The sequence below is a fragment of the Tenrec ecaudatus genome, chromosome 1 (genome assembly GCF_050624435.1).
Source record: "Tenrec ecaudatus isolate mTenEca1 chromosome 1, mTenEca1.hap1, whole genome shotgun sequence".
NCBI lineage: Eukaryota > Metazoa > Chordata > Mammalia > Afrosoricida > Tenrecidae > Tenrec > Tenrec ecaudatus.
This window is the reverse complement of record NC_134530.1, coordinates 28,402,878-28,547,056: the sequence shown is the minus strand read 5'-3', so window position 1 is coordinate 28,547,056 and position 144,179 is coordinate 28,402,878. Positions and strand designations below refer to the sequence as shown.

At 48.7% G+C, this 144,179-nt stretch overlaps 1 protein-coding gene across 1 annotated transcript; it reads right to left on the bottom strand.

Annotated features, from left to right (window-relative positions):
* Positions 1-70,356: 70,356 nt before the first annotated feature.
* AJAP1 (adherens junctions associated protein 1) lies at positions 70,357-134,767 on the bottom strand. The gene is made up of 5 exons (XM_075558512.1): positions 134,667-134,767; positions 132,978-133,780; positions 74,861-74,948; positions 72,270-72,512; positions 70,357-70,455 (listed from the first exon to the last, which is right to left on the bottom strand). Exons 1-5 carry the CDS (start codon positions 134,765-134,767, stop codon positions 70,383-70,385), a joined length of 1,308 nt encoding a protein of 435 aa, XP_075414627.1. The 3' UTR covers positions 70,357-70,382.
* Positions 134,768-144,179: the final 9,412 nt, after the last annotated feature.

The following is a 144,179-nucleotide window of genomic DNA, read 5'->3' as shown; positions in this document are numbered from 1 at the left end:
AGTTTTGTGGATCCACAAAACTTTCCACCCACTGACCTGTGACCTTCTACTGCATGTGCAGCATCAGTCTGAAGAGGAATTTATAGACTGTTGTCTAATATCAGACTTATAGGCTGACCGGGCTGGAATGTTTTATTAATATACAATTATTCTTCAATATAAAGCTGTCTCTTATACACATACGAGTGTCTATGAATTTGTTTCTCTAGACAACACAGAATAACACAAGCTTCTATAACTAGTTGCAGCAGTGCATTGGCAGGAAGCTGCCAGAGTTCAGGCTGGATTTAGAAGGGGATAGGTAAAAGGGGATATCATTGATGATGAAAGAATGATCTTGGAGGAGAGTAGAGAATACCAGAAAAATGGTAAACTTGCGTTTTATTGACTATGCCCAGGAAATTGACTGTGTGGAGCATAACAAACTCTGGATAGCTTTGAGAAGAATAGAAACTCCATACCATTCATTGTGTTCAATATAAAGAGAAGCAAATTCTCACCATTGGACCATCATGACACATGGGGAAAAAATGTTAAAGTTGTCAAGGATTTTGTCTTGTTTGCAGCCACAATCAATGCTCATGGAAACAGCAGTCAAGAGCTCAAATGTCACATTGCACTAGGTAAGACTGCTGCACAAGACTTGTGAACAGGGTTGAAGAGTAAAGACGTTTCTTTGGTGACTAATGTTTACCTGACCGAGGCACGGTATTTTCAATGGCCTTGTATGAAGGTGAAAGTTGGCCATCGAATATGGAAGACCCCCCCAAAATGGCTGCATTTGAATGGTGGTGTGGGCAGAGAAGGTTGAAAGCACTCCAGACTGCCAAAATAATGAACAGATCTCTCTTGGAAGAAGTGCTGCTAGAATGTTCCTTGGAGGCAAGGATGGTGAGACTCCAGCTCACATTCTTTGGAGAGGTTGTTAGGAGAGACCAGTCCCTAGAAAAGGACCTCAGGCTGGGTAAAGTGATGGGGCGGTGACAAAGAGAAAGTCCCTGGAAGAGATAGATTGACGCAGTGCCTTTAACAGTAGGCTCCAATATAAGGACAATTGCAAGGTTGGTGTGGGACCGGTGGGGTTTGACCCTGTTGTACTTAAAGTGCCTATGAGACGGAACCGATGTGATCACACCTGACAACACTAGCAAGATTTGCTATTGCATGCTCTCTTGCTTTGTTATGGTATGTCTCAGTCTAGCCTGCATGGTTCTGCTCTTGTAAATTATGGTTATTGAAAAATTTTCCCTCTTTCAAATGCTCATTATTAGCATAAATAGTGTTTAGTCACTTAAGTTTTGACTTGTACAAGCCAACAATCTATGTATTTTTTTTCTAAAAAGGTATCCTAGACATGTATATATTTCTGAACCTCAGCAGTGTTTTAAATTCTATGCCCCTGGCTCACTTAAGAATGCTGCCCCGTGAGGATGATGTACGATGCTCTCTATGATAAAATGATAACGTTAACCCTAAAGTGAACTTGGGACATATGTTAACCTTAGATATATGACAAATGGATTTTGAACTTGCAATTAATTGTAGAACTACTTCAAGAACAATTAGTTCTTATCACATGGTCCTACTTGTTACTTGCCCTCATGGAGACGCCACTGAAGATCGCAAAAGATGGTGAAGAAATCAGATGGTGACCAGCTATCAGGAAGAATAGCATTTGAGGTCTTGTCTTAACAGAAGCAGCGATCAAAGCGAGGTGAAACCAAATCCACCTGGTATGGAGGAAGCACACCAGCCTGTGTGATTTACGGATTCTGAATCATAAAATCCAAGACGAGAGGTGAGAATGGTATTGGAGTTTAAATTCTGAGCACCACTTTTCAGATGGTTAGGGATGACCGTGAATGCCCAACATCCATCTGGAGGGGCTCCACACAAATTAAACTTCTGGTGAATCCTTTCTGACAATAGACCAGGAATATGAATCATCTTCCTATTAGAAAGAGTGCATTGGAAAGTGGATTATGGCCGGTATGTTGAGATTAAAATTTAACACCTTATCATTTGCTCTCCCTTTTGACCCATTTTAAAATTTTCCCCTATTTTTTCCTTTTTGCTGCTTCCTTTTTTGCACTTTTTCACTGTTTCGTTTTGTTATTGTTGCTAGGTTTTTTGTTTGTTTGGTTTGGTTTTATTTTGTACTTTCTTCAGCATATGAAATCCAGGATAGATAAATCTATACAGATCATGTAAACTAATAGTTTCTTAGGGATGTGGCAAGGAAGGTGGGGGAAAATAAGGAGCTAATAACAATGAGTACAAGAAAGAAGCAAATGTTCTAAAATTGCATTATGTCAATAAAAGTGCTTTAAACTTGCAGTTATAATAGTTACTGGGATTCTTACAAACGTAAAGTCATACAATCTTCATGAAATCAATGACTTACTTAAATAAGGAAAATGAAGAGAGACTCTTGGGGTGCAACCGCTGATCTCTGCTCTGAGCTCAGAGGTGGTGTGGGGACAGAAAGAGAGTGAGTTTTGTGTGAGGAGCCTCATTTGATCATTGGCGTCCCCTGAGACCTGGGTGAGTCAGTTCCCTCCCCGTGTCTCCAGTTCCTAGGGAGGAGAGAATATTAGTGGCATGTACCTCTCTGTTTATCTTGAGGATCCGATGACAGAATGCTACAAAAATCTTTGTCATCTATGCTGTATTGTAAGAACTGAGTTATCACTGATACTGTCATGTTGGTGGGGAAAGTAAACATCAGGCTTCATTACAATCACTACAGATCAGCCAGACGTACGTCTTGATACTCAAAGGTGTCTGGGCACACTTACTTTCTCAAGTTTCCTCTTCATCCTGTTATTATCCATTCCCTTAGAAAAACGTCTTGAGCGCCCACTCAGTGTTTGTCACAGAGCTGAAGGTGAAGTCCCCATTTGCATGGTGCTGGGGTTCAGGCATTGACGCAAATGCAGATGGATGGACCTAGATTGGATCAGCCCTTCTTCACTGATTACCCGTCCCAAATGTACTCTATTTTAGGACCTACAGCCACATGATTGTGAGATGCTCCCTGCTCACGCTGGCAACCTCTGATTTCCTAAAAGCAGTGAGACTGGCCCTGTGCGGCATGCTCTTTAGGAAAATGATTCCTACAGGAACTGGAGTCAAAGATGGACCAAGTTTCAGTCTTGGCCTTCTTGGTCCATGCCTGCTGAGTTCTGAGTAGGCTCATGGTAGTGGTGGTGATGGTTGGTTATGTGGTTGTTGATGCTGCTGTAGTGCTCATAGGGGCTGTGATGGTTACAGTTGTTGCTGTTAGTTGTGTTGGTAGTGGTTGCAGTGCTGGTGGCAGATCCTGTGGTCACTGTGTTGGTCGTGTTGGATTTATTTCTTGTGGTAATGGTTGTTGTTGTCATGGCTATTGTCGGTGGATTACCGTGGTTTTTGTAGCGTGGAGGCTGGTAGTGGTGGTGATCATGGGCATGGTTACTATGATGGTAGTGAGGTTATTCATTATTGCTGCAATGGTGTGATTGTATGGCTGTGGTAATGGCAATGTTGAAGTTGGTGTTTGTTATGTTAGGGCTTTTTTATTTTTAGTTTTTAAGATAATTTTAATTTAAAGGTATAGTCTACCAATATGCAGTAAAATTGCTATTGTTTATTTATTTATTTTTAAATTTTCAATCATTTCATTGGGAGCTCTTACAGATATCAAAGCATTCTATAGTTCAATAACATCAAGCGATAGTGTACAATTGTTGCCACATCAGTTTCAAAACATTTTCTATCTTCTTGAACTCTTTGATATCAGCTCCCTATTATCCCGTCCCTCCCTTACCTTATCCCCAGGAATCCTTTTTTTTCCCCTATAATAGTTATTTGTTTGTGTTTCCCATATCTTACACGATCCCAAATATCCATTCACATACAATTCTATTGTTCGATCCCATTGAGTGGGTTTATACAGCCATCAGTACTATCAGCTCCCTACTTCTCCCTTTCCCTCCCCTTCTCTTCCCATACCTTCAGGGAGCCATTACTCCTGTTACTGTTTTTGAAGGGTTATCTATCTTGTCTTTCATGCACTAAAAAAATCTTAAATATACGAACATACACAAATTTAACATGATTAATGCTAATCTAATGAGGTAAAACAAATACAAGCCATAATAGGAAGGGGAAGAAATATTAAAGAAGTAGAAGATAGTTATGTGGTTCATCGGTGCTACATCACACCCTAGATTTATCATCCCTTCTGTGTGGCCCTTCTGAGAGGGTGTGTTCAATTATCTTACAGGTCGGTTTGGGGACTCCACTACATCCACACTCCTTCACGCTGATTTGATTGCTTGTTTTTGAGCTTCTGAACCTTCTTCCCGACTACAAATCATGATCACACGGGCTGGTGTGCTTCTTCCATGTGGGCTTTGTTGCTTCCCTGCTGGATGGCCACTAATTTAGCTATAAGCCTTTAAGACCCCAGACATGATATTTTTAATAGCTGGGCACCATCAGATTTCTTCACTGCATTTGCTTATGGACCCTTTTTATCCTCATCGATTTTGTCAGGAAGGTGAGTATCATAAAATGCTACATTATTAGAACAAAATGTTCTCATAGTGAGGCAAAATTTAAGTAGAAATCCAAAGTCCATCTGCTTCCTTGTTGCTTTTCCATATATAGACAAGTACCCATACATTTGCTCATCGTTCACCACTCAGTAATCCCTGTTGTTGTTATGATACTGTTGGCTGTTACAGTGGTATTGGTGCTGTGATACTTTGGTTTAACTGTGTTTCCAAGTGCATACACTAGGATTCTGTGGAAGTTACATAATCTACTGTCAAGTTGAGTGAAGATGTGGTGTCTAGCCTGTCAATCAGTTCATAGCCCATGAGGCCTCTGTGTGGGCATACCCTTCTCCTGAGGATTCTGGGTACTCCTGTCTTTCTCCTGGGCGGTGGGACACACACACGCCCTCTGTGAAACATTCCTGTTGACAAGCCACATAGAGCTACGCTAATGGAGCCAGAGTCCTGAAGCTGGAGGAGCCACATGGAAACCCACTCAAGTGCTGAGATTCTTTCACTGCCACTGGATCCACAAGACTATCCACTCACTGGCCTGTTGATCTTGCTACATTCAGTGTCATTGAATGTGTCGCATGAGTCTGAAGAGGAATTTCTATAATTTCTATATGTCTAGTATCTGACATATGGGCTAATATCTGACTTATGGACTTGGCTTGGACTGGGCCGGGATCTTTTCTTAATATACAATTAGTCTTTGATATAAAACTCTGTCTTATACACATATGAGTGTCTTTAGATTTGCTCCTTTAATCAATCCAGACTAACACAGACCCCATACCTCAGATAACCACATTTATTTATTTTAACCATCCGGTGACCAATTAATTAAGACACGGGACTCCTACAAAACCCTATGTACCTGTCTTCATTCCCTGTGCCATTTGTCATGACCCTCTGTTTAAAATCAGTGCTCCAGCCTTCTATCGTGGTGACATTTTGATTCCAGCCAATTTAAATTTTTCCGCCAGTAAAATCCTATGATATGTTACCAAACATTTTATGAGTCTAAATATATAGCGCCAACTGTGTCTAATCATCTCTTTTTTGAAATCCTATTGGGAATAAAAAGCAATAAAGAATGTCTGGCATGATTTGTTCTTTTGAGTTCCTTGTTATTATTGTTCAGAATTCCTGAATCATTGTCCAGAGGATGAGGCACTTTCATTTCTTCTCCTATTTCCCCATTATTTTATTTACTTGAAAAGAAAACCTACTGAACAATAAATGAGGACAGTCCTATAGAACACTGTCGGAACACAATGTTTACCAACTATCGTCTCAGGGGACATGACCTGGAGAAAATAGAAGGGGCATGGAACTCACTTGTGTCCCCATACACCCACTGGCTGCATGACCTTGTGATGAGGGATTCACTGCCACGTCTCCAGTTCTCCCTCTGTAACCCAGGGATCATAATATTGGCCCACAGCAGTCTTCTGAGGATTAAATGGGACCGCAGCACTAGTTCCTATTGGAAAGTTTTCACATATGAGTGCATCATTCAAAAGTGACACACCAGCTCTCCTGTGATAAAAGGATGCAGTGGGCACTTTTTCCACGTGCATTTACCAATAACCTTGCTTATCTCATTCAGCGGCATGTCTTTATCTAAGCCTTGCCAACAATGATAAAGCCATCCTTTGAGGGCATGGGCATTTCTTTCTTTCTTTCCATGATCACTGAGTTCTTATCCTGCATCCCCAACGCTGCACCACCCGTCGACTTCACTAACCAATACACTGTCACACTGGGGTGACTTGTGAGTTGCTATGATGCTAGACACTTTGGCACTGGTATTTCAAACGCCAGTAGTATTCCCCATGATAGACAGGTCTCAGCAGAGCTCCCAGAGTGAATCTCACTAGAAATGAAGGTTTAACAAGCTACTTCCAAAATTCACCCAATGAAAGCCCTTTGGATCTAAACAGAGTATCATCTAATTCAGTGTAACCACGTATGGAGCATGTTGAGTAGAGGGGTGGCAAGGGCAATGGGGAGCCTTGGTGAGATGGACTGACTTGGTAGTTGCAGTGGTGGATTTGAACATCCTGCCATTTTTCATGCAGGGTCATGCAGCATGTTATTTTGTAGTAACTAAGGTTATCGTGGCTAGAGACTATTCTAAGGTATCCATCTATCTCTCTATCCACTTACCTACCTTCCGACTTATCATCATCTATCTCTCTACCTACTTACCTACCACCTATTATCAATCTATCTATCTATCTATCTATCTATCTAATCTATTTATCTACTCACCTATTTATCTATCCATATATCCTCAAGGTCTACATTGCATAAGCATTGATGCAAATTGAAAATTAGTTAATAACAACAGAGAGGGCATATTTACCCAAAAGAAGTCTATTTTCTTGTGGAGGAAAAAGTTTATTTTCTTGTGGAGGAAATTGAGAGAAGCTGTACTGGCTTCATAGTTTTCAGGGCCCAAAGCAAAAAACGTAAATAAAGAAAGTGCAGAACCCCTTGTTCATAAATCATTAAGGGTCTCAAAGAAGTGACAGCCTGTAACAAAGCCAAGCATGGGCCCTTCTCAGCATAGGTCTCCGTGTTTGTGCATGCTGCATGCCCATGAAGCCTTCCCTGGGGAGACGGGGACACCTGCCACCTATCCTGCTCGTGGCTGGCCCCATGGCAGGCACATTATGAGCTTTATTTTATTCCACTTTCTGAAGAACCCTGGGAGGCAGATATTTTTATCTCTTGTTCCCATATATGAAAGAAGGTTTGGGGAGTTGAAAGGTTTCCAAGGATACACAGCCAGATTTGGAAATCATACCTAGATGTTTTTAAAGCCCATGGTCTACTAATCCCACTGGTTATTTGATTCTCTGTCATGCAGTGTGTGGCTCTCCTGAGCTGTGAAGCTGTGTAGCTTCATAAGTCGGTAAGCAAATTCCATTGTGTCTTGCTCCAGGACCTAAATATACTTGGATCTACCTGGACTGTTGGGAGAATAGTCTCTAGAACCAGGGTCCAAATCCCATTTTCTCTCTTTATTACAGTTAAATATCTACCCAGTTATTTACTACTCGGCTCTTCAAGTTCTCTCTATATATAAAACAGAGACACATCACACTTCATAATGTTATTGAGAGGATTGAATGAGTTGATGTAAGGGAAAGAATTAGTCATGTCTATGTTGGTGCTGTTGAGTGTTAGTTTCCACGGAGACAGTGTCTACTCATGGCTAGCCTGTACACAAGATTGTACTGCAGTGACAACAAAAGGGCATGGGGGGACATGGATTAAAAGGTTATTAAGAGCCTTGTCTTCAAACAAGCAGCCATCTAAGCATTAACTAAGTCCACAGGGAAGAAGCACACCAGTCTGTGTGATATAATATCTCTAAGAGCTCCAAATAAAATGATTTTAAGATTTGTATCCTTGTAGGATGCAATGATTATAAATGATAAAATCCAAATCCGAAGGAGGGAATAGTACTAAAGCTTAAACTGTGAACACCTGGTTTGCAGAAAGATATGGATGACAGTGAAAACCCCAAACTCATGTACAGGGTCCACACATGGATTAAGTCTGTGCTGAATCCCCTCTGCCCACAGACCAGGGATATAATTAATCTGTCTATCATGCAGAGTGCAGTGCAAATAGGATTATTACAGGTGTAATTCATTTCAAAATTACCACTTTATCATGATCTCCATTTTTGACAATTTTATTCTAGTTTTTTATTATCTTCTGTTTTCTTTTAGAGTTAGGTTTTTCTGTTTTACTTTAATATTGTTGTTGGGTTCTTTTGTTTGCTTTTGCTATGTTTTTCTGTATATGCAATCCAGGATTAGTAAAACTCTAAAGACATTGACTTCATTAAAACCACCTGCAAGTTAATTGGACAGTGCCTCTCAGAAGGGCCACATGGACGGGATGATAATCCAGGGTGTAGTACAGAACTAATGAATCACATAAATATCCTCTACTTCTTTAATATTTCCTCCTTTTACAGTTATGGTTTTTAATTGTTTTACCTCACTAATCATGTTAGACTTGTGTAGGTTCATTTGCATAATTAAGATAATATGTTACATGAAAGCCAAGATAGATAACCCTTCAGAAACAGTAACAGGAGTAATGGTTCCCCAGGGGGACAGGAAGTGAGGGTAGGGTTGGGGGTGGGAGAGATGGAAGCAGATAGCATTGAAGAATGTATAACCCCACACAAGGGAAATGAATAACAGGATTGTATGTGAACGGACACATTGGATGGCGGAAGACAGGGGCAAAATAAAAAAATCAAACATGACATATAATATAATAAGGGTTCCTGGAGGGTATGGTGAGGAGGGAGGGGATAAAAGGGAGCTGATATCAAAGAGTTCAATAAGAAAGAAAATGTTTTGAAAATGATGGTGGCAGCAATTGTACAATTATGCTTGATCGAGTTGATTTATGGATTGTTATAATAGCTGTAAGAGCTCCCAATAAAATGATAACAAGTGAATAGTAAACGCATATGCCTGAGGGAGACATCCATGAGACAAGTGGGCATTTGAAGTGGATATTTACTAATATGAAGGAATCCTAACAATGTGAGGCGTGGTGGTCGCATGCCTTAAGATTTTGTCTTTCTAGAGATATGTACTAAGGACATGTTTTCAAATAAAGTTAAATTGTCTGAAAAAAGTTTATTGGAAGTATGGCAGGGGAGGTTGTGGGAGAATGAGAGGCTAATAACAATGAGTACAAGGAAGATAAAAATGTTCATAAAATAAATTTGATTTTTTAACATGTAAAATTGATTATGGTGATGATTGTACAACATTTTTAGTATGATTGAAATATTGAATTGCATGTGAGTTATTTGCCAATAAAACAGTGTTGTTTCAAAGATTTATGGGTTCAAGATGATTCATTTTAATTTCTAGGGAGTTGAGAGTTAAATTAGATAACTAGTTTATAGCTATGGCCTCAGGACTAAGAGTGTGGAAAAAAGCTTATTCGTTTGAGTTCTGGGACAGAACAAGACAGGTTGTCCTTATACTATCCCATCTGGAGCTCAGAGCTCCACCAAACATCAGGCAGGGCAAGGCACAGAGAAGAAGACACGGTGCCTGCTAGTCAATATCCTGTAGCCACGATGCAAAACTGTTGACACCCCTTTCCAAAACCCCTCTCTTGTTCTTCTGCCATATAAACACTTCCTTTGTTTCCTTTGCTCATAGAGATGGTGAGAAAAAGCAAATCCATCTCCTTTTGCTTACTCTGTTAGACAAAATAAAACTGGCTTTCTCCCTTCCAAATGCATGTTTCAGAATATTTTTAGTTCCACTCCATCACAAGGCAGAGGATCCATATTTTTGTGATAACAGGAGCTATGCAGGAGGTGCATTGGCCAGGAATCGAACCCAGGTCTTCTGCATGGAAGGTGCAGACAATTCAACCACCAAACTATCACTTCCTCAGAAGTTTCCCAGCAATAGTTGCTGTTGGATAATAGTCATGAATGCAGGTCTAGGATGAAAAGTAACTTCATTCCGGAAACTGGGAAGAAGTATCTGATTGACAGTCGAATGCAGCAATTCATGAGATCAGGGGAGTGCTGGGGGTGCTTATTCATGTCTGTTGGGATGCACATGGAGGGAGAGGGGCACTAGGCATTGCCGACTTACCTCCAGACAAAGAGAATAAAGAATTCAACAGCAGAAAACACTGATTAATCATATCCTAACATTAACAGCCACACAGGTCGGGTGTGAAGTTAAGTGCTATCTGGTCATATTTATTACCCGTAGCAACTTCTCTGAGGGAAGATATAAGAACATAGCCTATAGGTACCGTGGGCAGGAGAGACCAGTCCCTGGAGAAGGCCACTGTGCTTGGTAAAGTGGAAGAACTGCAAACAAGAAGAAGCCCCTCAATGAGACGGATTGACTCCGTGGCTGTCACAATGGGCTCGGGCTTAGGAACAAGCATGAGAATGGAGCAGGGCCATGCGGTGCTTGGTTCTGCTGTGCAGAGGATCACTGTTTGTCGGAACTGACTCAATGGCACCGAACAGCAGCATATTTACCATAGGATTCTTGCCATTGAATTCATCTCTCTGGATGTTCCTGGAAGTGTCTGTCTGGCATCGTTGATTGCTTGAGACAGAAGCTGCTAGGCCCATCTGGCTATTGAGTGCCTAAAATACTCAATAGCTGGGTTTCAGAGGTTTAGTATGAAAACCAAAACACAGTAAAATATGCAGATGGTTGTGTGCTCAGGTGATTTTGTGTGTTGTGTTAGTTGAATTGGGCGACATTCTTACAAGTTTAGTAGTAGATTATGTGTTGGACTGCTAACCGTGAAGTCAACAGTTCATGTCTACCAGTCTTTTCTTGGGAGAGAGATGAGGCATTCTGTTCCCTGAAATATTTCCTGGCCCAGAAATTGAAAGGGGCAGGTCTAACTCTGTCATACAGGGCTGCTATGTGTCCGATTTAGTTTGATGGCATTGGTTTCTTTTAAGAGATTTGAGTTGTAGTTGTATAAATAATTCCACATGCCCCTCTGTACTCTTTACAACCTGGCTCCTAGAAAAGGGACAATTATGGGTCTGGCCCGCATTATATTTCAACTGGACCATGCTACTCCCTACATGCCAGGTCAATGCCAGAAGATAGCCAGTGGGTATTAAAATGTGCTGTGTAAAACAAAGCCAAGCCAATTGCTCTAGCCACAGTTGCCTAGAGTGGGGAGGAACCTGCTGAAGTAAAGGCAGATCATACAAGTGTACTCACAAGAAAAGATAGCAGGAACTCCCCTGGGAGGGGCAGGCTCATAGCTCTGCCCAACAGAGTCTTCCTGGGGTCAAGGTCAGCAGAGGGACCTAGTCTTGCGAAGGCTCCAGCCTGGATCAGGATAAGGTGCCCTCTGTTGCCACCATATGGCAAGGCTTTTCCTGATCCCCTTGAACAAGATGACAAGCTAGCCACCCCTGTGGCCTCTCCTAGACAGCTCTCTGCTTTAATTTCCCTAAAAGACCTAGCACTGTGGAACCTACTCTATAATTTACTCTTGTTTAAACTCTAAGACCACAGCCTTCAGAATGGATTAAAATTTCACATGAAGAGAACAAACACACTCACAACCGGACCGATAGACAGCTCCTATTAAACAGAGAGAAGATTGGAGCTGCCAAGGATTTTATTTTACTTGGATTTACAACCAATAGGGAAGCAGCAGCCAAGAAATCAGATGATGTATTGCGGGGAGTAAATCTGATGCTCACGACCTCTTTAAAGTGTTAAAGAGGAGGATAGCACTTAAGGACTCAGGTGTACCTGATGGGAGCCGTGATGCGCATGTGCGAGCTGGACCAGGAAAAAGGAATCCCGCAGAGGAGTTGGTGCATTTGAATTAAGGTGCGTTTGAACCAGGGACTGCCAGGAGACAAGCACATGTATCCTGGAGGAAGAACAGCCAGAGGGCTCCTTGGAGGCAAGGATGGCCAGGCATTTTCTCACCTACTTTGGACATCAGGAGAGACCAGTCCCGGGAGAGACGCCATGCTTGATAAAGCAGAGGGTCTGTAACTAAGAGGCCCTCTATGAGATGGGTTAACGCAGTGGCTGTAACAAAGAGCTCACACATAACAATTGTAAGAAGCGTGCAGGACCTGGCAGCGCTTTATTCTCTTGTACACAAGATTACCTTAATGGGAATAACTCAGTGACACCCAACAACAACAACAACAACAACAACGGATTGTTAGGTGTCTATTACATGAATGGCTCTAGGAATATTCCTATTATCCAGTGTGTTGTAACCTGAAGACACAGGGGACAGGTGCCATAACTTGATGTAATGAACTGTTCGATGGCCAGCACTGGGGTGATGTGTGTAGTGGAGAGATCGGGTTTGAAATGTGCAGATCTAAAGCTTTTGTTAGTAGGAATCCAGTTGACTCATGAGGCCGTTACCAAAAACCAAATAAAATGTTATCTGGTGTTGACCATTGCTCATGATCATTGATGCGTTTGAGCCCATTGTGTGCTCTTGTATCAATCTATCTCATTGTCATTGGTCCTCTCCATTAACCAACATAATGTCCTTTCCCAGCAATGTATTTCTCGTGCCCTTTCCTGGGGACACATTTTAAAGTAAGCGAGTTGAAGTCATGCCCTCTTTACTTCTAAGAGACGTTCTGTCACCTCCTCATACTGTGATGGCTTGCATGCTGCTAGCATGTTGGCAGCTCTACCATGAACATTTCCAATACCAATAGGATTGCCCATGGGAACAGATGTCAGAGGAGTTTCCAGACTAAGACAGACTAGGAAGAATTGCTTGGCGATTTACGTCCAAACCTCAACTAATGAAAAACGTAAGGAACACAGAACATTGGCGAGGTGAGGTGTGGAAGATGATCTCCAGGTGGGAAAGCATTCCGAATAGGAGTGGGGAAGAGCTGCTTTCTCAAGATAGAGCTGCTGTCGAAGATGCTGATAAAGCCAAGTTGGGGGACCTTCAGCATTTGCTTATGTGGCACAACTGAAAATGAGAAACAATAGCAGCAGACACCTATTAGTAATCAGAAGATAGACCTAAAGCTAGTCTTTGGTTAATTTTTCCAAATAGAGGGTAGGTAAAATGGTACAAGGACTCAATTCTCACCACCCAGCTAAAATGTGAGTTCTCTACTCTCAGGAATATACTCAATAATGCAGTATACGCTATTACAAATGTACAATATATCATTTTTACCTTTTGGGAATCATGCAAAATAGACTTTGTAGATTTTCTGTGTCTGTAGCCTATAGCTGTATGGCTGTATCGTCCACAATAGCTGTGCGGCAGCTCTAGTTTTATGCATGCCAATATATTATGGCACGTCTTCGTACATCTGATGTGTCTTGTTTACTTCTAGCAAGTTTAGTTGAAATAGCCTGCACTGCCACCAACTCTGTTAAATGGCTTGAAGTAATAAATGCTTCAATGACAAAAACGATGAATATTCATTGAGCTAACCTATATAGTGTCGGAATAATTTGATTACACACAGATATAGCTCATTACAACACAGAACAGTAGTAAAATGCATGCATTTCAGAGGAGCCTTGCAAAACAAAATTCAAATGTGGGAGAAAGAGGTATTCTGATGAAAAGCAAAAGGATTCAGTAAGAGAAAAGGCTTGTACTTGTCAACGCTTTAGGATTTGAAATGAGTTTTCATTTTTATCCCTCTAAATAAACATTTGCTCTATAACGTAGCTTTGTATTTATATTGAGGTGGACCATAGCCTTGTATAAGTTACAGGCTCCCCAACACATGGAGGTGTGCCTGCTGGGCAAGGATTCTAAAGGCTCCTTGACGTCTCAGTAAGCATGTATCTTCGTCAGATTGGAGGTCTGCACACAGGGCGCTCTTTCTTCATGGTCTTTGCAGCCTCTGGCTTTGCTCTCCGAGATGTTCTCCTGGACCATTTGTGGGATGTCATTTAAGGGTTATTGTTTGGCAATCCTAGAGCTTGCTTTTCCTGTCCAAGGGTCATAATGTATGCTGGTGAAAGTTGTCTTTGGTAAAGCAGTTCTGTCAAAATCACCCAGAGGTCTAGCCAATGCCGCGCCCAAATCATCAAAGAAAGCATTTTCCTTTGCACATGTATCTTGTGGCTGAATTTGCTCTTTCATGTCCAGCCCTCTGAGCCTGTATGATGCTCTCCTTGGCCGGAATAATGGCTTCTTTGAGGTCATTGGTAAACATAGACTTGGGGAGAGAGGCAATACCTTCCACCTGACCTTTGCCCATATTTAGTCATAAGCAATGAATGGGAAACGTTTTAAATGCTGAGGGTTCTTCTTGGATCCCTTTGCTTGTGATTCAAAAGAAGTTGACTAACTCAGGTCAACAAGACCTCAGGTTACCAAGCACGCAGCCAATTTAGACTACAGACACAGCACAGCGACCTACCTGGGAATGGTGACCCTCCTCATTACTGTCTGCAGAGCCATGGGCTCGGATCTGAGGGTCTCTTTGATTAACTAAAACCAACCAGAATCAGCCAACCTGTTTCTCACTTTCCCCAACCAGATTTTCTCAAGCGTGTGGTAACTCTCCAGGGGTGGCCAGGCGCTTCCCCACAGCACTGAGGGCCGCTCTCTCAGCACCGTTTGCAAGAAGAGGGTCTTCGCTGACCACTGTCAGCCTGCTAAGTCAACCCTTCATGCTCTTGTTTGGATTGTGGCGGTGTCCACCTGTGGGACACATTTCCGTATTGATTAGGACACTATTTATGATACTCAAACCCGGGTCTTATTATTGGATTCTGACTCACAGCAGTCACGTAGCAAGCTACCACAGAGTAGCCATGTCCCATAAAGATGTCTCCACGTCTGCGTCTGTTTGTCTTACTGTGATGGTCTGCATGTTGTTGTGATGCTGGCAGCTAGGCCATCAGCATTTTAAACGCCAGCAGGGTGACCCACGGAGGACAGGTTTCTTGCAGAACTTCCGGACTAAGACAAACTAGGAAGAAGCACCTGGAAATAGATTTCCAAAATAAATTGGTCAGTGGAAACCTTATCAATAGAGGCAGAACCTTGTCTGATATATTGCTGAAGATGAGCTCATCCAGTTGGAACATACTCAAAGTATGAAGGAAGACCTGCCTCCACAAAGTAGTGTCTGGCCGATGTGATGGATGGAATAAGCCTTCAAGACCTTCCTTGATGATGCAGCATGACTTAAAATGAGAAGAAAGAGCTGAGGGTATCCATTAATAATCCGAGTGTGAAATGTGCAAAATATGAATGTAGTACATTTGGAAGTGGTCAAAAATGAGATGGAGCACATAATGATCCATAGCGTCGACTTTCGTAAGGGGGAGTGACTTGATCCTGGCCATATTGAATCAGATAATCACATGGAAGGCTATGTCAGGAATGATAAATTGAAGAGGAATGGTGACACATTCATCATCAAAAATGAAATGTCAAGATCTTTCCTGAGATAGGACCCTGACCATGATAGGATAATATCTATATACCTCAAGCTTACACAACTATCTAGAAGTTGCCAGGGATTGCGTTTTACTTCCCTCCAGAATCAACACCCATGGAAGCAGCAAGAGGGAAATCAAACAATATATTGCACTGGACAAATCTGCTGCCAAAGATCTCATTAAAGTCTGAATGGACAAAGACATCACTTTGAAGGCTAAGGCGCTCCTGACAAGCTGTGGTCATTTGAATAGCCTCATATACGTTTTATTATCTTTTCAATATGCACTTGGAAACTGCACAGTAAGAAAGGAAGACTACGGAAGAGTGGATGCTTTGAATTATGGTGTTGGTAAAGAATACTAAATACATATACTAAAAATATCCTGAGATCTCAGCAGGATGAATGAATCTATTTTGGAAGAAGTACAACTAGAATTTTCTTTAGAAGCAAGGATGGAGAGATTGTATCTCACCTACTTTGAACATGAATCTGGAGGTAGCAGTTCCTGGAGAGGAGCATCACATTTGGTGAAGTGCAGATTGCCATTGAGTTTATACTGACTCACAGTGAACCCTCTGGGGTGGGGGCTGAGAGGGTAACTGTTTACAGGAGTAGAAAACTCTGGCTTTCTCCAATGTAACAGCTAGTGGCTTTAAAATGCAGACCATGCAGATCCCAGGTCAAGGAACAACCACTTCACTCCAAAGTCTGCATAAAAGAGGAAGCCTCTTACTGAGATGGATTGATGCAGTCCCTACAACAATAGGCTCAAGCATAGCAAGGGCTGGCTGTCAGGTAGCACAGGACCATGGTGTTCTGTTACACTATGCACGGGTCACTGTGAGTCAGAACAAGCTCAATAGAGTCCAACAATTGGCTTTAGAGGGAGCAATTTTCCAGGTCTTCCTCTCACAAAGCCACTGGGAGATTTGAATCAACTACCTTCCAGTTACCAGCCAAATGCTCAACCATGGCATCAAGAGGGCTCTTTCTTCGACTATGGTGCCCTGATGAAGCATGATGAATTCTAGCTGTCGATTTCTTCTCTTTAGCTTTGAACTTCTGATTGTGCATTAAAGGTTTAAACAGCTGCCCAATTTTCTGTTCAACAATTCCTACACACGGTGTTTCATTTCCTTGATTGACACATCGCGATTTCCCTTCTTCCCTGTGTTTCCTGTCTCCATTCCCCATCTTCCCTAGCCCTTCTGAACTTTATCCGTGGATAAATATTAATCTCAAATGGTTGACTATTCTGTGTTGTGCATCTAGACTCACCTGTTCTTTGGCTGAAAATTGAGCCATGGGAGTAAAGAGGACGATGTGAATAAAAGACACATAGAAAACATTAACCCAACAGACTACTGGGCCACACAAACACCACTCTCTAGGACCCTGACACCAGAAGAATTGGATGTTTCCCAGATACCACTCCCAATTGATTCAACAGGTGTCACATAAGAACATCTTAAGTAAAGTCGGGTAAAATGTTGGGTAAAAATAACCCCCCCACACACACATTACATAAAGACTAGGCTTATTGGTCAGATTGAGACTTGTGGAACCCAAGACTTTGGCCCTTAGTCACCTTTCAGGTCTGGAACTGAACTCATCCCCATAGCTACAGACATTTTATCTCCCAAGTTCTAGTTTCCGTACCATCCGTGCATGGGCAGCAGGGGAGATCAATGTCTTTAGCTCACAGCATCCTCCTGTGGGTCATGGGCATGTGTTACCTCTTGTCATCCTCCAGCCTGCCAGAGGATGAAAGACAAGGACCAGAGAGGGTATAGCTGATCCGTCCAAGGACACATCCCTGTCACTCACAGCCACTGACCTAAACGTAGTCATAAGACATCAAGGCATGCAAGAATACAAAGTGTAGATTGTAGATAGCCAGAATCTACGGAGCCAGTGGTCACTTACCAGGGAAGACAGGAAAACTAGTGAGAGGAAAGGGCCACCAACGGTCTTCCTCATATAGCCCCAAGCAAGCTATGTCACTTAAGTCTCAGTAGTGATAAAAGTAGACCTACCGCCATTGAGGAGAAGATGAAGTGAGATAATATACTTCAGAGTCTCTTTTGTATAATGTGAGTTTGGGGTAGACCCTAACAAAGCGTCTTACACTCAGGAGACAGGAGGAAGACCAAGCAAAGGAATGGCTCCCTGATACAGTGGGCCATGCTCGCTGAGCTGTGCTCAGACCAGGGCTAGGTGACATCAAAGGGAAGGATAATTGGGAAGCCTTCATCTTAATATGTTGCCTTCCCTTGCTTTTTCCTCAGGGAACGACAGAATTCTGTTTCCCTGTGGGTCTGAGATTGTGCAGTGTGTGTGTGTGTGTGTGTGTGTGTGTGTGTGTGTGTTTCTGTGTGTACGCGTAGTTTGGTGAGGCCCAAGGTTCTCACTTTGGACTAGAATATATACATACATATATATATATAATAGGAATTGTGTAGTAAATGCAGGTCACCGTTCATCTCCTAAATAGAATGTGTTTCCCCTTTTCTGGCTGGAGTTCAAGCCTGAGAAGTAGCCTTGCAGTGGAACTTGGGACCCAAAAGCAAACCCACTGCCATCAAGGTGATCCCTGCTCATCGTAACCACCTAGGACAGGGTAGAACCACCCCCTGTGAGTTTCTGAGACTGTCATTCTTGACAGGAGCAGAAAGCCTCATCTTTCTCCCTTGGAGCAGCAGATGGTGTTTGAACCACTGACCTTGCAATTAGCAGCTCAGTGCATAACTCACTATGTCACCAGGGCTCCTTATGGGAAGGCCTCTCCAATCTCCCAAGCTTAACCCAACCACTTTCCACACCCCCCACATGAGCTCTGGAACCCCCAGAACACACCAACCGCCACAGGCCACCCCGACACTCACAAATGAGCGCCTGTGGTGAACAGGCACTTACTCTCCAGGGGCCCAGTTACAAGCTCATAAATGTATTGTCACCAAGGGAAGTCGTTGACACTGTTGTGACACCCCCACCCACCCACGCGCACACACTCACACTACTAAGGAGACAAGCGTTCTCATATGACTGATACCTGGGAAATACATGTATTCCCTTCCTGTGTGAACACCCCGCCCTACCCACACACGACCAATACACGTACTGCACACCCTCAGGAGCACCTGCTTGTGTGAGGACCCTTCTTCCCCTTCCCCTAATCATCACAGAGGCCAGGCCATTCAGGAACTGGCAGCAACCAAGCCCATAAATCCGCTGCTGCACTGACATTCAATGACCGGTAGGTGTCAGACTGATATTATCTGCTTCTGACACTGCCAAGAAGACCAGAGCCCCTTCCAAGTGAAGCCCCCCCCCCCCCCCCAGAGCCAGTGAGACAGAAACATTAGCAAGACAAAAAACAAAACAAACAAAACAGGAAGGCAGGGAGGGAGAGAGGGTTCTAGAACCAGAGGCTTTTAGTTCATCTTCCTGAAGTGGCGAAGGAGCCTTCATCACCTGGTCTTCTGGAGCTCAGAGATTCACTGAGGAGCACAGCTGTGGGCAAGTTGCAGCGGCTGGCATTATGCAGGATTGGGGAAAGGGGCATCTAGATTCAGTCTTGCTGCCTACCCTTGAGACATCCCATCCGGGAGCGTCCATAATGAGAGTACCTTAAGTGGATGTGGAAAGGGTTGGGGGAGACCTTGTGATTTTGCATAAGCCCTGGTGTGTCTCTTTACACGTATGCGGTTATGTTTCATACATGTGAGAACACAGTATCTTTAAGCAGATTCTGACCAGGAATCCCTGGTGCCCACATATCGCCTTAGGTCAAGGTCATGCCAAGGTGATGGGCTAGCCTGCAGTGGGGCTGTGGGGAGACCAGGTGATAAATCCACTTCAACCTCAGGCTCCCTTGGACTTCAACTGGGGACTCCCAGCCCTGCACCCTGGTGTGGGTGCGACTTTGTCCTTGCAATGCAGAAAGCGCTCTCAGCAGGTCTTAGGTCTCAAGAAAGGGAAGCAGAGACCTAGAAAGATGGCTCTTTCACAGAGGGATTGTTATAGCAGGGGCGCCTACCTGTGATTTCAAAAGTCTGTTTTCCATTTTTCAAAATGATATGTTGACTGGCGCCTAAAATATCCCAGACATCCCTCTCTGCCTTAATTACAATCATTAGGCTTAGGTAATGGCTAATGATGGGGCGGGGGCTTTGTTGTTGCAAGGTTTTTTGTGGTGGTTGTTGTCCTTTCCCGGATTTAATAAATAAAGCAGGTGGGTCCCAGTCCACAACGTCAACCAGCACATGGGCTGAGGCTCCTTCCTGGTAAAGAACTCTGGCATCTCCAGGCCACTGCCCCTGCCTGGACTCAGACTGCCCTGAACACGCGCGGGAGCCCTTGAAGGTATACAGTTGGAACGGCTGCTTGTAACAGCTGTGTTGTCTGTAATGTGCTTAGAACAGACTAGGTTCACAGGAGACAGGGACCGGTGGCAGGTAAGCATTCTTATGCATAAATTACAGAAGGGAAACTGATCTCTCCCCTCTTCCTCCACCACCTCCTTCTCCCTGTCTCAGGGAATTGGGGTAGGGATTCCTTTGGGGCCTTGTGTCCAGAGTTCAGGTCCAACATTCTAGGCAGCAGGACCGGAGCAGACTGAGGCTGAGTGATTGGTCTTAATGAATGGTCTTTATTTTACCTCTCTAGGATCTAATGCTCATTGCAATGGGTACACAGAACTCACTAACAAAATTCATGGCTCTAAAGGGCTTCTCCAGGAAGTTAACAAGTTGTAATGCCAATGAGAAGTGGTCAGGTTTGAGTTATCTATCAGAACATGTTACAAAAGTCTTTCAGGTTTGCTAATAAATGCCCAAAGGGACATACCACTCCACTGGAAACCTTACCTGAATGCACTCGGTTCCACTTCCCTGGGTCAGCAAGTCCAATTTCATGAATTAAGGGCCCACAGGCACCCTCACTTCAATAAGCCTCAGCCTGAAGGCTCTCCGCTCCATTTCCATGGGTCGGTAAGCCCCACTTTCCCAGTGCAGGCTGCACAAAATCCCTGCACCCTCCTTGCTCTGTGGCTCCATCACTCAGTCCCATGCGCTGCCTCCTGGTCCTGTAGCTGCTCCTCTGATGTTCGGTTTCTGGGAGGATTGACCTCGGTTCTTGCTTCTCGACATTGAAAGAATTCACGTGGTCGAAGAGCTTCTGTAATCCAAGTAACTTTTATAAGGGAGAGGGGAGTTTCGGGTAGTGCGGTCTCTGACAGTGCGTGCTGTCTCTGGAAAGTGCAAGGCCGCATGGCGGGAGCCATGGGGAATGTGGAGACCAAAAATGGCTGCTTCAGGGGAGCATGAAAAACCACATGGAAAATGGCCTTTAAGAGGAGCCCTCAGAGTGAAAAGAGGAACCCAGGAAGCGAAAAAGATGAGGAGGCCCAAGCCCTGAGAGGGCGAGGGCATGTGTGGCAGCACCAAGGAGAGACCCCACCCTCCAACCTGCAAGAGAGGTGGGGCTTGCTCTCAGTCTATGTATCCCCTCCTATCCCCACTGCATGGAGGGGCGTGGTTGAAGGTATCGGCCGATCTTATTGGCTGAGTTTAGGCACATGTGTGATGTAATGTTGATGTTGCTTTGTGGGTGTGCCCAGGTTGATCTCCACCTGGGCCTAGGCAACCTCCATCTGATCATGCTCAGTTTGGGATTCTGCCATGTGTCCAGTGCATGCCTGATTCTTTCCCAACCTCTTTGTTGTGGCATGACCAGATGATGTTCCTTTGGGGTAGGCATTTGGTGTAGACACCCCCTTTATCTCTGATCTATCTACCTGTCAATGTGAGAGCTGTCAGTTGGATCTAGGGGGTTCACTGTGCAGGAAGACATGATCCACTCCTGGCTCTTGCTAGTACTGAGATCCCCCTGTCTGCTTCTCAGAGGGCTCATTTTATTCACTGAAGGATGGTATTCTAAAGAATCCTATCAGTATCTCCCCTTACCTTCCTACCAGATCAATGCAGGGAAAGGGCTTTCGGTGGGTGTTAGAGACTTGGGCAAAAGAAATACCTTAAATAATTCAGGGCCCCTGCAGCGAGTGCCTTTCCACCTCTCCATCCAAAGTGATCAGGGCTAAAGCTGAGGGGACTTCTTGACTTCCCTAAGGGGATATAAACCTGGGCCCACAATGGGTCAGTTGGGCTATGGCCTAGAGTTTAAATTCTGAGCACCCCATTTGCAGAAGACTATGGAGGATAGCAGTGGAGAACCACAATCCATTTTCAGAGCCCCCCATATATATTAGGCCTCCATTGAACTCCTTCTGATCATTAACCAAACACGAAACCAAGCCAAATCCACTGCCATCGAGTCAATGCTGACTCATAGTGACCCCCTGTGGGTTTGCCAGAGTGAAACTGCTAAGGAGGGTACAAAGCTCATTCTTTCTCCCAAGGAGCTCCTGGTGGTTTCAAACTGCAAGCCATGTGGATACACTATGCGACTAGGGCTTCTGTAGCTAACGTGACCCACAGGCAGAGGACAGTGGATTAGCTCCACTCCTCTCTAACCAGCTGGGCGGACAGACCTCTTAGAGGGGTGCCTGGGTCGTGGTTGACTGAGATCACCGTGCTGGGTACAGTACAGAGTTTGAGTGGTCACCAGTCACACTCCCTGACTGCCTTGGTTGGAAGGCCCTGGACCAATCTTGTAAACTCTTCCGTCTAACGTGTATACTATATAGATATGTATCCCAATCATGGTCCTGTTCCCCATCCAGGAGCCCCAGCTTTAACTGAAATGTATTGATCTACCACCAATCATGAATCTGCGATCATTTCCATGGCACACACCTCATCTAATGAGTGTCTTGACTGTGAATCTTCGGACACTATTATGACCCCCTGTTAATAATGACTTCCCTCATCCAGAGGTGCCTCTGTTCATTTTAAGACTTAACAAATGTCCTCCTTAAATTATATCAGAGATTGAGGTTTCCTTTTAACCCTAAAACAGGTAGAGGGAGTCTGTGAACTTGGAAAACTTCGCTGAGAAGGGAGCTTGTGGGTTTTCTCTTAGGTCTGGAATGCCAGAAGAGTAGTAAATTCCTGTTTCAATCATCTCCCCACCCCCCCACCCCCAGTTGCCCTTAATTGCAGCTTGACATTCCTTTGTTTAAGCATGGAAGTTCCCATGGTCATGCAAATATGTCAACAGACCAACATTCACATCCACCAGGAATCAAGAACAGGCCTTAATCAGCAAAATGCAAATAAGAGATGAGTGAAAGCAGCCTGGCTCCTCCTTGGGAAGAACTTTGCTCTGGCTCCTCCTGACTGCAGGACAAATGAGATTTCTCTGCTGGCCTGGAGTTCGTAACGCTGCCCAAAATGATCGGTTGGGCCATAGCCTGCTCTGCGATGGGTTCTTTTATGGCCGTGGTAGGGATTGATCTCTTTGCTATGCAAACAGTGCTGCCTATACTATCCAATAGAATGGAGGGACAGCCTTATGCAGTCAGCAAACTGCACAGAGCCTGAGAGGCAAGGAGAGAGAGGAAGCAAGGTTCTCCCAATTGAGCAGTGGTTACAGTGAAGAAGGAACAGAAGGGCTGGAGATGGGGGCAGCGGCACAAACGGTAGGAAGCTCAGAATTGAAAGAAGGCTGAGCTGCTACTTGCCAGTCCCCAGAGAAAGGGTCTTTGGGAAAGCTGCTTGGTGGCAGAGCAAGGTGCTTCAGGGCTCTTGTCAGCAGAGCTAAACGAGTTGCAAGACTTGTCCAAGCAGGACAGGGACAGAGAAAGGCCTTGGATTGACGTGGTTGAGAGATGAGACCGCCTCAGGCCACAGCTGAGGGAGCTGAGAGCTGTCCTGAATTGGACATTGATCCTGGTCTGGCATTGTAGCCTGTATTGTTACTTCTCCAATAAAACACCTAACTGTTGTGGTCTGTGAGTTCTACCGGGCCATTGTAACAAAGGACCAAACCCAGGGCAGAAGAAGAGAATGTCATGCGGAAGAGTGAAAACCTTGGAGACCGGGGAGTATGTCTGACCTCTACTTCATAGACACCATCTTTGTACTGACCCTGATTCTTCTCCCTCCGAATGAAGCTAGAGTAGCTCTGTCGTGAAGTTATACTGACACTATGTGATAGGTAGGTTTGTTGTGCCAACAGGCCAATGAACACACGTGAGATTCGTTGAAGGGCAGAGAGATAAATGGCTCGGGGAGCCTCGCCTTTCTTGTCTTCATCAGACCAGTGTGCGGCTGCCTTGCTTGTTCTGTGCCTCCATTTGCAAGCTACACTACCTGTGGGACACCTAACCTGTGAACTGTCTCACTGTCACTTAAGGTTCCTTCAAGTCTTGCTTTACCACGCTACTGGAAGGTACATCTCTTGAGCTGGGGACTGTGGGACCCTGTCATCTGGCTGACTGTTGGCGACCTGCTTGCTGTTTGCTGCCTGTGGCTGGATAGCCTGAAGTGCTCCATGGAGGACTGCCCGGTGGCCCTCAAGACTTGAAGGACTGCCAGTGTACTAGCTGTCTCACAGAAGTGAGTTGCACTGAGCCATTTGTACTGCTTTATAGATCAATTAACTGTTGATTTCTTATGTTATCTATATATATGTATATTTATATAATTATTAGTGTCCTGGGTTTGTTTCTCTGGAGAACTCTGTCTAACACACTATCTTTAACTCTTTCTGTGATGCTGAAAAGATCGCAAACCCCCATTTATGGCCCCGTTCTCCTTACCTATAACATGGCAAGGTGACCAAAAATCCTTGAAGTTCTGACCCCCACAGGGTGAGCGCAAGTCTGATTCAGTGAGATTTCATCAGGATTGCTTCTGGTTACTCATTCACTCTCTGGGCCTCCCATTTCCACTGGAAACCCAGGGCCCTCTGGTTCAGGGGATTTAGGTGTCCTGCTTCAGACTCTGGATTCCAGTGGGGAAACAGGATGCAGGGGTTCTGGCAAGGGGCCATCAGGAGCAGGAAGGTCCCTGGAGAGCCCCTCTTCCTTGGATTCCTCTTCCCAACACTATGCTTCCCTGGTTTGTCAACTGCCTCTCGCTCCTCTGTCTGGGTTTCTCCTCTGACTTCTCATGCCTCTTGCATGAGGCTCCAGGAGGGTCATCAGCTGTACTCCGGACTCATTCTAGGGGATCACTGGTGTCTATGTAATGATACCCTAACTTCATATGGAATGCAGTCCCTGTTCACAGTGGCTCAGGGCTTCAGAAGCTTTCCAAGGCCATTCCTACCCTCTTGACCTTTTAAAAATTATTTTGAATTTTTTAATGGTAAATTTGATATACATAAAGAAAATGGTATGCAGGCTAAAGGTTCAGTTTGGCAAATAGTTCTAAAGCAAACACCCCTGTAAACACCCCCTAATTCAAGGGATGCACTGTGGCTAGATCTCAGATGCCCCACTATTTGGCCTAAGTGTGCCTCCCTACACACCTTCTATTAACTTTGTCTGTTGATGAACTTTAGAAAAATGGAATCGGGGACAGCACCAGAGACACAGTGTGGGAATTGCGCCTGATCTGATCCCACCACACCGAGGCAAAGCACTGGGGGAGTGCAGTGCAACAGCAAGGGAATGGAACATGGAACGGCAAGGTCCCCAGGGAATGCTGAAGGTGGACTTTGGGAGCAGGGAGTGGTGATCCAACAGACTGGACTGGAAAACACTCCTAAAGGCCAACAAATGATCCTTGAACTAAAAAAAAGGAATCTGCTTGGTGTGTTATTTTACATGTCACTTCTTTCACTCTACATTACAGGGGTGAGATCCATCCATGTGTGTAGATGTAGTTTGTTTGCTGTTATTGCTGATTCAGCAGATTTTTGAAAGAATAGACCACAATTCATGTATCCGGTCAGCCTTTTATGGAAGACTGGCTTGTTTCCTGATTGGACAATTATAATCAGTTTGGCCACGGGCAATCTTGTCCATGACACGAGCAAATGTTTCTGTGGACATAGGTTTTAGATACCCGGAAATGAATTACTCGATTGTGTGATGAATAGACGTCTAATAAAACGAGAAGTTTCCAGACTGTTTCCCAATGTGCTTGAGCTATTGTTCCGTGTGTCCAGAGATGTATGAGCATCCAGTTGCTCCACACTCCCAACCTTGTATGTATTTTGTTGCTTTTCGGCAGTCTTCCTGGGTGAGGCTTTCAAATACCAGCCGGAAGGCGGGCAGTTCAGAAGGTAGGCCTAGTGATTGCTCTTGGCAGGTCCTCAGTCTCAAGGTCTTCTGCAGCAGCTCTTCTCTGCACATGTCCGGTCCCCGGGACTGGAATCTCTTCGATGGCACCTAAGAACAATGTCAACTGATCTAGCTTGGTATGTCTTTGCCATGTTAGGTGGTGTGTGTTTCATGATAATAATGTTGACTCCCAGATCAAAGTGCTTTGGGGCCACATATATATCTTCTTATGGGAAAAAGAAGGGGCTTCCTTAGGGGAGAAAGACGGGGCACTGAGGTATAGGAAAAGACAACAAAAGAGTTATAGTCTGGGAAACTCACAGACGCACTGCTTCCCTGGCCTGTTGGTTTATTCTGAGTTGGCATTGACTCGATGGCAGTGAATCGAGTATGTTTTTTTTAGGTGTATATTCTTTTATTGGGTTGCAACGCTTGCCAGAGCCCAGATACACGTTCTTCGTCAGGTAATGGCAGAGTGAAAAAAATTGCCTCCCCCATCTGTGTCATGATTTCCTTAAGGGTGTTTTTTTAAAAGGAGAAGCTTTGTTTTCAATTGTTTTATTGGCATGTGATTCACCGATTGTACACTTTACGAGACCAATCATATTAAGAAGAATGCAATCGTCACCACATGCAATTTCAAAACATGCTCTTCTTTCTTGTCCTCATGGCTGCCTGCTCCCGACTTCCCCCGCCGTCCCTGCAACGCGCCTCGGTAAATTATTAATCTGGTCCTTGTCTCTGTAGGTTCACCTATCGTGGATTCCGTACAAAGAAAGCCAACAGTAACAATGACAAAACCAAACAAGGCAAAAAGTTTGATAGAAAAGAAAGCAGAAAATAGCAAAGATTGGAATAACTTTAAAATGAGTCAAAAGCAGATGAAGCGGTGCGGTGTTCGTTTCATGTCTGCCGTGATGGATGTTACAGGGGTCTCTGTCTCAGAGGAACGCTATTCACGTCGCTCCCCGTGGTCAGAGGAGATCCATGTTGAATGAAGTCCAATATATGTGTGATTTTTTTCTTGCGTGATTTCCCCTTATTGTGTCCTGTAAAATCGTGTATTTTGAGGGCATGGAGCCTTCTCACGTGTTTGGTTCACCAGTTTTGAACCTCCAGGTTTTACATTTGGGGTCTGATCTATTTCACGCTAATTACTGTGTATGATGCGAAGGAGACATCAGTTTGTTATTTTGCACACGACTGTTCCATTGCCCCAGCACAATTTGTCCAAGCCTACCTTTGTAAGACTACCTTGTTAAAGACTACCTTTGTTAAGTTACCTAGACAACTTTATTGGAAATTAATTGCCTGTGTGTGAATTCATTTCTCAAATCTCTATTATATCTATCTTCATGCCTGTATCAGACTGTCTGAATACAACAGTTTTAGAGTAAGTCACAAAATCAAGATGGAGAAAATCTCCCACTATGCTATTTTCTTTAGAATTAATCATTTATTTGGTGGTGGTGGGGGGGTCTTACAAATCCTTTAACAATCCATCATTCAATAGTATTAAGCACACTGGTACATATGTTCTCATCAATGTTTCCAAAACAATGTCTTTCTACACGAACCCTTGGCATCAGCTCTCTTTACTTCCCCTCCCTCCCCACACTCTCATACCCTTGATCAATTATATATTGTTATTTCACATTTTACACTGTCCATTGTCTCCCTTCACTCACATCTCTGTTATTTGTCCCATTTGGGAAAGGGGTGGTGATCTATAGATCCACTCTTGTGATGGGTTCCCAATTTCTCACCCTTCCCCTTCCCTGACCATCTCCCTACCCTCATGATATCACTACTCCCATTACTATTTCTGAGGGGATGATCTTTCCGGAATTCCATGTGACAAGAGCTGTTATGTGTACCAATTTTTGTTCTCCGGTCTAGCCAGATTTGTAAGTTAGAACTGGGTCATGGTAGGGGGTGGGGAAAGTACTCAGGAACTAGAAGAATGCTGTGTGATTTGTGAATGCTGTACTACACCTTGGCTGAATCGTCCCTTCTTTATACCACTTCAGTGGGGGGATATCCAATTATCTACAGATGGGCTTTGGGTCTCTATTCCAATCCGCTTCTTTCATCTCGATGTAGTTGTTTGGTTTAGATCTTTTGATACCTCATGCCTGATCCCATGGACACCTCATGATCACACAGGCTGGTGTGCTTCCTCCATGTGGACTTATTTGCTTCCCTGCTAGATGGCCACTTGTTTGACTTCCTCCCTTTAAGACCCCAGACACGTTATCTCTTGGTAGCCGGGCACCATTTGCTCTCTACCACATTTGCTTATGCACCCATTTGTCTTCAGCAATCGTGTAGAGGGGGTGAGTAACAAAGAGTGCCAGGTTATCAGAACAAAGTGTTCTTGTGTTAAGGGAGTCCTCGAGTAGAGGTCTAAAGTCCAATTGCTATCTTAATACTTATCATATAAATATATGAACATTGGCCTCTAACCGTTTCATTATAAATTAATATATTTACATATATACATACCTATAGCTATACTTCTATAAATAACTTTTGCCGCCTACTTCTCTATTTCCTTTCACCTTCCTCCTATCCCACTACCATGCTCACCTTCCATTCAGCTCTCAGCATTTCCTCTCAGATACATTGCTCTAATCTAGCCCCACTCGGCATTATATTGCTCTTGATCAAGCCCCACTCGGCACTCTATGCCCTCCTACACCATTATTTTATATCTCTTATCTCTGTGCTTGTTGGCCCCCCATGCCATCTCCCTGGCCTCTCCTCTCCCATGTCTCCCCAGAACCACCGGTCCCATAGTGTTCTCCTTGGGACTGTTTGTCCTGCCTACCTAGACATAGGGTGAAAGAAAAAGAAAGTATAACAAAACAAAGCAGAACATGAGAAAAAAGCAAAACAAAACAGAAACAATAGATAGTTCCAGGTCCATCTGCTGACCCTTATGTATGTTTTCTGATCAATTTCGATGAGGTGCTGAGCTCTGTCCCCCAAGTCAGAGTCTATTTTCAGAATTCCTTGAGGACTTACTTTGTTCCCCTTGCTGCCCAGTTGTACCCCCTTTGCATTTCACCCCACTGTGCATGGGAAGACTTGGTACACTTTCAGCACAATGTCTTCACTGCTGTCCCCATAGTGCTTTGGATGAGTGAGGGAATGTTGTGTCTAGTGGTGGGAGCGCGGGGGTGTATGGTCCTCTCTCTGCACTGGCTACTCCAAGCGGATGTCATCCCTGGGGTGGGCAATGTGAGTCAGTCTCTCTCTCTCTCTCTCTCTCTCTGTCTCTCTCTCTCTCTCTCTCTCTCTTTCTTCTTCTTCTTCTTCTTCTTCTTCTTCTTCTTCTTCTTCTTCTTCTTCTTCTTCTTCTTCTTAGTTTTCAGTCTCTCTCTCTCTCTCTCTCTCTCTCTCTCTCTCTCTCTCTCTCTCTCTCGTCTTCTTAGTTTACGCCTGTGTGGTCTGGAGAGACCCGCCTCTCTCCCCAGGCTATATCTTCAGTGCTATCCTCTGTATTGCCTTCTTCTGGGGAGGGAGTCAATATAGTCCTCTCTGTTAGTTCAGTGCTCCATGTCTGGGTATTTCCTTCAAGGCTTTAAATGTTAAACCTACCTCATATACCTGGAGTAAATCTCATTTGGCATTAGCCTTTTTTATTTAACATACCTGAGCTTGATTTTCTTAAATTGTGTTGAAGATTTTGCGTCCATGTACATGAGACATATTGCACTATGACATTGGAATAATTTTTATGTGTCTTGTATATGTTTGATATATATTTATGGAGGGGGGTGATATTTTTGGTTTTGTTACTAAAGTAATGATGGTCACAAAATTAGTTAGGAAGTATTTATTCTCCTATTTTGTAAAAGAACCTGGGCAGGATTGGTATTTTCTCCCTGGGGCTGGAATTCTTATTCTCAAGTATGAAGCTATCTGGACCTGGGTTTTTCATTGTGGAAGGTTTTCAGTTGTGAAATCAATTCCTGTACTAGCCATAGGATTGCTCAGAATTTCTGCTTCTTCCCTTATCAGATTTGGCAATCCATAGCTTTCAAGGAATTTCTTTCTTCTACTTTGTTACATCTATTGTCATAACACAGTTCATAATATTTTTCATTGCCCTTTAATGTCTAGAAGAACTGTACTCATGACCTCTTATCCTTTGGCTACTAAATTCCTAACACCATCTGATATCATGCTTCTTTTTTCTTGATAGTCTAATTCATCTTTAATTTTTATGGACATTTCCAGTAATCAACTTTTCACTTATCTGATTTTCGAAACGATTCAGATTTCATTTCTTTGATTTTAACTTTTCATTCCGTTTCACTTTAACTTAATTTGCTCTTCTCTTCTAGAATTTTAAGTTAGAAAATTAGATAATGTATCTTGGAACTTGATTATTTCCTCATAGAATCATTCAAAGTTACAGATTTCTCTCTTCGGGCTTGTGCTATTTAAGCTGCATCGCACAAGCTTTCCTGTGCTCTTTGATCATCCTTCAGTCCAGCCATACATTCTAAACTTTCCTCCGTGGCTTCTTTTTTTTATTCATTCATATTTGCTTTGTAGTGTCTTCTAATACTACTTGCTATTTCTTTTAAAAAGAAGAGTATTGATTATTTTAAAACATTTGAATATAATACTGATACCTATTGTGTTTATAATTTTTAAAATATCATTGTGACTCTATGGTGATTAGGCTACATACTCTGTATAATTTATTTTTTTAGTAAAATCTGATTTATGTACAAAGAACCTGAAAACAGCATGTAACCTGCTGTTGTTTAGAATAATATTCGATGAGCACCAATAATGTCAAATTGGCTTAAACTATTGCTCAGTCTTCTCTATTCTCCCTGATTAACTGTTCAGCTGCTGTATATTATGAAGACAGAAGTGTGGAAAATATCATTGTGAATGGCTCTCTCCTTTGGGTTGCTTCAGTATTTGCTTCATGCATTTTGAAGCTTGGTTATTAATTATCTCTGTATTTTAAAATAAGATATCTTTTGTAGCAGGCCTGGTGGGAAATGATCAAGGGTAAGATTGCTTAGAGAAGAGGTATACTCTAGCCCAGGTGGCGACGAAGCATGGTAGTAGGGCAGGAGGAAAGTCAAGGGAGATGGAGGAAAGAGCTAGGAGTCAAAGGGCATTTATGGAGGTCTAGACAAAGACATGTACATGCAAATATATATATAGGAGGATGGGGAAATAGATCTATGTGTCTATATTTATAGGTTAAGTATTAAGGTGGCGGAAGGACCTTGGGCCTCTACTCAAACACTCCCTCAATGCATGAATACATTCTTTTATTAAATTGGAACTCTATGATGCTCACTCTCCCGACACAACTGCTGGAGCCAAAGTGGGCGAACAAGTAAATGTGGTGAAGAAAGCTGATGGTGCCCGGCTATCAAAAGAGATAGTGACTGGGGTCTTAAAGGCTTGAAGATAAACAAGCGGCCATCTAGCTCAGAAGCAACAAAGTCCACATGGAAGAACACACCAGCCTGTGTGATCAAGTGGTCCCGAAGGGATCAGTTACCAGGCATCAAAGAACAAAAAATCATATCATTGACTGCACACCTCCATGATAGGATCGCTGAAGACAAATGGGTGCATAAGCAAATGTGGCGAAGAAAGCTGATGGTGCCCGGCTATCAAAAGAGATAGTGTCTGGGGTGTTAAAGGCTTGAAGGTGAACAAGCAGCCATCTAGCTCAGAAGCAAAAAAGCCCACATGGAAGAAGCACACCGGCCAGTGTGATCACAAGGTGCCAAGGGACCAGGTATAAGGCATCATGCAAAAAAAAAAAAGATATATGTGTGTGTATGTTTGCATGTATATATGTGTGTATGTATGTGTACATATATGTGTGTATGTGTGTGTATGTATGTATGTGTGTGTATATATATATATATATATATATATATATATATATATATATATATATATACCATATTGAATGAAGGACCAAGTGCAGAGTGGAGTCCCAAGGCCCAAGTGTCAGCCATTGGAGATCCCCTCATAGAGGGGTTTAGGAGAGGAGATGGGTCAGTCAGGGTGCGAGGCAGTACCGATGAAGAACACAGCTTTCCACAACATCCTGGATGCTTCCTCCCCCCAACTACCATGATCCGAATTCTACCTTGCAGGCCTGGATAGGACAGAGGCTGTACACTGGTACATATGAGGGCTGGAGGCACAGGGAATCCAGGGTGGATGATACCTTCAGGACCAATGGTGTGTGGGGCGATGGTGTGTGGGAGAGTGGAGGGTGAGTGGGTTGGAAAGGGGGAACTGATTACAAGGATCCACATGTGACCTCCTCCCTGGGAGAGGGACAGCAGAGAAGGGGGAGGAAGGGAGACTCCGGATAGGGCAAGATATGACAAAATAACGATGTATAAATTACCAAGGGCACATGAGGGATGGGGGAGAGGGGAGGGAGGGGAAAAAAAAAGAGGACCTGATGCAAAGGGCTTAAGTGGAGAGCAAATGCTTTGAGAATGATTGGGACAGGGAATGTATGGATGTGCTTTATACAATTGATGTATGTATATGTATGGATTGTGATAGAGTTGTATGAGTCCCTAATAAAATGTAAAAAAAGAAAAGAGGGGAAAAAATGATTAGGGCAAAGAATGTACAGATGTGCTTTGTACAATTGATGTATGTATATGTATGGATTGTGATAAGAGTTGTATGAGCCCCTAATAAAATGTTTAAAATAAATAAATAAATAAAGTTAAGGGGCTTGGCTACTAAAACAAAAAAAGATATCGTTTGGATTCAAAACAAAAGTCTTCATTGTTATAAAATACCCCTTTCTAGGGCTAAAATCTCCTGTGTCAAGAACAAATATAGCCATTTGAGTTGTGTTATCATTATGAGCGTGCACAAGGGTTTCTCATTAAACTTTTTTTAACTTATCACTCACTGTCTTTATATTTCTAGTAAGTTTATTAAAGATAGTATATTCATTCAGTAATATCCTGGGAGACAGCTTGTTTGGCTTATGAAATCAGGTTGTTAAATTTTCAGGAATTTTGCTGTGGTAGTTACATAATTTCATGTCAACGTGAAGATATATACAAGTGTAGGGGTGGAGTGTAGCCTGCTAATCAGGTCACAGCCTGATGGTGACTCTTTGTGGGTTTGACCTTTTCATGAAGAGGGTCCTGGGAACTTTCCCCCCTCTATCTCTCTTTACCTTCTTGTTGATGGATTCTGGTTGCTGCCAGAGCTTTGGAGATGCATCCACCACCATGGATCCACAAGACTTTGCACCCACCAGACTGTGATCTTCCTGCATTCTGCATCATTACCTGTGGCTATGTGGCATCAAAGATGGATTTATGGATGAGTATCAGACTTAAGAACTTGAGTTAGACTAGGCCGGGATGTTTTCTTGATATACAATTAGGTCTTGATATAAAGCACTTTCTTACACATATATGAGTGTCACTGGATTTCTTTCTCTAGTCAACTTCGCCTAGCATATTTGCAAAGTGGTGCATGTCACAGTATGACTTGAAGTGAACGTGCTTGCACTACAGAAGTCAGCAGATGAGCAGACAACACAAGGCCAAGTTTTCATTCCTCCAGGGAGAGCAATCTAGTTGTTAATAATTCCCAGAACCCCACTGGCTTTACTTTTTCTTTCAATCTGCTCTTTAATTTGTCTGTTTTGACTGTTTCGATTTAATGTAATTATTAATGTGGTTAGGATAAAGCTTATCATCTACTTATGTGTTTTCTATTTGTGTCACGTTTTTCTTTATACGTTTCCCTGATTTACTTTGGATTAACTCATTAGCATTTCATTTTAATCTCTCTTCTTAGGTTCCTGGCTTTCCCTTTGTTATTTTAATATTTGCATGAATACTATAGGACTTACCATATACATTTTAACTAATCACAGTCCACGTTTAAGCAATATTTTACCATCTTATGTATAATTTAATGGCTCTACGATAATAGCCTTTCATTTCTCCCTCCCATTCTTTGTCCCAATATTGCCAGACATTATACTTCTGCACTTATTTAAATCACTTCTAGAAATTTTACTGGAGCAGTAAATTCTGTTTAATGAGAAGCTAACGATAAGAACAAATGACATTCTTTTGACTGACACACTGACCATTTCCTTGTAGTTCTCAGTCTTCAGTTGGCTTTGTTTTCCTTCAGCCTGAAGAATCAGGGCATTTCTTTCAGTGCGTGTCTAATGACTATGAGTTCTTTAGCTTTCACTCGTATTTGAAAGACTTTTTTTTTTCATCTTCTTTGCAAGTCTTTTTAAAAAATATATATTTTGAAGGATTATTCTGAACAAAAATTCTATTTTTTCTTTAAGTTTTAAAGATGCCATCTCATTTTCTTCTGCTTACATTGCTTCTGCTGAAAAGCGGATAACTCTTATCTTTGTTTCTCTGAATGGAAAGTGTCCCCTTGTGCTCTGGATAATTTTCAAGGTTTTATTTTTCTTTATCAGTGATTTCAGCAGTTGGGTAGTGATGTAATTTGTGAGCTTTTCATTGTGTTTATTCTGTTAGCATTCATTGAGCTCCTTGAATCTATGGGTTTTAATATTTTATCAACTTGACTAAAAATCGATCTATTAAATCTTTAGCTCTCTCTTCTGACACCTTGCCATCCTTTACTTTCAGTGTCACTTAATAATTTTCTTTTTAAGTATTTATTCTAATATTAGTTAGACCAGAGAGGTTTCCATTCCACATATTTTATTTTTCAGATTTTATCATGAAGTTTGGTGCTTTCTGATGTCTTCCTTTTTTGCTTATGGTTTTCTTATTTTCCTTTGAATCTTTGTGCAGTGGTTAAGTTGTGCATCAGCTTGACTAAGCCATGATTCTCAGTGCTTGCCAGATATAGTCAGTCCTCATACTGAGCTCTGCTATGAGCAGCCAGTCTATTGAACAAAGGGTTTTTTGGTTTTGGGGTGATTTTAGTTTTTTTTTTTTTTTCAGACATATAACCTACTCCCAATATATTTGAATTATCTGGAAAGGTTGTAATACTGAAAGCTCTGTCGCCAGCATTTCAAATATTCAAAGTATTTGAAGGTGAACAAAATTCAGCAGCGCTTCCAGACCAAGAATAGACTATAGAAAGGAGTAGCTGCCCACTTCTGAAACCCTTATGAATCACAGTGGAGTGTTGCCAGATACAGTGCTGGAACCGGATCCTCTGTCGGGAGACACTCAGACTAAGACTGAGGAAGAGGTGTCTTCTAAAGGGGCCATAATGACATGGATGGGGTTGACCTTCGTTTTCTGATGGGACTCGACTCAAAATTAGGAGAAACAGGTAAAAAGATCTATTCTAATTGTAATCTGGAATATATGAAATATGAATCATAGGAAATTGGAAGTCATAAAAAAAGAAATTGAATGTATACAGATTGCTACCTTAAGTATTATGAGTTGAAATGGACTCACATTGGCCATTTTGAACCAGACAATCCTATGCTGTACGGCGTTAGGAATGACAAATTTAAGAGGAATGTCATCACATTCATTGTCAAAAAGAAAATATCAAGCTCTATCTTGAAGTACAATGTGATGGGCTAATATCTATACATATACCAGAAAATTCAGTTAATACATCTACCAATGAAATGTATGCACCAAATACTAAAGTTAGTGAGGAAGAAATTTAGTCTTCAAGATATTGATGAATTCTATGCATCAATGATAATTACTAGTGATCAGAATGCAAAAGAGCAAAACAAAGAGGAAGGAACAGTAGTTGGAAAACATGGCCTTGGTGATAGAAACGAAACTGGGAATCGCATGGTGGAATTTTGTCACACCAACTTCTTCATTCCGCAAAATTTTTTCAACACCTGAAATGGCAGCTCTACCCATGGACTTCACCGGATGGAATACACTGGAATCAAACTGACTACATCTGTGGAATCAAATGGGCTTCACCCGTAGGATGATTCAAGGATGAAAAGCAATATCAGTAGCTAAAATTAGGTCAGGAACTAACTATGACACAGACCATTAACGTAAGTTCCAGTTGAAGCCAAATAACATGAAAAGAAGCCCGCAAGAATAATAATAATACAACCTTGAGTACATCCCACCTGAACTTGGAGAACATGTCAAGACTAGATGTGACTCAGAGGGACTACTTGATTTTGTTTGAATTTCCCTTCCTTAACACCATTGTGGGGAAAGCACCTTCAGGCAGAAAGCAGATGTCATCTTAGGGTTCTCATTTGCCTTCCTACTCTCAGAGAACACAGTCTTGCACTGTCCACTGTCCAGTCTTTCGTGTATCTTGTCCAGTCTTTCGTGTATCTTGCCCAGTTTTCTAGTAGTTTTTACTGCAAGAACAAATCTGATAGGAGTTAGTTACTGTGGCAGCTTGGAAGGAGAGATCTGTCTTGATGATGACTTCGGAGTGAGTACATCCATCCAGGTTTCCACTCAGTGTCTGACCCCTCATCTTTAATTACCTAGATGGCATTTCCAGCCCTGCCATTACCTCGGAGTCACCATGTTCCACAGGGACTTCCTTATCGTTCCCTCCCCATCAGCAATTTCCCTCCCAACTCCTCAGTGTCTGTCAAACTCGGAATCTTGGTCATCTTGAAACTTTAACTTAATTGTCCGTCTCTTATGTATAATCAATTCCAGTTCCAGGGCATGTCAACTATCCCTTGCAGGCCATTTAAATCGACTGCCTTCTTTCTATTTCTAATGTGATCTTTCTGGACCAGGGTTTCATCAACCCAATAAGAGCTTTGTGGTGGAAGATTATAGGAGGCTGAGTGATATCAAATATACGAAGACCCAGGAATCCCCCTCAGTGAGTTGCAGGGCTCTTCTGAGTATGCGTCTGAGCACCCCCTAGTCTGTGTACTGGCATTGAAAGGGGAGATCTGCTCACTAATGCTCTCTCTGTTTCACTTCCAAAACTTCCTAATTCCTTGATGGATTTCTTGTTACTCTTCTTCCCATCCTTCCGCCACATACATTTTCCCCAATTTCCACCCATCCTTCATATATTAAATTAAATATACCTTCGTTCAGGAAAGCTTGCCTTTCCTTCTCTCCCATCTTCCTCTGGGTTTCTCGCCCATCATTGCCTCACTTCTACTGCAGCTTTATACTTCTCTGCACTCTCTGTGGTATTCCAGGATGAGGCTCAGATACCCTAATATCCATGATGCTGCTCCAATCACCACCACTCTGTTCTCAATACCTGACCCCGACTTGCCTACCTGCAGGAAGATTGAAACGTTTTGTTAAATGAATGAATGACCGGATGAATTAATAGACGTGCTCTATGTATTGCGTGTTATTGATTGTATCGGTGGATTCAACACATAATCAGAGACTTAAAGGAGTTGAAGTTAAAAAGAGCCTAGGTGGAATCGAGCCTAATCTTTGGCTGAGAGCAGACATCTCCTTGCTACTCTCTAGTCTGTGATCAGCAGGAACTCATTTCTTGACCCAGAAGGCTGCCTCCGTTCGGAGATATTTTACTGTCAGAAACAGTGCCAGAATCTTCTTCAGCATAACTCCCTCTCATTGGAACTAGTCTTTCCTTTGAAGCTGTGTAGCGAAGTCTGCCCTTATCCCCATAATAGATCCCAATATAGAAACGCGTTCTGCTGCTATCAAAGTCTTCTTAACAATGAGCACAACTGTTGCAATCCCAACTAATATTTGCCAAGGACTTATGTGCTCATTTGGATTTTTCAGCAATCCTGTGAGATTGCTAATGTCATTATTACCCTTTCAGAGAAGAGGAAACAGGAGCAAGTCGAGGTAAAGAAGATGCCCAAGGAACCGTCACGAGGAGCGTCTGCTTGTCCCATTTTAAACACACGGATGAGTGAGGCTTCAGGTGATTCCCAACCTACCTCCTTGCAACCCCATGAAGACTTCAAAGGACAGTGGTTTGGCTGAGCACAGACAACCCCCCAAAGAGTTAGAAAAGGAAAGAAAATGATTGCTTTTGTCTGAAACCACTTGGTTTGGGGCAGAGTTTTATGGGACAACTGATAGCCAGACCACTAACCTGTCCTCACGCGGCCCATTCAGGGGAGAAAGAGTCAGGGAAGAGTCTGTGGCAGGAGGGCACAGCTAAGTGATTAATGGACGTTGCCTGCTGCCACTGCTCCCAGTGGTCCCATCGCTGCTAGCAGAGTGTCGGGCCCTGTCCTACAGACACAACTACACACTGTGAGTAGCACAGGAAGAACTGACTGACCCCAATGTTCAGAGCATGTGTTGGAATCGTAGAAGTAAGTGATACGGGCACTATGAATTGAGGAGATATGGAAAGGGAATTGAACCGTAAGGCATATGACAAACTTGTTCTAGGCAGAAGACACCTGAGGCTGAACAAATACCTTGAGCATGGGCCCTCAAGCATAAATCAGAGAGCATCTTTGGAAGCCAGTACCATGATCTCTAGTGTGGAGGAGGGCAGGAAAGACTGGGAGCACAGAGATCCTGTGCACAATAGAACAAAATACTGCCTGGCCCACCACCATCCTCACAATTGTTCCAAGGATGGACCTCATGAATACAGCCACTGTGTCAATCTATCTCATTGAAGGCCTTCCTCTTTTTCACCCAGATGGTCCTCGGTGCTGTGGGGTGTAAGCTACAAACCTGCAGCTGTACACTGACAGAGCGACTTGTTTCCACCTTTCAGGGGAAGATGGGCAGAGAAGTCCAACCAATCTTACGTCTTTTGAGAAATGTAGGCAGCCTTTCATTGGCAGTGATGTAGTTAAAGTTTAGTGTGCCAACCTGGCCAATAAACACACGTGAGGTTAATTGAAAGATGGAGAGATAAATGGGTCTGCGAGCCTCACCTTTTGAGTTTTCGGGTCTTTTGCTTTGTGATGGTTGGACCATGGTGCAGCTGCCTTAGCCAGTTCCATGCTTCAGCTTGCAAGGCTCACTTCCTTCAAGACATCCCCAGGGAGAAGCCGTATGGACCTACTCCAAAACAGCCCTGGGTGCTGGAGCAGCCGTGTGGAGAGGCCTGCCAGCACTGAGATGCTTACACGCTCACTGATTCAACTTTCCTCCTGTAGTTGGCATCATTGCATGTGTTTTGTGAGATGGAGGAGGACTTTGTATATTGGTGTCGAACATATGGGTTAATGTTGGACTTGTGGGGTTGGGCAGCCCTGGGTTGAGGTGTTTTCTTGATGTGCACTTAACCCTTACATAAAACTCTCTCTTTTACATGAGTCTCTGTGGATTTGCTTCTCTAAATTACCCAGACTAACACAGGCAGGGAATTTCCAGGCTCTGGAGACTCCTGTTTTGATTCACCTCTGCGATCCAGTCTGTGTGAGTTATCTCACCCAGCTGTCTAAATCAAGAGCAGTGCCCCCACCTTAGCTGGAGAGGAAATGGAGGATGTTTAGAAGATAACTGGAGGACTACAGCAGTAAAAGATATGCTCCTCCAAATATCCAAAGATTTGACCATTGCCCCACCGTATTCCCCCAAGTCAAGGTTGTAAGATCTTGATGCCCAGATGCTCTTTCTGGCTCTATCCATACACAACCCAGAATGCATGTCCCTGCTTCCAGAATGCGGCAGGAAAGGGGAGAGCAGAAGACATCCAACTTCACCCAGGGACACACAGCCTCTGGGGCCCAGCAAAAGTTCCCAAGTGCTCTGGGTGGTTTGACCTTTACTTTCTAAGATGATCCACATGTTCAAAACCATCACAGGTCAGGAGAGGGGAAGTATGGCCTTTCCGTGGTAGGCTTTATTTCAGCTTTCAGAAAGGAGAAAAGGATAGAAGACATCCAAAGGGCCACTATGACAGCAAACTATGGGTTTTCCCGTAGAGCTAAGATTAGTCTGGAAGCCAGAAGACAAGAGAAACATGAGATAAATCATCAGCAGAGAGATGGGAAATACTCTGCACCATACTTTTCAATGAATGAAATAAACCTTCCTTTGGCCGTCAGTTTCTAGGGACTTGCTCTTTTCCAGGAGAAAAGTCAAGCGGATTCGAGGATGTCCATCCCCTTGGTGAGTAGATGAAAGGAAATCCCCCAGTCTCTCTCAAAAACTGAAAAACTAAACAAAGTGCCAGAGGCACATTTCTGGGTGGCACCAATGGTTTAAAGTTCAACTGCTAACTTTGAATCCAAGCAATGGTGACCCGGAAGAAAGGCCTGATCATGTCTATTTGAAAAGCCAGCCATTGAAAAGCTTACTGACGGCATTCTATCCTGACACAAGTGGGGTCACCGTGACTTGGAACCAGCTCATTGGCAAATGCTTTGGGGACTTCGCCTTTTTCTTCAAGTATCTGGGTCAATGCGGTCAATCGTGCTTGATATTTGTGCAGAATCTATTCAAAGTCAGACTGATGACGGGTATTGCAACATGTCAGAGAGAAGGAGGATCAGGATCAGCACAAGGTAATGCAATGGACCAGAGGAGGCCAGAGAGACTTGCTCAGAACAATAGAGTTGGATAAAGAGAGGGGAAGGGACAAGAGCTATTTCAGTGGAAGCAATGGATCTCCCCAGTGTTGGTGGCTTGACTCCTTATGAATTCAGTTGGCCTCCCTCGGGGCTGGGCAGCCTCTGCCCTTCTCCTCTGGTTCCCCATCTCCATTAACTAGGGCCATCATATACCGCCTAGCTTCTCTCTGGTCACTTTCAACCCAGACTGGGGGAAGAGGACTGCCTGGATGACATCCCAGGGGACTGTGGGTGAGTGTTTGGGGCCACGTGGGGGGCACGCCCGAGAGACAGAGCTTTCTCATGGCTGTATTCATCTTCGCACAGCAGGTTCCCTGGGTCTGATTCTCCCCAGCGCACACTGGAAGATCACCATCCCGTTCAACCCGCCATCTTTGAATCTCATGCCTGTCGCTGCCAGACCCTGGCTCAGGCCTGGCATAGCCACGTTTGTGGACATTTTCCAACGCAGACATCTGGCATCCTGGCTTCACTCCAGGCATCAGTGGAAGAAGCTCCATATTCTATAATTCCTGTCATCCTGCCTCAACCGGAAGACTGTCTTGGGTGACCGCCTTCCTTGGCTGGCTATTCTCAAGGGTGCTTTCCCAACTATTGGCTCTGCTCAGGCGGTTCAACCACTCCTGGCAAACTCTTTCCCAAACTCTTCTCTTGTCACCTCTCTGCTCCTAAGTTTTGATGATCCCTCATTGCCTGTCCTAAGGGAGTTCACGCCAACAGGTACATTGGATTCACCTGGGATGCGCTTTAAAAGCTGATTCAGTGCATCTGAATCTGAACCGCTGGTGCCTCAGTGAGGGAATATTCAATGGTTTCCTTGCTGGTCTGCAGCCTTAGGTCTAAATATCTGAGTCCATCCATTCATGGCCTCAACTCAACTCTCGAGCCTTTCAAAAAGAATGAACCAGGAACCAGGTTCTGCCTCGTCGACTCTGCCTCGTGGCAAGCCCGTGTGTCAGAGTAGAACTGCGCTCTGTGGGAGAGTCCATGAGTTTTCAGAAGCAGGTAGATCGCTCGGCATGTCCCAGTCCTCAGGGTCCCTCTGCATCACTCACACTTACAGCCTTTCATTTAGCACCTCAGCATAGTCGTCATTTGCCCCACCCGGTGGGTTCCATAGAAACCATATCCTGGAGGAAAACTAAATCTAGACTGGTGTCCCCCCAGGCCTCCAACATGACTGCCATCCTGTCATTTCCTGGGATGGTTTCCCTCCAATTCCACACATAAAAGTATGCTTTTCCCTGTAAGTTCCAGCACTGGCTTCATTTGGGCGCTCACAGCCCAGAATCCAGGGCCAAACATCTGTATTAATGCTTTATTGGATGGGTGGAATCTGGGCAAAGTAGACGTTCGGAGAAAAATGAAATGAGTAGGGAAGGGAGGTGAGTCATGTGGCCAAGCACAGTCTCATGGGAGCACACAGCGGGTGCACCATGGGCAGGGTTGTCCCACGGAAGCTGCACACAAGTGTCCCATTGAGATGGGTCCATGCGGGGGGAAGCAGGAGAAGAATTTACCCACGGACTCCTTCTTTTAATCTTCTGTTCATCTTGCATGCCTCAAAGCTTGTTAACTCCTGAATGTGCCCAGGTTCAGCAACATGGCAGGTGGGAGCCATCTCAAGGGAAACAAATTCTACAGGCTCAGTAAAAACACCTGAGAGTTAGGAAGCAGGAAGAGTCAGAATATGGTCTAAGGACGTGGTTATGAAAGTCCGGCACCCACGTCAGTCTTGAGGCCTTTCACATATCCACGGAGACAAGATGAGAGGGAGTTGTCCACCGAGTGACATGAGGTGTGGGTAGAGTTGCCATGGTGGGCGGACTAATGGTCCTTGTTCAGTGGTCCAGAATCAAGCCTGGGAACACTGATGAAGCACATGGAAAAACTATTTGACTAAGAGCATCGTCTCTCTTCTGATCTGCAAAGACATGTCTGGTGCCAAGTCCTTATCCTGGAGGGTCATTGGCTGTTGGGCATAAACCCTTAGTCAACTTGGCTAACCAACCTAGAGGGCCCAGAGGGTGAAGCATCCTAGGGGGCTCCAACCTTTTGGCCCTCCACCCCCACTCTCCCACAGGTCTTCTGGGTTCTTTCCACTTCTAACTCTTCCATCCAAGAAGCCTATGCTTCTTTGGAATTTTCATCTTTCAGGATCTGACTCAGTCAGATACTTGCAATCCCCCAGGAAATGTTGTTTGAAGGTGCCGCATCTTCTATGAGGTTAGGCCGGAATGGACTCAATCACCCCAGCATTTGGCATGAGGAGTAAGACTATCTGCCATCGTTGAGTAAGGCTATCTGGGTTCAAGCTAGTCTGTGTGACCTTGGGCAAGTTATCCCAAGGGACTTTTCCTCGCTCTCCAGTTCCATGTCTGCAAAATGGGGGTTGACATATGTAATGTCTGCCTTAGAGTATGGGTGTGAGGGATGATGAAGCGAGCTGGATACATACTTGACATCTGGGATTATGGTCAAGAAGGGGCCTAAGGACCCGTGGTTAAAGTACAAGGGGGAAGAAGAGAAAGCTCACACACCCCTGGAAGATTGTAAGTCTTTGGCTTCAAGAAATTTATTCTTTTCTTTCTCACTTCCAGCACATTTCCCTGCTGGGCACATTTGGCAATGTCAGAAAATCCCAGCAGAAAGGGAAGTAGTGTAAACCCAATGAAAAAATTAGGATTCCTCCTTCTTAAACACAAAAAGGCAGACCCCAAACAAACCAGGGAGACAGTGATGGGGCCAGTAGTAGAATTCTAGCCTTCTGTGTGAGAGAGTCAGGTTTAATCCCTGACCTCTGTACCTAAAGGACAGTCACTACCCCCTGGACGCTTGTGTACTGCTATGATGCTGAACAGGTTTCAGTAGACCTTCCAGACCAAGATGGAAGAGGAAGGAAGAACTAGTGATCTACTTCCCCAAATAAACCAGTGATGGATCACAACAGGTTAACCCTGTTGTGCGTGGGGTCACGGACTTGAAGCTGTGAACAACAACCATGAATACAACTGCAGCCACACCCGAGAAGGTGAGACTCTGGTGGGTTAAGTCATTGGAGGTGAGGGAGACAGTAGAGAGAAACTATAGGGAAAAGGTGTGCAGGAAGGGATGTGTAGAGGAAACCCAGAGTCAGAATTTGAAATGCAAATGGTGCACGGCTTGATACACCCCTCTGTTCTTGTATCAGCGCTGAATACCATTGAATGGAGCCTGCACCTGTATCCCCAGCCTGTCTCATCTGCCATTTCTGCACAACATGAGCTCCACTGTCAGCTTCTGACGTGTGCCAATTCAACCCAGTGATGAGGCTGATCGATATTTATGCCCAGAGAAGTGAAAAATAGTCATGGGAACTGGATTCGCGCCGCCTCTGGGAGCCCCCTCTCCGAAGCCTCTGTGCCCAAGCCTCTGGAGCAGACAGTGAACCAAGGGCGAGGGATGGGTATGGTCTGACGATTCCTGGCTCAAGTTCTCGTGGACCATGATGTCATGCATGAAACCAATCAGAACTATTAGAGTAAGTTGTTCTCCTTGGGAGCCACACTCTTGGGAGTGCTTATGAAGACGTATCTATGGAGTATCCCTGATGAAGAGGACTGACTAAAGCAATATGGCCTTTGACCTCCTTTTTCTTTTAGGAGAACAAAGGGAAAATTCTGTTTGGGGAGCGTGAAGGACCAAACAGACAGTAAGAGAAGAGCCGAGATGTCGACAGGTTGGAGACTCTAGGGATCTAGAAGGGTGGAGCATCTTTTGGGCTGGCCTCCCTCACATCTCCCTGCGAGGTTTACCTTTGTCCATTTGTCCCTGGTCATGCACCCCCTCTCATAAGACCACTGGAGATAAACCTCAATGCTGTCTCAGGCTCGCGGCACTGCTGGAACAGAAATGCCATGTGCACAAACAGAAATTCACTTCTTCATGGTTTCAGAGGCTAATGGTCCAGTTCGGGGTGCTGCTGGTGCTGGGAGACGGATCGCTTCCTGCTCACACTGGGAAAGGTCCTCATTGTTCCCAATATCCATAGTCCCACCTTCATGTGGCCTCTGTCTCCACCTTTTATACTTGCCTCTCTCTGGGTCTAATCTCCTCTTTGTATATATCAAAAAAGCCAAACCTTTTAAGATATGCAATAGTTGACTTCATTAGCACAACTAAGAAAATCCTTTTTCCAAATAGTGCCGCATCCACTGGTATGATAAGGGTTAGGATCACGGCGTATATTTGAGGAAAACACAATTCCATCCAGAGCAATGTCTGTTAACTTCCAGAAAAAAAGTGTCAGGGTCCTCCCATGCCACTCTGATCTGTGGGTCTCTTTGCCTCTTTCCATCTCTTCAGTCTGCTTTGAGCTGGGGGTTAAACGTAGAAGACAGCAGCGCGCCCCGTGTCTTCCTGCACTCTCCCCACCCTGCCAGCTCCTCCCAAGGCAACTTCCTGTGCCATTGATTCCAGAAGGAGATGGCCATTTGTTCTCTGAAAGAAAACACCCAGAACCATTCAAACAAGCCTCTACTGTTCAGATCAATCACCCGGGGTGGGGTGGGGAGTCCTGGGGTGTATTTCACTTAGAGGAGCCCCACTCCTGGAGAGCACCCCAGTGGCTTGGTTGAAATACAGCATCTTCACTTTATTCTCTAAGACCCTGCACACCGGCCGCTTGATTTAAGTGGTCATTCAATCCCAAAGTGAACAGCATCTTTCAATGGCTCTCATTATTTTTCTACATGCTGTTGTAATATGTAAGGACTCAAGCCGAGGGACAGTCACATCCCAACCGTTCTTCCCTCACCCGGTGTGGTACCTCAGCCCACTGCAGCCTTGTTTAAGGACTCAGACATCATCCACATCCTTGGAACCATTGTGGTGGGATGGCTTTTTTCCTCTAGGGAAGAGTATGGAATCCAGTTTGAAGTCCACGCAGATGCTTCGTTATTATTTGCTCTCCGTGATCCAAGGGAATATAGCGTCATGGAGCGTTTCTTGTATGACTCAAGTCACTAAGCGATGGTTGGTGTGGCCATGAGTTGGAGGTGACCCACCAGCACCAAACAGCCTTGGAGAGCATGAACGATGACCCCGGTCATAGATTGACGTGATGTACGACAGCATCAAGATGATGCCTTCTCCTGTCCCTTGCTGCCCTCTGTCTCAGCTTCCAAGCCTTTAGAAGCTTTTGTATTCCTGGGAACAGCCACTCTGAGGGGGTTGGGTCTCGGGAAGGCTTCTCCAGTGTCCATAGAGCCAGCACTCAAACTCATGATCCTGTAGTCTACTACAAACTATCACTTGCCTAGAACATCCACGAATTGCCCTCAAAATGGGCTTTCATTGCAAAGAGAATGGTAATCTGACTATCTTCTTCAGCACCAGAGTGAGTTCTAAGGCCCTACAATATGTAGCTCTGGTGGGATAGTGAGTCAGGGGTTGGGCTGCTCACAGCAAACTCAGTAGTTCGAAGCCACCAGCTGCTCCAGGGGAGCAAGATGAGGCTCTCTACTCCTGGAAAGATTTACGGCACCAGAAACCCACAAGGACAGTTCTACTCTGTCCTATCGGGTCTCTAAGAGCCAGAACCGACTCTATGATAGTGCAGTCCAATTATTTGGAAGCCCTGGTATCACGGGGGGTTCTGTGTGGCTCTGTTTACCAAAACATCAGCAGTTCAAAACCACCAGGGAGAAGGATGAAGGCTGAAGGCTTTCTGCTCTTGTAAGGATTCGCAGCCTTGGAAGCCAGGGACAGTTCTACTCTGTCCTATAGCATTCCTATGAGCTGGAGTCAACTCAATGACAGTGAGTTTAGGTTTTTTGTTTTGTTTTGCTTGGCAGCGATTCAAGTAGCCAGGGAGTCCTTGTTGGTACAAACATGTAGGACAATAGACTGCTAACCAAAAGGCTGGCGTTTCAAATGAATAGTCAGAATGACTTCTGAGACACCAGCCATTGGAAACTGCCTGGAGGGCTGGGCTGCTCTGGAACCCTTGCCATCGCCATGGTTGGACTGATGCATGGCAACTGATGATGGTGCTGCAACCACTGGAGCAGGCCAAGGGCAGAGCCACTCTGCAACGCTCTCAGGGCTTGGGTACCTCTGCACCCCTCTCGCCTTGCTTCCTGCTTCCCTGCTGACACTCCCTGAGGGGGCTACATAACTTCTCTCAAGCCCAAAGGTTTTCTCCTTTGCCCATGACCATCAACTTAATTTAGGCTCATGGCAGCCCTGTAGGACAGGGCAGTATTGTCCTATTGGTTTCTGAGACTATGACCCTTTATAGGAGTAGAGAGTCTCATCTTTCTCCAATGGAGTGGCTGGAGGTTTTGAACTGCTAATTGGCAGTTAGCAACCCAACATGTAAACACTAGTCCAACAGGCAGCCTAATGGTTAAAAACAGCAGGGAGAATGGAGACGAGGGAGGCAGAGAACCTGGGTCTCTACAGAGAAGAGGATTCCTTTCCAGACCTGATTCTTCCGAAGGGTGAGTGCCCAGAAAAGTGCTGAGCCAGCAGGCCATCAGGTCACATGTCTCTCACTGTCTCACTGCCCTCAAGTCTGTGCTGACACACAGCAACCCGATAGCACAGGGTCAAATTGGCCATGCGAGGTTCCGAGATTGTAACTGTTACGGGGAGAAGAAAGTCCTATCTTTCTCCCACAGGGGAGCTGGTGGTTTCTAACTGTTGACCTTGCAGTTCAATACACTACCAGGGCTCCTGTCTCAATTGGCCAAGGTGCTGAAAGAAACTTGTCTCTGGTCAGCAATAGCAGCCCCCATCCTCCTGCAGTGGGGGGGGGGGGGGAAGAGGGGGGGCATTCTAACTGGGAGCGTCTTCATGAGGCTGCAACACAGTGTGCCAAGGCCACATGGGGCTGTTGGAAAACCGGGGAACCAACTGAAACAGGAAGGTGGAGCCACAGATGCAAAACGAGAACACAGAGAAAACAACCCAGGCACATCTTTGCCTTCGCAGCTGCTCTCTGTAGGAAGAATTATGCATCCCACTTCCCTCCCCTTCTCTCCCCGTGCTTTATTACAGAACATAACCGTGCCAGCTGCTTCACCTTTATCTGGCAATCTGAAACCAAAGCCAAAATACCACTTGGGGTAGAGGCGATATGAAAAAGAAAACCGTCCCCCCTTTTGACAGCCCACCCAGGCCTCCAATGAGAAACCCCTTCCGATCCAGGACCCAGACTATCTCTGCCTGGTCCTGGGCCAGCCTTCTGCTCTCAGACCGGGGAGAAGAACCATGAGCTCCCTTACTGGCTATTCTGGTCTTGCTTTGCCCCTCACTCTTCCTTGGGAGTGATACAGAGCCACATGGGGCAGCTTTCCTCCGACTACTGATGGCATGCCACGCAGAGGCTCCAGAGCTCTTCCCTTGCTTCCTGGGAGGACGCCAGTATCTCCCAGTGTGCTGGGGCGGGTTCTGTGGTCCCACCTGGGGATCCAATGGGTGGGGCTGTAGATGTCTTTGAGGATCCGTATCTGTCCAGCTCACGCATTATTACTTCCTTCAGAAGGTAACGAACGCCTCCGAACAGCTGCATTTCTCAGTGTCCCCACTTTGGGGGCAGGTCCATTCTGGCCTGGGGCTGCTCTGTGCATTGTAGGGCATTCCACCACATCCCATCCCTGGCTTGATCGGCCAGATCTCTGTAGCAATCCCCCGCCCCCGCATCCAACAATGGCCAAACACCAATGTCTTCGGCCATTGCAAATTATCTCCTGGGACCCGGGGTGCAGAAGGCAGCCTTGCTTGAGAACCACTTTTCCCCGGAAAACTTATCATACTGTCCTTGACCTCCAGCTCTGGCTCTGAATCCCAGAGAGGTGGCTGCTTGAAAGAGTGCTAATTACAAGACAGACCACAGGGCGGCGGGTCGGCGCTTCTGCAGTCCAGTAGGATCCACACTCCTCGCGTCTCTTCCAGCGTGGCACCAGTCTGGGACTGTTTCTTTCTGCTGGTTTTTGTACCAGAGCCAGAGTCTGCCCTGAACTGCCAGTCAATTGAACTGGCTCTGCCTGAGGGAAGGGATGCTGGGATTGCTTAGGACCTGGTCTCCGTTGCCTTCTCTGTAGTGGATAGGGGCACTTGGCCCGTGGCATTGTAAGAGTTCCCATTCCTGGGCAGGCTCGCCCCATCTAAACTGCGGCTGCAGAGGCGCTTCCACAGCCACCTGCCAGTGCCAAAAGCCTTCTGCTGTGTCTGCTCCTCTGGAAACCCATCCTGGCCCCCTTTGCCAAATGTCTCCAGCCATATTGGGACCCTGTACTTATTTTCTTGGCTCCCGCCCAAAAGCAATAGCTCCGCACACTGGCAAATGGATACTAGAATTCCAATGTCCTCCCGCTCACCGGTGAGCAAATTGAGTTTATTTTAATGGTATCCAGGCTGTTGATTTGTTTAAATCAGTTAAATGACCAAAGAGGGATTGTTTTTTTCTGCTTGTTAAAGACAGTTATGTATCTCATTCATCAACGTGCCTGAGGGCATTAAGCCCCTCACTGATTCCAGAGAGGTTTCCCCAGGGGAGTCAGTGGTCACTTCAGCCATCTGCCAGCCGGCAACTCCTGAAACAAATGGATGCTCCCAGAGAGTGTGTGAGAAGCAAAGGCAATAGCCCCACTAGCGATCATTGGGATGGGGGCCTGGGCATCACAGTGAGCCGGATGGGGGCAAGGCAACATGAGAAGTGCCTACGGATTCCCCCTGGAGGTGTGGGTGGGCACCAAGTTTCACCAGCTCCCTTAGCTAATTAGGGGGAGGGAGAATCATGCTTGTCCAAGGGCTCAGTGGTGGCTCTATGGTAGAATTTCTCACCTTCCATGAGAGAGACTGGGTTCCTTCCCGGGCCAGAGCAGCTCATTCACATCTATGCCACGTCTGTCAGGGAACAGAGCCTCCCTATGTTCCTATGATGCTGAGCAGGTTTCCCGAAAGCTTCTACACTAAGGTGAACTCAGAAGAAAGATCTGATGGTTGCCTTACAAAAAAATCAACCAGTGAATGAAAACCCTGTGGATTGGGGTGGTCCAATATGCAACTAACTGATCTTGGGAACGGCCCTGGATGGGGCAGAGATCCATTGTTCATGGGATCACCAGGAGGTGGGGGCCCAATCGAGAGTAGCTAGCATCAATAATGTTCACCCGAAGTTTCTAAGGCATATGCTGAGCCCTGCTTTCCAAGGTGGGGGGGGGGCTTCACTTCTTTGAATGGCAGCTGAGGTTCCACTCCTCCAACTACCCAGCCCCTTGGTTTGCAGTCGTGTGAAGATCAGCTAGTTCCTATTGATTGATACCCTCGATCACTGTCCCCACCTTCTCTTCACTCTGGTTCATGGCGGTGACTTCCCTTAAGGAAATGGGTCCAGAACACTTGGAAGCAGTTGAATTGTGTGATGGAGACATTTCTTGAGATGGATAGGCTTGTCTCCAACAAGCTCTGTGGCTGGGTCCAGGTGGATCAGAGGAGGTCCTGGGTGACACAAATGTTTAAGTGCTCAACATCTAACCAAAAGTTTGAATGGCTCAACCCTCTGTATCTTATCCAATGCCTAGGGGTGCCCCATAAGCCAGGCCTGGGGATATGCTTCTGACTGGTGAAAGCATTGGGAATTCTATGGAGCAATTGTACTCTGCACACACGGAATTGTCATCGTGAGTCAAAATGAACCAGGTGGCATTGGCAGCAACAACTTGGCCCAGCTTGGCCCCACCATCCCTTGAGTAGGTATTGGACAAGCTATGTACTCTCTTGTATCTTGGTTTCCACAATGGCCAATAACAAACTCATAGCAATCCTGTAGGAGAGGGTACAACTTCCTCCGTGGGTTCCCAAGACTGTAACTCTTTATGGGAATAGAAAGCCCAATCCTTCTCCCAAGGAACTGTTGGTGGTTTTGAACTGCTACCCTTCCAGTTAGCAGCCCAACGTGTGACCACTACACCATCCGATCGCCAGTCATGGACAACAGCTGATGATACATATGACTGAGATCTCATGCCCAGGTCTGGTACCCTTAGGCCTTGTGAGCAGGAAGCTATGCACACTTATCTCAGACAAGGAGGGTGCTGAACACAGGTGTCAATCATATTGGAGAAGAAACAAGGTCCTTGGCAAATGGCAAATCACTCTGAGGTGCCCCTCACATGGTTTATTGAGAATAAGACTCTCTATCATCTTTGTCTTCTTGGGCTAAGCCTTAGGTTACCTGGCCTACAGAAGAAGTAACTTCATGCCAGAGCTTTACCTTTGAATATTGCCTCAAGGAACTTTGGTGGCATCACGGTTAAGTGCTTGGTTGCCAACTGAAATCCTGGCATTTGAACCGTGTCAGTATTTCTGAGGTTAAAAATCCCTGGAGAACTGCTCCAGAAATATAACAGCCTAGAGAACCCTGTGAGAGCAGTTTGCCTCTGTCACACGGGGGCACGGTGACTGGAATTGATGCAATGGTGCTACATTCAGCTGAGAAAACCCCTGCCTGTCTCTCTCCGACTGAAGTGGAAGTGATCCCATCATCCTCTATAACAGGGTCCCTCAGTGTTTGCAATCTGATATTCCAGACCAGGCAGTTCTCTGTGGCGGGGTCTGTTCGTGCATACCCACATCCCTGGCCTCTGCCCTCTGGGCATCACTCACATTGCCCTCCTTCTGTCATGACAGCCAAGTCAGGCTCCAGATTTCTCTAGTCATTCCCCACAGAACAAAATCACCCTGATCGAGAACAACCCATCTCCATGAGTGAGGGCCTGGTTAGAACATCACCCGCCTGACCGCCTCTGCATGGAGGAGTCCCTGGGAGATACAATGATTAACATGCAGGGATTCTAACTGAAAAGGTCAGCGCTTCAAATCTACCAAGGAGAGCCTTGGGAGGAGGGCCTGACAATCTACTTCTGGAAAAACCAGCCACTGGAAGTACAGTTCTGCTCTGCCACACATGGGGTCGATGGGAGGCAGCATCAACTCAATCGCTCTGGTTAGGATCTGGTTTGGGAGCATGTCAAGATCCTGTCTCTGTTCTCTGTCAATATTGTGCGTGGTCGCAGGAATGGAAGTCCTTTGAAAGTCCTTCCTTGCACACAGGCACATCATCCTGAGCTTTGGGGTGATCTGTTTTGCCAGGGAGATGTTTCCTTTGCAGGAATCATTGTAGATGTCAACTAATTCTGAGGGTCCTTCAAAGATCAGGGGGCAAGGGGTATTAATCTTGTCCTCTTGGACCTTGTGATTTCAGCTATGGCAACCACAGTGTCCTGGCAACTTTCTGGTTAACTCAAGTTCAGCTCTAACCAGCCCCAGGGTCAAAGCACAGAGACTTGGAGATGTCTTCTTATTTGTCTAAATAAGTGAAGTTCTGGCTTGGGAAGGAGAAAGGCTAAAGGTAGAAATGACTGAGAATGGGTGAACCACGGCAGAGAAATATGCATGTCCATAAGCAGAGAGGACATCTCAGATGACACGGTGCAAAACCAAGTAAATGACATTTTTGAAAGAAGTCCCTTGGGGTCATGGCTTGAACTCAGTAATACTTGTCTTTCTTTTTTTCTTTCTTTTTTTATATGAGTTTTTAATAGCAACATCAGAGTAATAAATATACACAGGAAAGTTGATATAGGTGTTGCATTTACAATGTTTTACAAATACATAGCTTTGAAATACAGAAACAACTTAAGAAAGCAGAAGAAACTGGAATGAAAATCCATCTCTATGGAAAGCACACCTAGTCACCTGCCCTCCCAAGATTGTGCCATTTCCATTGCAGTAACATGGTTATGATAGGCATCTTTAGAAAAAAAAACCAGCATTAAACTACAATCATTGAACTCTTTCAAAAGGATGATATAAATACGTGATATAAATACGTGATAGAGGATATAAACATGAGACAGCTGTGATCTAGAGAGGGCGATGCGTCGCATGTAAACGGAGAGGCGTTCGTTTTCCTTTTGAGAAATGACAAGTGCTCCATGGAAAAGTATAAATAAACAGTGAACAGTTTATTGTATCAGAAAATAATTTAGGAAAACCAAAATAAACCCAGTCTTGCTGTACATGAGAAAGAGGGAGGGAGTCGAAGGATAAAGTTCCAAAACATTCAACTTAACCCCTAGGAAAAATAGGCCGTTGTGGCCAAACGATTTCATTTCTTCCCCTGCCTTTGGCGATTTCCCCTTAAGTGAGTCTCTAGGTCCACTGGTGAGATGGGAGTAGCCCAGGAAGAAACGGACTCCATCTTTAACTCCATGTAAAGAGACCTGGTAAAACTCAGCATTACCTTCGTCCCCTGGAAGTTTCCAAATTGCAACGGACCATCCCTGGCACCCAGTTTACCTTTTTGCTTCTTGGCTCTGTGACTTTCACATAAATGCCCCTCTTAAAAAAATCCAATCCACAATTTGCATGCTTCTCTGAGAGCGTGGCTTTTCTTACCCCAGTGCCCAGATGTGCCCACTGGTCAGTTTAATGATGTGAAGGCAAAGTAACCAAATCCTCCCCCTCCTTTCCCCCTAATCACATAGCCACTCTTTAATGGCCAACGATGAGCTGAGTCAGTGACAAGTTTAAATTGACAGAGATGGATTCAAAAGCTAATTGAACTTCCTTTTTCTAAAACATACATTGGAGCCTGATTTGTCAAGTGCAAGGACCGTGGAAAGATGTCCAAGACTTGTCCCCACTTATTCAGCATTTAACGATCCATTTCCACCAAATTAAACAATAATTGAAGGAGTTCAGATGTTTCCCTTCTGTTGGCCTGTTGCTATTTCCTCAATGTGTTGCAGTCAACATTTATTCCTTTTGGGGAAAAAAGACCTTATAATGTATAGAATCAATGAAATTCTTGAAAGTGAGAAACAGTTCATTCAGGCTCCTTCAAAGGCAGTGTAACACCTGCGCAGTATGGCTCATGCTGAAGACAAACCATGCTCGGTTGCTCAGCTGTAGAGTGACTGACACCACGAACCCGAGTTCCGACACCCTTCTGTTGTTATATAGATCAATAGCAAATCAAGGAAACATAATCAAGAAGGTCCTTAGAATCCACAGGAGGCTTTGTTGTTGTTATTTTGTTTCTCATTTAATTAATTTCAACCAGAATGCAATCCAGCCATGGGCACTAGCATTTGACGATCTGTCTTTCTCTAGAGACCCACGTCTTGGTATTTTCAATCACCTCATATCCATGTGGAAGATGGACATTGAATAAGGAAGATCAGAAGCAACTGATGTGCTTGAATGGGGTGAAGACCACTAAAAGGAGGGTGGGCTGCTCAGAGGTCAAACCAATGGAGGCAAGAATGGCTAGGCGTCGTCTCACGTATTTTGGACAAGTGGAGGAAAAGGAGGAAGGCCCTCGAGGAGGTGAGTTGACACAGTGGTGACACCAACGGGCTCAAGTATGGGGACAATGTTGAGGATGGTGCGGGACAGGGCAGTGTTTGGTTCTATTGTGCTTCGGGTTCCTGTGGATCGGAACCAACTTCACAGCACTGAGCAACAACAGCAGGGAGTTTAAAGGAAGGAGGGACCCGAACAAAATAGGACTGCCAGGGAAAAGGAAACAAAGGACAAACTTGATTTTCTCTAGCTCAGAAGGAAACAATTATCATGGTAGACTTATGTGCTTGGCCATCTTGTTGTTTCCTTCGTAATTTGAATATTCCCAGGTTTTCCTTGCACCACACCTGCAAATGTCCGGGAGCAAGGGAATTCCTGGGCAGTTTCCTCCTCTCCTCAGACTGAGCAGCAAGACACAGGATGGGGCCTGCAAGGTGGGTGGAACTTCAAGTCGCTGCAGGCTACCTCAGCTTGGGAATCAATCTTTTAAGATCAATGAGATGATGCACTGGCTGACAATCAACTTCCCCAGGGTCCTTTCACTTTCTGACTCCTCCCCTCCCTTCAACAACCCAAATGCAAGTGAAACCACCATCAGCCACATCTCTAAGTGTATGACACTCAAGGAGTGTAGGTGCCCTAATCCCCACGCAGGATCATCTGACTCTTCATTTTGATTCCCCTTCCCTGTCCTCAGGGCCCTGCCCCTGGGAGAAACGTGGTGCTGGGATGTGGAAGTGATGCAGCATCTTACAAAGTCACCCTCGCTAGAATCCAGGCAGGCATTGACCTGTTGTAAACTCATCAAGGGAAAAAAAATAACCCATGTCGCTCGGTCGAGCTGGAGTTGTAAGCAGTACAATCCCATTGACGTTGAAAGCCACATCTGTAAGACAGAAATCACACATAGAGTTCCCAACCCAGAAAAGGTTTTGGAGGTAGAGGGCATAAATGTTCCTGTGGGTGGATTTTCCAGAAAGCTTAGTCACAAATAATGCAGCTGGTACGCTGGTTTACTTCCATGTGGTTTCCAAAGGCCTAGGAAAATCAGAGTTGGGGATGTCGCAGCAAGTTTGAAATGATCCCTTTGACTTGGGGTGTGGTCACAGTGGAGGAGGCTAAGAAGTCACTCACTATTCAGAAATAGGATTGTGGCCAGGAAATGATACCTTTGTTAGCATTGCCTTGACCTTCCCTGCAGGATGATGTCCAACAATTAGGTCGGGGATCCTTTATTCTAGAGTTGTTATGGTTGCAGGTCTTCAGGGTGCTCTGAAAGGAACTGAGGACTGCTCCATGACCTTTCTTTTATGGCCAAAACTTCCAGTTCCCTAGAAGCCGTAACTTGGCTTGCTCAGTAAGGTGAGTGTTACCTGACAATCTACCAACCCCCAAATTTCCAGCATCAACACTGAATAAGGGTAGCGGAGAATTTCAGGATCTAATCACGAGGAAAGCTCACCAGCATGATCAGCTGGGTTATGTTCCGGCAAGACCCACATTTCTCGAGTTGCCTTACTGTTGCCAGTCCTTTGGTGGTATACATCACGGAAAGGCTCCGTCATGGTCAGTCCCGATTCACTCGTACAAATCCAGGTTTCCCAAAGGGGCCTGTTTTCAGAGAGCGACCACCAAGGTGAAATCTAATGACATTTTATGCAGGAGAATTTTGTGCAATTGGATCGGCTCTGCCTCAATTCTTGCCACACATGACTCAGCTGATAGCCTTCTATGGGGTTCAAGACCCTGGCAAGAGTTAATTAACTCCATGAAGGTGTCTTCACAACTCAGCTCATTATCATAACCAGTTTAAGTTAATTATATACAGGGTCCTTGTGAAGGGCCTTGGGTGGTGTAATGTGTTGTGCACAACTACTAACCCAAAGGTTAGCGGTTTGAACTCATGAGTGGCACCATGGAGGAAAGACACGAGGGATCTATTCTTATAAAAGTTACAGCCAAGATCTGATGGAGTTTTGTATTCAGAATGGACATGATGGCAACATGTTTGTTTGGTGTTGTTTATGGTGCATGGTCTGTTCTGCCATATATCAGAAGAGAGGATGTTGTCTCCCTTATAAACATGAACACTTATATTTTCACGGTCACCTTCCCCAATGACTAACTGGTGGTTTAAATGGTCCTCATCCCAAGAGCTTTAAACCTGTGTGTCCCAGATAGGCAAGGTGGGTTTAGTTAATATTACACCTTTCATTTTGATTGTTTCCATATATGACTTTGATTTGTGAGTTTACTGAAATCGATTCTCTTGATTCTATGTACAGAGACGCTTGGAATATGTAGCAGGGACTCAAGTCAGAAATGCAACAGATCGATTGGAAGGCCTTATTTTAGAACCTCAGCCCCGAAGCAGACACAGGAGTATGTTACAAGCAATGTGGGACATCCTCTTCTGCTCTCTTGACTCTTGGATTATGTCATTTTTTAATAAAAGATTACAGGCCGAGGACTAGAGAAGGCTAGCACTCCTGCCCCTTTGCCATCCATGGTCTCCTGCCTTAAAGAGCCCATGGCGAGCACCTGACTGCTAAGTCATTCTGTATTCTGAGTGCCATGGTGCTCGTGACGCTGTCAGTCGTTAGCTGCCTGTTTAATATCCCCAGGCCGAGTCAGCTAGAATGGAGAGGCGTACAGGGGAACCTGCCCAGGACACGAGGCGCTCTGAGGGCATAGTGGTTACATGTGGGGCTGCTAAACACACGCTCTGCCCTTTGACACCCCCAGCTGTAAAACGAGGCTTTCTGCTTGCGCAAAGAGTTCCAGGCTCTGAAACTCACAGGGGCAGCTCTCCCCTGTTCTATAGGGTCACTATGAGTCACAGTCAACTCCATGACAGTGAGTTTGGTTCTTTCGAGTAGTGGGCAAGCCCTGATGAAGTGCAAGTGCTCCTATTGGCCCTTTGGCACACTGTACCCCATTATTGCATGGAGCGAACTTCACTAGCTAGGGTTGGCATTGTCACTTGGTGACTCATTTGAACACTGGACATGCGCTATGGCATTCTTGCTAGATGAGATCAGTCTAGAATCATCTGAAGTCAAAAGAAGTTCACTATTTCTGCTTGTTTGATGATTGGAGTGATTGATAAGGAGCCCTGGTGTCACCATGTATTACGCAGTGGGCTACTAACCAAAGGTTTGACTGTTTGTATCTACCAATCATTCCATGGGAGAAAGATTAGTCATCCTAGTTTCATAAAGATTTACAATCTCAGAAACCCTATGGAGTAACTCTGCTTGTTGTAAGCGGTTGGTAGAATTCAGAATTGACTAGACAGCAGTGAATTTGGTGTTCTGGTTTGGTGATTGATAAAATATCAGATCCCTGCCTATACCTCTATTTTCCCATTTCTTATATCCAAATATAGGCTTAAATCCAGAAATGTGAATCTAGACATAACTACTCTTGGCACTTTGGGGGAGGAAGGACTGGCACATACTTCAAAATATCAAGCAGTCATTCAAGACCCGGCTGGAAGGCTCACCAGTAAAGGTCTGAGTAAGTAACCCTCAAAGCTTGGCTCAGTGGATGATGAAGAACCAGCTTCCTTTCATAGCACACCTGCACAGGATACATGTCCATGCACAATAAGCAAACAATGATCAACGACTCACAGATGGCGAGAGTTTGGCTCCTTTAGTGAGCTGTGCTATTTCCACTGGTTAGAAACAAACAAACAAAAACAAAATCTAACGTGGCATAGCAAATGGACAAGCTGCACCCAAAGGAAGCATGCCAACATCATGGTGGCTCGCCTACAAGCAGATGTCACTTAGGAAGTGCACTGCAATGTGTGATGAGTGTTGAAGAGACAGTTGCCATTCTCACCAGGAAGGGGGACTGCTGGAAGCACCCGCACCCCGTGGTGCACAACCCTGTGGCTGGCCCCCACCGCCACCCCACCTAGTCATCCTTGAGAGCTTGGTGACCCGATTGTGTCTTGACAGCAAGGGGAAAGGCCCCAGGAGCACAGCTGGAACTTGAAGGCAAAGAAAAGGGGGGCCAGCTCATCATTGGCTTCCCCTGAGAGATTCCCTCCATTGAGTGATGAAAGGGTCAGGCGGGGATCCAGGTAGGGCACTTAGTAGTGATTATACTTGGAAGTGCCAGACATTGCTATCCAGGAGATTGAAGCCAGTCTGTCTCATACACTGCAACACCAGAGTCACCCTTTGGTCGGCATGTGAGGATTTGATTCCCTGGTTGCTATAAATGGCAGTAAAAAAAGAGTCACAGACAACATCCACCTCTTTGCTGTCACTCAGCTCCCTTGTCTTCCCAACAGCCTTCTCTCTTTCTTGGGATATCATTTGGTTCACTCCCGTGTTCATTATTTCCTGCCCGCCCCCCCCCCCCCAATAGAATGCCAAATCCACAAAGACAGGACTCTGCCCATCCTGCTCCTTGTAGCAGTAGCGATATGGTAGAAGCTTAACACGCTTTGTTTTTTTTAAAGTAACTGGGTGAATGAATGATCCTAAGCTAATATGATGAGCCGGAAGAGTGGAGTCCCTTCCTTGTATGTGGACAGCGTCTTCTTCAAGAACTCTTAAGAGGAAACCAGAATGACTCCAGGGTCTGCCTGAAACCAGGAGCTGGAGTAGCCTTTCCCATTGCTGACTTGAGGGATAGCCCTGTGGCGGGCAGGTGAGGAAACAGCCCCGTGGGATACGGTGTCTGCCTATGGGACTCGCTGTGATCAGATCTCTCTGATAAAAGAGTGTGGGAGTACACAATAGGATCGAAACTCAGGGAAGGTGTCTACTCGTGCCATCTTGGGAAAAGCCTTGACAAAATGAAACTAAGTCAGTTCAATAGCGTATTCACTTTATAAGATGACTGTCATGATTGGGCACCTGTGTGTAAAGTTGCGGAGAATCAAAACTCCTAAGAAAGGTTCTGCCTGACATTGAAATGTGATGGTTCCAGAGCAGTGAAGTTTTAAGATGGAGCAGAAGACTATGAGATCACTCATTGGGTGGTCCAATTTAGAAAGCTGATGAGGTTTTACGGTAGTTCAAGTTTCTAGATTTGAATTGCCCCATGGAAGACTCATAGAGTGGCTAGGAGTCAGAATCGACTTGGTAGCAGTGGTGTTTGGGATGGAAGACTGGAATGAACGTAGCACAAGAATTCCACCAGAGAGCAGGACTGAGAAGGATGCAAAACATGGGTGGAAACCTGACTCCATAAGTACCTTGCCTGTTTCATACAAGAAGGACATTAGAGGTGAACCTTAGCAGCATCCTAGCCCATCCCAGAGCTGCTCCACTTTCACACTGTGCATGAGAAGGCAAGAGCTCAGAAAGAAGACTCCATGGGCACAACAGCTAACCTTGTCTTGAACAACTATCGACAGCCAAGCTCAGTGGAGAAATAATAAGGAAACTTCCTTGGCCATGAGTGGAGAGCGCTCTCCCAAAGCAATTATTCATTAAATCAACCAGATAAAATTGACATCACATACTCGAGGATTAGAAGGGACTAGATATCGATAGTAAGCATTCTAGAATGTTCCTTAGAAGTGAGAATGAACAAAAACATTTATCCTTCCTTTCTCTCTCTCTCTCTCTCTCTGGATATCTCAATATCTCATCAGGAAAGACAAGTTGCTAGAACAGGACTTCATGTCCCTAATAGGAGGTCAACACAGATGGAGAAGCCTTCCACAAAGTGGACAGAAACGGTAGTCTGAACAATGGGCTCAAATACACCAGTGTTGAAGATGAGTAAGCACTAGAAACTTCAATCTATTATCCGAAGGTTGGACCCGACTTGGTGGCAAATAACAATGAACCCTCAGCATAGACTTGGGCCACACCATCAGTGAGTGAGCCACAGATCACTCCCCAAACCCACACGTGCGTGTTGCGGTAGCTTCAGCGTCTACAAGTGAGCAAGAGAGCATGGCCGTGAGCTCGTAGGATTTCAGAAAGTTGCTGATGGGAAATGAGGAGGTGGACCAAAGCTACAGGCCTTGTCAAACCATGTCACCTCCCTTTGGGGTACCTTCTATGAGGGGGTTAAAAAATAGCTAAAACAAGTGTAAGGTCCAGTTTTGGGGTGGGGGACTAAAGATGTCACCACTGTAGCAGAATACTGGGATGTCACTGATAGATTGGGGAAGACCAGAGTTCCAGTTGGGAAGGATTAATACTAGCCAACCTCTAGGGCAGCCCAGGAAAACATGCCTGGTGCCGATACGAGTGATGCCTGTGAACGTGGACATGCGCTCTGACTCAGAACCCCCAGATGCCTCGGTGCTATGCAGACTCCACTTAGTGCTCTCGCTTACTCACTGTCATTCCTGATGTCCTTCCATGCAGAGGGTGGTTCCAGGGTAGGTGACTGGGCGATGATAAAGTAACCACAGAAGACATGAGAGATCGCCACGCACAATCCCTCAGCCCTCATGAAACAGCGGCCATCCCTGTGTGTGCTGGTGGTGCAGCCATTCAGCACAAAACTGGACTTACTGATGCAGACTTGCATCCATGTCGCTTGTCTGGTGGTTGGTGCACATGGGGTTGTCCCAGGCCTTCTCTGGACATGGAGGTCCACGGTCAGTGTCCACTTCTTTAGAAGTTTCGATGTCTGGAGGCATTCTAAAGAAGAGTCCAGGCATCCAGAGTGCCGTCTGTAGTCTAGGGGAGACTACCATCAGAGGTACCACCAACCTGCTCCCTGTTGGAATGATTAGTGCCCTGCCAACAGATGAACAGGGTCTCTGCCCCATCACTCCCTTCCTGCTGCGGATGTTCTGGCTCTCATAATTTCCTGGATCAAAGCAGCAGCCCCCTCATAGATCTGGTCAGCGATGCGTGGGACACTCTGTACCCATTGTACTTAAATTAGGAAGGCACAGTGCCCACAGGGGTTTGAGGGTGATAGCATGTAGGTGGCTGGAGGAAGGACAGAGAAGGAAGCACAGCAGAGTAAGATGCTGATGCAGGTGGGTCCCAGGACTCTGGAAATGATCAGATGGCAGCTGGGTCTCAACAGGTGGCAAAAATTGGGGGAGAAATGACAAACAACAAAAGACCAAACCAGGCCTTTCTGCTTTTAGAGCAATCCAGTGGGTACCGACCTCAAAGCTCTTAGGTTAGGCAATGTTTCCCAGCTCCACTGGTGGCTCTTCCCCATCTTCCAAGAGATGCAATCGCTTGTTTTAGAGGGAGTTTGAGCTCAATGCAACCAAGTTCAGCTGCCCGGCCCATCAGTGGGGAGGAAGGCAAGTGTGTGCCTGACCTTTCATCAGGTCTCCAATGGAACACTCCACTTGTCCACTCCCTCTCCTGCTGAGAAGAGCCACCCATGGGCCATTCCTAGGAGCTATGTGCAGAGATGGCTTACTCATCCCTGATCTGTGAACGGCACTTGCCAAGCAAGCAGGGCTCATCTTCTGTCAACCCAGGATCTTTGATCCCTCTGTGTCCCTTACGGTCAGTGATTTTGGATACCGGGTACTTTAAGGAGCCCTGGTGGTGCAGTCGTGGGTTCAAACCCATCAGCTGCTCCACAGGAGAGAGAGATGGTGACTCGTGTCCAGAAAGAGCATGGTCTTCAAAGCCCTCTGGGGCCAGTTGTAGGCTGGACAAAGTCGTCTGTCCTGTGGCGTTGCCACGAATCAGAATGGACTTGGAAGCCATCAGGTTCAATTTGGGACACCTTTACTTGGAGTCTCTGGGTGACACAAGTGGTTACCATGCTTGCCTGAAAGGGGCCGTGGTTCAGATCTGCCTAGAGGCACCAGGGAAGAAAAAGTCTGGCTGTCTACCTCCAAATACTCAGCTGTGGAAGACTTGTCGGTCTGCTCTGACACTGATGGGGTCGGCAGGGGTTAGAGTCAACTTGTCACCTGGCATTTGGAGGGGGAGGGTGCCTTGACTAAGGGTGGGGGGCGAGGGAGTGACTCTACCCCTTGGGCCTGGCAGTAATTTTGATAATAGTGCGTGGGATCAGAGCGCGGCATAACGAGGCTCTGACCTGGCGACCCCCATCCCCCACTGCCATGTCCACTGGGAAGCTCCATTCTAAGATCCTTGGGACAACATAGAAATGGCGGCCAACGGGAGGAGACCAGAAAGCCGCCTCTTTGCCACAAGATGAGAGAAACAGAGCAGGTGACACCTGTCCATCAATCTATGGGCTAGGCCACCACTCATAGGAGAATGGCCAGGCGGGTTTGCACACACAAGGCCTTCTGCTTTCCAGCCATCTGGCGCCCTCACGCATTTCTGAGTTCTGCCCTGACATACGCACACACATGGATAAGGATATATTCCTTTAATTTTTGGAACTGAAAAAAAAGTCTTTAATTCAGTCTATGCTTGGAGAACACAAAGATGTCCGTGAATCCACCACCCACCCGACCTCACGCTCAGGACCATGTACAAGCAGCCAGGGACACCAGTGGCTGTCAGGTAGCATCTTCAAACAAGTACTAAAGGAACGAAAGAGAATATTTATATATATATGTATATATATATAAAACCATGACCTTCTTAATTCCGGCCCAAGAATGACAAATCCCATGTCTGGTGGCATTCACCCAATGTCGCTGAAGGGCCACCGCATCTGGGTCGAGGCTGTCCTCTGGGGTGAATAGTGATGGGGTACCAGGTCACCAGAAAGAATATGCTCACCCGGGAACTGTATTTTCAATATATGCGATTATATGCACATGGTATGTGTGTGTGCACGTGTGTATGTGTCTGTGCATGATGTGTGTATGCACGTGTGTGGCAAGTTGCCAAAGTAGAAAACGCCAGTTTGTTCTGTTCATAGTAAGTGTGTTCAGTACATCAGATTTTGTAACTGATAACACATTTAAAAATAAAAGGAACATTTAAGGTCTCCAAAAATTGCTACAATACAAAAGATGTGTGTACGCACACGCAAGTGTGTGTGGGCATGTGTGTATCTGTTCGTGTGTGTGTTTGAACCAGAAATAGTGACGATTAGACGCGATCCCACCCCCCAGATTTTGCTAACACGTCTCCATGTGATTCGCTTGGCTTCCTGCTTTGTAACCAAGTCTTCCGGGGCAGAACATGGCACATAATGGTATTATTGGCACAGGTTCAGGATCAGAGGACAGATCCCAGACTCCAGGTGTGTCCTCCTGTCCTTGTCTCTCCTTCCTTGCTTCTCGTCTTGCTGTCCTCCAAAGACAATTCTGAGAGGAGGCAGTTCCCCATAGGCGCGGACATCTTTATAAAAATATATTTGGCCTATAGCGTCCTGCTCTGCCAGGCCCTCACTGGCAAACAGAAGTGGTAGTAGGTGCAAGGACCCTCCACTTTGATAGACTTTAGTCTTTAGGGTTTGTATTTTTTGTGGGGGTTTTTTGTTTTGTTTTTTTGGAGTTTTTTTTTAACAGGTTCACCAGCGGAATCCTGTGTGGAGAGAAGAACAAGAAGAGGTTAAACGACAGCTGGTCAGCAGCGGGTGGAAGGGGATGCTGGAGCGAGGGAGGTGCACCTTTCACCCCCAATCTCTCTCCTTTCGGCTGACAGGCAGCAACACCTCTGCAGAATAAGAGGTATGTTTTCTAGAACTAGTCACCTGGGCGTGGTACACAAGCTAGGGATGCCAGGGACCCAACACCAGACCAGGGCTCATCACAGTCGCCCCAGCTGAGGAGGTGGCGACCTTTCTGCTGGGCACCCCCTCCATGGATAAAACATGCATGGCTGTCCACCCACCAGGGCCTCCACTGTATCCCTCCCTGCCCGTCCCGGCTCCAGATCATGCCCGTGAAGGACAGAAGGACAGCGCTGCTGCCCGCTCCAGCGCCTGCACTGCAGGAAGAAATGGAGACGATTTCCCTCGGCTGATGAGCTGGCAGTCCCGAGAAACTCCCCAAGAGGCAAGCTTCTGAACGAGGCTAGCAAAACTGAAAACACCACAGTGGGAGGCCAGGCCGGTGGCTGCCATGGCTGGGTTCCTAGGGCAGCAAGGAAGCAGGCTGTTCTTGTCTATTCTGGGTGTGTCTCAGAAAATGGTAGCCCCCAGGCATCCGGGCTTGGGCAGAGCTCTGACTGCAGGAAACGTCCTCTGGTTCGCTGCTGTGGAGAGGGCCCCGCTCCGAGGATGACTCAACATTCGGAGAAAGAGCTGCCCAGTCCAGAGCCTTCCCCACGGTCGGTGGTGGATTGGACCATTGGGAGCCCTGCGAGTTTGATGGGCTGGGTTTTGAAAGTAGATCGCCAGGCCTTTCCTCCGCCACTGAAAAATGATCCGGCATTGTGGCATGCAGATGGTGGATACACATGAGAGGCATTGGCTGGGAATCAGATCCGGGTCTCACTCTCCAAAAAATAAAATGGAGGGAGGCACAGACCCCATTTTCAGTGCACCTGATGCACAGTGTAAAGTGTGGGCAGAAACATCCGATGATCCTAAGATGAAGGAGGGCGGGCATGTCCACAGTGGTACCCTGGCGGGGCAGAGGCCAGATCATCTAACAGTGTGAGCTCCTGGGTCGCAGGGATCCAGCTCCCGAGGGGCTCTTGATGGCCTGACAGGCCCTGGGTCCATCATGGTCATCCTCGAGAGGCCAGGGTGGGCCCTGTTCCCCAGCAAGTGATGCTCAGAGGGACTGCAGAGAGAGACCCTCCCAGGCTCTTGTCTAAAGAATGGTGTCTTGGGAGGAGGGCAAAGCCGGCCCCAGAATGACCCCTCCTCTCAGCCCTGTCTTCTTCATCTCTGCCAAGTATCTTAGCACGTGGAGCCCGATGCAATCCGGGTGAGGGCACGGATCCACCCCAGAATACTTCTCAGTCTAGGGAATGGAGATGCCTTGGGAGAAAGGCCCGGAGCCCCTGCCCACAGCTCACTTCATCTTCTATCACCAAGATTCAAGAGGCCTTATTGGAGTCACTAGTCACCCCGATGCAAATGTGCCCCCTTACTTGGGGAAGGAGTCAGCCGATGACCTCTTTTCATAGAGTTACCCCAGCTGGAGTGCCCAAACCAGTCAACTCTGACTGCAGGCAAAACCCCATGTGGCAGAAGAGAAGGAAGAGGTTCCCTCCGCTTGTCACTGGCTGAGTTCCTGGAGGCGGATCCCCAGGCCTTTCTTTGGCGGCTCACTGGATGGACTCAAACTGCCAGTCCATCGGAATTAGCACCTGAGTGCACTGAACAAGTGCACAACCGGAGATCCTATTACCCCCGCCCCGCCCCACCCCACCCCACCCCCCATCACCTCCTTGACATTGCTAGGGCTTGTGGGGAGTAACAGGGAGTTAGCAAAAATGAAACCAGAGAGAAAAACGGCCCTCTCTTCTTTCCATCTTCAGAAAATTAAAAACGATGGATGGGTTGGGGGGTGGGGGGGCGGGGGCTGTCTTAAGAGCTGCTGACTCTGGTCTCAGTGTCATGACTGACAGGGCTCCCTCTCACCCCTGGTGCATCCTGGGTTGGGGCCTAAGTCCTCTACTCGGCTAGGAAGGTTTTCTGAGCCTGCAGTTGCCTAGGGGCTGCTTTCTACCCATGGTCTGACTTTAAACAGGGACACTCTGGACGGCAGTGAGGAACACATGCGGGGCCGCACAGTGCCAGGCCTTCCCCCTGGGCAGTGGCTTTTAGGACTTGCTTCCACGGAGACGTCGCCAGGTGTCTTCTTGTGCATCGCCCAGCTCACCATGTCCTTCCGGACTTGGGTCGACTCCTTCCACATCAGGCTTCACCCTTCCCCATCCTCTCTGTGTTCGCAGTGGCTCTCAGATTCCAAGGAGCAAATAGGCCTCATGCTGGAATTTCCCCCTGGTGGCCGGGAAGGTACGCCCTTGGCTGCTAACAGAAAGGTCAGCAGTTTGAGGCCACCAGAGCAAGCTGGTGCTCTCTGGTGCTCAGGACACCGCCGGAGTACCAGAAGCCCATGGGTGGGTGGCCGGGAGCTTTGGTGGCACAGTGGTTAGTTAGGTCGGGCTGCCGGTCATCAGCCAGTCTCTGCTTGGGACAAAGATGAGGCTTTCTACTCCTGTAAAGAGTTACAGTCTCAGAACCTGACAAGGGCAGTTCTCCCTTGTGCTACAGGGCTGCTAGGGGGCCGAAAGGACCCAGGGCCATGAGGCTGCTTTTGCAAAATCAAAACAAAAACCCAGCTTGCAGAAACCAGCTGGGATCCAGTGGCTGGGAGTTCACCTCTCTGCAACCTGGGAAGGGGGCTTGGTGAGATTTTCCAGTGTAGACAGGACAGCTTCTAGAAAGATCTGTACCTCGCTTAGAGGGTAAAAACAAAGGCATGGTATTCCATTAAGGTTTTTTTAAGAACAAAGTAGGAAGGCTTAACTGCATTTGTAACTTTGTTTTTCATTAGCGACATCCTCAGTGCATTTTGGAGAAGAATCACGATGTGCGATTGGCTTCAGACACAGGCATTTTCATCGTTCTCACGGGCTCTGCTCAGAATACAGTGGCCTCAGCAGACTGGGAGATTGGGGCCCTCATGAGGGCTTGTGGAGTTTACCTGATTTTTCATGGAAAACGGCAAGATGTTTGCCTCACAGCCGATGGTGGGTGGTAGCTGAGGTCTCCTTCCAGAAACTTCTGCATCACATTGGCTTCGTCCAGAGAACAGTTGAGTGCCACGGCAGAGAGGGACCACCGGCATTGGCGGCGAGGGTCTGGGGGCACCTGGCTTGCAGGCTCATCGGCTTCCCTCGGAGTTTGAACCCCTAAAGTATGTGCAGGTTTGAGGGAGAAGACCAGCAGCTGCGTCACAGCACCCTGCTTAGTCATCATTCAAAGTGCATTCGGAGAGGCTGGGCAGCCCCACCAGAGATAAATGTCTCCACCAGGTCTTCAACCTTAATTAAAAGTTTTAGTATTAATGGCTATTTATTTAAAGGACAATAAATACCCCGGTAAATCTGGGAGCTCTTTCTGGAGATTCTCCGCTCCATGTTCATGCCCAGGCATTAATTGTCAGAATCGGGGACACTTGGAATCCAAATGCGTCCCTACCAGTGAGTGATAAATGACCTGTCAGATGTGTGGCACAGACGCCTGGAGCATTTATCCGGGGCTAACGAGAGGCTGCTTGTGAAGCCCTCCTGCCCTGCCCAGTGTTACGGAGAAAGAGAAGGCTGGGAGGAGCTGGCTGCTCTGGGTCGATCACACAGGAAGACTGAGAGTGGTCAGTGTGGCCCTCTGGGGGCGTCCCCCTCCAGTGGGAGGGAACCCAGTTCTCTGCATAAGAGAACAGGAGTCCATGCAGGACATGCACATCACCCACGCTCTCCCAGGGGCGCCACTATGAGGGCTTCGCAACCTCATCTTGCTAGCTAGGATCGAGAATGGAAACATTTTTAAAACAAAGGAAGAAAGGAAAACTGGAGCAGAAACTAAAACACAACCAGCTACCGTTGAGTCCACACTGACTCGGGTGACCCTGTGAGTACCCGGGTAGAACTGTGGGGCACGATCTCCAGGTCTCTCTTCTGAGCAGCTTCCGGGTGAACTTGAGACCCCAAGCTGTTGGTGAGCAGCCAAGCACACGTACTTGGCACCACGTGGCTCCCCCTTAGTCTGGCACATCTTCTCCCCGAGACCCTGACACTATCCCACTGGGAAAGAATATTCCTGCACCCTGCACCCTAGACAGGAAGGCATCTCTGGGCAGTGCAGTCACCATCAACATTTTTCTTGAGATTCTGCTGATGATTTAGGTCAGTGCTCGTGGTGGTCCATCCTGGGGGAATGAGCAGCCCGATTCCAGCCTTCGGACATGCCGGCACTGACCTTGCTCCATCATGCTCTTGGGAAGCAAAGAGCAACGGGCCGACCTGCTGCTCTCCTCTGTACCAGGCAACCCAGTTCCGCTGGCTGGGGTTGGGACTGTCTCAGGCTGGGAAGAGGAACTGAAGCACGGTGGGGGAGGGGGCAATCTAGGGCCTTCCAAAGGGATGTCTGGGGACAAGCCTTAGTTTGTGGGCTCTTCTGAGCAGCTCTGGGCCAGGCTACCTCTGGATGATCCAGCCTCTCCACTAGAGAGGAAAGTCACTTAGCCTCCAGGAGACTCAATTTCCTCACCTGAAAAATGGGAATGTGGGGAGAACAGAGTGCGTTCCTAGATGCACAGAGAATGCCCGGGAGGGCCACACAGGGAAGGGGTGGTGGTACCCCAGTGCACCCCTGTTGGATACCCCATTCCATTATTGCAATGTGGAAGCATTGCTTTTGTTATAAATCGAAGCAGTGCTTTTGTTATAAGGTTGCTGGGGCTACCTTAGATGGAGCAAGTCTATCGGTGCCACATTTCCAATGTCAGGGGCTGGCTTCGTGTCTCTGGGTCGAATGCTGGGCCTTCTCACAACATTCCAAGCTTTTTGTTCACACTGCTGCTGGACATCAAGGGATGGCAGGGTAGGGTCAACATACTTTCATATGCCCCGGGACGCTCACATTATTGGAATATTCTCTTGGACTATCTCCCCCGTGGAGGAGGCCGCTGTCTCGAAGCTGTATTTGACTGCAGGCTCATGGAGGAAAGGAAGGCAGGGAGGTCATTGATAAAAGGAGGCCTCCAGAAGTCCATGGGAAAAAGGAAGAAAAAGAGGGGAGACATTTTCCCGCAGACTTTGTGAATCCCCCTCATATACTGTCATGCATTTTTAATGTAAGGCATAGCAAAGACCCTGGAGACCACTTGGCCCTGGTCTCTGTGAGCTCTCCAGGGAGGCTGCGAACCTCAGGCTTGGCTGGAAGGGGCTCCCCAGCCTGGTCAGGCTGCAGAGTGGCTTCAGTGCCCTTGGGCAGGTGAAGAAGGTGGCTGTGACAGGCTGTGCAGCCCTGGTATGTGGACCATGAAGCATTGTGGGAAGACACAAGTGTCCTCTGCCTGGCCCTTAGGGACTCAGTGGGGACCTTTACACAAAGCTTCATTTCTATGGAGTCTAATTACATCGTCTGCCTGTTGGCTGAACACGATGCTCAGGGGGGTCCTGTTGGCTTCCAGACCAGGTGTATGAGCTGGAAACATGATTCAGAGCAAATAGTCACTGGGGCAAGAGACTTCCCATCACTCCTTCTTCTCATGCAGCTGGGGACAATGGCCTCAGTTCAATGTCACAAGCTGGGACTTTGGGTGTGTGTGTGTGGGGGGGAGGGGTGACCCTTGTATCATCCCAAAAAAGGCCTTCACATATCTGGGCCCCTTACTTCTTCTAATAGAAATGTGTTCTGTTTCATTGTCCACATTCGAAGGTGAGCGACAAGTCAAGTGTGGCTTCTGAACGGATATAGAGGTGGTCCTGCGGTAGAATGCCTCTCTTCCAGGTGGGTGTGGCCCCTGGCTAATGTGCCTCATTATCACCTGCCAGCTTACTCTGAATTTTCCTGACTAAGATGGACCAGGTAGAAAAGGTCCAGGAAGTTACTTCCAAAATCCAGCCAGTAAAAACCCTGCAGATGACAAAGGTCTGATCCATAAGGGATCATGGGGATAGCTCCTTCCACCATGCACGGCGTTGCCATGATGAGAGGGGCAGACGGGGCAGCAGCCAGTAGGGGTTAGGAGTTGGGTTCTGATCAGCAAAGGTCAGCAGTTCAAAACCACTAGCTGCTCCAAGGGAGAAAGATGGCATTTTCTAAACCCGTCAAGATTTACAATCTCAGAACCTCACAGGGGTCAGTTCTCCCCACTCCTCCAGGGTCGCTGTGGGTCAGCATCGACTCAATGGCAGTAGTTGAGAGCCTAGAAACTGGGTTTCCTTTTCAGGAAAGGACTCTGCTGCCATGTCTGGGAAGGTATATTTACTTGGGCGTGGGGTGGCAAATAAACAAACAAAACTCTCAAAGACTATTTCTGCAGGTGAGTAAAAGGGGGAAAAGATGCATCCTTAGAGAATCTTGTATGATGATTTTTCCAAAGGAAAAATAAATAGATTTTTTAAAAATGAAGAAGAAAAACAAGCAAACAAGACCCAGCCCAGCCTTAGGTGGGGCTGTGTCCATGGACTGCCCAGACATTGTGCCGTTGTCGCCGAGGAAAAAGCCCTTTCCAGCCGGCAGCCCGCATGTTCAGAAGACTCAGCACAGAAGAAAGCAATTTAATGTTAGCATTAAAGTTAATATCATTGAAAGCAAACCAAATGTTCTTATCCAGCAGAGCGTGGAAAATTCATCCAGTTGGGGTAGCAGTCCCCGGCTTCAAATGAGTCGATGTCTTAACTCTTCACTGTCTTTCTTTATCATTTGTCTTCTTATCTCGTGTTTTTTCACTCCAGAATTGTCTTTTAATGCCTCCCGGTGCCCTCCTCCCAGTGTAAAGACCTGTTATAAGGGGCCGCGAGATGCTGGCCCACTTAGCTGCCACCCTAATCTCTTCTGGTTGCGAGGAAATGAGATCTGTAACGGTGGTTTGTCTCCTGAAAGGGTTTCCCCAGCCATCCAGGCCGTGGTCTCTGCAGAGGCCTCCCCTCTGGACTTGGGCGGCAGCAGCTGTCCTGCCAAAATGGGGCTCACAAACATCTGGATTTACTCCCACTGGGGAGTGGGAGAGGATTTGTCTAACATGTGCAAGAACAAGACCCAAAGCTCACCCACCCACTGATGGCATCAGAATTAGAACGCCATCGGAAATCCTTCCACCGGTGTCAAGGAGGATCTCCTGTCATCCCAAGGGGGTGGGGAAGGTGATGAAAGACATTTAAAAAAAGAGAGAGAGAAAGAAAGAAACCGAGAATCCCATAACCAAAGACAGGTAGGTACGTACCATGAAACAGACTCATGGCGTCTGCCCTGCCCCCAGGAGGTAAAAGAGACTTCGGCCAGTCAGCAGGAGATTTCAAACCATTTCTCAGACACAAAGGCCACAGGAATAAGATGCCGGTCAGAAGACGAGGGTCTGCAGCGAGCAGAAAAATGGGCTTGCGCGTGCTGGCACATAACACACAACAAGCAAGCCCATCAGGCCTGCGGCAGGGAACTGGCTTCTTAGAAGGCAAGGGTCCCAGGAAGGACATGCTCTCCCACAGTCCACTGTCCCAAGCCCTGGACACAGAGGTCCCCATCCCCCACCTCCCTGCCATCCTCGAAGGCTCTGGGTACCCAGACAGATGGCGCCACACATCCATGGGACACAGCACGGAGGTTGGATGGTCGATTTTTCAGGCCATTGGCGCAATTCCTGGAGTTTCTTTGTGGAATCTGCCAGCCCAGCCTAGGGCCAGAGTCTCTGCACCGAGGGCAGATGCACAGAGCACTCTGTTGTACAATTAGGATGGGGCAGGGGCTTGGCTCATAGAATGGCTGCCCCATGGGGGGGGTGTCAATATGGACATCGCCTTCCCAATGCCAGTGGAACCCAAGAGAGCATTGCCTTAGAAAGCTAGAACCCTTGCCAACCAATACTTCCATGCCCAGGTGTCCCATCTCCCACTGGGCCCACGACACAGAAACACACAGAGAGTGGGGCATCATGAAACAGAAACACCAGCTGACAACCAACCCATCCCAGCCGCTCTCCACCAAGGGCCTAGCCCCCTGGTTGGTTAGGATGCTTATGCAAACCACCCCGCACCCCCCCCCCCCCACATACTCTCTCTGTCAGTGAAATGGTTTAAAAATATTTTTGCCAATGCTTAGTGAACTCAGCTTTCTGTGACGAGTAAGCTCCCCAGGTTTCAAGTGTGGAAACTCAAGTGGTTCAGAAGCACAGTTCCAAGTGTCTCCTTTCCACTCTCCTCCTTTGGGAGAACGTTCTAGAATCCAACATGCAGGCACGAGAGGAGGTGTGCCAAGAATGCAGGCAGGTAAAGACCCACCACTCATTTGAACTGACAACACAGGACCACATTAACTAGGGGAACTAGGGCTGGCCCCAGCACCCCCAGCTCTGAACAAATAAACCCTCACGAGCAAGCAGCCTTTCTAGAAGCCTCCACAGGACTCCTCGTCACCCCTGGTTTCGGGAGAAGCCCTTTTCCAGAAACCCCAGGTGAGTGTGGGCCCCATTCTGTTGCCCACAGGGACCCCTTCAGTCTAACATCCAACTCATCGCTTCCTCAGACATCCCTCGTGGAGATTTGTTTTGTTTTCTTAATTCTCAAAATGATGCATGAGAGCATATTCCCTTTGAAAAAACAGCTCATTGATCTTTCCATCCAATTCCGGACAAACCTTCCGAAGCTGACTCAAGAGTTTTCTTAAAGGTTCCAAGGATTGGTTCTAAGGGCCTGTCTTCTTTGAGGGATTACACGTGCATCATGAAAAAGAGTATTCAATAATAATACAATCATAAACATGTCTGGTCCCGGAGTCTGCTTGGTATTTGATATGGCTGCTGGATGGGCTGCTGATGTTTTATGGTTGGGGGCCCGGAGAGCCTGGCTCCGGGAGGAAGCGGCCAGCCATTGTAGGCCAATAGCAGCTGCAGAGCTGGCTGCTGAGGCGGGACCCTGCTGGCGAGGCTCTGCAGCCATGGAGTTGCACCATGGGTGGATGGGGGCATTTCCTCCCAAGGGGCCAGCTTGAGGGCTCTTCGTGAGGCTGCTTACTGGTGCCTTCTCCCTGGAGGGCAAAGCACCTGCTGACGGCATCCCTACTCCTCTCATGTACCCTCTAAGCTGCTGAGATGTCTTAAAGATCACTGGCCTCCACCCCACTGCTTCCCTGGGCGGAGGTCTACAGGCTCCAGAAGAGACCCAATGCTGTGCTTACCTGTTTCCATTAAATGTGGATTTGTACTCGCCCGCTGGGAGCAGCGTCTCGTCGGTGTAGACGGGCACGGACGCCCGGACGCACTCGTGTGAACACTGCAGGGTCTCGTTATAGGCCGTGAAGATGTCCAGGTTGCTGGGCACCCGGGCGGGCGTGAAGTCCGTCAGGTTTTGGCAGCTCTCCTCCTGCTGGTTAATCTTCCGCTGGTGGCTGTTCCGACGCGTGTTCCCGCTCTGGGCACAGCTGGGCAGAGAGAGCAGTTGGAGTTGGCCATGGGGCTCGGAGGGCGCAGGAGGGGTGGGCCGATACCGAAAGGTGCGCGCACACACCACCTGAATGCGGAACCTTCCTACCTAGGCATTAATTACACATCGCTTAATATGAAAGAGTAATTCCCAGCCTCTTTGGAAAGATCAACCACCATCTAGCAATCAGTTCTTTCTTCTGAAGAAATCTGAATTTGAAATGCGGGCCCTTCTTGCAGGGTGAATTCTAAGGTGGGTGCAGCGTTCCGGGGGCACTCGGCCTTGTTCGCTCAACGACTGGCAGCCGGGCATGGCACGGAGTTGGTACCCCAACAGGGGCATCGATGTGCCTGGGGACAAGCCATGGCACCGGCACAGGGCAGTGCAGGGGCCTTTGTGTGTAGGGTCAACTCTGTCTATATTTCTCTTTGGCAGGGCAGAACAACCCAAATGACCTCAAAGAATATGGTAAGATGCTAAAAAAAACACCCTAAATGCCCTAAAAAACACGTAAAGCTGATCAGTGGCGGGGGGGGGGGGGTAGGGGGTACTTCCATCTCATGGTTTGGCGATGAGATGGGGCTTTTATTCCTTGTGGTCCACGGATGAGTTTGGTGTGAGCCCCCCCCTCCCCAACTCGGCCTTGATGGCACGTGACATTGTGATCCCATGTGACAGAGCACAAGAGTTCCTTCGGGTTTTCTGGGCTGCTGTCATCACGCCCAGAATAGATCATCAGTCTTGCACCCGTAGAGCGGCTCGGCTGCCTGGAACCCCTGACCCTTCACTCAGCAGCCGAGCCAAGGACGGAATCACTGCTCTGGAGAGGAGGTCCACCCCATCTACAAATGAGAGGGGATGGAGGCCACGGCCATGGACAAAGCTCTCGGTAAGAGTTCCAGTTCTCATGCCCGGGACTCCTGGCTCTCTCCAGGACCTCGGCAGGCCCTGTGCTCTCCCGGGGCTGTGCTCCCTGACAAGCTTTTGGGGCATTTGCTGCAAACCCCAGTGTGCTAAAATGTCGAAGAAGGCCTGTCTCCCCTGGGTCCCAGTGGGGGACAGAGTCTGCCTTCTCCTCCAGGGTGATGCTTCCCTTCATCAGAAGCAGGGCCGGCCTTCTGTCTATGCCATTGCCTGCCTTGTAGCCAGACCAGGGAGGGATCCAAAGGCCCTTCTCTGGCTACTCCCTGCTCAAGAAGCCGGCTGTGACCTGCTTCCTTGTCGCTGTCACCTGTATGAGTCCATCAGCCATCAGGAGATGGCTTCCAGGTCTCCGGGTGCAGCGTGGGAGAGGTTGTCCCAGGGAAGGGCTGTCCCTTCCCTCTCCTCTCCTTCCTTGCCTTTGCTGTGGGTTCCTCTGCTATTCAGGAGATGTGGTGCTGTCTCTGCCCTTAGCCCTTCCTATATCCCTACCACTCTGGAGCCAGCCCAGAGGGCTGCTGGTGCAGACCAGAGGTGAAGTATTGAGGCTCAGAGGGGCCATACCTGCTGAAGGAGGCACTTCAGGCAGACAGGGCTGCGCAGCATCCCCGATTTCCTCAGGGAGGCAGCAGGTGTGCACAGCCGCCCAGCCAGCCTTAAAGTAGGCCAGCTTCCAGGAGGAAGTAGGTAAGGGTGGCTGCCTGCAGCAGGCCATAACCTATTTCCATGAACTCCGCGCGGCTGCCAGAGGGAGGCAGGGATGAGGGCACCGGCAGCCCCCAGGCAATGGCAGGAGGGCAGGCTCCTGCCTGCATGATGGGAGAGGCACTGGGCAGCCTTTGCAGGGAAAACCAAGAGGGGCAAGAACAAAGGCTGGTGCTTCAATGGACTCCTTGGGGCAGACTTGGTCCTGCAGAAGGGGTTGGGCAGCTCCTGCATGCTCTCTGAGAAAGGAGATCAAGAAGGTGGGGCTGATCCCAGCTGCCAAGAAAGCTAAAATGCTAATGTTGGGAGTGTGCTCAGTCCCAGCACCCCCACCCGGCCAAACTGACCAGAGGCCAAAGGCAGCAGAGCTCAGGGCAGCTACAGGGGCTGCACAGGAAGGATCCTGAGACCAAAACCAGGGCACTGGTCTCCCCTGCCTGGGACTTGGGGCCAAAGGTGAAGAGTGTGTCCACTTCCCAGGGACCCCCACTGCTGTTGGGCCCTACTCCTGGGGACCCTAAGACAGAGTAGCACCCACTGCTCCTCCTGGGTTCCAGTTTGTCATTTGTATGGGAGCAGATCCCCAGGATTTGGAGAATTTTTCTTCATTGAAGCAGCTGTCATGCAGCCAAGCACGTACCCACTGGGTCACCAGGGATCCTTGGGGCCCCTGTAACCCCCACCCCTGACTCCCAGGTCACAGGAGCCAAGGATCCTTACCAATTTTTTAAGACAAGAGTTGTAATCAGGGCAGCTATGACCATGATGAGGGAGACGGTGATGGTGATGATCTGATGGACAGCCAAACCTGTAAGGGAGAAAGGGACAGAGTGGAAACATGAGCCCCGAGGCCACACACGCAAGACCAGGGGTACCATGGCAGGGCCAGGTGTCCCACAGATGCTGGAAGGGCCGATGGGGGCCACTGCATGAAGTATGGGGCAATGAAAGGTACACACCCGTCACCTCCTGGCTGAGGAGTTCTGCCCCCCTGCCTCCTGCCTGCCTCCTCCCACCGCCCAAGTCACACCTGTCCACTGGACTGAATTAGTGCTTCTCCTGCCTCCTTCACTCCTTTGCCATGAGCCCTAGCTTCACCCCACCCTCCCCTCCTGGGCAGGTCTGCTCCTTTATTGCAGGACCAAGAGCCCCAGCGTGAAGGGGAGGGGCTGAGGCGAACTGACCCAGGGTGGCCCAGAACTCATTCAGGAGGTAGGAGAAAGGGAACACATTGCCCAAATCTTTGGGAACATCAGGCTATGCTGCAAGGGGAGATTCCGCCCCCCCCCCCCACAACTCCCCACCTGAGTTCCCCCCGAGAGCTTGCAGTAATAGACACAACCAGCACAGCACACATGGGTCAGAGTCCCAGAGGAAGATTGGAGATCTGGCCTGTGGAGCAGCGTCTCCTCTACAAGATGCCATGACATTGGCATGACAGGAGCAACAGCATCGGGTGCAGGAAGATATGCTCCCCACCCCTTCTCCCCCCTCATCCCTCCTGCAGCGGTGCTGCCAACCTCAAGCATGGTAGGGCAGGGGGAGGAGGTAGGTTGGGTTCCTGCACCCCATGGCACATTCCTTCTCAAGGACACATCTATAGCATCCTTCCTGGGACTAACCCTTGCCGACTCCTCTGGCAGTCCAAATTTCAGTTCCGTGTTGCAGTTCCAGACAGAACCGTGCTCTAGAGGCAGCAAAAGCAGGGCGGGGATTGAGGCGCTTTGCAAGGACAGCCCCTGGCCCACAAGAGGTGGGTCCCTGCTTCCTTTCATGCAAGGTGTTTGAACACATCACCTTTCACCAAGCCTGGCATTCCAACCCCAGCATGTCCTTTCATACCTCACAGCACGGCACTCTAGCCTCTCGCACCCATGCACCTGGAAGGCTGCTAGGGGGAGATCAACGCACACCTGTTCCAGCGTGGCCTGCCCGGGAGTGTAGAGTTACCCGGTGGCCTCCCAAGGACAGACTTGCACACGGATGTTACCACTCCGCTATTTATTACCACCCCACCCCACCCCACCTCCCACTCCACCTTGCCCATGGGGGAAACGAAATAAATGAGTAAGAGTTGGTGGGGCCAGAAAACAGGCCTCCTTTCCATGTCCTCATCTTGAAGGGCAACTGTTGACTGCTGGGAAGGATTTATTGAGAGCCTGCCGGACAACACCCCCCACTCCCCAGGCAAACAGTGGAGTGAGTATTCAGGTAGTGTGGCGATCTGTTCACGCAGCCTTGCAGCCATTGACTCAAGAAGCCTTTACTGAGCACCAGCTCTATGCTGGGCAGTGCCTGTCCTTTTTAAAGTTGCAGTATTGACCCCCGCTTCCGGCCCAGGGCATCCCCTATTGTTGTTGTTAGTCGCTGGGGAGTAAACTCCCACTGGTGGCTGGCTTATGCGTTACAAGCAAAACAAAGCTCTGGCCCACTGTGTCATCTCCTTGTCCCTTGGTACATTTGCATCCACTTCAGAAGCTACGATGCCAATCCATTTCACGGAGGGTTTCTCGTGTCTTCATTGACCCTCTCCTTAATCAAACATGATGGCCTTTTCAAGCGAGTATTTCCCCCGATGTTATGTCTAGTGCAACTGAGTCAAAGTTGACATAACTCACTGCCATTGAGTCGATTCTATCTCGTAGCAACCCTGTAGGAAGGCTTAGAGCTGCCCGCTGTGAGTTCTGGAGACTGTATCTCTTCGGGGGAGTAGAAAGTCCAACCTGTCTCCTGAAAGTTGACATAGCATCTCGCCCCGCAAATTCAGGTTCATTGCCATACAGTACATTCCAAATCCTAGCAAGCTGATTGCCCAAGGTAGAACTCACCCACAGGGGTTACAAGGCTAAATCTTTAGGAAAGCAGACGCCCTGACTTCTCCAGCAGCACGCCAATTTCCTCACAGGCATTCCGCGATCAGCCACGTTCGAAACCCCATGGCAAGAGCAGCCTTTTTTTTCTTCTTCAGTTGATGTTTGGGTGGAAGTTACAGCATCAATTAGTAGTCTGTTCAACAACTTCTACACATGTTGCTTTATGAAACTGATGACAATACTCAGAGTGTGACATCAGTCTTCCAACTTCCTCCCTGGACCTTCTTCTCATGGCTTTCTTCCCCCGTCCCTTCCAACCTTCAGAGATTCAGAGGTCTGGGGCAAATGCTGCTCTTTGGAGCTCCTATGATTGATTGTACTGAGAATTATATCCCCCCCATGTTATCATTCACTTCATAGGTCTGTCTATTGTTTGGTTAAGGCTCCCTGTGGCGTCTGTAGTCGTTTCGTCGTGCTGGGCAGTGATCTGATAGGTCGGCAGTTGGAATCCACCAGCCTCCTCGGGAGAAACACGGGGCGTTCTGCTCCCATAAAGAGTTACAGTCTCTGAAACGCACGGGGACAGTTCTTATAGGGCTGCTGTGAATTGGCATGGACTTGATGACAGGGCGTCTGTATAGTTGGGCTGAAAGTTAATCTCCAGGGAGAGGTAGAGTTTGAGGCTTGAGGGGTGTCTATGCAGCAGAGTCTCAAAGGTTCCACCAGTCTCTATCACAAAGGCAAGTCCAGTCTTTTTTTCAAATCATTTTGAATTTGATTTAACACATTTAGTCTCCCTTTTGGCCAGGACCTTCGATAGTGATTCTGGTCGGAGAGGGCAGTAGTGGTAGCTGGGCATTGCCTCCTTCTTCTGGTGTCAGGACAGTGGAGGCAGTGATCCATGGGGTCTGTTGGACTAATCGTTTCCTTGATATTTTGATTTCTTCAGTGTTTCTTTTTCCTTTTTCTCTGAACAAGGAGATAACCAATAGTTGCATCTTAAGGGATCTCACACATTTTAAAGTCCCCAGAGATCACCTACCGAAGTACGATGTAGAACATTGTCTTTGTGGTCTACAGCATACTGATTGAATCAAAAGTCCTCCAAAAATTATGGTCCCAAGTCTCTGTGTTAGTCTGGGTACTTTAGAGAAACAAATCCACATGTGCACATCAAGAAAACATCCCAAGCCAGTGCTCCCCAAGCCCACAAGTCCAACATTAACCCATTAACCCATACGTCCAACACCAATCCACAAAGTCCTTCTCCATCTCACAAAACACATACAATGATGCCAACTGCAGGAGGAAAGCTGAATCAGTGAATGTGTAAGCGTCTCAGCCCTAGCAGGGGTCTCCACATGGCTGCTCCAGCACCCAGGGCTGCATCGGTGTAGATTCATGTGGCTTCTCCTCAGGGATGTCTTGCAGGAAGTGAGCCTTGCCAGCTGAAGCAGGAACTGGCAAAGGCAACTACACCCTGGTTCGACCATCAGTAATTATGAGATCTAAGAACTAGAAAGGCAAGTCTCACTGAACCATTTATCTCTCCATCCTTCAATTAACCCCACATGTGTTTATCGGACAGTTTGGCACAATAAATTTTAACTAACTCAGTCTCCAAGTCCAAGTCTCTAGCTGTGTGTGTTTGTTTTTCAGTACTTAGGCCTCTGTAGGCTCAACAATACCTTTGGATATACTTGAAGCACGGGTATATAGGTCTGTAAAAATATCCTCAGACAAACCTATCTATGTTTATGAATGTATTGCTGCTCAGCTTCCCACATCTGTTCAGCTGGCATGACTACCTAATATAGACGCATAGATGTTTTTGTTATTATGATTACAGCAGAGTTGTGTATGTTTTAGCATCTGTCTTCTTTTGGAAAAGACATCAATGGTAAATGCCATCTACGAGTGGTTTCCCATGTCATTGGTCATACTCTGCTGCCATCGTCCTGATCCTGTATACACTCCCTTCACCCAAGTTAAGACATGTTTACCCTCTAGTAAGTGATTTATGCTCTCTTTTCCTCCCCACATCCCTGCCAGCAACCATTTTTAAAAATGTCCCTTGTGGTATGTACACTTTAACTTTTTTGTAACAGTCATCTCATACAATAGCTGTCCTTTTGTGATTGACTTATTTCACTCAGCACAACCCCCTCAGGTGGATGCATATGATTATTTTCTTAAACCAGGTGTGGTAATCTATAGGAGCTCCGGTGGCGCAGTGGTTATGCATTGGGCTGTGATGTGCATGGGAGGCAGTTTGAAACCACCAGCAGCTCCATGGGAAAAAGGTGGTGCTTTCTACTCCTGTCAAAGTTGCAGTTTTGGAAACCCACAGAGGGTCGCTGTGGGTCAGCATTGACTTGTCGACAGCGAGGTGTTTTGCTGTTGTTGTTGTTTTACTTTTGTAGTACTCTACTGCATGCATGGGCTCTAGTTTGCTGATTCATTCACTGCATGATGAGGATTTAGGTTGCTTCCATCTTTCTGTTATTGTGATTAATGTGACACACACGAGTGTGATTCTGCCGGTGTCGCACCTCTTCTGTCACTCAGATACATAGCCAGCAGTGGGATGGCTGGATCACATGGCATTTCTATTTCCAGGTTTTAAAAGAAGCACCGTTCCATTTTCCGCACTGGTTGTAGCATATTTTACAGCCACATCAACAGCGCAGCAGAGTTTCAGTCTTCCCACAGCCTCACCAGTCCTTGGCGTTCCCTGCTTTTGAAGCTGTGCGCTTATTACTGATGTGAGACCGTGTCTTGTTGCTTTGTTGTGCATCTTTCACATGACTCATATCATGAGCATTCCTTCATGTGTCTGTTGGTTGCCTGTATGTTCTAGGAGGCATTCTGGCTGGCCTACTTCCAAAATAGCCTTGCCTTTTCTTCTAGCAGCCCACGGAACATCCAACATTCTTCACCAGCATCATAATCCATCATTCAAAGACATCGATCCAGGCATCATATGCAAATGAAGAGAATGGAACTACCTTAGTGAGGGAGTGAGTTTACTGTGCCAACCTGGCCAATAAACATATGTGGGGTTAATTGAAGGGCGCAGGGATATGTTGCTTGGTGAGCCTCGCCTTTAGAGTTCTCGGGTGTCTTGCTTTCTGATGGTCGGACCAGGGTGCAGCTGCCTTAGCCAGTTCCCTGCTTCAGCTGGCAAGGCTCACTTCCTGCAAGACATTCCTGAGGAGAATCCACATGGAACTACCCTGATGCAGCCCTGGGTGCGGAGACCCCTGCCAGCACTGAGATGCTTACACATTCACTGATTCAGCTTTCCTCCTGCAGTTGGGAGTCACTGTGTGTGTTTTGTGAGATGGAGGAGGACTTTGTGGATTGGTGTCAGACAAATGGGCTAATGTTGGACTTGTGGGCTTGGGCAGCACTGGGTTGGGAGGTTTTCTTGATGTGCACTTACCCTTTGTATAAAACTCTTTCTTACACATGCGTTTCTGTGGATTTGTTTTTCTAGAGTACCCAAATTAACACACTTAGGTCTAGCTCATCATAGTCCTCAAAGTGCCATTTTTTGCTCTTGAATACTTTAAAAGGCTTTTTTGGAATGGATTTGATAACTTGACCTGTTGCTTATAGAGTGTTGATTATAGATCCAAGTAAAATGAAATCTTTGAGAACTTCAGTTTTTTCTTCATTGATCATGAGAAAGTGTCAATGGTCCAGTTCGTGGGAATTCCGGTTTGTTCTTTTTCACATTGAGTTGCAATCCTTACGGAAGGTGGTAGTGTTTGATCTTTATGATTAAGTGTCCCAAGCCCTCCTAGCTTTCAGCAAGTAACGTTGAATTATCTGTATATCCCATGTTGTTAATGGGCCTTCCTCCAATTCTAATGCCATGCTCTTGCTCATATGGTCTGGCTTCTCAGATCGTTTGTTCAGCTCACAAACTGAAGAACGACAGTGAAAGGAGACAGCCCGACACACAGATTCTATGGCTTGCATCATTGCTATACATTATTGGCTTGCTCTTTTGGATATCTGTCCCTTGGTGTAGGTAGAGGTGCCAGAACGGCAAAATTAAAAGTTCTAGGGATCCCATTCTTCTTCTTATGATTCACAGTTTGCTATGGTTCTCACAGTCGAATGACTTTGTAGAACCAACAGAACACAAGGCATTGCCTTTCTGGTGCTCTCTGCTGTCAGCAAAGATCCTCAGATATCAGCCATAATAACCCTCCTTCCATTTCCTCTTCTAAGTCCAGCTCGAATTCCTGGAAGCTCCCTGTTGATGTACAGCAGGAATAATTGTTGAGTAATTTTCAGCAAACGTTCACTAGCTTGTGATATTAATGCTATTTATTTATTTATTACAATATCTACATTCTGTTAGTTCACTTTTCTTTGGAATGGTCACAACTATGAATCTCTTCCAGTTGGTTGGCCAGGTAGCTATTTCCAAAATTCTTGGCATAGATTAGCAAGTGCTTTCAGAAGTTCAGCTTCTTGACAAATTTAGATTTGTATTCCATCCCTTGGAGCCTTGTTTTGTCAGGCTTTTTTGGGGATTTTTTTTTTGCTAATGTTTTAGTATAGTTTAGATTTCTTCCTTCAATATCACTGCTCTTAATCATTTGGTACCTCTTGAAAAAGTTGAATATCAACCAATTGGGGGGGAGGGGCAGTGATTCGGTATTATGTAATCCTTCTTTTGATACTCCCTGCATTGTTCCATGTATTGGCCTATGGAATCCTTCACTATTTAGCTTGAGGTTTGAATCCTTCCTCAGTTCTTTCACTTGAGAGAGGCTGAGTGTGCTCTTTCTTTTTGGCTTTCTACCTCCAGATCTTTGCCCAGTTCATCATGTTACTTTGTCTTCTTGAGTAGCCCTTTGAAATTTTCTGGTCAGCCTTTCCACTACTTCTTCCAATGGCTTCAGCTACTCTACATTCAAAAGAGAGTGTCTGAATCTCTTCTTAAATCCATGTTAGTCTTTCCTTTCTTTGCTGTCTTTTAAATTGACCTTGTACGTTCATCTTGATTTCATCCCACAACGTGTCACATCTCTGATGCTGATGGTTCAGAGCATCAAATGTGTTCATGAGACGTTCTCTCGATCCAAGTTGGTGCCCGGTGTCTTTGAGTAGGCTCTGACACATAGCTACCCTAAGCACATAGAGCAGAACTCTGTCCGGTCCTGCTCCGTCCGTATGACTGCTCCATTGCTGCAGCCACTGTGTCCATCCAGCTCCTTGAGGGCCTTCCTCTTTTTTGCTGCCCCCCCGCCACTTTACCAAGAATGATGTCTTTCTCCAGAGACTAGTCTCTCCTGACAACCTACCCATAGTATTGAAGATGAACTCTCGTCATCCTGGCCTCTAAGGAGCACTCTGGCCATACTTCTTACAAGACAGACTTATTTGACCCTTTGGTAGCCCATGGTACTTTCGATACTCTTTGCCAGCACCACAACTCAATCAGGTGGGGTATACTTTACTTAAAGTTGTACTTTGGCTCCCCTTCACACACATCTGAGCAAACGATGGTCTATTTCATAGGGTTTTTTTGTTTGTTTTCTGTGGGAATTTCTAAATTAAAATTTGGAGGAAGTAATAGATAAGATTAATTATCAGTCAAAGGCATGTGGGGAGAAATGCTGTGAGAATGTACTGGCTACTCTTTCTCGAGAGATTTCTCTATGCCAAGCATCTAGCTGAGTCTTCATACGTGTGATAAAATGTAATCCATCATTGGTCCTACGAGAGTGCATTTTGTTGTACCTGTCAGCCCATCTAGGAGCCCGATACTCAAAGAAACAAAATTATTTTCCCCTGGACTCTCAGCCAAGCCAGGACAGAAAGCCAATTCTCTGTTCAGGAGTCCCAGAGAATATCAAACATGCTAGTTCCAAACCATAACCACATTCAGGTAATAAACTTGGTTAGAGGTGAACTTCCTACGAATATTTTTTACCTGCAAAGAAAAAGGGCCATGAGCTAACGCTGACCCAGGGGTTTCAGATGGGCCATTCATTGTTCCCACTCACAAGGAAGAATCATTTGCCTTTGAGCTGACTTCAGCTCTCGGTGTCTCATGTGTGTCAGAGTTCTAGGAAACTTTAACTTCCAACCATTCGGTTAGCAATTGAGAATGCTGACCATTCGACCACCCCACCGAGGCTAAGAAACAAGTCTGTAGACACAGTGGCTCACCAAGGACCAGGGCTTTCTAACATGATGTCAAAGTGAGACCCGTTGGAAGCAAGTTGGAAGATAGTAAAATCCCTGAGAGAGTTCATTACTTTTCCTGTTTGGGAGGTCTACTAAGGAAAATGAAACACAAAACAAATCAAGCAAGGAGCAGTTTGGTAGCGTTCCAAATCCTCCTGTCAGTGCCATTCAGCTCTCCCCGAACACCAGGAGCTGTTTCTTCATCTGTGGAAGTCCCTATGTCTTAGAGTGGTTCAAGGCCCACAAAGCTCTCGTCGAATCAACTCTGGCTATGATGCAACATACCCTTATGGAAGAGTCACAGGGAGGAGACGAGCCAGTCGGGGTGCAGTGTAGCACCGATGAAACATACAACTTTCCTCTAGTTCTTAAATGCTTCCTCCCCCACCACTATCATGATCCCAATTCTACCTTATAAATCCGGCTAGACCAGAGGATGTACACTGGTATAGATAGTAACTGGAAACATAGGGAACCCAGGATGGATGATCCCTTCAGGACCAGTGGGGAGAGTGGTGATACCGGGAGGGTAGAAGGAAGGTGGAGTAGAAAGGGGGAACTGATTATAAAGATCTACATATAACTTTCACTCTGGGGGACAGACAACAGGGAAGTGGGTAAAGGGAGACATCAGACAGTGAAAGATATGACAAATTAGTAATAATTTATAAGTTATCAAGGGTACATGAGGGAGAGGGGAGCAGGGAGGGAGGGGGAAAATGAGGAGCTGATATCAAGGGCTCAAGTAGAAAGCAAATATTTTGAGAATGATGGGGCAACAAATGTACAAATGTGCTTAACATACAATGGATGTCTGTATGGATTGTGAGAAGAATTGTATGAGCCCCCAATAAAATGATTTTTAAAAAAAAACTACATTAAATAAAAAGAAAAGAAATGGGTACTGCTGTGTTCGGTAAAAATATTTTTACCCATAAATGGGCAGTTCATTTGGTTTGGCCAGTGGCCCATAGTTCACAGGGCCCTGTCCAGGTGAGCAGCTTAAGATGACTCAGTTTATAAATTAAATATAAACATACATTTATTCTGAATGGTTTCTTAAAGCCGGAACCAACGTGCAATCTTTTTTTTTGTCCCAACCTTTACACTCCATCAATGTAGGCTTAGTGTCTTCCAGGATTGTCACCGGTCAGTGTTGAAGTTATTTCAAAGACAGCCACAGACTCCAGTACATTTTCAAGCTATCGTGTGAAGGTGTGAGTGTAGTTGGGATGCTAGAAGCTGTGTCACCTGTGGTGCAAGTCCCCAGGGTGCCCAGGCTTCAGTGGAGCTTCCAAACTAAAGACAGCCAAAGAGGAAGACCTAGCGATCAACTTCTGAAAATTTAGTCCGGGACAAAGCTCCAGATCATAACAAAATATTGTCTGGTACAGCGCAGAAGATGAGTCGTGTCGATCAAGAGGTACTCAAAATCCACAGTGACCACTTGAGTAAATCCAAGCACACCAACAATATTGAAGATGGCACAAGAGTGGGCAATGTCCCACTCTACTGTCAACAGCAGTGAACCACAACCAACTGAACTCAGATATGTCAGCCCTATGTCTATCTCAAGTTGCTCCATTGTTGCTCAAAGGAAACTTCATCCTACAAAAGACAGAGAGCATTCGGGTCACAGAATCTTCGTGATGAGATGAAACGCACCTTATTGGTCTCTGGATTGGACTTTATCTCACCCTCCCTTTCTTAGGAAGACACGCTCCCACCTTCTCTCCTGCCTGGCTAGCGTCTCACAGCACTCACGCTTTAAATCATGTTCTCCCAGTGAAGTCTTTGGTGGCCAGTAAATAACGCACGCAGGGCCATCTGCCTCATCAACCCTACTGACCTCGGGCAAGGCCATCGTTGGAGAGTCTCTACACCAGCTGCTGAGCGGGTGGGGATTGAGTGGTCTGTGATGTCACTGGAGGGGATATACCCTTTATGTCCAAGGGAGGTTAAAAACAAGCCAACTTTCTTCTCTCCACTTCCAAGGTCGACGTTGCATTTCACCTTTAAGCTCTTTGCCATGCGGACATGGTTTATAAGCTTGCACGCATGCTGTGTGGGGATTCTTGCTTCTTTTGCCTGACAGGTGTTATTGTTCTTGCTAATTTAGGGGTTCTTTCTGCTCCTGGTAATTGCCACTGTATACTAATGTGCTAGAAATCAGCTGCCACCCAGATAATGAAAAATTATACTCGGAATAATGGATGGGGACAGATGGATTACCGAGCTCGGCATCAATCAATAGGGCTTTTATGGTTATGTTTGTGGTGGTTTGTAATAAGATCAGGCTCCGAAGATGGATGTGGAAGTTGGTAATCCATCTCTGTGTCTGGACAGAGCCTCATTAAAGTAAGCCGAATCAAACAAGGGGCATTGTCCACTGAGAAAGCAAACACATGGAACCCTCTTGCCTAGCATGAGAAGGGTGCTGGCATGTTTGGCTGGCACACTTGGATGACGGTGGGAGGAATGGCGCTGGGGTTTGCTGAGACAAATGGATGGCATCTCTATGTTCACAGCTGCTCATTGTCTAAGGCTTTACCAATGTAACACCTGCATTATGTGGACAAAGATCCGCTCATCCTGGGGTACAAGGATGTCTGTCACTCAGGGGTGAGTTGGTAAGTGAGAGGTGACAGTGGGTACTTAAATGACAATTCCATTGCAGCCAAGCCGAGTTTATTCCAAAAAGACCTGCACCGCTTTGATTCCACGGTTGGTCCTCACACTAAAGAGCAGCCTCTGGGGGCAGGAGGCATGCGCATGTAAAGCTGAAAGCATTGATGTGCAGCCAGTAAGGGGTCAAGGCAGCCCTGACTTCTTGGGCTGCGTGGCTTCAAGGTCTTGCGCTCATTCAGGGCACTTGGCACCACCTGGGAACAGGCTGGTGAGGGAAACCACAATTTCTAAAACAAGCTTTTGCACATGAAAACAAGGCCGCCAGCTATCTGGCAGAGATCCAAAGGAGTGAGTTGTTGGGGTTTTGTTTTGTTGTGGTTTTTTTTTTTGAGTGACCCAGAGAATGTTCCAAGGGGTGAGTGATGATGAGTTTGAAAAGGGACTTCCACACTGACAGGTTATGCTCCGGGGGTGGCTTAGGTGACAGCCGGCCATGCCACAGAGACCCCTTCAAAATATCAGCCAACTGCAGGGAGGGGAGCCTACACATCAAGGTCCACGAGAGGCGCCATGGCCTTCTTGGTTGATTGGGGACATCAGTGCATGTGGGAAGGTGGCACATTTGTACTGGGGACATGGAAGCTCTGCGCTGGCACCTTCCCAGACAGTGTGTGGCCCCTTGACCTCAGACGGGGAAATGGAAGTGTCTCCAGGTTAGGACAGGGACCTGGACTCACGAGAACAGAGCCCCTCCAAGGAAAGGGATGATCCTGCACATTTCACAGAAGCCACTTTGTCACAACTACACAGAAACCCGTCCTCAAGGAAGCATGCCTGCCAGGCCCATTCTGAGCAAGTTGAAAAGCAGTTCTCCATTGGAGACATGCTCATTGTGAGGTGACCGTTCTGGCTCGAACAGCTCGGAGGGTTACTGCCACTGGCACCCAGGAGGGAGAGGGCAGAACTGGTGCCTAGTATCCTTCAGGACTCAAGACAACACCAGAACCCTATGCCTGGGGCCATCATGTCAACCGTGCTGAGGCTGAGAAATCCTGGGCTGCAGAGTCAGGAATGCCCCACATTCACCTGAAAGGGTACAACAGAAGCCCCCCGCAGGTTCCTTTCACCTTCTCGTTCCGTCTGCTCCCTTCAGCCCCTTGCGTATTAATGACAGAGGCAGCGCTGGGGGAGGATGCAGAACAGAACTGACTTCCACAGCTCCCGCAGCATCAGTCCACTTAATGAATCAGTTAGTTTCACAGGTGCCAAGCACGGCTGGAAGTGCATTCCCTGTATTCATTCATATAGAGCTCACTATGTGCCACTGTGAGCTGGGTGCAAAGACTGCCCCATTTCTACACGGAGCCTAAGAGGTTTTCTCAATGTCACGCTGCAATTGGGAAGGTCTCCAAAACTACCGTCAGGGTCAAGAATGTACTCGAAGGGCCGAGAGAAATCCGTGAAGCTGTTATCATTCAAATGGTGATTTATTACAGCGAAGAAAATACGCAAAGTCAGTCAGCCATGGAAAGGGCACAGGAAGTAGAGCCCAGGAGACATCAGGCAGAGCTTCCAGTTGTCTGCCTCCCAGTGGAGTCACGTGGGCTGACCTACGCCAACATGTGGCAGCATACACAGTCCACTGACAACTAGGCATGCTCCCTGCAGCCTTGGTGTCTAGATCTCATAGACATGGCTGCCCACCCACCCAGCTGACTTTCACGGACCCTCTGGAGGTCAAGTAGTTACTGTATGGCCCAAGGCCTCCACCATTAATCACACGGTTAACAGACTCTCTGTCCTGGCCCAAGGTCTCTGGATAAGCACAGATACTCTTTATCAGGCAGACTATTCCAAGGAGTTACATGTTAGGTCCAAGCTGTCTTTCAGCAAGGTGACTTTGTCAGTGCACATGTGCAGGAACTGATGTTGTTGGTTTCTTGTGCCATTGAGCGTATTCTGACTCATCGCAACTTCCTGTGTGTCTCATTGGGCTGATAACCACAAGGGCAGCAGTTTGAAGCCACCAGCCCTATGCAAGAGGAAGACTCCCGGAAAGACATACAGCCTTATAGACACACGTAGGCTGTTTCACCCTGTCCTATTGGGCTGTGGTGAGTAGCATTGACTTGGTGGCATTGAGTTTGCATCTGATGAAAATTTTCTTGGTGGCAGCAGATTGCCCGGCCTTGCTCCTGCAGTGCCTCTGGGTGGTTTCCAACCACTGAATTACAACTATTGGCCAAGCGATGAGTCATTGCACACACAGCTTAACAAAAAGAAAACAAAAATACGCCCCCCGCCCCCCCCCCCACAAAAATCTCAAACCCACTGTCAGCGAGTTGATCTCATTGCCTAGTAACTCTGTAGAGCAGAGCAGACCTGCTCAACTGGCCCCTGGGGTGGCCACATCTGTCATCCTTAGGGAAGCAGACTGCCACATCTTTCTTCCGGGGAGCAGCTGGTGGTCTGAACTGCTTACCTTTCCGTTAGCAGTCGTCATGGATTGCATTGTGACCCCACAAAATATGGGTTGAGTTAGTCGAGCCTCGAGTCTCAGGATTAGGCAATTGTCCTCCGTTTTGATGATCTGATGCATTATCTCGTTTAAATCTTCACCTCTATGTTGTTCAAAGAGAAAACATCGGATGTCCACCTAGGCTTTATTGAGTAGCCAAAGGCATTGGACTGTGTGGCTCCAAACAAATGATATATAGCCTTGACAAAAGTCAACATTCCAGAATGTGCCATTGTGCTCATGTGGGACTTGCACATGGATCAAGAGGCAGTCTTTCAAACAGAACAAGGGACTCCTGCATAGTTGAAAATCAAGCAGGGGGATCCGGGCTGGATCCTCTCACCATACTTAACCAATCTGTATGCTAAGCAAATCATCAGAGAATTGGATCAAATGAAGAACTTGTCTTCAGGATTGGAGAAAAACGTATTATTAATTCCCTGTGATTTACAGGTGACACGAACTTGTTTCCTGAAAATAAGGACTTGAGAAGGATTTGCTGTTGGAGATCAAGGACTGCAGCCTTCTGTATAGATTACACTTCAATGTAAAGAAAACGAAGATCCTCACAATTGGACCAGTCAAATAACATCATGATAAATGGAGAAGAGATTAAAATTGTCAAGGATTTAAATTTGCTTGGATTCATAATCTACACGCATGAAAGCAGACGTCAAGATCTCAAAAACAATTTGATGCATGAAATAAATGTCTGGCAAAAGACTTTTGGAACATGCTAAAGAGTCGGGGGGTCCTGACCCTCGTCAGGGTGTTTTCAATCACCTCACAGGCATGTGAAAGTGGGGCAATCAATAAGAAGCCTGAAGAAGCATGGGTGTCTTTGAATTACGGTGTTGGCAAAGACCAGACTGCCAGAAGCACAAGGAAATCCTGTCTTGGAAGAAGTACTGCTGGCATACCCCGTAGAGGAGAAAATGGCAAGACATTGTCTCACACAGTTTGGTCATGTTTTCAGGAGGAACCAGGCCCTGCAGAAGCATACCGCACTTGGTCATGTAGACAATCAGGGAGAAAGATGGATTGACATGGTGGCTGCCACAATCAATTCAAACAGAAGATTGACTGTGAGGATGGGGCAGGACTGAGCCATGTTCCGTGCTGCTATACACGGGGGTCACTGTGGATTGAAACCAACTGGAAAGTGCCCAAACACAGTAGCAATATTGATGAGGCAGGATTAGAGGTAGTTTCATCAATGAGGCCCTATGCCATCTGCAGGATTAGGCATCATCAATATGCACTCAAAAAGTAGCGCTACGGATGCTAGGAAACCTTTATTAAGCAAAACTATCTAAATGTGAAGCTTTTGTTTCTTGATATATCCTCCATCTAGGTCTGTACACTTCTGAAGGAAATCTCTAACCCTTCCATAAAGAACTCCCTGCTTAGCAATTTACTCCATACCAAAACACCAGTGGGCTCAAGCATGTCCATTTTAAGTGGGTTTTTATTTTCATTGAGTCTGGGAAATCAAAATAAGTCCAAAAGGGCTGTGGGATGGATGGGCTAAGCTTTTCCAATGAAAATCTCATCAGACGGCCTTTGCCACCCTTGAAGAATGAGTGAGTGCATTGTTGTGATGGGAAAAAATTCATTGGCACAACTCGCCCGGCCTTTTCCTCACCGACGCAGTTTTCAATTTTCTGAACATTTCTTTACAATCAACCCTTGCGTCCTTCGAGAAAATGTATTAAGGTTACTCCTTTCAAATATGAAAGAATGGTGACCACAGCCTTCTGAGCCGATCTCTGTCTGGACCTGAACTGGCCTCTGTTTTGCAGCCTGCCTTGGAAGGTACCCTAACAAGACGAGCGAGAGAAAGCCGAGACTGGGTACCCCACCAGTATGGACAGACGTACAAGGAAGGGACTGTTCAACCATCGTGCAACACAGCATCGACGAAACACACCATTCCTCTAGTTCCTGAAGGCTTCCTCCCCCCACTACCATGACTCAGTTCCACCTGACAAATCCAGCTAGACCAGAGTACACACACTGGTCAGGTAAGAGCTCTCAACATATAGAATTCAGGACAAATAAAGCCCTCAGGAACAGTAACGGAGCAGCAAGATCATGAGGATAAGGGAGTGGGGAGAAATGGGGAGCCCATTACAATGTTGGTATATCACCGCCCTCACCCCCGGGATGAATAACAGAAATGTGGATGAACTGAGACAAGGGACAGTGTAAGACACAAAATAACAACAATAATATATAATTGATCAAGGATTCACTAGGGCAGGAAACCAAACAAGGGCTCAAGAAGAAAGAGATTGTTTGGGGAATGTTGCTGGCAACATATGAACAAGTGTGCTTAATACGACTGAATGATGGATGGTTAAAGGATTTGTAAGAGCCCCCCCCCCATAAAATGATTAATTTAAAAAAAAGGCTTACAGTCTTGGAAACCCACAGGACAGTGCTACTCCACTCTATAGGGCTCCTGTGAGTCAGAATCAACTCTATGGCAGTGCCTTTGCTTGTGTGTTTTGGTTTTTCAAGGCGAAAACAAGTGTGTCACTTTGTCTTCAGCTCCCCACTAACTGCTGAGACCTGTTTAAATTGATTGCAGAGATGGGTTGACACATGTTTTGTTTGGAATAAGTTCATGTGTGCATTAACCAGGGCCCCCAAAGCCATATATTTTTATTTATCTTCATAAGATAGATCAAACTCGCAACAAGGGATCAAAGGCACGTAATACTACAATGAAAGAAGAGCTAGGCGCAGAGCACATCCGTGTGACCCAGCGCTCCTACGCCAAGAAGGTTCCCCTAGGACGAGGGGAAGACCAATCACAGGGCCTTCCTCCAAAGCTGCCAGAGAGAGAAAGAGCTTTCCTAACGCTGGCACTCTGGATTTGGACTTCTAGCCTGCGAAACGGTGAGGGAATACATCCCTGGTTGTTAAAGCAACCGCCTGTGGTCCTTCTCTAATAGAATCACGAGATAACGAAGGAGCTGAATGCGTAACCACTGCACCCTGCACAGCTAGGAAATCACAAACACGGGGCTCAGAGCCAGGTCGGTCCATGCCCTAGACACTCTCTAGCACAACTTCTTTAGAACCATAGGCCTTTCTCCAAATGGGTCACCAATGACCAAGGTGGAGTGATCTACAAAGGACTGCACCAGCCATGGCCTTCAGCATCCCAGCAAGGACCTCAGGCTGTTATTGTGTCTCTAACACCAGGTTCACGAAAAGCTGCTGCTTCCCTTTCAACAAGCAAGTTCAACTTGGATCAGGAAGACTCCCTTTTGATTTGGAGATTCCTCTGAACTTTAGGCCAGAAGCAGTAAGTCTTGGCTAAACCTGAAATGGAAGCATGGGCCCCACGTCACCTCTCAGCACCATCTACTCTGTCAACCAACCACGCTGCTGTTGTTGAGCCTGAGGGAGGAGTAAGCGCGGTCCTGTCAGACTAGGGTCTTCGAGGAGGACGGGGCCCCATGACAGAGAGCTTGGGGGCTATCAATCTCTTAGCCGGGCCTCACCGGCAGCAGATCTGCCCTCTTAGCAGAAAATTGCTCAAAGGGTCAGGTACCTTGGGGGATTAGAGGGTGGGAGGAAGAGAATCCCTCACCCTAAGTTTGCAAAATCATGACTCATCCAAGGTTGATGTCTGAGCCATGATCTAGCTCTTGATCTAGCAGGCACAGAATCCTGGACATTGGACCCCTGGAAAAGTAACCCAATCTTGTCATAGTGGGATGAATAGTGTCCCCTGAAAGTCATGTTCCCAGAACCCCAAACACCTTGTTTGGAAATTGGGTCTTTAAGGATGCAACTAGTTATCATGTAGGTGTATTGGAATACGGTGGAAGTTAAGCTCTTTAGGACAGGTGTCCTCCCAAGAGAAGACACATCGAAAGAGAAGACCATGTGATGACAGAGACTGGAGTGATGTGACCACAAGCAAAGAAACACCTGGCACCCACCAGAAGCCGCAAGAGGCAGGACAGGATCCTTCCCTAGACCCTTCAGAGAGACGGTGGCCCTGTGACACCTTGATTTCAGAATTCGGACTCCCAGAACAGAGACAGAATGAAGTCCCATTGTTCTAAGTCACAAAGATGTGGCACTTTGTGACATCCACTCCTGCTAAGTGCTGTGGGAGAACGTCTTGAGAAGATCTAGGTAAGTCTCAGCAGCACACCTGGCAGGTAGATAGGCCTCTGCAATCACAGGCCGTGGTGTGGTCCCCGACACAATGTTGTGAGGCTGGTAACACTGGACCAGTGTTTCTCAACCTGAAATATGCACACAAACACCCGCTGGGAATCTGGAGCAAATACAGACTCCGGTTTCTTCTGTAAGTCGAGGGGGAGGGAAGAGGGGGAGGGGCTTACAAGCTGCATTTCCAGCACATTCAGGGGAGGATGACACCGCTGGTCCATGAATTGTATTTTGATTGAGTCGATGAAGCAGAGTTCAAGCAACCACGGCCTGGGACCATATCCCTAGTCTGCCCGATTTTATAAATAAAGTTTTATTGGCACACGGCCAGACCCACTCATTGCATATTGCCGAAGAAGGCTGCCTTTTTTGCTCCACTGCAGAGTTGCCTGGTTGCCATAGAGACCCTGTCGCTCACAAGTATAGCATATAGACTCCCTGGCTCTTTATAGAAACGTGTGTATACATGTATCCCTGTCCCAGAGGAGCAAGTGGACAGAGAGCAGTGAGGACCCTGGGGTCCTCCCCTGTCCTCCTGGGTGGCCGGATGGTGGGTTGGTGGAAGTTGAGCCCACATGGATGGCCTCCGGAAAGAGAAGCCCAGCAAGCATTTCTGAACAGAATCCAGTGGCTATAAAAATGGGTGACAGGTGGGCCCGGCTCCGCACCACCTGGTCCCTATGATCATATTCCGAGGACAAAGCCAGTGGATGGCAGTGAGCAGGTTCCAGCCCCTGGGCTGAGGAGTGGTGGGGTGGTGGTAGGTGGATCTACTTATTCCCAGGGAGCCTGTGTCTCCAGGAGAAAGAACAGTTCGGAGGGAAATGCAGACTCAGTCCGAGAGAGGATACAGTTCAAACTTCCGTGATGGCTCTGGACACTTGAGGAATGGCTTCGTCAGTTGTCACTACACCATCTCTGCCTGGCAAGGTTTGGCATGACCTCCAAGAATACCTACTCACACACTTGCACACAGGCATGAGCAGAGGCACACACAGGGGCCCAGGCAAACTCACACGTGCACACACATGTGCACTGCCCGCATGCAGACAAAGATATGTGCAGATACAAGCACTCATACAGTCAATACATATACAGTGTATATGTGCATATGCACGCACACACAAACAAATGCATGCGTGTGCACATACACCGGATGAATGCAGTGACCGTCTGGTTTAAAAATAGAAGTTGCTACATCACACCCTTACTGGCTTCTGTAAGGGGATGTCCAGTGACCTACAACAATGAAAAATACAACTTTCCTCTAGTTCCTAAATGCCTCCTCCCCCTCCCCCCACTATCATGATCTCAATTCTACCTTGCAAGTCTAGCTAGACCAGAAGATGTACACTGGTACAGATAGGAACTGGAAACAAAGGGAATCTAAGGCGGATGATCCCTTCAGGACCAGTGGTGTGAGTGGTGATACTGGGAGGGTAGAGAGAGGGTGGGTTGGAAAGGGAGAACCAATTACAAGGATCTACATGTGACCTCCTCCCTAGGGGACGGACAACAGAAAAGTGGGTATTGGGCGACGTCGGACAGTGCAAGATATGACAAAATAATAATTTACAAATTATCAAGGGTTCATGAGGGAGGGAGGAGCGGGGAAGGAGGGGAAAAAATGAGAACCTGATGTCAGGCACTTAGATGGAGAGCAAATGTTTTGAGAATGATGAGGGCAATGAATGTACAGATGTGCTTTACACAATTGATGTATGTATGGATTGTGATAAAAGTTGTATAAGCCCCTAATAAAATTATTTTTTTAAAAAAGAACTTTATGAGCCCCCAATAAAATGATTTAAAAAGTAGAATTATCAATGAAAAAAATAAAAATAGAAGTTGCTGGCACCTTGCTTGGATGGTGGTAGTCAATATGGGAATGGCCCACTTCTTTCACTGAACTCCTGGCAGTATTTGAGGATTTCAACCCAGGTGTGACCAGGGGTTCCTGGGGAAACACCTGCAGCACTGGGTGCTAACAGCAGGTCAGGCACTGGGAAGGAAGCTGCTTTGCTGGGGCTGCTTTTCAGGGAGTAGGGAGTCCTCTGCTTTTTACACAACTGAGGGGAAGTCAGTTACTGGGTGACCATTCCCCAGGAGTGCTAGCACCGACCTTGGGTTGGGGTCTCAAGTTAGCCTGAAAATGGCACACAGATCCGAGGGCTGAGGGCTTATCCGTCCATGAGGCGCCCATTCCTGCTGCTCATGTCTGGATCTTCTCTGCGCCTCCTGCATGCCATCCGCGGCACGGGTGCCACCAGAGACGATGCCTGGGAAGTGCCTGCAGTGCTGATTTCCCTGAAGTAAAGTGGCCCCAGGCCCTGTATGTGCAAGGCTCACCTTGGGGACCGCTGCACTGTCCCCAGCTGCCCCTGGAGAGCCACGCCATCATAGAGAGCCCTGTGCGTATAAAACCAACACACTCTTCCTGAGCACCAAGCTGCCTGAGAGCTCATCCCAGTGCTGGCCACAGGGCCTTGATCATGTCTGTGGAGGTCTGATGGTCCACCGATGAGAGGAGACAGTGTGACACGCCATGCCCCAGGAGGTTCCTGGGTGTTCTCTGTAGCCACTGAGCAGGGGCAGCTTACTTTGGACGTGTTATCAGAAAGTCCCATCGCTGGACAGTGCCATCGTTGTTGGAGATGGACAGAGTCCATGGAACCATGGGTGGCCACACTGATGGGCTCCGCCACAGCAAGGATCATGAAGATGGCGCAGGGCTGGGCGATGATGCTTCTTTCTGGTGCACAGTGGATTGTTCTGAGTCAGAGTCTACTGGATGGCAGCTGACAACAGGGGCACTAATGACAGCCCTGCATGCAGGCAGAGGGCTTAGGACAAAGCCTAGAGGAGACGCACCTACGTTCCCGGAGATGCCAGGGTACAGGGTGCGAGTGGCTGGCATGGACCAGTCTCAGAAAGGTATGCAGAGCCTTGTCTGAGACAAGAGCTCCGAGGATGAGAGGGAGGAGTGTGTATGTGCACATACTGGGACAATCCCTGGGGCAAAGGACCATCACCCGGAGAACCTGTCCTGGTCATTCAGCTGGAGAATGAGAGGTATGTTGAGCCACGTTGGGAAAATCAGTTATATAAGGTGCTATGAGGAGAGTTCTCCTCCAGCGTGCATGAAGGAATGTGTTGCAGGAGGATTGGTAACCACCACTCTGGCTTGGGGCAGGAGGGGCGGGTAGGTCTTCCTGGCACAGGGAAGGAAGCATATGGATAAACGCCTGGCTACAGGGCTGCTTGGGCTGCTCTCAGCACCAGATCATACCAACACAGACCCCCAGGTGAGAGACTGCTCCCAGAGACTCCCACCCACCAATGCAGGCAGCTCGGAGGATCAGACGCCTGAGGCTCCTCTCTGGATGCTCTCAGCCTCATGCAGTCACACTTCCACAATGACTCCTCATACCTACGCCTTTGTCCCAGGCTTCCCCTCCAGGGACCCCAGGTTAGAGGTCATGGCACGAGAGATAGACATGGCATCGACGGGTTTTGCGTTCCTGAAGAAAGAAGGGGCAGGCTAAAGCTGGCATGGCTTGTGGGGTTCCAGAGACTGCAGGTTCTGGCTGTAATGAAGGTCTTAGAGACTCACGACTGAGAGACGCAAACCTACTAGCATCAAATGAATACTGGCTCATCACTCACTGTCCTTGAGTCAATTCTGAGTCACTTGGACCCCATCGGACAGAATAAAACTGCCCCTGTGGGCGTCTGAGAATGTGATTTGGATAGAATTAAAAAGCCTGTCTCTTCTCCATTGGAGCAGCTGGTGGTGTTGAACTGTTGACCTCGAAGTTAGCAGCCCAATTCATAACCCATGATGCCACCAGAGCTAATGAACCTACCTACACAGGGTTTCTGATATTGTCAAACTTCTGAGAGTAGACAGCCTCCTCTTTCCTTGCAGTGTTCTAAACTCCTGAACTTAATGGCTAGCAGTCATCCAACACCTTACCCACAGCAACACTGGGCTTCTTCATGAAGTATAGGGGCAAATAGGCAGGTTTGAAAATGCTCCGGGAAAGTAACTCAGTTCAGAACAGCGGCGTAACCCAGCCTTTCCCAAACAGTCTAGCACCTGCCTCTTTCGTTCCCGCAGCGTGTATGTGTCTGGGACTCTGAGTCAACTCCCTGAGTCAATTCCCAGGTCTCCCCAACACTTAGCTCTTGAGAGAGCTGGGACCTTGTTATCATTTAGTCCCACTCCTCCACACCCAGAATCACACCTGCCACACCAACACCCTCCCGACACACCACCGTGAGCTAGTTGGAAACAAAGACACCTTGGGGGTGGGGGACCCCGGTGTTGATGGGGGCTGTGCTCCCTCTAAAGGAATTCTAAAGACTCTTCTTTATCTCTCCCAGCTTCGGGTGGCGCCAGGTGTCCCTTGGCTTGTGTCAGCATCACGGCAAGCCCTGCTTCTGTCTTCACCTGGCCACCTGCCCCTGGGCCCTCCCTGTTGCAGAATCCAGGGCCTCCTCTCTCATCTCTAAATGCACACGAGTCACCGCATTGCTGTGTTGTTGGCTGCCACGTTGACTTGGGCCATGGTGACAGCTGTACAGCAGGAGAGGCTGTCTAGTTCCGTATCATCCTCACAGCGGCCAGCAAGTCTGAGTTCATTGTTGGGGCTTCTGGGTCAGTAGCCCCTCTACTTCTCCAAACATGATGTCCTCCTCTAGCAGTGGACCCCTCCTATGGTGTGCCCCCAAAGCCAGCGAGTCTAACGATGTTCTGTGTTGGCCCCATGGTTGCGACTGGCTGTCTGTCAGAAATCGTGTTAGTGGGGAGCCTCGGCTGAAACCCTGATAGACCCCACTTGTTTATACAATGATGAGGACACAGGATCCAGGATCACAGGGGCATGCATGCCAAGATAGCATGACACAATGACAGACAAGTGGGGGGCGTCATTGGGTCAGGGCCTCACCTAATCCAGCATGACCTCGTCTTCACGGATTACATCTTCAAGGTTACTTTCTGTGGTTCAGAGTCGACGTGAATTTCGGAGGACCCTATTCAACGCGATGCAGGAGGCAGAGGAGACCGGCTTTAAAACCGGAGGAGCAGTTCTGGCCTGGCCTTTAGCATCTCTAGCAGTTGGGATCGACTCAGTAGAAGTGAGTTTTTAGTCACCCGATTATGCTTGGCTTGAATAAGCACTGCCTTTTGGGCTTTAGATCAGAAAGGCGCTACCCCTTGTACACATCTCCAGAGGTTCCCAGCGCGGGTTCTGGCTCCCCACCCAGTAACACACAGGAGCCAGACAATACGTCCTCCAGGCCTAGGGGCTGCTCTCTGCTGCCGAGGTCCTCTCCTTGGCTAGTTCTGGTGTGAGGCTCTCAATGGTCATGTCCCTTCTTCAGGGATGAGGGAGACTTCTCACTGATGGCAGCTCCTGAACTCTAGCACGCACCTGCCACATACCTCTTTGGGCTTTGGATGTTGACACTCAGATTGAACTTAGGGAGGCAGGGGGTCAGGGGTAGGGGATGGTGGGGGTTAGTCCAGCCCAGTCTCCTGGCACAAAGCCGTAAGCTTGCAGAGATTAGTGACTCCTTGGTGCCTGGGTTTGATCTTCAAAATCCAGTGAAGGTGTCAACCAGCTGGCAGAAAGGAGATGCTGCCCCTGGGTTTCCTTGAATCTCTGTGTGGCCAGGATGTTGCAGGCAATGGTGGGGGGGAGGGTTGGGGGTTGCAATGTAAGTTTGATTTGGGAGCAAGGAGGAGAAAAGGGGGCAGGCTGGAGACTCTAGCATTGGCTTCCCACAGGGGCTTGCTGAGCTCTTTCCAAAGACTTCCTGGGAGAAATATACTTAAACAGCAGCCTCCCTCTTGACACTGCCAAGAAGATTACAGCGTTGTATTAAAAACAATAAACAGGTGGATTTAAGAAGCAGTGGGTAGTGCCACCCTACCACCAACCCCCTTCCCTCTTTCCACCCCTCCCTTCCCGCCCGCCTCTGACTTGGCCTTGGCAGTCAGGTTCAGATGGGAGGGAGCATGCTGTCTGTGGTTCCTGTCCTTCCAAGAGAGGCTTCAAGATGGGGATCTCTGGTGCCCCCACCAGTCCCACTAGCCCCATCTCCCCATAAAGCTGCCTGCCAGGCCAGTACTTGAGCATGAAGGCATGACCTCTTTTCTGTGCCCCCTCTCCTAAGATGCTATAGGCTCAGGACATAAGACTAGGCAGAAAGGACCAGAGATCGCCTGAAATATACCCAGTGGAAGCCCCAGGGATCACAAGAGAACACTGTCTTGAGTACTGGAGGGTGACCCTCCCTAGGCCGGCAGGCACTGAAAGCACACAGTGACAGTAACAGGAGACTTGAATCCAGCAGCGATCATGAAAATGACACAAGACTGGCCAACCCTGTGCTCTGCTGTACACAGGCCCCCCATGGGTCAGAGGAGGCTGGACAGCAATTAACAAGTAACACTTGGTCTGAGAGGAGAATGGGGAGTGTGTGTAACAGGTGAGGTGGCCAAGACAGGCCGGAGGACAAGGCTATGGGGAATGAAGCAGTTAGACAACTGAGAGGCCAAGGAGTGGACGGGTCACTTGTGTGACATTGAAGATGATGGGGGTAGAATGGAAGCCTGGCTCCGTGGAGAATGAAACTGGTTCAAGAAAGGCAGAGGTGTGACCGGACCATCAGAAGCCAGCAGTGCCCATGAGGGGAAGTTTTGGAGGGCTGGCTGGAGGTTCTGCAAGAAGAATCATCTTTACGGCCAAGGAAGACATGTCCTCCTTGACCACCCTGACCCTGAGGAATGCAGGGAAGAGAAAGAAAGTGAGAGCTTCAAGGCAGGGACAGGTGAGGTGAGGAACAGAAGGCACATATTTGGAGGGCCAATCAGAGCCGAAGATTTCCCAAGGACACAGCAGAAGAGTGAGAAGATAGGGAGAGGTGGCTCAGGTCCAACCAGGGAGTGCCCAGGACCACTGGTGGTGAGAGAGGGGCTGACGATGGGCCCAGGGAGAGCTTTAGAATCCTGTCAAGACTACGGCAATCACCATCCTGCCCCAAGGATGCTGTCTCCTGGTCTCCCCTTGCATCTCCACGGACTCCTGAGGGCTTCGCAGCAGCCCCCTTTTGCCTCGCTGATACATATTTTGGGATCAATTTGGAAGGCTCTGTTGCTGGACCATCGGTGATGTGCATTAAATTGTGTACTCCACCTGCCCCACCCACAAAGAGACGTTGAAGTCCTAATGGCCCTCTCCACCCTCATTCGCCCTGTGTGTGTGTGACTTTGTTTGGAAAGAGCCTTGAGCGATGCGATCCATTCACCTGAGGTCACATTTCAGTTGGTCAGGCACTAATTCAAGAAGACAAATGTCCTTCTGAAGTAAGAAGAGACAAAGAGACAGAGCAATAGGGAGAAGCTGGTCCCGTGAAGATGAAAAGCTATTGGAGTAATGCACCCACAGGTCTCAGACGGCCTGAGATTCCCACGACCTAGGAAGAAGCAAGAAAGGGTCTTCAGCAGAGCCTTCGCAGGGCACACGGCCCTGCTGCCAGCACCCCGAATTCAGACGTCTGGCCTCTACAACTATGCGAGAAGACCTTTCTGTGCTGTTTAGCCACCCCGTGTGGGGCACTGGGCTGCATCCTAGAACATGGATACAAACACATTGCCTCTGAGCTCTCCAAAAGTGGGCTGGACGTGGATGTGAACTTCGCCTGCCAGTCCTACACAGCAGGGCGCTTTTCCCTTTGGTGTTGGACTCCAGACCCTTAGAGCTCAGGGTCTACAGGCCGGAAGCTACTTGCCAAGGCGGCAGTGGGTGAGCAGACTGTGGGGCTCATTTTCCATCTGGGACTCGAAGGGTCACCAGCTGCCTTGTAACAGAAAACCCTGATGGCAGAGAGACAATGTCTTCAGCTAGGGGGACGATCTGGGAACACCCAAAGGAACAGGCCAAAGATGAAGCCTAAAGATGGGATCCACTCCACCGCCACCCAAGCTGCTATCCGCTGCGCAAGCAGGGCAGAACTCAATGGGAACAATTTATCCTAAGTAGGAGCGATTTCACTCTGAGACAGAGACTACATGGTGTGATGCTCGCCTTTGAAGAGATGTGGAAGGGTCAAGGTGGGGCTGGTTTCATCTATCTACAGGTGACAATTGATTCCCTTTTGTTGGATCCTTGCTACATGTCGGGTGCTATGCTTGATCCGTTACATGTAAGCTTGTTGACCATTACATCATGCAAGCTTCAGTCCTTCCATTTTGGAAGGAAGAGAGTGAATGTCGGAGAGGCTGAGATGTTTGTCTGGGTCACCTGAGGTCTGGTAAGTGGCACAGCCCAATGTCCAGCGGGCCAAACTCAGCATTCAGACTCTCCTTCACCTGAATCAAACATGCATATTCTCTCAACCTTAGACAGGTAGGCCTCAACCCCAGCCAAAACCCAATTCAGAAGGCACACTCCAGCAATGGGGGGATGGGGTGGAAGGGATGCTAGAGAAGGTGTGTCTCAGGACCTGGTGGCCTCTGCTGCCCAGACTTCCCCAATCAATAGTCAATCCCCAAACAATCCCCCTTTTTCTGGACTCCAAAGTTATGTCTCTCCCACACCTTCCAGAGGAATTCTTCCATCTTCCATCCTCTATATTCTTATGTGGGGTGTCGAGGGGGCTTTAAGGCATGCCTATACCATTCCAGAAGCCCAGCAAATCTGAGCAGCACCAACTGACTGGAGGTGGGGGACATGCAGGCCAGGACCACATCCCTGAGGGCACTCTCATCAGAGCTCCGGTTCTCAGTGTCGGTTGAGTTTGATGTTTTTGATCATAGCACCTCAGATGTGGGAGTGCTCTCTCAAGGTCGGAAGAGGAGGGGGGACTGGTACTACGGAGTGTAATGAGACTTGCAATGAGAACAGGAACACAGAGCCACCTGGACACCCGCCCCCTCCCTCGGAGGAAGAGCAGAGTGTGTCTGCGGCTGAGATGCCTCTCACTCTGCAGCAGAGCCGACATGGCCCCTGATGATGACTGCTTCTCAGAGCAAGCTGAGGCGGGAGGGCCCACAACAATTAATTTAGGAAATTGTCATTCTAGGCCCTCCAACCAACTTCAGGCCTCGGAGGGTGTCTCCAACGACCGTTTGTTATCATTCCACATTGTTATTTAGCATGATTGCATATGATTATTTTGATTATTCCAATTCTTTCTGTGGGAAGGAAGAGCAGTTGGAGATTCCACAGTGATTGGCTCATTCATTCCTTCTAAGGAATCTTTGTCTAGCATGCTCTCTCGGAGGTTCGGGGGCATGAACGCTGGCTCATGAGTGAGGGAAGAGACGGGGAGAGTCTGGATTCTAGGGTCTCCCAAGAGCTGCCCAGCCTAGTATTCAAGCCGGGCTAGATTGACTACCGCTGTCTGAAACCTTCAGACCCCTGGCAGGCTTGCTCCGGCATCTTCCCTGGTATCCATTGAACTGTGCCCCCCTTTAAATGTATATCGGCCTCCTAACCCACTCCATGGGATGCAATCTGAGGGTATGGAATGCTCTCCTGTACTGTCATCAGTGGATCAGCTGTGATCAATCCAGTGTGGGGTGGATCCCAAACCTAGTCACTTCTCAGTTCTAGAGAAAGCAGAGGAAACAGATAGGAACATGCACACACTGAGGGGAGGAAGAGAGAAGGAGGCAGACAGCATGTGAGGGTCATCTACCAGGCTAGACGCTGACCTGAGGAATGTCAGGGCCACAAATTACGAAAGAATTGACCTTGATTTGGACTTTCAGCACCCAGCACCCGAGAAAGTCAGTCTCCATTCTTTTCAGGCCCCCAGTTTGACATCTTTCTGCTTGAGCAGCATCAGAGAAACCAGGAGGCCGAGAAACCACCGTCCTGGGTAGTGGCATTAAGTACCCTTGGCCTGGACTGTGAGTCATCATGCTGGACCTTGCAGACCATTTATCGTGTGTGTGTGTGTGTGTGTGTGTGTGTGTGTGTGTGTATGTGTGTACACTGTGTGTGGAACTGTGGCGATACAAACAATTAAGCATTTGACTGCTAACCCAAAGGCGGGCAGTTCCAAGCTGCCTAGCATCTCCACGGGAGAAAGACCAAACTGTCTGTTCCCATAAAGAGGAAGCCAACAACTCAGTGCTGCAGAGTGGATTTGAACTTGTAACGACCATATATGACAGAGTAGAACTGCCCCTGTGGGCTTCCAAGGCTGTACGTCTTGATGGGAACAGAAAGCCTCACCTTTCTTTAGCAAAGCAGCTGGTGGTTTCAAACTTCTGGCCTCGAGGTTAGTAGCCCAACTCAGAACCCACCAGGGTCCCTCCCATAAAGATTAGCACCAAGGGAACTCTATGGAGCAATTGAACTCTATGGCATGGAGGGGTGACATGTGAAAAATGACTCAGAAGCACCCGACGACCAATCGTTTGTGAGCACGTTTCTGTGTGTGTGTCCAGATGGATGCAAGAGTTTTATGTGTGTGTGCAAGGCTGCATGTGCCTTTGTGGATGGGAGTGTGAGTATATGCCCGGGTTTGTGTGTGCATGTGTGTGCATATCTGTGCCTTCATCTGCATCCAGATCAGAGCCTTCCCTCTCTGGCCCATGCTAATCAGGCCCTGCCCCCCTCCATGGGCCTCTCCTCATGGCGGGCAGGCCAACGTTCTCGAATCAAGCTCAATAATTGCTCCGTTGATTGATTCATTGACCTTGGACAAATCACTTGAATCCTCAGCCTACTCATCTGCCAGAGTTAAAAATACGTGAGAGTACTTTAAAAATTAGGAAGCATTATACAAACGTGAGGATTACGTTCCAGCTTCATGAGCAGGAGGAAGGAAATGCCAAGTCCAATGATAAATACCCACCAGCAACAACCAGGGACAAAGGATGGTGCTAGGGCAAAACCCCACTCCAGTGGATGCTCTGCTCAGCTCCTCTGTCCTCCACACGATGGCACAGGCCCTCAATAACCAGTGTGTTGCCCTGGGAGCCCTTAGAAGCCTGTGGCACAGAATGGAAGCCAGCAGACCCTCTGTCTCTTCTCTTCATATAAGTCTTTTCTCTTCCTCCACTACCCTGTTCAGAATTTAGTTCTTCCCAAATGAAAACACCTAATCACTTCACCTCGCCATCCCGAATTGCAATGGATATACTGGGAGTGCCTGCTGTATCAGGCCAGGATCGGCAGCGGCTGTGCCTCCTCCCATAATTATAACATGAAGGCTGAATCAGCATACAAGCATTACCCTAGTCAGGAGGCCAATTATTTCCCAATCAATGGTGAGTAGGTAAGTCATGCCTTGTGCTTGGTTAGACCTCCCATGGATGGGGTTGAGTTAGCCTGACCTTCACTTTCCAATTGCATCCTAATGCACAAAGCACTTAAGGGGTCAGGTCAAAATGGAAGAGACCAGCTCTTTGGGGTGAGAGCTAAGGGGAAGCCTATGTTCTGTGCCAAGACTCAGCAGGGATTTGCTGGCCTTTGTGTAATGAAGGACTAGATCAGTCTATCCGTCAATGATACCCGAACGGCTTAAGGACCTGGTGAGCGTGTATAAGGAGCAGACAGAGATAAGACCAGGGCCCCATGGCATGGTACAAATGGTTGGGAAGTCCTCTACTAAACACAAGGTTGACAGTTCGAACTCAGCCAGAGGCGCCTCAAAGACAAGGCCTAGAGATCTCCACGCAGAAAATCAGCTACTGTCAACCCTGCGGCATACAGTTCTAGGCTACATGGGGCCTCCGCGAGACTGGGTTAACTCTACGGCAACTGGACTTGGGGCCAGTCATCAGCAATTGGTCACCCTTTATTTCCTACCACCAATTGAAAACAAAACACACCCTTTTTCCTACGGTATTGAAAAGGAAGCCTGTCATCGATCTCACCTTCCCACCATGATCGCTGAAGACAAGTGGGTACATAAGCAAATGTGGTGAACAAAGCTGATGGTGCCTGGCTGTCAAAATATATAGCATCTGGGGTCTTAAAGGTTTGAAGGTAAACAAGCGGCCATCTAGCTCAGAAGCAACAAAGCCCACATGGAAGAAGCACATCAGCCTGTGTGATCATGAGGTATCAAAGGCATCAGGTATCAGGCATCAAAGAACAACAAAATAAAATCATTGTGAATGAGGGGGAGTGCAGATTGGGGACCCAAGAGCCATCTATAGGCAACTGGACATCCCCTTATAGAGAGGTCACTAGAAGGAGATGAGCCAGTCTCAGGGTGCAGTGTAGCAACGATGAAACATACACCTTTCCTCTAGTTCCTAAATGCTTCCTTTCCTACCCCCCCCCACTATCATGATCCCAATTCTACCTTACAAATCTGCCTAGACCAGAGGATGTACACTAGTACAGATAGGAACTGGAAACACAGGGAATCTAGAACAGATGATCCCTTCAGGACCAGTGGTGAGAGCAGCAACACTGGGAGGGTGGAGGGAAGGTGGGGTGAAAAGGGGGAACCGATTACAAGGATCTACATATAACCTCTCCCTGGGGGTCAGACAACAGAAAAGTGGGTGAAGGGAGTGGGTAAGATATGACAAAATAATAAAAATTTACAAATGATCAGGGGTTAGTGAGGGAGCGGGGAGCGGAGAGGGAGGGGAAAAAAGAGCTGATGCCCAGGGCTCAAGCAGAAAGCACATGTTTTGAGAATGATGAGGGCAACAAAGGTACAAATGTGCTTGACACAATGGATAGATGGGTGGATTGTGATAAAAGTTGTATGAGTCCCCAATAAATGATTTTTTTTTAAAGAAAGACATGAAAAGGAAGCCTGGTGGGTCAGGGGGCTAAGTGCCCAGCTGCTAACCGAAAGATCAGTGGTTCAAACCCATCGGCTTCTCCCAGGGAGAAAGATGAGGCAATCTTTTTCCATGAACATACACCGCCTTAGAAACCTTATGGAGTTCCCCTCTCCTCTCTGGGGTCTCCATGAGCCAGAAGCCATTCCACGGCAGTGGGTTTTCTTTGGTTTGGTGGTGTTAACTTTTGAAACCCAGAGCTTTGGGGAAAAGGAACAAAGTACATGTTTGTGCCCGTACTGTTGTTTTCATTGGGGGAGGAACGGGGTGGGAGGAGCCCACGCTGGCAGCATGACTGATGCTGCTTCCCAACGGCAGTGCCTTCTCCTCCTGTGCACGTGCAAGGCCCTGTGGGTGGAGGTGCTGGGGGGAGAGAAGCAAGGTGATAGCTGTCAGCACTGCCCCATGCGTGCTGGCTCACATGGCCACACCTCCACAGAGCCAACATTGTGCTTTGCTGTCCCCCTTCACCACCACTGGATTGCTCAGGTCCACCGCTGGGGCCACTAAGGAGTCTGAGCCACTTCCACCCGACGGGGCTCACCTTCCAGCGCCATGTCAGACAACATCAGTGTGAGCCATAGGGTTGTCATTGGCTGCTTTCCAAAATGAGGTGGCCAGGCCTTTCTTCCTAGTCTGTCTTAGCTGTAGCTTGGTGGAAACCTCGGTGAAATACCAGAGGTGACCGATGCCAGAGCTTCCAGTGGCAGAGTGACACGAGAACCACCAGAGGACAGCCAAGACAGGTGGTAGGAAAAATGCAGGCTAGAGACGCCTACACGTATTCATTTTCCTTGGTCCTTGGGAGCAAGTTCAAATGTAGAGAAATGGTGCACGGAAGGGATAAAGATGCCAATGGACCTTCACCCCAGAGACACCGGTCTGGGTCTGCTGATGGTCCCGTCGGTCCCTTGTAGTCAATGGTGACAACCTCCTGCTGCACTTACTTGTCCTGGTTACTGTTTCTTGCCTTTGGGAACAGTTTCTCAGTGCCCTTGGACTGCCATGACCTTGATGCTTCCAGTGGGACACAGAGCAATGGTTTCAGAGGATGGCCCTCAGCCCGGGTTTGTTCATTGGCTCCCCAGGAGCAGCCTAGCTTCTGAGACTGATGCTGTAGCCCCGGGCCTCTGATCAGGGCACATGGGACTGACTGGTGCCTCCACTGAGGGGGGAAGGAGGGAACAGCATGACCTCCAGATGCAGCCAAGCATCTTTGCTGTAGAATTACTCCTCCCTCTTTGTGACTGACAAGTATCAAATGTTCTTAAGAAAATAAAATTCAGAGGCAATGGGGTTTTCCCACGACATCTTTGATGGAAGAAAACTTGATGCCCTATAAAGTCCTTCCCCTTCCTTTCACTCACCACTTTAATCATTGTGTTTCTTGCCTAAATGAATTACCGCTATGTTCCTGGTGGCACAGTGGTTATGTGTTAGGCTGCTAACTTCAAGGTCAGCAGTTCAAAACCACCAGCTGCTCAGAGGGAGAAAGATGAAGGTGCTCTATTCCCATAAAGAGTGGCAGTCTCGGAAAAGCACAGGGGCAGTTCAGTCCTGTCCTGTAGGGTCGCCGAGTCAGAGTTGACTCAAGGATTAGTGAGTGTGGATTGTTTGTGTTCCTCTTTGGTGACGGTCAAAGAGTCCCTGGGCAGTGTGGATGGTGAACACGCTCAGCTGCTAAGTTAAAAGGCTGGAGGTTCAAGTGCACTCAGAGGGGCCTCAGAAGAGAGGCCTGGTGATCTCCTTCCCCAAGCATGCCAACTCCTCAGCTCAGTTCTGTGCTTGGGACACACCGAGTGGCCGTGGGTTAGGGTTGACTCAATCGTAGCTGTGAAGGCAAAGCACCAATGGCTGTCGTGTTTTCTAATTCCACCTCCACTGACGTCTGACCCGAACAAGAGCATGTTCCTTTTCTTCATATGTCCCCTCGCTTACCTTTTCCCATTGTGTCGCCTCAATGGCTCGTATTCATTCAACGGCCTACACCACGGTCATTTAGCTCGCACCTGAAATTGTCTCTGCTTTGGCCATCCAGAGCCCCTTCCAGCCACCTTCCAGAGCCTTCTCATTATGCAAGCATTTCCATACTTTGGGGAAGAGGATGTTCCAGGCAGTCCTTATATTTTCCTTGACTCTGTCTGGGGATCAGTCATTTTTCCGAAGCGCTTGGGGTCTTCTCGTGGAGGATGCCAGGAACCCAGCCTTGGAGGCTAAGTATGTTTGTGGCTGCCTGTTGTTGCTGCACCTGCATAGTCTCAGTCAGAGAACGAGGCGTTCTCTTTATGAACACTCTTGTCTGACACCATAAGCCTGCACCAACATCTCCAACTCCATGCCAACACCACGGGGTTCCTTCTACCCAAACCCACCCTCCGTATCATGGCGAGCCCCTAGGTGCAGGGTGGCTCTGCACTCCATACGATTGGCAAGGCTGTGACTCTGAAATCAGATTCTCAGGCCTTCCTTACAAGGCACCTCTGGGTGGGTTTGAACTGCCTATGTTTTGATTAACCATTCAAAACAAAACCAAACAATTCCAACTCTGAGCAACCCTGTACAGGTGTGCAAGTCGGTAAACCTCCACAGGAGCAGCGAGCTCTGTGTCTCATCTTTTCCCCAAGGAGCAGTCATTGGGTTTGAACAACCTACTCTGCTACCAGCAGTCCAAGCCCTAGACCATAGTGCTGTCAGGAGCAGACAGCCTCATCTGCTGCTTGCAACACCTAACCAGGACTCTTAATGGGTAATAGTCAAATGTATAACTATTTGCTCCTCCCACCTTCTAGCTCCCCTGCATAGAGAAGTCCCTCCCCTATCTTGTAGTAAGAAGCCTGATTCTCCTCGTGTATATGCCAGCCATTGTCTGGTTCTAATGTCCTCCTTGACCGGACATCAACCACCAAGCTTTTAGCTGAGAGACATTCCATTTCTTTACCATCACACAGAGTCTAACAACTTGACAATGATTCTGTTACTAGAACTTCCAGAGAGGTCTCTGATGCAACAGATGGCTCCAGAGAATGAAGTTCTTTGTTGAGAAGCATGACACTCTATCCTGGATCTGTGATGACATCTGACCCTTCCAAGTTGGGGGGTGGAGGGACTGCTTGGGGTGCCCTATGGGACAGTAGGGAAAGGCCTGGCAGGGGACCGTGAGTAGGTGGCCTCCCTACCTCCTTCAGGAGCCTCGAACACCAGGAACACTAGAATGAATTCCAGCCCTGGCAGGGAAGCCGAAAGAACCAAGAGTTTGGCCAAATGGAGGGGCTGCTGGAACTCCGGGCAAGGACAGAAATCACAAGTACAAAAGAGAAAGGAGAGGGAAAAAATAAAAATCCGACACCTGCTGCCTCTTCCCCCTCTTCAGATGGCTTCCTTGTTTTAAAATACGCTCTGAGGGTCACTGCTGTGCAGCAAGAGAACATGAAAAATCCCAACAAGGCCCGGGAAATACCAGCCAAGATGACTAAGTGCGGCAAGATGGAATGCAAATTGATCTCTGCCTCTTGAGAACTGATTTAAGAATCTGTTCAAAATCAAATTAACTTTTTGACTTATTTCCCCAGAATGCTCCGAAGGCAGCAACAAGACCTCAAGTTAACACTCTCGGCAGGGACCCAGGGGGCCCGGGGGGGACGGAATGGAAAATGCAGTTCCAGTCCTTGGCTTCCCAGGGGCCCAGCTCTCGGTCACTGTTTTTGACAGTGAGGGGTGGTTTGTGTTCACAGGTGCCAGCCTGCCAAGCTGGTGGCCTCAGAGGGCTGTGGATGAAGAACTTTTGGTTGGTCAGGCACCTGAGCTCACTCTCTAGGTCACTTAGCACCTGCGGTCAGGAGGTTCACAGGGGCCATGGTGGTGGTAGAATCCCCGCCCTCCTTACAGAAGACCCTGGTTCAATTCCCAGCTCAGTTACGTCCTGTGCAGCCACCACACGCCGGTCCTTGGGGACTCGCAAGTCCCTGTGATGCACCTGTAATGCTGCTATCATGCTGAACAGGCTTCAGCTGAGCTTCCTGACTAAGAAGGACTAGGAAGAAATGACTGCTGATGTATTCATGGAAACCCTGCAGATCACAGCTGGGCCGTCCACCCTCATGTGGCACAGGACTGGGCAGCCTTTTGTCCTCCTGGGCATGAGGTCACTATGAGGGCTGACTCCCACTACCAAGATGTCAGGAGGCTGAGCTATCCCACCCAGGTGCCGATGGCGAAGCCCATCTTCTGAGGGAGAGAGTAGGCTTCCTTCAGATCCTACTTATGGGTGTCACTGGCTTCTGTAGGGGGTTGGATTGTGTTGGCTCCAAAGTATGTGCCGGAATCCTAAACCCTACACCTGTGCACTGGGCACACCTGCTGCAAAGGCCCCTTTAAAGTTTGAGGTGGTACCGGTTTCACTGCGAAGACGAAGGTGCTCCTGACCCAATCCATGATCTCTTCCATCGCTTCATGTGCACGTCAGAGCTGGATCTTGAGCAAGGTGGTCCACGACGAATTGATAACTGTGACTGATGAAGCTGGTGGAGAATAGTGACTATACCACAGGCGGCCACAATAGTGAATGAACATGTCTTGGAGGGAGAAGTGCAGCCTGGATGGTCCTTAGAAGCAAGGATGGTGAGACTTTGCCTTAGGGACTTTGGATGTGTTATCAGGAGGAATAAGTCCCTGGAGAAGTACCCCATGTGTGATAAAGTAGAAGGAAAGCCCCCCCCTAAAAAAATCAAATAAGACCCTCAATGCTATGGATGGACACAGTGGCTGCACCACAGACTTAGAAGTAACCATGAGTGGGAGGCTGGCGCAGGCCCAGACAGTGTTGCTCTGAAGTACAGAGGGCTGCTTTGAGTGGAAACGGACCCTACAACATCTCACACCAACAGCACGCCTGGGGGGCGAACAAGTGCTGTGTGATCCATCAACCCATTGAAGTCATCTCCTAGACCAGTGGCTCTCAACCTTCCTCATGCCACGACCCTTCATACAGTTCCTCATGCTGTGGTGACCCCCAACCATAACATTATTTTATTTTTCTCTTTTAAAAATCATTTTATTGGGGGCTCTTACAACTCTTACCACAATCCATCCATCCATCCACTGTGTCAAGCACATTCGTACATGTGTTGCTATCATCATTCTCAAAACATTGAACCCTTGGTAACAGCTTCTCATTTTTCCCCTCCCTCCCCCTGCCCCTCCCTCACAAACCCTTAATAATTTATTAATTACTATTATTTTGTCATGTCTTACACTGTCTGATGTCTCCTTTCACCCACTTTTCTGTTGTCAGTTTCCCAGGGAGGGAGTTATATGCACATCCTTGTGATTGGTTCCTCCTTTCTACACCCCCTTCCCCTTCCCCTCCTGGTATCATTAATCTCATTATTGGTCCTGAAAGGTTCATCTGTCCTGGATTCCCTGTGTTTCCAGTTCCTATCTGTGCCAGTGTATATCCTCTGGTCTAGCCGGATTTGTAAGGTAGAATTGGGATCATGATAGTGGGTGTTGGGAGGTGGGTGAGGAAGCATTAAAGAACTAGAGGAAAGTTGTATGTTTCATTGTTGCTATACTGCACCCTGACTGGCTCATCTCCTCCCCATGACCCTTCTGTAAGGGCATAAAGTTATTTTTGTTGCGACTTCATAACTGTAATTTTGTTACTGTTATGAATCCGGCGCTGTTGTGAAAGGGGTGGAGACCCACGGGTTGAGCAGAGCTGTCCTAGACCTAGCCACTCCTGAGTTCTATGTAGAGCACACCAGAGACAAGCTGCCACACAAGGAGGAAGACCAACTCCATGGCAGGATGATCCATAAGCCGAGATACCAAGGAACACCTGACCGCATGGCCAAGATCTGGAGTTGAACGTTGAGCCCCTACAATTGTGAGAGCAATTTTGCAGCCCTGTGCTGCAAAGCCACCGAGTTGCAGCATCTCTGCCTCAGTGGTCCCAGGATAACAGCAAACTCCGAGCTGGGCTCCACCCGCTCCAAGCTCATCTACCAGCCCCTTCTTTTGCCTGTGTAAGTGATCACTTTCTATGCCCAGGTCTTGGGGTCACTCTTTCTGCTTCTCCCTCTTCTCGTGATCTCTCTTCCTCATTGGCACCAGTTTAACCCTCTCCCCATGGCTTCCACATGGATCTTGGCCAACATCACCAGGTCTCTGCTGGAGGATCCGCAGGACCTGCTTCCTAATAGGCCTCCTTCCTTCTCCAAGTCTCTTCTGAGCGTGGCAACCGGGGGGGAAGGTTTGTGCATACAAATGGGATCTGTCCCACTCCAATCCAGAGCATTGGATGTTGCCTGCCAGTCACTGAGTGACCCATATAGATTCCCCCATATCCTTGGACCTGCTACTCTGTGTCTTGTTCACCCTCCCTTGCCTTTCCTGAGACTACTACTCAGGCTCTGCACACAACCCCTGTCCCAGAGTGCCTCCCTGTTCCTTCAATGTCCGTCCTTTCAACTGTTTCCCTTCAGCGCCTGCTCACCCTTCTCTGTCTTCTGAAAGACTCCCTGACCCCTCAGTCAAATGGCACCCCCTTGACGTGAACTCATAGGGGACCGTTTATGTTTCTTCTGGCTGGCTCACTGTGGCCAGCACTTCTGCACTCATCCGAGGGGCTTTCTGGACGACCTGCTTGCTGGGCCACAAGCTCCTTGAGAAGAGGGTGGACGGACCATATGCCGGCCAACAGGGTTCTGAGCTAGATCTAGCTGTTTGTTCTTGATGGTTTTGTTTGTTTCCCTTTTCATTTCCTTCTTCACCAATTACTCCTGTGGCATCGAGTGTGTGTAATACACCGCAGAGGATTTAAAAGCAGGGAAAGAAATCCAGCCCTGTCCCTTTAAGGACCGTGTAGGTTCATGAAGGAGCTAGGGCCTCCTTTATGTTGCGCTTACTGATGTATATAAAGACAACCAGAAAGGCCGTATGTGAAGGTAAGGAGGGATTAATGGCTTCTTGCCTCAGAGGCAAGTGTGTGAGGGCCAGTTCTGATTATTGGTGGCTTTGAAGTTGGCAGGTGGAAAGGCAGGGGCAGGTGGGATGACGGGGTAATTGGGGGATGGGGAAGATGGAAGAGTGGCGAAGATGGAAGGTGGCAGTTAGGTTTTGTGTCAACTCGACTGAGCCAAGATTCTCAGTAGTTTGGCAGTGAGGCTTCCCCCATAAAGTGCAGGTCACATCCCGATGATGTTCCAGCAGGGAAGAAAGTGGTGGGGGGAGGGCAGAATTTAGGAGCATGCGGGTGGGCTGACTTGGTGGCAGGTAACAACAGCAAGGAGCTGCTTATGGATGGTCGGTGAGCAGAAGGACCACAAGGGAACTCTGGAATCCCCAACAGCAGGGTACCCTGAATACATCCTGAATACATCCTGTCAAGCAAGGCTTCACAATCCTTCCAGAGCTGCTGCATCATGGTCGTTGGCAGAACAGTGTCAGCCACTGAGCTTACTGTGTGCTCGATACCCTGGCCAGCATGTCTGTGTAGTCTAGGAGAGTCCAGACCTTGGTCCTGACCTGGGCACCTGATGGAACAGAGTTCTCTGACCCCTGAAGACAATGACATCATCTCACACACAGAATCACCTTTGTCCCACCCCACCTGCATGGGGAGGGTCCATTGAGGGAAGAAGGACAAGTTTGAAATCATTTGGGCCCTGAGTGCTCTCCTTCTAGGACCCCATGATGGGCATGACACAAGGCACCACCCCATCCAGGTATAAACTGATCTGGGGCTACTCTGGAGAGGGTGGCCATGCCTTGCAAGACCCACAGAGCAGGACACAGGGGCTGGCCTCCTGAGCTGAACTTGATGACATCTAGGGCAAGACCTAGGGTCTTGAGGGATGCACCAAAAGCCAGTGCAGCCCAAAATCTTGGGGGAGAAAGGGTCTACTCACATGGGGCTTGGAGGCAAGCCTGTATCACCAGCACCCCCATTTTCACGGGCTCCTTCCATATGCCATGTATCTTCATCCGGGCAAGAACACCCCAGAGAGACTTGCTCACTGTTCACAAACCTAACACTTGCCACAAAGGTCATAGGGCTACAACCCCATGATTACTTCCCTGTGTGATGGTATGCGGGAGCCCCAGACTACCAAGGGAGCTAGGGGCAGGCCTGACTGGCAGGCTGAGGGGTTTGCTAGTGGGGCAGCTCCCCTGCACCTTACCCACCATCCCCTGCCTCTTTCCCGCCACTCCCTCCTGTGCACTGATGGTGGCAGCTCTCGCCCACCCGTCCCTGGGGCTGATGCCTCCCGGGGGGGAAGCTGGTGCACACCGTGGGTGGAACCTTCTAAATGGGGGGCCCTCTGGGGAGCTGCTCTGAACTTCAGCCTTGACACAACGTGTGCGCCCTCTCCACTCCGAGACCAGCGTGCTGGGAGCAGCAGGGAGTAGTTAGGACCAAGCCCACTGGCTCCCTTTGTTTGTGGACCAATCATTATTAGTCATGTGTGGTGTCCACCACCCAGTCTATGAAACAGGGAAATAGGAACTATATATATGTCCCCCACGAATACCCTCAAAGAAGCAAATATGTCACTGCCATCGAGTGGATGCCAACTCCTAGCAAACCTATAGGGGTAGGGGAGAACTTCCCCTGTTGAGTTTCTCATCCTGTAACTCTTTATAGGAGTAGAAAACCCTTTCTCCTGAGGAGTGGTTGATGGTTTCAAACTGCTGACCTTAAGGTTAATAGCCCAATGCGTGACCAGATTGCATTTAACTGGTCACTGAAAGGTTGATGGTTTAGAGTCTAACCTTTGGGGGTTGAACGACCCTTTCACTGGAGTTGCCCAATTCATAACAGTAGCATTCTTACAGTGATGAAACAGCAATGAAAGTAATTTTATGGCCGGGGGGAGGCGTTACCACCACATGAGGAACTGTGTTAAAGGGCCGCAGCATTAGGAAGGTTGAGAACCACTGGTCTAGAGCAGTGGGGCAGTCGAAAGGCCTGCTGGTCCTCCTAAGGTGACAGCCAAGACAACCCTTGTTGTTGTTTGGTGTCAGTGTTGAGTCAGTTTGACTCCTAGTGACTGTCTGCACAACAGAATGAAACCCCCACCCTAATCCCCCACCATCGTCACCTCGGCTCCTATGCCTGAGCCCATCATGGCAGCCACTGTGTCAGCCCGTCTCATTAGGGGCCGTCCTCTCCTTGTGCTGCCCTCCACTAGACCAAGCAGGCTGTCCTTCTTCAGGGGTCGGTCTCTCCTGACAGCACGTCCAAAGTCTGTGAGATGAAGTCTAGCCATCCTGCCTCCAAGAAGCAGCCTGGCTACACCTCTTCTGAGATAGACCCGTCTGCCCCCCTGACCCTCCACGGCCCACTCAATCCTCTTGGCAGCGCCGCAATTCAAATGCATTGCATCCTCTAGATCCAATGTCCAACTTTCACGAGGCAACCCAAAAGGCAGGCGCACCCCAGTTCCCAAAGTAACCTCCTTGCCTCTCAACACTGCAAAGAGGTCCCTTGGAGCAGATTCTCCCAATACAATTTGCCTTCTGATCTCCTGGCAGCTCTCTCTAGGAGCCCTGCCTGCCTATCCAAGCAAGATTAAATCCTTGATGACTATAATCTATTCTCCATTCATCAGGATGCAACCCATTGGTCCCGGGATGAGGATTTGGGTCTTCTCTAGAAAACTCTGGGAAGTAGTTCTTTTCTGTAACCCTTAACTTGCCAGAGGCACCCACAACCTCTGAGGGAGGATCAAATCAGATAAGGACAATACTCCGTTAAGTAGCTCTCCATTCCAAAGCCCCCCAGGATGCCCCATGTACCTGAATAACCTACACTTTGTACTATACATACACACCGGTGACAAGGAAAGCTGAACTCATCAGTCCAGCACAGTCTAAGGCTGAGAGCAGCAGCGCTGGTCACCTATAGAGAGGAGCCCCAGTGGCCTCATGGGGTCGCATGGGGCTGCTTCTCATCACAAGGTCAGTAGTTTGAAGCCACCCACAAGAGAGAGGAGGCTTTCTCCTCCTCTCAAGAGTCTCCGAACCCTCCAGGGGCAGTTCTGCTCTGTGCTAGACTGCGGACACTGTGAGTCGGACATGACTCAGTGACTGTGAATTTGGTTTGGTTTTTATTACAACAGCACACAGCAAAAAAAAATGCTATGGACATGGTGGGGTGGGATGTGAGAGATTTAACATTTGGGGACTGCATTTAACCATAGGACACAGAAGCCATAGAAGGTGAAACTACCATAAGCCAGGTATGTCACAAGGAGGCCTCCTAGAGCAGCGACTAAGTATTGATCTGCTACGCGGCTCAAACCTACCAGCTACTCCTAGGCAGGAAGATGAGGCTGTTAGCTCTCACAAAGATTCACCAATTCAGAAATCCTGGGGAGTAATTCTAGTTTGCTCTGTCCGGTTGGACTGATTCCAAGAGAGTGGACCTCACAGTGATGCTCTTAGGGAGTCCATGAATGAGGGGTGCAAACAGTTAAGTGATCAGATGCTAGCCGGACACTGGAGGTTTGAATCCACCCCCACAGGTACTTTGGAAGAAAGGTCTGGCAAACTGCCTCTGAAACCACTTGGCCCTGGAAGCCCCTAGGGAGCCCAGTTCTACTCTGACACACATGACAGGGCCCAGAGCCAGAGGCCACTCAGACTGCAAATGGAATGTCCCTCCGGCCTGGACTGAAATGCAGCTCTCCACCTCTCCCCACCTGTGTGGTGCTGGGCCAGCGACTTCCCCTTTGTGAGATGAGTGAGGACCATGGGGAGTGGCTCCTCCCAGCCCTGCCGCTCCCTTCACGGGATTTCATGCCTGCCTAGTGATTAGAACCTGGCTCAGGGTGAGTGGGCCATAAATCTCGACTAATTAATATTCGAAGGCAGGGGCTGCCATCACAACCACCCTTTGCTCCCCAGGCTGCGCTGAGGCACTTTTTGCTTCTGAGAACGTGCTGCTTCTCAGCCCACACCTTGCTCGCCCTCCTGGAGCAAGGGCATTCGGCACCGGGCACTTGTAGGACTGTGTTGGGACTTTAATTGTCATGACTGAGGGGGCATTTTGCAAACCTCTTTCAATTCTTTTCTCCGGGCTGAGCCAAGTCAATATTCAGTACGTGCTGACAAATAAACGCCGCTAATTGGAACTCTGGCAAGGGCCAGCTCGTGACGCACGGACCTCCAGTGGACTGCGCCCTCCCGCTCCCTCTCCACCTCCTTTGATCCATATTCGTAAGGGCATCTTGCCCTAGAATTATGAGCACAGAAATCAGAGCAGGAATCTTCGGCGTTCTATTTCTGGCACTGACACAGACGATGGAGTGGGGGTTGGGAGGGGGGGCAGGGATCACAGTTCCAGAATTTTCTTTGGACGCAGGGAAACAGCACAAGTCACAGTGACCTTCTCTTATGCTCTCCACCCTGAAGGGCTGTCAGGGGAGACTCACTCAGGACCATGCCCCGGGGATAGGCTGGGACACACTGGAACACCCCTGAGGAATAATGCTCATGGGGGAGGCTTCCTGATCTTGGCAGCAGGGGCCTACTTGCCCATTCTTCCAGATCAACTAAAACGGCCTCTCAGAACAGGCAGGTGAGGGCTCCCGGCTGGTGCTGAGGCCCCAGCTTTCAGCACAATGCTGGGCCTATAGCAGCTGGCATCGTGGTTGGCTGGTGGACTTGATGAATGGGAGCAGGGACGGAGGGTGTGAGGAAGGGAGGAATGAATTAGCGGACTCCACCCATGATACAAGTTACCTTCAAGTCAATCCTGATTCACGGGGAGAGCATCCGAGCAGGGACTTGCTCCGGAGGCTTTTAGTGGCTGATTTCAGGGAAGAACATCACTAGGCCTTTCTTCCGACCTGCTTTCAAGTACTCAAACTGCCAAGCCATTAGTTAGCGACTGCATCATCTGCATCACCCAGGGCTCTGAAAGGAGATACCCACATCCTTGTTCTCTGCCTACAGATAACCATGTCAGTGCCAGGGATGATCCATCCAAAGACAGAAGAGCTAGCATGTGGGATTCTTAAACAGGGAGTAGGCAGCCTCTCCCAACCATGGAACTCAATGGCTGCTCAGGCCCAGGTGTAGAATGAGGGACTGAGGATTCTTAGGGGACTTAGGGCCTTGGGGAAGTCCAGATCCACAATCCCCTCGGGAAATCCAGGTTCAGGACACACAGGCTAACAACCTCACATTTCCCAAAACAATCAAGTGCAAACTCCTAGCCCAGGCCTGGGCATCTCTGCTCTGCCAGCCACCAAAGCAGTAAGACTTAAAGAGAAGAGCTTAGAGAGGGGCTGCCACCCTGGGAGGCCAGGAAATCCCAAAAAGATTCTCAAAGAGGTGAAAATAAGTGTTTCAGCAGCTTTTTCATGCTGACACCTCCTGCGAAGACCTGCTGGACGCAGAAAGGCCCAGAGCTCTGTGTGGAGAATCAGGACCCAAGGAAGCTGCAGAAAGCAGTCCACGCTGAGGTCTGGCTTCACTTGGGAAAGGGTGTTCCCAGCGGCTCCCAGAAGGGGGTCCGAGGAAGGATTGGCTGAACAGATTTAGTCACCAGAGGGCTAACACCCAGTGTCCCGCTCTTGAGTTACGTCTGACATGAGGTCCATGCCCGTTTTCTAGAGAGGAACCATGACGTATGGGATGATGTGACTTGCTGGAGATTCCAGCCCCCCCAACCCCCCGCCACATACACAGGGAGGTCAAAGCACTTGACCCCACATCTGTGCTCCTCACATCTGTGGTCCTTCTGCCCAGCTAACCCGCACCACACCTGCGTGCACCCACCTGGATGGGGCAGCAGGTGTGCTGCACATTGAACAGGGGGGCATACCTTTATAAAGCTGAGCTACAGACATTCTTGAAGGACCTGATCGATGTTAGCCTTTCTCTGTCAATGCCAAGGCAAAATGAGACCCATTGCGGTGTGTCTGCAGTCTTTGCTTAGGGTTGTCTGGGCACCTGTAGGTGCTAGTCCTTCTCAGACCCTGGGGGAAGGGGGTGCTGCCTGAAAGATCTCCCATTCCAGAATGAGCTTGTTTTTTAAGGGGCATTGTGAACTGTTGGTTAAGCTTGTAGATTGAGTCTCTTCAACCCCCAGCCTCCACCTCCTCCTGCCCCTGCAGGTCCTGGACCTCCACCCTGCCCTGGGACAAGGGCTGCTCTCTGCAGGCTGCTGCGGTCTCCCTGCTTGGTCGGACCTGCACACTACTCCTGACTCTTAGGGCCGCTGAAGACCCCATCCTCAGATCAACTCGGACCTGGGTCTCTAAGTGAGCCACAGCTCTCCAGGTGCTTGGGACAAAAAGGTCATATTGACAGAAGCACACAAGCAAGAACAATGACATGTTCTCATCAGGCACCTTTCCTTCCATGCGGAACACATATGAGTGAGCCCTGGTAGCAGAGTGATTACACATGATGCTACTAATTGCAAGGTCGACAGTTCAAAACCACGAAACGGTCCTCAGAAGAAAGATGAGGCTATCCACTCCTTGAAAGAGTTGCAGGCTCAGAAATCCACAGGGAGCACTTCTACCCTGTTCTAGAGAGTCGCTCTGAGTTATCATCAACTTGGTAACAGGGAACATTTTGTTCTTTGGTGCCAGTGAGACAGGAGTTTAAGGAACCCCCCAGGGCAAGGGCGGCACTTGGCACTTAGGGGGCTGGGAGACAGAAGGCAGAGTCCAGTCTCTTTCAGCCAGTGTGAGGGCCTCTCGAGGACCAAGGGTCCCCCTGCCCCTGAGGTGCTGCCCCACCTTGTACCCCCTTCTGTGCTTCACCTTGTACCCCCTTCTGTGCCCCACCTTGCTCTGCACATCATTGGTATGTCTACAGAGGAAACCAGGCTGGCAGACTCCCGGCTGACTTCTGGGACTATGAACCACCTCCTCGGACTTCTGGCAAAAAAAAAGGTAGATTTGGGGGCTGTCACCAGCATCACCTGCGAGGGGTAGGGCCCTGCAGGGGAGCAATTGCAGCCGCTTCTGGCATCTGGATAAATAGACGGAGACGCCACATCTCCCAGGAATCCATGGACAAGAATGTGTTCACAGCATCAGCTTCAGCTTCCCTTTAAAGTGCAAATCCATTTCCTGCGCTGCTCCTCCAGCTGCCGGCCTGTGTGTGCGCTGCCCACGCATCCCAGCTCCCGAAACCGCTGGGCGCTCGCATGTGCGCTGTGGAATCATTCCAGCACTCGGCAAGCCAGAGGTACCATTGAAACACTGAAGCCAAATGAACCGGTCTCTCCCCCCACTTGTCTCATAAGATGCTCCAGGATCCACCTGCAGCCAAGGAAAACCTCCAGAAACTGCCTTTGTCCAGAGTGCTGAGCCAACGGGGTGGGGAGAGGGGGATGGAGGTGGTGGGGTGAACCCCTCTCTCTGCAGATTCCTTCCTGCCAAAGCTGCCCTCCTTCTCCAGGGTCACTCTCCTGGGTCCCCATGTGGTCATGCTGTGCATGTGGGTCCTCTCCCCAGAGATGGAAAAGAGCGCCATTGCTTTAGCATCGGGGTGCAAAAAGATGGGGTGCAGCCTTGCATGCCCTTCTGCATGAGTCCCCATCCCCACTTCATCCCACTCTGCTTTATTTGTCTCCTGCAGCTGCTACCCCTTCAGGGGAGTCACTGGTTGACACACAAAGTTAAGTGTTCAACTGCTGGCTGACAGCTTGACCATTGCAGCCCAGTCAGAGGTGCCTTGGGACCATGGCATGGTGAGCCACTGCCTAAAGGGCTCGACTTTGGAAGCCCTAAGGGGCACCAATCTGCTCTGCATCCAGGGGTAGACATGAGTCATGAGGAGTTCCAGGAGGCTCTGGTCCATCAGTGCCAACAAGTCAGGACAGAGCAAGGGCTCTAGCAGATGCCCAAGCAGTTTCTCCCAATCGATGACCCAATCCAGAGCCAGAGAGGGCCAGAGCACAGAGCAGGCTGTCAGCTGGTGGTCTCTTCCAAGGCCTTAGCCACAGAGGCCCCAAGGGTCTAGTTAGTACACGGAGCAATGATACCAGGGGCACAGCCCTTGCCAAGTATGCTCCTTGCTCCCTCTGACCTGCTCTCCCAACACAGGCCAAGAAAGCAGGTGTCCCTCTTGGCTGGTGAAGCCCTGAGTGCTATGTACAATGAAGGAAGTTGAGATGACGAGTTTATGAATTAGTGGTCTATCTCTGGGGTGGATGTATAATTCATTCCAATGAATTTTTCAGGAACATACAAAACCACCAGCTCGGTGGGAGCCAGGGCCTAGAGCGGAAGGGTCGGGGCCACAGGCCTAAAGTGAAGACTAAGGGTCTGCTGGGTGGGGCCAGGGGGCTAGGAGGCCACCGCCAGAGGCTGAGCATCCTCTGATGTCCTAGCAGGGTGCCAGGGAGGAGTTGAAGGAGGAGGGTGCCCAGCCTCAAAGTGGAGAGAACAGGCTCATGGCCAGCAGGAGCAAACACAGCTCCTGGCAGAGAGACAGAGGCCCAGCTGCCTAGGGCTCAAGACGGAGGATTCTAGCAACATACCCCTGAACTTTATGGACTTTCACAGCACACAGCCACTGGTCTGGCCAGCCCCCGCCCCCTGTTTCCACAGCAGCGACCTTTGAGCAGTACATGCGCTACCCCTGTGTCCCTGGCCAGTTCACTCAACAGGGCAGTTCTCGAGAAGTGGCAGAGACAGAAGGTGGCAGCCAGTGTGGGCTGTAACAGCTGTTCCCAACCTCCAAGAAGGCAAAATACGTTCCCCGTGGCTGTAGAACTAGAGGCCACCCCCAGATCCTTGCCACTGGGCCCCTTTGCAATGTGCTGGCTTGCTGCTACGAAGCCAGCAGGAAGCGTCTCTCTCTAGCTCGACAACCATCTTTTATATGACAAGGTGATTAACGGAGAACCATGGGGGCTTGTGGGCGGCTGCGCTGCGGGAAACCATGCCTGCAGCATTTCATGTACTAGCGGGTCATCCACGGCGTTCTGCTGCCCAAAGTCAGCCGGTTAGAACCCCGTGGACCACAGTGGCCTGATCCACAGCCAGTCACGGGAATGGTGCAGGAGCAGGCGACATTCGGTCCCCTTGCGCATGAGTTGGCGGTGACTTCCACGGCAGCTCACAATAACAGACTTTCTGGATTGGGCGAAGGCAGCGAGGTCAGACATCTGAGTAGGTGTTCATAACATAAGAGAAGTCATGACGGATGGCATGGGATGCAGATACATGACTCAGGCAGCTCTTGGGGTGTGGGGGGGACTGGTATCAAAGGACTGATGGCTGTGGAGTACCACTCTAGCCAGAGGGAGGAGGTCTGGCTAAGGAGAAGCCCTAGGATGTTCCCAAGGGACCAGGGAGCCTCCTATCCTGCTCTGCCAGCTGTCAGTCTCACCACTCACCCCAAGGAGAAACAGCTCGGGAGAACAGATTAAAGCTGGATGGCGCTCCAGGGTATCTCCCGGGATGTAACACCTCGGCTCCCTGCAGAGCGCCTCACCAGGGAACACTTCTAATCCTGCTGACCAGTTGAAAGCTCCTTATTCTATTGTCGGACCAATAGCGATGCCAGGGACATTGGCAAGGCCATCGGGGGATAGAAGCTAGCTTGCTCATTTGGCTATGCTTCATGCCTCTCTCCGACACCCACCAGTCAGCTTGTCAGGAAGTGGTGGCTTACGTGGTGCTAGGATGCACATACTTCTAACCACGGGGGACAGATTTCAGTGGAGCTTCCAGGCAAACACAGACTAAGACGGACATTTGAGTAGTCTGCTGAAAATTAGCCAGCCAAAAGATTCTGGATCACAACAGAACATTCCGATTCCCGTCCTCTGGACAAGTCATTGCAAAACCCCCAAACCCCACTCTCTGCATTTGACTCACAGCAACTCTCTCAGATAGAGTAGAGCTGCCCCTGTGGGTTTCTGAAGCTGTAACACTTTCTGCGAGAAGATAATCTATCCTTTTCCTGTGGAGCAGTGCGTGGGCTACAACTGTTAACCCTGTGTCTAGCAGGCATAAGCACCAGGGCTGCATCGTTAAAAATGGCATTAGATAGGGTCGGTCACTGGGGGAGGGCCTCCTGTTTGGTGAAGCAGTGGGACAGAGGGCAGGGGGTGGGGGGGAGACCCTATACGAGATGGATTGGTCCACCACCGCAACAGTGGGCTTGAACCTCTGGTGGTTTTGAGGAGGAGCACACAAGCGGGCAGCCCTTCGGTCCACTCCTCACTTGTTACCTGACTGCAGCTGATGGGAGTTAACGACAGCAATGACCCCATAGCTTTGACCTTCACCTCCTCGTTGAATACAGGACCCCTGCTTCTTACCAAGACCCCTAGGCTTCCTTCTCCCTCCCTACCTCCAGTCATACCCACATCCCTTGTTCTTGTCCAACGAACCTGTCTCTTTCCTGACATGAGGTCTCAAAGGTGCCGTGCTCCCCCTTTCAAGGTTCCAGCCACTCACCCTCCCCTGGACAATCCTTCTGACCAGTCAGGGCTCAGAAAAATGTCCCCACTTCCAGGGGGCAATTCCTCAACCTCCAGCCTCCAACAACTCCTCCAACCCCATCATTCAGTCCTCTTCTCCCCAAGGACCACGGCCACCTGCAATGCTTTCTATGTGTGCCTTCTGTGTACCTATTGCATGCTACCCTCCTTTGAGTTTGTCATACTGTGGTGGCATACATGTTGCTGGCATGCTGGCAGTTATACTGCCAGTATCTCAAATACCAGCAGGGTTACCACGGTGAACAGGTTTCAGCAGTGCTTCTGGACTACGAGCCGACTAGGAAAAAGAATGGACCACCCACGGAGGGATTAGCCACGGAAAACCTCAGACCACGGAAAACTTCCTGAACAGTAGCTGGCACACTGTCTGATAGAGCGCGGGAAGGACAGCTGCTCAGGTAGGCAGGCACTCAGAATACAACAAGGGAAGGGCTGCATCCTCAAGGTCGAGTTGACCTTAATGCCATGGGAGGAGGAGGACTTTGGGTATCTTAATTGCTGATAAGGCTTCTGCAAACCCCCCATTAGTAAACAGAAAGGGGGATACACAAAGTATGAATACAGGACAAATGGAAGTTGTCAAAACTGAAACAAAATGCATAAAGAATGCATGTCCTAGGGATGAGTGAGCTGAAATGGATTTGCATTCGGCATCCTGAGTCAGGCAGCCACATGTTCTACAATCTCGGGAATGACACAGTCAAGTGGAATGGCAGACATTCATCACCAAAAAGCACATTCCAAAATCTATCTTGAAGTATCACGCTGTCGGTGATAGGATCATAGCTCTATAGCTATGAAGAAGACTGGCTAAGTCAACTCTACCCAACAACCACTAATAATTAATAATAATAATAAAGCAACGGGAAGAACCAGAAGGTGGGCCTGACTGAGAAGTGAGGTTCTGCTTAGCCTGGATCTCCATTGAAACCTGCCCACCATAGGTAACCCAGCTGATGTTTGAAATTGTGATGGAGTTGCTTTCAGCCGCACAACAGTGTGCAAGGCACAATAGGACGCAGAGTCAGAGGAGTGGGGGGTGAGGGCATTCTCGGGCTCTGTTAGAGTCTCCTGAAATCTCACGACAAGGAACCCTGGTGGCATAGTGGGGTACAGGTCAGCGATCCAAACCCCCAAATGTCTTCGTGGGAAAAGGGGAAGTTTGCTGTTCCCATCAAGGTTTACAGCCTCAGAAACCCAATGGGAGCAGTTCTCCTCTGGCTTAGAGGGTCGCTGTGAGTTGGAATTAACTCCATGGCAGCGAGCTTGGAGTTGTTTTGTTTTGTTTTTAATAAAAACTCACTGTGGCACTCAGCACTGTGGTGGGTGTTTCCCAAGTGGGTGATGCATCCAAGCTTCAGAAAAGCCTTCTGAGGCAGAAATGAACTCTCAGTTTTGCAGGCAAAGATGAGACTCTATGAGGTCTCGTGATTCTATCAAGGACATATGGTCCATCAGCAGTAGCAGCTGGGCCCCGAGTTCAAGTCTCAGTCAAGATAGGTACTCCCTCCGTTGGCTGCAGGTGTTCCAAACTTGATCCCCCACACCCATCTCTGTTGCCACCATGTGAAAATTCCACGCAGTGAGTGAGCATCTGCTTTGTGCCAAGCTTGGCATTCGCACGGACGAAGGAAACTTCTGGAGCGGGAGATTTGGCTCCACTCTCACTGCTGCTCATCAGGCTCGCACATCAGACGGCAAGACGGAGTTTGCAAGTCACTGAACTGCACGGAGAGCAAAGACGCAAGTCTCTGTGTTCATTTTCAGTCAGATGGCCTGTCTCCATCTCATGTCTGCTTGTGGTCTGCAGCCGGAGAGCAACCAGCTGGGGAACTCAGATGCATCCCTTACCACACACCTGCCCCAAAGCTGAGGGGCAACACACCTTCTACAGGGGATGGTCACATGGGACCCACTGAAATTAGACACCTACAAGTCAGGGACCCACCACCCTTTTGCCAACATGTAGTGCTGTGTAGGTTGCCTTGATGGTGAAATAACGCCACACCACCTGTATTTCAAATACTTCCAGGGTCACCCCTGGTGAGAAGGAATCAGTGGAGCATCCAGACTAAGACAGACTAGACTGAAAGACCCGGCAATGTCTGCTGTATAGCGATCGACGAGGACCTTATGGCTCACTGGCGTGGGACACACCATCGGGAGGGATCCATCAGGAAGGAGGTGATATGCACTGGCACACCGCATGCAGCAGGCAGGAGGATGGTGCAGGACTGGGTGGGCAACGGCTTATGATCTGCAATAAGCCCTCACCATCCAGGTGGGGTAGCATTCACTCAGCACGGGAAGAGGCCCTTGTCATACCAATGGGGTGGGCCTTGCATGGGGGGAGGGAAGGTTCTGTTTAGCTCTATGATCTAAGCCAACAGTCATTCATTTTCCCTGCCTGATCCCTGAGCCTGCTTGTGCACACAAATGCTGTGCTCCCTGCCCCAACCACCTCCTAGCCCCTCCTGAGACCCAAGGCCTACTCTGGAAGGGAGGTAAGAGGCCACCCTCTCTGGCATTCTCCTTGTGCTGATAACAAATTGGAGGGTGGGGAAAATGGCCCGCCAAGCAAGGAGTTGACACCCGCCAAGCCAAGCACCACCAGCCAGAGATGGCTTTCTTTCTTATGCAGCATCGAGCTAGAGAGGGGAGTCCCTGAGTGGGCAGGGATGCAAAGGGTTGATGTTCAGCTATTAAGGTGGGGGTTTGAATCCACCTAAAGCACCTTGGAAGAAATGCCTGGTGGGATGCTTCTGGACTCCTGCTCTGGACAACTGTGGGGTGCCCAGTCTTACTGGACACAGGAGCCGGAGTCAACTCCAAAGCAGCTGTTTGTCTTTTGCTTAGTGTTCGCCGTGCAGTGTGGGTTCCAAAGGTAAGGAAAGTGGATCCCCGGGAGCTGTGCTTGCTCCCTCGAAGGCTGTCACCTTGCCCAGCTCCCTCTGCAATCCAGGTCTCCTGGCCTAAGGTTGTACCACCTTGCCCATGTCTGTATTTTCACCATTCTCATCCATGCACTACCTCCCCACCCTGATGTCTCTCCCTGCCCCTTCCCCACACTGCTCCCAACACCTCTCTCTACCCTAACACTCTCTCCCCATCCACACACTGCCCTCAATGGCCCCCTGCCCTAACACCTTCTCCCCATCACACACTGCCCTCAATGTCCCCTGCCCTAACACCCTCTCCCCATCCACACACTGCCCTCAATGTCCCCTGCCCTAACACCCTCTCCCCATCCACACACTGCCCTCAATGTCCCCTGCCCTAACACTCTCTCCCCATCCACACCCTGCCCTCAATGCCCCACCCTGCCCTCAATGCCCCACCATTCCTATCCACCACTACCCCATGTCCCTCTTTGTCCAGGCACGTTCTTCCCCACACACTGCCCTCCCATGTCCTCGGACTGGGTGCACCTGCCCCACCTGCATGGGTTCTCTTGCCTCTCTTTGTTCAGGCTTACCTTCCTTACACACACAGAGTCCCTCCATGTTCCTCTGTCCATGTACACCTTTCCTACCTACACACCGTTCCACCCACTCTTCCCTGGGCACACCCATGGCTGCAGTCACTGCTGCCAGTAGCCTGACCTGGCCTTTCTTGTCTGAAATGACCCCTCCTGCTTGGCTGACACATTGTCCAGATAATCAATGAGCTATTTGTGGTTGTGACATTCCCTCCCCAGCCTGATCACCATTTCTCTCCCCTGCTTGTCTGGCTTTCTTAAATAGACTCTCAAAGAGGACAAGGGGCCATGATTTCTTTCCTCCACTCCCTCCCCACTACCCTGATGACATTCGATATAAACTAAAGATAGAGCCGATGGCTCACCGAGCAATTGATCAAGAGACCGGAAACGCTCAAAATGATCCTCTTGGTAAATTCCAATCAAAATTCTAAAACTAGCTGATACGACTTAATCTCAATGCTCTGAATCCTTCCCCTGTGTGTGGATGAAATCTGTAAATTCAATTCACTGGCTATAAAATTGATCTGCTATCCATCCCATACTTAGAGAAATGTACACAGAAAGGGAAGAAGTCGGGTTCGACAGAACGGTGACCCCGGGGATTGTTTGGTCAATCAGTCCCCAACGGGCTCAACTCCCCACAAAGCTGGATAGGTAGCAATCCCACGGCGCTCCCTTAAAGGAGGGTAATTTCAAGGAGTGTGTGTGGGGGTGGGGGTGGGGGGGCAGGGGCGGAGGGATGACCAGCACTGCTCTGTGTGCAGCCAATTACCAAAAGGAAGACAAGCCCTGGTGAGGAAGGGAGCACAGCAGCATTGAGCTCAGCAGCAGACTGGTAGGAAGTGGCTTAGACAGGCCCTGCAGTGTTGCGAGAATGAAAGAGTCCTCTCTCCCGGGTCCCTAACATGATCTTAGACGGAAAATGAGTCCCTGGAGGCAACCAGGTTGTTTCAGAAGCACGGAATGCAAGACGCCGGTGAACAGAGCAATGGAAAGAAGAAGCGTGCAGTTGCAAAGAGGGAGAGGCTGGCTTTAGGAGCTGGATAGAGCTGTGTATTTCATTTGGTGCGAACACAACTCTGCTCAGCAAAGCCAGGGCTGGGGGGAGATTCTCTGCAAGGCACCACCCAGTAAGCCAGACCCTGGCAGTCTGCCATCTGGGGGGCTCCCAGGTCCCAGGAATCATCACATGGTGTCCATTCAGTAAGTTCCAGGCATAGAACCCCCCCTCCTCCCCATGCTCATATGCTCTTTGATGCTTTCATCCCAATTAAGCCACTCAAAACTTTGGAAGTTCATGAGTCATTGGCTTCAAATATCTTTAAATGAAGGATGGATCCAGTTCCCTGGTAGCAAATACCCAGAAACTTAATTAAAAGGAACTCAGCATTTTGACTGCCACGGCAGTTCAACACAGAAGGGAGAGAGAGGAGCATGTCTCTTGGTTACATCTGTTCTAATTTCCTCCCATTCTGATTCCGGTCTTGGGGAAAATATTTCATCATAATGAGACTTGCTCCCGAGGCTGGCAGGCTGGCCTCTCTGAGCAGGTCAGCTGACAATCACAGGGCAGATAAGACGACACTAGCCTGTCCCTTGTGCTTGCAAAGGTACACACCTAAAGGACACTGCCGTCCTCCCCGTGACAAGGACAAAGCAACTGGAGAAGCATCCTTGGAAATGCATGAGTGAATTACAATGTAAAAATTACCAGGCAGGGCTGATGTGACATCTGAGCCATTGCTTCCTTGAGTCTCTGTGTGTCATCAATATGTGACTGATCTGGATAAGGACCAACCTTGAACAGTTATGGGGACTTAAGTGGCACCCATGTGGGGGGCCTTTTAGAACATTGGATGGGATAGCTGGGGAAAGTGCCAGTGCATCTCAATAGGGTCATAAGTTCCAGGTGCAAAGCTCATAGGGGCTTGACCCCTGAGAACATGACCATCAGACCTAGGGAAGCTTAATTGAGCACCAACTGTATACCAAGCCCCAGGTGGTCCCATAGCAGCACATTTGATAACTGAGGTCACTTGGCTTGAATTCCCTACAAGTTTTCCCACTTCACAAGTTTTCAGATAAAAACCCAGGAGACTACTGTCTGTTTTCCTATGTGTAGACTCTATGATTGCAGTCTCAGAGAATAACCAGGGAGAGGGCTGTCAGGGGAGGGCAGCTATGCTGTGGGAGGCCTTCCTCCCCATGTCTCGAGTGAACTTCCAACCCAGGTGACATTCACCCTCTGCCAGCACCCAGATGAGGCTGGAGAGAGCAGCGCCTCTGAGAGCCTATGCCAGATGATTTTCAATTCTACGCAGCTCCTGGCCAGCACCATCCAGACCTCTGCACAGAGTGCCAAGGTGAGGGGATCACCTCAAAGACCTCATGGAACAGAGAAGCCAAGCAAGGACAACACAATCATAATCACCATCATCTTGATCATCGGTACTATCTCGCCATGATCATCCTCTTCACCATGGGTATCGATAGCATCATCGTCTTACCCATCATCAACATCACCATCATGATCATTACCCCCCCATCATCAATTTCTTCATTGTTTTGATCACCATCTTTCCTGTCAGTATCAGTCATCATCATCATCATCTTACCCATCATCAGCATCATCAACATCACCTGAAGAGCAGCAGACACTGTAGCATCTCATTTAATCTGTACACCAAGGTTCTGAGATGGCTCCTTCTATGACTCTCATTGAGGTAGAAAGAGAGAAGCAAGTTTCCACATTCACACTGATAAGAGGTGAAGCCAGGCATCTCAAAACAGTCAATGAGACTTTTAACCAGAATGAGGGTCGATTTCCAAGTTATTTCACCTGCAGGGGGATTTCTGAATGAGGGCCCCTTTGACGATCCCAGCAGGTATTGCATGTAACATTCCTGGTGAATTTTAGAGTCCCCAAATCATTAGCAGCCTGCCTTTCTAATTCCCATAACACCTGTACTACAGACATAAAGGAAAATGTTTCTAAAGATTTCTCTACAGAAGCAATAATAAAGCCCACAGATTCCAATAATCCTTTTGATAGAAGGTTTGACTTAATGAGTTCTTCACGTCACTTCTTACAATGTGCTTCCAGATTTGAGGCCCTTCTTGCAGTGAATGGGCCATAAAGGATACCAGAGATTATAAGACTCCCAGTTCCAGAAGGTCAGTCAGTTCCCTGCTGGAAAGAGGCAACCCTTTCTTCAAGGCCACTTTTGCTGGGTATAAAACGAACTAACTCTTTTGGTTCTTCTGAGGTGGCAGGCACCATATTTTATGCTCTGTGTTGATGCATTGAATCTTCACAAACAACCAGTTAGGAGACATAATACTTATTTTCATTTTGTTGATGAGGAAACTGATGCCAGGAAAGGGAAACAAAGAAACAAAAAACAGCCCCTGATATACACAGCTACATGTGGCAGTTTAGATTCACACATTGATCTGCGGCCTCAAAGCATATGACCAAACACACACAGCCTCACGCACACTACAGTTCTGTGACTCCACCAAGACCATTCTTACCGCCCTAAGTGCCTATGGTATGAGTGACAGTGTTCACTTGCCATGAAGATCTAGGTACCCAGATCTAAATCCAAGGGCTGCCAAGCCCAAGAGGATCTACAGGGGTTCAGCCCTCAGCCACTCCCACACCCACGCCCCTCCACACATATAGAATTTAACAGTTTTCAATACAGGTACCGCCCTGAGAATTCAGAAAAAGTCACCAAGAAGCCTATAGCCTAAGGAAAGAGGTCATCTTCCCCATCATATGACAGCTGTTCACAGTATCTAACGGGAATTGCTCCAGCTTTGAGCTAACTGACCCTGTTCTTGGGTCTTTCTCATTTATACCATAAGATCTGCGCTGTGATGAAGTCATCTCAGCATTTCCTCTCTTCCCTGAGTTTGGCCTGGAAGCTCAGGCTGCAGTTGGTGTGCACCAAGGGATACTGTGGCCTTCTAGGCTTCCTTTTACACATACAGGCCTCATGCTCTAGAATTAGCATTGTTCTGCATGCAGAGCAAATGTGCATACTCCTCCTCCTACACACACACACACACACACACACACACACACTTTTAAAATTTGTTTTACTGAACAAATTAATCTAGCACCAGATTATATTATGGAGAACCATAAATCTTCACCAAGATAAGCATCTGTCAAGTTAGATTAGTAACATCCAATGTACTGTGAATTAATGTGCTAAGCCTTATAATACTGTCCTGGGCGTTTAACTTTAGTAATAATAAATGTAATTTGGAATAAATGGGAACTTGTTTTCTCATCCTTGTCTTACAGTAAGTGACGTATGCAGAGGGGATGACAGTACGTGACTGTGGCATTAAATTTCATCATGATGATGGCTTGGGAATCTATTGAGGGGAAAAGAATAAAACAAGGAGGCTCAGTGAGCTGTGAGCAGGTGCCTGATGCTGAGATGATGAATTATGGGCCACGTGTGTACATAAGATTCTTGGGGATGCTAGATGGGAGACAGTGTATCACACCTCTCCCACATCCTCTCCTGGCATGCCTCACGTGCACACCCTCCAACACTGGGCCCTTGGCCTTGGCATTGGGTGGAGCTAGGTCTACTTTCTTAGATACAATGCTCTCCAAGGAAAGGAATTTAGAAGAAAACATGCAGCGGAAGGAGGTTGCTCAGAAGCTGAATGACAAATGGCACCCACACCATGCATTATGAATTGAATTTTGCCTTTAAAAAAAGTGTTGGAATCCTAATCCTACCCTGTGAATGCCATCGATCCCCCTTGGAACAGGGCTTTCTTTGCCATGACATAAGGCCATGCCAGTTCCTGGCTAACCTAGCCACCTCTGAGTTCCAAGGAGCAGTAGTCCCAGAGATAGACACGCACGTGGGGCAAGGCAGGTGTTACCCATAAAGACAGAGGCAGGTGAACTTACAGGCTCAGTATCAGAACATTGCCAATTACTGGTTACTAGAAGCTGAAAAGGCAATGATTCAGTACCTGACTGTTAAGCAAAGACAAGTGGCAGTTCAAATCCACCTAACCACTCCACAGGGAGAGGGGAAAGAGAAGTCTGCCCCTGTCCAAATTACAGCCAGGAAAACCCTATGGGGCATTCCAACTCAGCAAAAGGGGGGTCACTGCAAATCCAAATGGACTCTAGTCAACAGCACCCACCACGAGGACAACACCAACGAGGCCAGCAGGAGGGACTCGTAGACAAGGTTGGACCCTAGATCAGGGAATTTGAATATAGATGCCCAACTTCCTACTCTGTGAGGGAAAACATTTCTATTCTTCAAAACCACCCACTGTGGTCTTTGGGTTAAGGCAACACTAGGAGGTTTAGACACCATGGCGTCGACCATTGACCACACCTGGAGCCCAAGGGTGGGGATTGGCCCTGGCCAGGACTGAGCGTCTAAGGGCAGGTGAGGAGCTTACCCTGGACTCTGCAGTCAAGCTGTGTGCAGGGTCACTGCTCTGTACCCCAGCCTACAGTGGAGCCCTGCATGTGGCAGTGGATACTGGGTCAGTGGCACAGGTTGGCTACTCCTTTCTGATCAACTGTAGAATGAGGCCCAGGAGGATAAAAGACCAAGAGAAGTAGGCATTTTAAAGCCCTGGAAGGTAACTGGCCTCATGCATCTAGAATAACAGAGGCAGAAACACTGGAGCCATTAACTGCTCTGTGTCCTCCAAACGCCCTCCTAAACCATCTCTGGGGAGAAGACACTCTGCAGCCCGGGCCCCTGTCTCCAGTACCAGTTAACCCCCAGGACAGTGGTCATTATTGGGTCTTCCCTCTCCTGGTCTCTAAAGCAGAATTCCTCCTGGCCTGTTGATGATTTAACTCGGTCCCCGAGATATGTGTGAGTCCTAACCCTGCCCCCGTGATCATGAAGAGGGTCTTTGAGAACATTCTCGGTTCAGTGAACAGGAGGTCAATGTGCCATAGAGTGGGTCCTCAATCAATCCGAGTGGGGTCCCTGTGAAAGAGGACCACAAGCACAGTGAGGCAGACAGAGGAAGGAAGGACAGACAAAGATATACACAGGAACCTGGAAGAGATCAGGAGGTTCTTCCCGAGAGACTTTAGAGAGAGCCCGACCCTGGAGACATCCTGAACACCAGCCTCTCCCAGACTCTGGCCTCCCAATGCTGAGCAACTCTCTATCCTGGTAGTCACCTAATGAACCGAGAACCTGGGCCATACCCTTGAAGCTTCCAGAAGAATCGACATAGCTCCTTCAATTTCCTCCGGAGATGTACCCACATCCTGCCCATGTACAAGGGGTTCTGTGGTCTGGAAGACATAGCTTTGCGCCCACTGGGGTTCAGCCAGTCCTTTCTTTAACACCACCGGGGTGGGGGCACCAGGAAAGGTGTGCCCCACCCTCTCTTCCACAGCTAGAAGAGAGACCATGCTGCTTCTCTCCAGATCACGAGGCACTATCCCCGTGTGCAAGTCCCCAAGCGCATACCAGTTCCATCTCCCCCAACACGCCACATCCTCAATCCTGCCACCGCCCACCTTTGCTCGAGGCTCTCCCACTGGGAGTCACGGGCCACTCAGCAGTACCGCTGGGCACATAGCAGCATCTTCCAATGCCCACCCACACAGCATCTTACCCGCTGCGAAGCCCAACCCACACAGAGGCGGCCATACCTGAGGTCTCCCCCAGAATCCTCGGCGGTGGGAGCTCATCCCCGTCGTGGCTGGGGCTGGTGGAAGGCGCTGTTGTGCTGACCCCCACGGGGATCCTGTTCCTGGGGTCCAGGGACTCCGTGAGCCCCTTAGTCTGCAGGGTCACGGAGGTGGCCAGGGTGGGGGTGGTGGTGGTAGTGGTGGCCACCGTCGTCTTCCGGGTGTGTATGATGGAGACCGTGGTGGGGCCGTACACCCCCGGAAACGTGTGGGGCTCGGCGGCGTCCTCCTCGCCAGTGGGCCCCCAGGCGATGAACTCCGTCTCGGTGGTGGGCCTGCTCCCTGGGAAGTCAAAGCTGCCGAAGCCTCCCCCCTGCAGGTGCCGCTTCCCCCTCCGCAGGAGGCTCTGCTGGTCTGAGGCCCCGCCGCCTGCCGTGGACGCCGTGGACGTGGACGACGAGGCCAGGGAAGGACTGGGTCTGGCAGTGGCCGGTGGCTTGGCCAGCCCCCCTCTGGACATGAGGGCAGCCGCCTGGTCTCTGGGTCTGTGTGCCCGTTTGGCACGGGGCATCTGGATCTGCCCTTGGGTCCGCTCCACGCGGGGCGGCCGTGGGCTCCACGGGGTGGCGGCCATCCGCGCGGGTTGTCCACTCTTAAAACTCCACAGGCGGGGCGGCCGGTGCGGTGGGCGCAGCAGGAGCCGGAACTCGGGGCCCGCGCCCAGGGACTCACACACTGGGAGTTCGATGGCAAGCTGAAACATGGCTATCAGCATCCAAGCATGACTTCCAGCAGAGCAGCCCGGCCAGCGGATGGACATTGAACTGCGTGGAGAGAGAGAGAAGGTCAGTGTGGGCTGGGCAGCAGGCGGTCCACAGCGGGGGAGGGGGGGTGTCAGCCTTCTCAGAACTCTGGCACTGGGACAAAGAAACTCTTATTTTTGTCCAGAAAGCTTATCCAAATTTCAAAAGGAGAAGCAAACCCCTCATTACTCTACTCCAAAGGCTCATTCAGGGCGGCTGGGCCTCTGGGGTTACCTGGAAGGGTTGTGATTCTGACCCTTCCTCACCTGTCCTTCAGTTTTCCTTCTTGAACAGGGGAGGGGCAGAGCTGGGGAGCCCACTTTATGGGAGGCAGAACTGAGCCCTGCAAATTCCCTTGACCCTGACCAAATTCAAACCAACCAATAGATACAGAGATAGCCAATTGCCATAATTTAAATAAATACATAACCGGTTGCCCAAATTTAAATAACGAACTAAATAACCACTGGACACACACTGACCTCAGGGGTATCAGCGTAGAGCTGGACCCCCACAGATTTTTCAGAAGCTGATGGCCAGGCCTTTCTTCTGAGGCGCCTGTGGGGTGGACTCAAAGCAATGCCTGGTGATTATGAGCTCGTGACACCACCAGGGTTCCTATTGGTTGGTAGTCAAGTTCTCAAATGGGTGCACCACCCAAGGAGTCTAGCCAAGTGGTCTTTCATGATGTTCCACCCACTGCTCTCTGCCTTCACCCACAACAACATCGAGACCATGGAAGAGGCTGGGGACAAGGTCTCAAACGCCCCTCCTCAGACCAGAGTCTTTTCTCTGTATCATGGGCATTCCTGCCAGGAGAAAGTCAAACTTGAGAGTCAGCTGCTGCCAAGCTACTGCTCACTCCTTGTGACCCCACGCGTGCCAGGCGGAGCCAACTATGCCGCACCATCGGGCTTTCTGGGCTGTGATCTCATGGAAGTCGGCCACCAGGCCTTTCTTCCGAGACACCTTCCGGTGGACATAAACCTCCAGTTCACAGCTGAGCATGTTAACCCTTTGCACCACGGAGTGCTTTGAACCCCACTAAGTGCCTTTCCGAGGAAGGAAGGTTGGGATGGTGGAGGGGGAGGGGGTGTCTCCATTCCCCTACAATAAGCTCTAGGGGACAAGAGGGGGCATCGAGGAGAGTCATCGCTGAGCACTGGCTATCTTTCCCTTGCTCCCCCAGGCATCGTAGTCGAGCTGTATGTGTGAAAGCAGACACGTTGCACTAAACACCACGCTCAGCGAAAGCACCGTGCACTTGGCCTTCTGCGGACTTTGTGTGGGGAGACCAGATTGACGCAGGATAATCTGACACTCAGTCACGTACCATGGCCCCTTCTCAAGGGCTTGCCCTGCTGACATTTCTGCTCTCCTATCTATCTTCAGGGACCATGCCCTCTTCAACTCCAAGGCAGAGGGGACAAAGGCGGCTGCTCCGCGGTCAGCTGTGGGGGATGCCTGGAGCGGGTGCAGCCGTGTCCAGGGCCCCTGAGTCTGCTCAACCAGCACGGCTCCCTCGCAGGCCCAGGTTGAGCTTCCCGAGCGGCAGCCATGAGTGGCACGTGGGAACCTGTGTGGCACAATGGCGAGCCCGGCGGCAGGGTGTGATGCTGCGTGCCCACGCACCTCCCCCACCAGCACAGATAATTGAGCCCTGATTCCACGTGTCACTCAAAGTCAGTGCTTGTCACCGACCTCCCATTGGAAAGTTACAAGGCATCCGGAAACTTGAATGACAGCTGTGGTGGGGGTGGGGTGGCGGGGGTGTTCAGGTGCACAGAGCTGCTGTCCTCCCGTCGCACCTGCAAGAAGCCACCCGAAACCAGGCTGGGGAAAAACAGTAGGCTCAGTGGGGTTTCTCGGTGAGGCCACATGCATGCGTGGTCTCAAAGACGGGTGTCTGAGAGTGAGTGTCCGGAGATGAGAACGTGTGTGTGTGTGTGTGTGTGTGTGTGTGTGTGTGTGTGTCTTGTAGGTATGAGAGTGTATGACACGGTTTCTCAGTGTGTGTGAGTGACTGTGTGAGAAATACATGTGTATGCATAAGCAGACATGAGCATTTAGTGGAGCTAGTAGTGTATGTGAGTGATTGGACCTGAGTGTGTGTGAACTTGTGTATGTCTGGGGCATGCACGTGTGTCAATGTTTGCAGAGTGTGGATGCCCGGGGGGGTGTGTGTGAGGCTGTGCGGGTCTGCGTATCCATTTCAATGCACCCTTATGAGAGGGGGGTCGGTGTTTCTCAAGGGTGCATGCCTGTGTGTCTCAATTCATTCATTGGGATTGCCTGTGCTTGTGGGGGTGGGCTGCGTGCGTGTGAGTAGAATGAGCGTGTATGATTGGGAGGTTGTGCGTGTGCGTGTGCGTGTGCCGGGGCTTTCAGTGTGCAATGAGTGCATGGTGAGTGTGTTGGCGTGTCGGTGTGTTTGTGTTTGAGTCTGTGTCCCAGTAGTCGCGTTCCTGCTTTCAGTGTGTGCGCGAGTGCACGTGCAAGTGTGGCATGTCTGCGTGTGTGCTGAACCTTTGCGTTTACGCATGTGTGCGTGTCCATGCTGCCCGTGTTTATGCGAGTGCACGTGTGAGTGCACGTGTGGGTATGCCTCTGTGTGCGTCGGAGTGAGTCATGCCATACATTCAGTTTGTATGCGAGTGCGTGTGGGAGTGGGTGTGTTCGTGTTCAGTGGGAGTGTGTGCGTGGTGATCCCGCCACACTCAGGCCAGCTGGCCAGGCCTGCTTCTCCTTTTACTGATCCTGTGGACCACATTGGCCCCTGTGGGTCAGGAGGATGGGGAGAGGAGGAAGAAGCTGAGTCTATTAATGAGTGTTAATTAGCAGAAAGGGCTAACCTGGGATAAGCAGGCCTGGCTTGCAATCGGCAGGAAAGTGCTTCGCTGCAGAAACAGGCGGCCTCATGGTGCTTACTGCCTGTTTCTAGCGCTGCGCAAGCAAAGCGCTTTGTCGGTACAGGCGGCCACGCTGGGCCCGGAGAGCAGCCCAGGCGCGGGCGAGGAAGTATGTAGGTCAATGTGAAGTCCCCATCCACACGCTCGCAGTACACAGGGCAGTGCTTGGTGGCTAGACGGTGACCTAGTCAGATCGGAGACTCACTTAGAGCTGACAGCTCCTTGGGAGGCCCGGAGAACCTCCAGCCTGCAAACCTGGGCAGTGGTCTGGTCTCCAAGGTGACTGGACCTGCTGGCCTGGCAGGGGCAGAGACACACCACCCACGGGGCCCTGGCGGGCAGCAGCGGACAGGCAGAACAGGAGCAGCCCCATGCAAACCGGCTGCCGTGGGTCCCTCAGAAACATCACCCCGGGAAATGAAGGCCGCCGAGCCTCCGTCTGCGCAGCCAGCCTGTTCACCCAGCATAACTTCACACGCAGGGGATCGCTGCGATTTTTCACCAATCGTGAGCTGTCATTGGTTGCCATGGAAACCCCCTCGTCGCCAAGTCACCCAGCTGTTATGCAGAAAAACCAACCGATGGCAACTGCGGGGAGAGTTTGATTTGTTTTTCCTTCCCCACTTCAGGGTCTTCCCCGTAACTCGCGGGGAGGTCAAATGGAGGACGGGCAGAGGGGCTGGAAGAACTCTTCCAGGGGAGATTTGGGTCTTCTGGTAGAGTGGAAGACCTCAGGCACTTCGGGGGGCAGGGATAGGATGGACTTCAGAGTCAGAGAGATCAGGGCCATCTTAAGGGCCACTTGGGTGGCACCAGTACCTCTCACCCAGCCACCTCTCCCAGTGGGCTCGAGGACCTCCACACCTCACTGCAGGTACTCTGCCACCTGAGGCCTCAGCGTCAGGCCAGGAAGGCCCCCCGTACTTCTCGTTTCTATGGCGGGTCAGGCACAGGCCATTCATCTTAGGGAGACTTTAGTGGTGCACTAGTCTCTGCCCAGAATAGCCGTGGAGTCCACCTAGCCACAGGAGGCAGGCCCGTGGCCGTCAAAGAACCCGAGAACAGGATCACCACAGAACACAGCGGGTGTCGTGGATAGACAGCATCAAGTGTGGATGAGGATGTGCGGAACCAGGAACCCCCATGCATTGCCGGTAGAAAAGTAAATAGGGGCAACTGCTGTGGAAAACAGCGTGACAGCCCCCCCCCCCAGCACCAAAGGGATGCATGCACCCAGCCGTTCCGCTCTTAGGTATAAACCTATGTTCACACAAAATCTTGTACACGAATGATGCTAGCAGCAGTTTTCCTAATAGCCCAAAGAGAAAACGGCCCAGATGTCTAACAACAGGTGAACGGATAAACAGAATGTGGTCCTCCATTCATACAGCGGAGTACTATTCAGCCATGAACAGAAACTGACTTCTGGTGGATGCTCCAACGTGCATTAACTTCTATGGTAGCATGTGACCCGAAAGAAGCCAATCACAAAGGACCACATATTGCTTGGCTCCCTTTAGACAGAAAATGCCGGAAATCAGTAAATCGATAGGAACAGTAGATTCATGGTGGCCAGGGGCTGCAGGGAGTGGGGTTGGGGGGATAGGGTGTGACTGCTAATGGGTACCGGGTTTCTTTTGGCAGGGTGATGGAATGTTCTGGGGATAACCGTGGTAAGATTGCACAATTGTGGCACTGCCCTAAGCCATTTAAAAGGCTCATGGCATACATCTCAATGAAGAAGAGAGGATGCGGTGGAAGAGCAGGGTATGCCAGGGCAGGATGTCATGCATTGCGGCCAGTCATCACGGACCTTTGGGTGATGAGTGGGCGGGAGCAGGGCCCCGAGGGCAGCATCGGCCTCTCTGAGGTGCAGGGCACATTGCAAGGAACGTACCATTGCCAACTGCTCCCAACCACCTACTGAGCCCTTGCTGGCATTCAGCAGGAATGGGCCCGCATGTGGCTTTTGGTTCCAGTCACTGGCTCCCCACACGCTGCAGAGGGCAGGGCCTGGGGGTCCAGAGGGGCTTTGCTTTTCTCTTGGCGGTTACATGACCTGACTTCCTAAATGAAGACTCAAGCCCCCTCAGCCCCCATGGCCTCTCACCACCAAACTCACTTCCATACAGTCAATGCCAACTCATACTTCTGAGACTGAGACTGTTTCTGAGAGTAGAAAGCCCAGGCTTTCTTTGGAAGAGCTGCCAGTGGTTTCGAACTGCCGACCTCGGGGATCGCGGCCCCACACGTAACCACTACACCACCAGGGCTCTCTCGGTGCCTCCAGACCAGGAAGGCCTGCTCCATCTCCCTTTGTTTTCTAGTGTGCAGCTTCTGCACTGCCCTCGCGCGTAACTTCTTCCTGAAATCTTTTCTCAAGAAGAGTTTAATAAGATTCAGTGAATTGAGATTCAATTCGCCACCTTCTGTATATTTTCCTCACAGAAGAAAATCACTGTCAATTAAGGCAGACAAAGACATCTCTGCTGCTTAAGGACGCACCTTTCCCCAAGTGGAGATCTTGCAGGATTTGCTCCTTAGAGCTGCACGCAACTGACTTGCTGGCCACCTGGGAAGGCAATGCTCAGGCCTGGGAGAAGAGCTCCTGGGTGGGGCCTGGGGTCGCATCTTACGATCCCGAGAGCTGGGACAGGGATAGCACACCCCGGTGTACCACCCCGAGCTGATGTTGGGGGAGGGTCTCCCCTGCAAATGTCTGCTCTAGGGCTTGCCATTCCCTGGCTCAGGGGATCAGGTGCAGTAGGAGCAAGTGTACACCACTGCCGAAATTGTGCTAGACTTAGGCTTACGTTCCTCAAACCCCCAGGTGTTCTGCCAGACGTGCAATATGTGGTAGCAGGTGGGATTTGAGGGGTGTTAGGAGGGCACTTGAAAATGTGTATTGAGACCCTGTCCCCTCTACCTATAGATGGAACCCTGTGGGGACATGGGGTTTCCTCTGCTGTGCTGATGAGGCCATGGCCATATATGGTTATGCGTGATTCCAAGAGCCCCACAGGCACGGGGCAAGGTCGGTGCCAGGGAGAGCGGCACAGGGACCCAAGAACTACCAGGGCTATAGCTGTACCAGCACCTCCTCCAGAGCCAAGAGAGAGAGAGAGAGAGAGCTTTTCCCTGGAACTGGTGCCCTGCATTGGATTTCCAGCTCCTAAATTGTGAGAAAACAGGTGATTGCTCATTAAACCACCCATTCCGGGTTTTCCTCTAATGGCAGCATGAGAGCACTAAGCCATGGGTCCCCTCTACACTTCTGATGGCGATCTGGAATTCTTCAGAAGTAATTCACAGGAAGAAGCTAGACACGAGTCAAAGAAACAGGCAGCAGTACTACTTCCAGGACAAAGGCAACTTCCTTTGCGTACCCATTCTGCCCAGTCTGTTCTTGCTAAAGTAGACATCCATGGATTGGGTGCCTGGGGACTCTGGGAAACTCCTCTGGGGAAGAACTTCACCTCCAAACTCCATGATTACCACCCCACCCCCATGCACTCTCTGCCCTATTTCCCCCAGGGTGAGTATCTCCCAGGGGATCTTTGCTGTTGTAATGAAGGAGCTGGCACTGGTGTCTTACTATTAACCAGACTTCATGCATCATCTCTTAGTTGCCATCAACTTCATTCAGATCAGAAAGTAGAAGGCCTCACCTTCAAGGTGCCTCTCTTAAAAAAAATATTTGCTGCCCTCATGTCAATTCTGATGCACAGTGGCCCTAGGAATGCAGTCGAACTGTCCCTGTAGAAAGCCTGTCTTTCTCCCATGGAGCCACTGGTAGTTTCAAACAGCCAGCCTGGAGACTGGCCACCCAATGCGTAACCACTATGCCACCAGGGCACTGCTAACCATTTTGGCGGGATGCCAAGCACTTAATGGCTTGAAGCATACACAGGGTCTCCATGAATTGAAATCAGCTTGACTTCAGGGTGACCAACAACAACAATTACATTTGAGAGAGAGTGGGAAACCATCATGCCAGTCAACACCCTTCTCAGGAAGAACACATTCAGGACATCACCGGCAAGATGGCACGGGATGTCTCTCTTCCTGCCAGGTTGAGTTCATGAGCAAAGACCATCCTTCCTGCCTGGGGGACACAATTGCCTCTCAATCTCCAGCCTTTGGCCTTGGCCCAGGAAAGAAACACTCACTTACCTTTGGAAAGCAGTCACTCGTTCAATTTTCATAATGAAAAAAAATGGAGGCGTGCTTTCCTTTAATGGCATTCCCAGGTTGTTGTCATCGTAATGGTCTGCCAGAGCCGCTCCGCGCTCTACCTCATGATTTAATAGGATTAAAAACATCCCTCCCTTTCAGGAAGGGACAGCCAGGCCGCCTAGAAGGTTTCCTTCTTCAGTTGACCTCGTACGTGTCAGGCGCGCACATAATATTTGATTTAAGGGAATGAGCCGCCTATGAATGATTCATGTACTCTGGATAGAAAGCTTGAGTATGATGAGCTTGCTTTCTTGAGCTCCATCCCAGAGTCTTTGGATTGACTCCTACCCTGGACTATGTGGTCAACCTCAACGTGTCGGGATCCTCTTTAGCACTTGCCTCCTTGTCGTTGTGGCTGTTGGCGGTCATAGACGCAGTCCTCAACGCCCGTGGAATGGAACGACCCGGGGCCTGCACCATTCCCACGGGCAGCTGTAGACGGAACCGCTGTGAGCCACAAGGTCTCCACTGGCTGCTTTTTCAGAAGTAGATTGCCAGGCCTTTCTTCCTACTTCCTCTTGATCTGGAAGTCCCATTGCAACTGAGAGCCATCCTAGGAGCGCTCATGCCTCCGGGCATAAATACTTACTAGAAATCAAACCCAGGTCTCCCTGGGTGAGAATGGAAGATGTGAATCCCGCTCCCAAACCGCATGGCCTCCTTCCTGACACTAGCTCGAACTCCACCCTTTGGTCCAAGGCCAGAAAGCTTCATCCCAGCTCTGGGAGCTGGATCTGAGTCTTGGAGGATCCTGGGAGAGGACAGAGAGGAGAGCCCGGATGACCCCTCCCCACAGAAGCATGTGTGGTTTGGGTCTGCTCAGAGCCCAGGTTAGGTGACACGCCTGTAGGAAGAATGGGATTGCAGGGACACCACCTTCACCAGAATGGGAGCACATCCAAGTTTTCTGTCTACTTGGTGCTTTATGAGCTTATTCCGCCTGGGCTAGGACAGTGACCTAGTCATCTGGCCTAACCCAGCCCAGGCCAGCCGCAAGGGTATCCCTCAAACTATTGTTGCCTACGGCTCTGAGGGGTTACAGACATGACTAATTGGGGTTAGTGGTCAAGGATATGTGAGCTGGCTTGTCAACTGCATAGTATCACCTCCCATGCCCCACACCCTCACCAGCATTGGCCAGGAAGGTCTTTTTCTCAGGAGCATCTGTGGGTCTGCTTTTGTAGGCTGCTTTTTAGGAAACACCGTCGAATCCCGAGTCCTCACGAACCACATGAGGACGCAGCCAGACCCTGGAAATCCAGTGGCCCGACTTGGTCCCAGGGAGTTGGCATCAGACCTGGATCTAAAACACAAGGAACCAAAGAGCTCTAGACCCTTCCCTCCTCAACCAGGAGGCACTGGACCAGAGAACGGCCACAAAGAACCTCAGCTGAAGCATCGCGGACTTTTCGGAGCAATTTACATAAGATCAGATCGACACAGCAACTGGAAAGTTTACAGAGGAACCTTGGGGGCAGCAAGTGCATCTTCGTGAGGGAGGAACAACTCAGAACTAGGCAGGGTGAGAACGGCGGCACAAGAAGAACGGGACCCACATGGCTCAATGGTGCACGTGCAGACTGCTGACTGGAGGCGCGCTCCGCGGTGGTAAATCTTTTCAACATCTCCCCTATGGCTGAGACTCGACTCCCTGCAGGCCCCGACCCTGTGTCAGATGTCAGACTCAACAGATGTTGCTTCCCCCTCCCCTCCATGTACCAGCCAGTGATCCAGCAGCTCAGGGCCCTCGGCCAACTGTTTTGCTGCCCCTACGGAAAAGAAAGCCTGGGATCCAAAGGGATGCAAGAAGGCCGACGCATTGTTGCCGGGTGCCACCAAAGCAAGGCCAACTACTAGAGACCCTGTGTGACAGAGCAGACCTGCCCCACCGGGCGTTCTAGGCTGTCATCTCTATGGAGGCAGTCAGATCCTCTGGCCTTTATCCTGAAGAGCCATGGGATGGGCTCCGATTGCCAGCCTGTCAGGCAGCAGCTGAGCCCATCAGGCTCCCAAAGGCCTGCCCAGAGCATCTGCTCATGTGCTTCCTTGGCTCTCACCTGGGCTCGTTTGGCCCACTGAGAACCCATGGCAAGGTCTAGATTGGGCGATGTTTGGGAATGTCAACACGGGGGCAGGCTACTTCTGGCATCACACGGGACTCTGCTCAGTATCCTTCAGTGTGCAGGAGGCCCCACGTCACATGTCCACTGTCCGAGTTTATGAAGCCCTATTGCACATGACAGGAGGAACTTTGTTCCACGTACATCAGCTGCTCGCTGCAGGTACAATCATCTTTATCTCCCAGAAGACAACCCAGCACTTTGGGGCTGACCCCCGCCTACTCCAGCAGTTACACAGCCACGGTGGCCTCTGGGCCAACTTCAAATGTGGGCGCTGCAAGTGACTTACTGGGGGACTTTGGGGCCATCTGAACGGCCATGCTGTGCCTCGTGACCCACCTCTGTGAAATGGAGAGCTGTGGGTGCCTGCATCCCTGTATGAGTTGTGAGGACCCCTATCCTCCCTTCCTCCCTGGCATCCATGAGGCCTGGGTGCCAAACTCCTTCCCCTGGACACCCTGGAGCCCTCTGGGGCTGGGGCTGCTGCTGACAGCCTCCACAGGTACTTGAAGGAGATGAAGGAGAGTGGCAGGCCTGCTGGCATGCAGGTTGCCCAGGCAACGCTCCTCAAGCATTCCGGAGGAGTGAAGTGGTGACAAGCTGTGGGTGGGGAGGATTGTGGGTGGCAACATTCGGTGGGGTGCCTGGTTTCTGTGTCTGGGGAGCTGTGGACCCCACTGGTGTGTCTGTAGTTGGGCTTGAGCTGCCCTGCAGCCACTCAGCACTGGATGGGATGAGGGGGGTCAGCTGCTGGCATAAGGAGCCCCTCAACCTAGTGGGTCTCCTTGGCTCTGCTGTGATTCATCCATACTGCTTCTGTGTGCATCTGGGCAGTGCTCAAGACATGGTCAACCGAGGCCCAGTGCCCAGCAGCCCTGAAGCTCACACTCCACCCCCTGAGCCACACTGCCAGCACCTGCCTGCATATGGACCCTGGCACCAGTTGCTAATGTGTGGGGTGAAGTGCAACTACTCTGCATCTCTTCCGGGCAAAGGGAGAGACCGGGCAAAGCCAGAGATTAGAAGGAGCTGGAGGTCCCCGGGTGGCCCAAATATTAAGTGCTCAACTGCTCACCTAAAGGCCGACAGTTCAAACCCATCCAGCAGCACCGTGGAGGAAAGGCCTGGTGACCTGCTTCCATACACAGCACAGCC

Coding starts and splice junctions, on each gene's coding strand:
- AJAP1 (XM_075558512.1), bottom strand. CDS start 134,767: ATGCTCAGCTGTGAACTGGAGGTTTATGTCCACCGGAAGGTGTCTCGG. Junction 133,781..134,666: donor ACAGCCCAGAAAGCCCGATG/GTGCGGCATAGT, acceptor CTCTCCACGCAG/TTCAATGTCCATCCGCTGGC. Junction 74,949..132,977: donor GATTCTGGGGGAGACCTCAG/GTATGGCCGCCT, acceptor TCTCCCTTACAG/GTTTGGCTGTCCATCAGATC.